Below are 143,831 nucleotides of genomic sequence, written 5' to 3'. Positions count from 1 at the left end.
CTCCCCTAGAATTTCGTCCAGCCCTTGATGTCACTTTTAAATCTCTCTCCTCAAGCATGCTAAATGGAAACAAAGGCATAAGAAAGGTAGAAATCAAGCTAAAGTCGAAAAATCTTACCGTTAGATGCGTAAACGGGCGAAAAACATGAATTCCCTTTTGAATTTTCTTGTTTCTCTTTGGTTTTTCTTTTTTTCTTCCTTTCCTCTCTATTTTCTCTCTTGTTCTCCCTTATGGCCGGCCAGCACTTTAAAATGGGGTTTAAATGGGCTGACTTTTCATTAAAATAATATTATATCATTAAAAAAATGCCACGTGTCACTTTTCCATTGGCCCATTTTTAAAATTTCATCCATTTGTTTCCAAATTTTCACCATACACTTGTCCCACATATCCATAGCTTAGATAAAATTCTCAGACTTATCCAAAGTCTCAGTGGAGTAATTTTTAAAATTTACACTTTTACCCCCGTAAAAGTCAAAAATTACATTTTTGCCCCAAAAACTGAAAAATTGCCCATAGACATATTTTTCATCCCTTATATTCATACCATTCTCCAATTTGTCAAATTTGATCCAAATTCTCTTAAAATCTCAAATTTTATCCGCGAATGGTAAAATTACGATTTTGCCCCTACACTCCAGAAATCACCAGAATTAAACTTTTTCACTTCCTATCATTAAATTATACTCCAAATAGTTAATCTTAGTCAAAAATTTTACTCCATTATCAAATTATTATCTTATGTGGTAAAATGACGATTTTACCCCTAAACATCAAAATTTTCAATTTTACCCCTAATGAACCCTCGAACTCCAAACAATCATTTTTAGTCATTCCTTGACTATAAAATATTAAATTTCATCCTACGATTCCTATTTGAACTAGTTCAAGGTTAAATCAACTCAAGTGTATCGTTAAGTACGATACCGGATTTCGTCTATTCTTAGGTGCTTTCCTAGCATAATAACATGCTACTTAGTGTATGTATGTCATGACATGTGTTTATAGGGTCGGGTTTTACATTTCTACCCCCTTTAAAATAAAATTTTGACCTCAAAATTTCACTTAGCAGATTCGACAAATAGATGTGGGTATTGGCTTCTCATCTGATGCTCTACTTCCCATGTCATTTCTTCCATTCGAGCATTCTTCCACAATACTTTTACCATTGGAATGCTCTTGTTCCTCAACACTCGATCCTTTCTATCTAGAATACGTATCGGCTGCACCTCGAACTTTAAATCTTCATCCAGTTCAATCGGTGGTGTCTCTAGAATGTGGGAAGGATCGGGAACATACTTTTTCAACATCGAGACGTGGAAGACATTATGGATCCGATCTAACTCCGGGGGTAATTCAAGTCTGTAAGCCATTGGCCTAATCCTCTCAATGATACGAAAGGGTCCAATATATCTCGGGTTGAGCTTTCCCCTCTTCACAAATCGAATCACACCTTTCATTATCCAATAAAACACCATAATTTATCATGATAGTATACCCAATAAGATTTAATACTTCAAAGTATTCAAATTATTACCTTTCTAAGGAGAAACCTTAAGAAAAACTTTATCATCGATCTCAAACTCCAAGTTTTTTCTCCGTTTATCTACATAGCTCTTCTACCTATCCTGGGCTACCTTTAGCCTCTCTCGTATAACCTTGATCTTGTCATTTGTTAGCTCAATCAATTCCACACTAACTAACTTCCTTTGACCCACTTCGTCCCAACAAAGTGGAGTACGACATTTCCTTCCATATAAAGCTTCATACGGTGCCACACCAATGCTAGATTGGAAGCTGTTGTTATAAGCAAATTCCACTAATGGCAAGTGTCTATCCCAACTCCCAAGGAAATCCATGACATAAGCCCTCAACATATCCTCCATAGTCTGGATAGTTCTCTCTGACTGACCATCCATTTATGGGTGAAAAGTAGTGCTAAATTTCAATTTGGTTTCGAGAGCTTCTTGAAATTTTGGCCAGAATCGAGGATCTCGATCTGACACTATAGAAACGGGAACTCCATGTAGCCTCACAATCTCATCTATATAGAGCTGAGCCAGCTTCTCAATAGAGTATGTACTATGGACAGCTAAAAAGTGAACGGACTTAGTCAACCGATCTACGATCACCCAGATCGCATCCTTTCCCTTCTGTGTCCGCGGCAGTCCCAAAACAAAATCCATAGTTACACGCTCCTATTTTCACTCAGGAATAGGTAAAGACTGAAGTGTACCTGCTGGCCTCTGATGCTCCGCTTTAACTTGCTGACATACGAGACACTTTGTTACGAATTCTACTACGTCTTGTTTCATACCCGACCACCAATAATTATCCCTGATAGTTCTATACATCTTGGTGCTTCCAGGATGTAATGTATAGGCAAATGAATTGGTTTCTTCCATGATCGCTTGTCTCAACTGGTTTCCCTTAGGAACACAAACTCGGTCTCTAAACATCAAGATGTTATCTTCTCCAAATCTGAACTCACTGACTCCCTCATCGGTCAGTTTTTTAATTTCTTTTCTTAACTCATCATCAGACCTCTGAATGTCTTGGATCTGATTAAGTAACGAAGGTCGCACAATGAAGCTTGCCAATAGGGATCCATCCTCACCATTTCTCAACTAGACCCCAAGAGATTTCATCTCTAATAATAATGGAAAATAACAACTCTGAAGTGTTGCTAAAGACGATGAAGACTTACGACTTAAGGCATCAGCTACAACGTTCGCCTTTCCCGGATGATAGTTTATCACCAAGTCATAATCTTTTATCAACTCCAACCATTGCCTTTGCCTCAAATTAAGCTCCTTCTGAATGAGCAAATATTTTAAACTCTTGTGATTCGTAAATATCTAACAATGCTCACCATACAAGTAATGCCTTCAGATTTTTAAAGCAAACATCACTACTGCTAACTCTAAATCATGGGTAGGGTAATTTGCTTCATGCTTCTTCAATTGTCAGGAAGCATAAGCTATTACTTTCTCATCCTGCATCAACACACACCCTAACCCCAACTTAGATATATCACTGTACACCACAAATCCCTTACCACTCACAGGAAGTGTTAAAACAGGAGCGGAGGTTAACCGGTTCTTTAGCTCCTGAAATCGATTCTCACAAACATCATCCCACTCAAACTTAACTCCCTTACGAGTTAGACGGGTCAAATGAGCTGCTATTAAGAAAAACCCTTGAACAAACCTCCGATAATAACCGACTAATCCGAGGAAACTACGAATCTCTGTCACTGTCTTAGGTTGCTCCCATTGTAAAATTACCTCTATCTTCTTGGGATCAACATATATTCCAGCTCTCGATACTACGTGTCCCAAGAATACCACTTCCTGTAACCAAAACTCACACTTCGAAAACTTTGCATACAACTGTCTTTCCCGCAAAGTCTATAATGCTATACGCAAGTGGGCAGCATGCTTATCATTATCTCTCGAGTAAACCAGTATGTCATCAATGAACACAATAACAAACTTGTCCAAGTAAGGGTGGAACACCCTATTCATGAGATCCATAAAAGCTGTCGGTGTGTTAGTTAACCCGAAAGGCATGACCAAGAACTCATAATGACCGTACCGAGTCTTGAACGCTGTCTTGGGTACATCCTGTTCTTTAATCCTCAGTGATGATACCCAAACCTCAGATCAACCTTAGAAAACACTATAGCTCCCTGTAATTGATCAAAAAGATCATCAATCCTCGGCAACGGATACTTGTTCTTAATGGTCATTCTGTTAAGCTGTCGATAATCTATACATAACCGAAGTGTACCATCTTTCTTTTTCACAAATAAAACTGGTGCTCCCCACGAAGATATACTAGGGCTTATAAAACCCTTGTCCACTAACTCTTGCAATTATACTTTCAACTCCTTTAACTCTGCTAGAGCCATTCTATATGGAGGAATAGAGATAGAGGCAGTACCTGAAAATAAATCAATGGTGAATTCTAACTCACGATCGGGAGGAAGTCCTGATAATTCATCAGGAAATACATCAGAGAACTCACTTACTACGAGGACATTCTCTAACTTAGGTTCCTCCCTCTATATATCAATCACGTGAGCCAAGTATGCCAGATATCCCTTTCGCACCAATTTCAAAGCTTTGAGGGTCGAGATTACACAAAACGGTAATACTCGACGCTCCCCCGTAAATACAACTTCTGCTCCCTCTAAACTCGGGAGAATCACTTCTTTCTTAAAACAATCCACCTTTGCTCGATGAGTGGACAACCAATCCATACCCAAGATCAAATCAAAGTCCCGAATCTCCAAAAGGATTAAATCACCCATGAATTCTTCTTTCTCAACTTTAATACCACAATCCTTATAATAAGTATTTCTTACTAACCGCTCGCCTAAAGGAGTATGCACTACAATCTCTTCCTCTAATGGTGACAAGTTCCTATTTGAGAATGATGCAAATGATATGCTCACGTATGATCTATCGAAACCCGAATCTATCAAAACATGTGCATCTCTATCAAACACAATCATAGTACCTGTCACTGTGCTAGGTCAAACTCGGGCTTCATCCTCAATCACTGCAAAGACCCTAGTCAAAATCTAGGGCTGCGGTTTGGAAGATGGCTGCTTTAGGGTATTATTCTCCATGCCTGACCGTATCACTAGACCCTGTCTAGACTGTGATCCTAAGTGTCTCTCCACGATATACTAGGACGAGTTGGAGGAGTAGAAGTAGCTACTGTACCCCGTCTCAACTGAGGACAATCTCTCCTAATATGCCCTTGTTGGCCTCATTGAAAATACTTTACAGGCTGTCTACATGACCTAACATGAAATCTTCCGTAATTACGGCATCTGTCCAATCCTCCTGAAGTCCTCCCCTGACTACTCATCATTGACCGATCAAATCTAGAAGATCTCGGCTGTGATTGTTGAAATTGAGGTCTAGTGGATGCCACAGACGCTGAGGTAGCACTTTCTGCAATAGATGTTGAATCTCTGCCTCTCTTTGAAGACTGACTTGGGAATGTAGGTGGATTCCTTCTCTTTGCAAACTCAGCTCGGATCCGTCTATTCTCAGTGGCGAACTTCTCAGCTCGTAAGGCCATCTGTACAACTTCCTTATACGACTCATTTCCAGTCACTATCATACGCTCTTGTATCTCATTACGGAGTCCTTCCTTAAAGTAGTTTACCTAGTCTTGCTCTAATCTCACCAACTCAGGTACATAAAGCATCAGCTCGTTAAAACAAGTTTCATACTCCTCAATGGTCATGTTTCCTTGTTTCAAGCTCAAAATTTTCCTCTTTTTCTCTTTCTGATGAAAATAGGTGTAGTACTGACCATCAAACTCTTGGAGAAAATTCGCCCAAGTCAACGGTATAGGAGAGCGAGACTTTACTGAATTCCACCAAGTACGGGCTCTCTTCTCAAATAACCGTGTAACCACCTTCAATTTCATCTCATCATCTAATCTCATATCTGCCAGTGTTTTCGATACTTGAATAACCCAATCCTTAGCTGCGGTCGCATCCAACTCACCAGTAAATGAGACGCAACCCAACTGTCTAGCTTCTTTCAACTTCTTAGAAATGGAGACGTCCGGTGTTTGGGGTGGAATAGGAGGTGGTGGTACTGGGGCTGTTACAGGGAAAACAGCTGGTGGAACTGGACCAGCTTGAGCCTGACTCGTAAGAACAGCGAGAAAAGTCGCTAATGCTTGAGCTGCCTCGGGTGTCATGGTAGGTACGCCAGGAGTAGCAACAAGTGGTGGAGGAGGTACAGGAAGGTCCGTAGACTCAGCAGTAGGAACTGCTCTAAAATAAGACGCAGTCCACTCCTCTTCTATGAAATCCGATCGACTCTGTCTGGGGCGACCTCTTCCCCTACCGATAGATCTAGTAATAGGTGGTAGCTCACGTTGAGGAGGCATAATGATCTACAAAAAGAACAAAATTGGTTTAGATAACTTAAGACTCTATATGCAACTAACTAATCTTAATTGGGCCACATTGACATTGTAAATTATTTTAAAAATAACTTTAAATCCAAGAACTTTAAAAATCAAAAACTTCTTTCAAAACCATAAGCTTTTAAACCAAAAGCTCTAATACCAACTGAATTCGACTCAACCCTTCAGGGCATAATGGCATCCAATGGTACCTATCAGAGCACTCGGCAAAAGGTGCACTTCACTCTTGAAAGCACCGCGAGCAGTCCCTTCCCTCATCTTCCAAGCTCCTGGGCGGAGAGTCATACTTCGCCATAGATCATATGCGAGAGTTCCCAGGAATAGGGTTATCTTTCTCTTTGCTCTGATACCAACTGAATTGTCATGATCCGGAACTTCCCTCGGGCCCATGACAACCGCCGCGACGTCTCGATTGACACTCATTACCCGGAATGCCAACCGGAATCCCATAAGGCTTACATATCAGTTTCTTTCCTTTCTTGTGAGCAATCGTTGTTAAACATTTCATTTTAAACAATTACTAGTCGTTTTCGGCTCAAATAAATCAAAAGATAATTTTTTTTAAAAGGATTTATAGACAAATATCACTATTCAAAATATTGATTAAAATATAGCATTTTATATAAAACAATATTTATAGAAACACGTGTAAGAAATCTTTTGTAACGTGTAAGTAAAATAAATTTATACATACAAAAATTTACAAAGTTATAATATACAATAATGGTTACAATGACAAGTGGCCCCAAATACACCCAGTGTTGATGCTAGAAACCTACTGTTTGTGTGGTAGAAATGTCAACTAGAATCCTCGACAAAATAGGGTATCTACAAATTACCACAGGCTTGAAATGTTTGGAAATGAGGTGGGTGAGATTTTGCAATCTCAATGAGTAAACAGACATTATCATAAATATCTAAAGGCGAGTAACATGGAGGCAAGTTTAAACAACAATTTATAAACCATTTCATAAGGTTTTTAATTTATTCCATAAACCATAAAATATTTATAATTTACCAAAATAGTTGTTAAGGCTTATGTCTTTTATTAAAAACAAGGCTCAAGCCAAAACTAATCCTCGGGGATACCTTGGCCGAGGCATCTAACCGAGTCCGCCAAAATTGTTAAGATATTCACACGTGAAACACATTTTTATTTTTAAAACAAGTTGTTCCTTGGCGTTGGCCGAGTTACACATTCACGTGGGGGTTCGACGTGAAGTGAGCTCTAATACTACCCCGGGAGTTACCCTCCTCGCCTCTACAACCGGAGTAACTATATAACCGGGTTTATCGTGCCCCTCTAATAGGCATTCCACCGAAACTCATCACTGTAGTGACCAACCCACCAATTTTAATAAAATTTCGATAGTATAACGTGACTTTTATTTATTTATCCAGCCTGCATAGTAAAAACAACTTACATAAATTTCCCAATGCACTTATAAAATATAGCCACATATACTTATATATCATAAGCCATTCATAGAAAAATATATAATTTTCAAGACAGTTAACAGCCTCCAATTACTCAATTTCATAATTAACACTATATATTTTTATTTGTCACATTTATTTCTAAAACATCAAAAATCCCGTTTTAATCTCATTTTCGTTTCATAAAATACATAAAGAGCATTTAAAAATAAACTCTAGATAATTTACAATAATAATAGGTTTACTCACCATTTGTACAAACTAAAAGCTTTCTAGGTGCCCCGATAACTACTCGTCGGGTACGATTTCCTTGCCTTTACCGAAAGGCTATCCTCCTAGACACATTGCAAAAATTTACTCAATTCATCACATTAATACTAAATCACTATATATTTGACTTAAATTCTATACTAATGCATGGTATGAAATGCAATAGCCAAAAACGATTTAAACGCGGTATTAATCTATTTTTGACACTTTACCCGATAAATTGCTAACGCGCTCCATTTTAGCTCTAAATTGTCCCATTCTCTCTCCAACATTTCTAATCATTAATTATCAGCCAATATTCCTCTAAAATCACCAAAATCAGTTCACTTTCCTCCTTGGAAAATTCAGCCAAAAATGGGACATTAACTCGGTAAATCTTTCACTTTCTTTTTCTATCACATTTAACCATTTTTCATCATTTTCTCTTCATTTCTCTTAGAATAAAAATCAAATTATCATCATTGTACCTCATTGCAGATTCGGCCAAGGGTGGGTATTGTGAAAATTTAATGCTTTCTTGCCCAATTTTAATTTCTAAACACATTTAACTAACTAAAACTACAAATTTAACTAAAAATCAAAACCTAAAAATTTCAAAATCTCTCCCCTAGAATTTTGTCCAGCCCTTGATGTCACTTTTAGATCTCTCTCCTCAAGCATGCTAAATGGAAACAAAGGCATAAGAAAGGTAGAAATCAAGCTAAAGTAGAAAAATCTTACCGTTAGACGCGTAAACGGGAGAAAAACGCGAATTCCCCTTTAAATTTTCTTGTTTCTCTTTGGTTTTCCTTTTTTTCTTCCTTTCCTCTCTATTTTCTCTCTTGTTCTCCCTTATGGCCGGCCAGCACTTAAAATGGGGTTTAAATGGACTGACTTTTCATTAAAATAATATTATATCATTAAAAAAAATACCATGTGTCACTTTCCCATTGGCTAATTTTTAAAATTTCATCCATTTGTTTTCAAATTTTTACCATACACTTGTCCGACATATCCATAGCTTAGATAAAATTCTCAGACTTATCTAAAGTCTCGATGGAGTAATTTTTGAAATTTACACTTTTACTCCCGTAAAAGTCAAAAATTACATTTTTGTCCCAAAAACTGAAAAATTACCCATAGACATATTTTTCATCCCTTATACTCATACCATTCTGCAATTTGTCAAATTTGATCTAAATTCTCTCAAAATTTCAAATTTTGTCTACGGATGGTAAAATTATGATTTTGCCCCTACACTCTAGAAATCACCAGAATTAAACTTTTTCACTTCCTATCATTAAATTATACTCCAAATAGTTAATCTTGGTCAAAAATTTCACTCCATTATCAAATTATTATCTTAGGTGGTAAAATGACGATTTTACCCCTGAACATCAAAATTTTCAATTTTACCCCTAATGAACCTTCGAATTCCGAACAATCATTTTTAGTCATTCCTTGACTATAAAATATTAAATTTCATCCTACGATTCCTATTTGAACTAGTTCAAGGTTAAATCAATTTAAGTGTACCGTTAGGTACGATACCGGGTTTCGTCTATTCTTAGGTGCTTTCTTAACATAATAACATGCTACTCAGTGCATGTATGTCATGACATGTGTTTATAGGGTCAGGTTTTACATATTATTTTTATTTATAAATTTTTTATAATTGATATAATACTTACTAAAATTTGTTAATTATTTCAAATATGATTATAAATTTTAATTAATTTTTTATTAATAAATTTTAATTTTTTAATTTAATTTTTTTATTAATATATATAATTAATTTAAATTTATGTTAATCGAGTATTTAATGGATATAAGAATTTAAGAAGTACTGTCTAAAATATTAAAGCAAACGTTCGTATAATAATTTAAAATTTTAATTAAATATTTATAAAATTTGAATTACAATATCTTAAATATGAACACCAAACCCATTAGCATCCTCACGTCACATACACTTCTATTGATTCCATGAAATTCACGACTATTGATCGTGGAGCACGTAATTAGAGACTATTGGATGTACTTTTTGCTATGCTAAACACGTGGCCATTTGAAGGAAAGGAGCATTAAGCTTACAAGAGCGTTTGAAAAAATGGTGGTTCATTGAAAATATTGACTTTGTTACTGTAAAAATAACTATTTTCATGATCAAAACAAGAATCTTAACAATACACTTTATTATAATTTATAAGTCTCAATTTAAAATATTTAATCTTTTTATAATTTACTTAAAATATTAATAAAAATTTTTAATTAAAAGTTTAATATGAATTTTTATTTTTTATTTTTAAAATATTAAAATATTAATAATTTATAATTTATTTAAAATATTAATAATTTGTAATTAAAAAAAGGGAGAGCATAACTACAAGGCAAAAAACTATAGATCCGAGGCAAATTTACTTGTTTGATTTATATGTCCTTGTGGGCAGTTGGGTAGTGTATAATTGTGGATAATTCATACCAAGGATTAAAACTAAACTTAATTATTCATCTAATATACACATAATAAATTTAATTATTGAAATGTCCTCACGGTTGATGAATAATGCACTCGAACATTTGACTTATTGATTGATACATGATTTTTTATTTAAAGAGTAAAATTAAATTTTTTTTTTTTAATTATAAAAAAAAGTTAGATGTAATTAAAATAGAATACAATATTGCAACTTCCAATGATCAAGATGATAATTTGATGTACGTACCTGATGTGTTGGCAACTTGTTAGCTGCCTCAAAGAGGAGTTAGTTGTGGAAAAAGCTTTCAAGACTAACAACTAGGGTTTTTCTTTTTCCTTTTTGGTTTTTTATTTTATTTTTATTCTTTTGTAGATAAAATATTATAACTTTTTATATGGTTTTTCGAAATTATGGTGAGCTGCTACCCAGATGGGCATTTTGTCCACACAAAAATTTTGCCTTGGATTTATAGTTTTTTGCCCTGAAGTTATGGTCCCCCTTAAAAAATTAATATGATTATTTTATTTTATTTCTTTTATTTTTTATTTTAAAATATTAACAATTATAATTAAAACTTTGATTTATTTTTTTAATTTGAAATATTATTTTTTTATAATTAATAATTAAAATTTTTAAAATTTATTATCTCTAATTTATTTTGATTTTTTTCTTCTTTTTAATGGTGGACTGTCGAAGATGTGTTTGACATAATGGGACCAACGATCTGGCACTCTCTACAGTCAAATTTGATCGTTAAAGTGCCAGATTGATGCTTCTTACAATTAGTCATGGAGAGTTAGATCCAACTACGGAGATTTGATTGTGGAGAGCTAGAATTTGGCTGTGGAGTGTTGCTTTTAGCAATCCAATCCATCAATAAAGGCACCAATGCCATTGTCGCCCTTCACGATCCTCCTTTGGTGGAGAAAATTTAAAGATGAAAGGGAAAAGGCATATGAGTAGAGATAAAGAAAAAAGGAAATGAATAAATTTTTTTATTTGTTTGTTAAGGGTATTTTTGTCCCAGTAATTTATTTTTTTTTACTTTCTCTCTAAACTCTCTTTCACATTTCTTTATATACTCGTAACGTATACCTAATTACATGTTATGTTGAAAATTTTGTCTATACTAAACTATTAAAGATTGTCGGAGAGAATGTGTTTATTTTACTTGTTTTTTATTGTATAAAATATTTTTTACTTGCTTTTTATACAATCCTCATTGCGAGAGTTGAGGTTGGTACCAGGAGATTTGGGCAATTGCTAGTGTAATATAACATATATAATTTATGTCTTCTACTCAAGTAAGCATGTGGCATTTCATATGGCCATAGGAATTAATTAAAATGAAAGTTTTGCATGTCGCGTGAGTTATTTCATTATAAATTCTATAAAAAAGTAATACCTCATTATGATTTTAGGAAAGCAAGTAATTGGACCGATAACAAGAACGAAACTACTCTCAATCTCAAATCTCACACTCTAAATTGAAAATTTCACATTCTCAATCTCAAATCTCAACCAACTGCCTGTAAAGTAAAATTGAACTTGAATGAATTTTTTATTGTTTAAAGAGAACAAAAGAAGGTTTAGAAAAAAAGTAACTCGTCTCCTTACTAAAAGAAGACAAACAACATTAAATCGGAAAGAAAAAAAGTAAACTCCTAAAGATTTTTAAGAGAAGCGTGGAAGATTTGCAAAAACTTTTGAGAGAAACCTTGGAGAAATAGTGAAAGAGAGCCTATAGAGAAAGTAAAAAAAATTGAGTAAAATACCTTTACTTTCACAAGTTTTGATCAAATTACACGGAGATCTATTAATTTTCGAAATAAACGCTTTACTTCAAAAAAATATTTTTCACTGAACATTTAGGTCTAGTCGTTAATCAACCGTTAGTATTCTATCAACTCGTTGATGTAATAAGAGTAAAAAGATAATTTTACATTTTTATAATTATTATTATATAATTTTTTATTTTTTTATTCATTAAAAAAAAGCACTCATCTGAGGAGCACCGGAGCCCCTGATCGGGCCCCCTTTCTTGGGAGCACTGATCTGGTGCTCCCTTAGTTGATGCTCCCCTTTCTTTCTTTTTTTTTTTTTTTAAATATAATAATTATTTTTAAAATTAATAAAAAAATAAAGGGCATTTTTATTTTTTTTTTATCTCTGTTAATGATGTTTGCATTTTTAGGTGGAGTTTTCATTTCGAAAACTAATGGATCTACTTGAAACTTCAATTAAAACTTAGAAAGTTGGGGGATTTTACCCAAAAAAAATTAATTTTTGACTTCATTAAACATTAATAACTTGTTATTATTTATGCTCAAGATTTTAAAAATTTTTATCTTTATTTATTAACGAAGTAACATTTTATAGTAAATCGACAAATTACAACTTTTATACACTACTCATACATTAAATATGAATCTTTAAGAAAATAACTATACTCGAATAAAATACACATCAATAAAGTGTGAAACTTTTATATTTCTATATTTGTAACACATTATTGAGTTTAGGAATCATTTTTTAAAAATTTTAAAATTTATTTTAAAATTTTGCATATATAATGGAGAAAGTGGAGAACAATGATCATTCCTAGAGATCTTTATAGTGCAAATCTAGCACAAATAAGTTGAAATCTCTATGTATATCTCATTCCCAAACATTGATGTTTAGTAACCCTAAGATGACTTGCTCATCTACCAAGAGACAAAATTTCCTTTCCTTTGAAAGCAAATCTACCCACCCAACTCACTTTTATATCAATCATTTTAATTTCAAGGTTTGAGTAGGTAATTTCGAAATCATAATTCCAATTCACTTGTGTAAGATCGAGCTTGAAAATTTTGAATTATAGATTGTTTTATAATCATTTAAGTTTTCAAATTCAAATATTGTAGTGTACATTATCATTAAGTTGTGACACAGAAAAGTAAATTAATAAAATAATTTTTATATAGTATCATACCTTTAAATAGTTATTTCGGGAGAAATTAAAATAGCTATTATCGAGAGAGAAGATCCCTAATAGTGATTCCGTGGATTAGGTTATAAAATATTTTAGACAAAAATACCCTTAATGATATAGAACAGTCCAAAAATAATGATGTAGTCCGTTTATGTAAAAAGAAAAAAATGGAAGGAAGGAGATGTGAGCTTTAGTTTTGATTTTTGAAAACATCCTAAAGCCGTTACCAACACGGACAGGGAAACGGCGATGGGACAAGACAACGCGGACAATCGCCTTAAACTACGCCGTTTCGGTGCTCTCTTTTGTTTACTTCCCGACGACGTTTCGTCCTTTATACTTCTTCTCTGATCTTCTTCTTTATTCTCATTGTACAAATAATTAGCATAAACTAATATATTAATCTTCTTCTTCTTCTTGTATAAATTCCAGGTGATTATACAGATGGCAGTATTTTTTTTACGCTTTGACTTTAATTTTTTTAATTAATTAATAATGTATGTTCTATGTTATTTTTTGAATAATTCTAAGGTTGGATCTGTACTTTGCAGTTGGAATTTCGGAAGAATTTTCCAGCTAAATCAACTTCTTTGTTGAATTATTATTCTTTCAGATTCAGGATCTCTTCTTTGTTGAAGGATTTATGCTGTTTGGTCGTCTCTGAGAAAATTGCTGGGAAGAGAATCAACGAGGATAGGGTAAGGTTTGTTTTGATTTATACTTATATATATGGAAGCCTTGAATCAAATCAAGTTGGTATTCCCTTATTTGTCTTTTTGGGATGAAAACAACTTAATGAGATTGCCTTATATAAGAATTCTTGATGATTTCGTTTCTATATCATACATATAGAGAGAGAAGAACTGGTTGCTTTCATTGATTTGAGGTGTTTTTTCACCATTGATTTTGGTGGAGATAAGTTGTTTTTTTTTTTTGTAACCTATGGAGTAAAAGAGGTTTTTGCTTTACTTCTAAGCTGAATTATTTTGCTACTGAAGAATACTCATTTGTGGCTATTCGATTGGTTGTAATAATGCTTGTTACTGTTTGTTTCTCTTGGCGTATTAATTTTTAACTTTGAAGTAATCTTTTTCTTTCCTTTGTGTTGATACCTGTTGGCGTGTGTTTTAGTGATGAGGCACATGTATGATGGAACTTACTTTGTTTTCTCTTCACTTGTGTATGATTGAAGCTTTTCTGAAAGTCTTTTGCTGTATCTGCAAGTTATGTTCTCTTTTTGTTTGATTCAATAATACCCATCAGAAACTGAGAAACAAAAGAGGAAAAAATCTACACTACTATTTCCCTGTGCTGTTTTGCTCTTTGGAAATTTATTTATTTATTTATTTTCTTTATATTATCTGATGTAGGCTGTTGGTTCTCATCTACACCTTGTGTTCCAGTCTGCGGCGGACTGGATTGATGTGCAATGCAGAGATCACGTAGAGCCCTTCTGGAAAGAAGAGCTTTGGATAGGGCTATTACCGGAAGGAGCTTCTTCTACAAGGTTTCTCTGTCTTTGGTTTTTGTTTTGTGGGGGCTTCTTTTCCTCTTGAGCTTGTGGGTTAGTCATGGCGATGGTTATAAGGGTAAGTGTTGAATTCAGAGCTCAGTAAATAATTGTCATTTTGTCCCAAATTGTTATTGTTCTCTCTCTGTGTGTATGTGTGGTCTGCATGGAGTAAATTCTTAAATGTTTTTGGTTCATCATGGCTAGTCCAATAAATTTGCAGTGATTACTCTTAATTTATTAGTCATTTGGATCCTATGCTGCTCTTATGTTTGTTTTCATGTGGCTTTGGTAATTCTGGCACAACTCTGCCTTGAGTAGTTGCCTGTGAGGCATCTAGTAGGATAATGATTCAATTGAGTTTATTAAACAAAGAATCAGTTTTGAGAGAATAACGGAGTGGGTTTGATAATGTTATCACTGTGAATGACTACATCTTTACCAAATTGCAATCAAACAGCTGAATTTGGAAAGTGCAAGAAAGTGATGATAATATTGTGAAATACAATTAATGTTAAGTAATGTTGCACCAAATATGTGAAACATTAATAAATATGACTAAAGAGGCTAAAGCTCAAACAAGTTTGAAGTGAGGACATAAAGTAACAAAATTCGTAAAAGGAGGAAGAACAAGTGAGAAGCAAATATTGGTATGGTACTTCCTATTCCATTTTTCAATTGTCCAACATTTGCCACTGCAAAGCATTTTAGCAGCAGTGCTGTTCTTCTTGTTTACGGTGAACGTTGTAGTCATTGATAGTTCTCTCCTCCTCTAGCCTTCACTTGTTTATAAATTTAGTGAAACTCACAACCATCAAGTTGATACTTCTATATTAGTTCTATTTTCATTTGAGTGTCTTTTTTGTCTATTTTTAATCTCTGTAGTAAGCTTTTTGACTCCTTTCAGAACAAGTTTGTGGACTAATCTTGAAGGTAGTTGGTATTTCATATGACTTCCTCTAGAAGAGGAAAGAAGTTTTGAGTCCATTGAATTTTTCTTGATCTGTATCCAGAATCAGTATTAACCTTTTAATTAGGAGCTGAAATGTTTATCATAACTGTCTTTGTTGTGGAACTTTATGATGTTGTCAAGATTTCATCTCTCTGATTTATTATTTGTGTCATTGTTTTGTTTGCATAGTTGAAATTTGGTAAAGAAAATTTTTAGTATTGATGATTTTAAATCTATCTCATAGAGGAGGGTTGAATTTCTACTATTTCTGTCCTCTCGGAATGTATTTGTCTTTAACGACATTTTCCTTGTGATTATACAGGTGTTTACTGTTCATGTTGTTCTTGGATTATTGTCTGAGACTCTTGAGTTATTCTTTCCATAAAAGTAGAAAATGTGGGTCTTTTTCTGTATGTATTATTTGTATAATCTTTAATCGCTGGAAAACTTTTTGCATGTCTTCTTACTAGCAATTCTGTTATTATTCTGAATATAGATGGATCCATGGCCCATGGCTTATCAACTTGGGATGAAGCTAAGATGAGACACAACAAACATTCTGATTCTCCTGGTCAATGTTTAGCTGACGAATCTGGCTCTTTTTTTTCTCATGATGGTTTTTGTACAAATGGTGCTAAGACCACAGCTCTTCCTGCTGAATCATCTACAAGTGAAGCAAGCAAAAATCACGTCTCTACTTTTGAGCAACTTGATGCTGATAACTCCATTGCAGGTGTAACATCTGAAAACAGCTCTCCAAAGTCTGATAGACTGTCGCATGCTGTGCCTCTTGGTCTTGACGAATTCAAGAGCAGAGCATTCATTTCTAGAAGTAAATCTGGTACTGGTCAGGCAGGAGTAAAACATAGAGTGGAGCCAGGGGGTAAAGAGTACAATTATGCTTCAGCTTCAAAAGGAGCGAAGGTCCTGTTATGTAACAAGGAAGCAAAGGGTGCCTCTAATATCTTAGGCAAAGACAAGGACAAGTACCTACGGAATCCCTGTTCAGCGGAAGAGAAATTTGTCATTATAGAACTTTCAGAAGAAACCTTAGTCGACACTATTGAAATAGCAAATTTTGAGCATTACTCTTCTAAGTTAAAAGATTTTGAGTTGCTTGGAAGTTTGTTTTTTCCAACAGATGTTTGGATTAAGCTTGGGAACTTTACTGCCGGCAATGTGAAGCATGCTCAGAGATTTGTTCTTAAGGAACCGAAATGGGTGAGGTATCTAAAGTTAAATCTTCTGAGCCATTATGGTTCTGAATTTTATTGTACGCTGAGTGTTATTGAAGTGTACGGAGTGGATGCTGTGGAGCGAATGCTGGAGGATTTGATCTCTGTCCAGGATAATTTGTTTGCATCTGACGATGGAACGCGTGATCAGAAACAAATGCCTTCAAAACTGGAGCCTACTCAAGGCAATAGTGTGTATCAAAATTCACACAAGGAAATGGGATCTGAGTCTTCAGTGGAAAACTCAAACTTGCAACATGATGTTTTTAATAATATTGTTCCTAGTCCAGTTGAAGACATTCATCATCAACAAGTTGGCCGAGTGCCTGGAGACAGCGTTCTAAAAATTTTGATGCAGAAAGTTCGAGCTCTAGACTTAAATTTATCTGTTTTGGAGCGGTATTTAGAAGAATTGAATTCCAAATATGGCAATATTTTTAAAGAATTCGACGAAGATATAGGAGAAAAAGATAAACTTCTAGAGAAGATTAAATCAGATATAAAAGATCTCCTTGACAGCCAGAAAATCATGGTATGTGAAACTCGTAGCTGGTTCAATAATGGCTATTTTGCTTGATTCAGGTGGATTTCATTGTAATCATTATGTTTTTCTTTTTATCAGGCTAAAGATATTGGTGATGTTGCTTCCTGGAAGTCTCTGGTTTCTATACAGCTGGATACCATACTCAGAGACAATGCTGATCTTAGGTTGGTTCTGTCCCTTAATGATTAATTTGCTCAAATTTCATTACATTTTAATTTGTGTAATGAGCCTGTGGTTTGAATTTATTATTTTAAAATTATTCCAAATGATAAGCACACTGGTGAATAAGGTGCACTTGGTTTGCTTCAGCAAGTTTTGGGATAATATGAAGTTAACATGCCTTTCCAAAAAAAAAAAAAAAAGTGAAGTTGACACAATTCTTCGTTCTGTGAAAAACAGACAATGTAGGGTGTATTAAGATGACAGAAAACATAGAACCCAAGAGAACTTTGAAAAGGTGATTTCAACAATTTGGTTATGTTTTATCTCATTATTTAATTTGGTGTTTTATAGAGTGTAGTATGTTCTATAGTTTATATTTTATATAAAGATATATTTGAAATAATAAAAGAATAGTCCATTATTAATATACAAACATTTTTGTTTTGTACTTCAGAATTTTAGGTGTACAAAACCAAAATTAAACCAAACTTGTAACATCATGAATCATAACTAAGTGTGATGCATTGGTTTGGTTGTTTCTTGGTTTTTCTGGATGATCACTTAACATTCACTGCACAATATAGCAATCGCTCCTCTTCTTGGAGGTGGGGATTCTTGAAAAGTTTGTGCTAAGCTACATGCACTGGTAGAAGAGCTATCAGCCTTTCCTAAGTGTAGAGATTTCTCCTGGCAGAAGACAATGATAAAAGCAGAAAAAGACTTTTAGTATGTGCTATTTGCCGTAGCTAGTTAGGGAGGGACTGATAAACAAAACCAATGTCTAAGGGCCTTGTTTGATATGGTGTACGTTCTAGGAGGGGATGTAAACTAATAATGCTTACATTTGGATTCAACATTTTATGAGATGAAGCACCAAATTGATAAACATGCACAGAAACAAGTAGTTAGAAGCCTGAAGGAGATAAAAATAGAACAATAAATGAGATCTTATATGTCCAGGAATTGGGTTTTTTGATTAATATGACATGCTTGAATTGGAAATATATAGAAGGAAACTTGGTTGCAGTGGAGATAAATATCTGACCTTGTACCTATGATTGCACATGCAAGCATGTGCGTTCAAATATATGTACATCTTGTACAAGGAAGCACCATGTATAGAGCGTAGAACCTCTAATCAAGTCCGCATCCACGTGAACCATTTGATTCTTCGCACAAGGGGCTATTTACTTCAAATCCATTATATGCTTACTTGTACATAATTTTAAGAATTTTTTGGTCCATAGAATCTCTTTCTTAGCTTTTTGTGGGTTTTATTTGTCTGAGTGCCGATAATTGCCATTAATTGCAGATCGAAGGTTGAAAAAGTTCGAGAGAAGCAGATATCTATGGAGAATAAGGGCATCGCGGTATTTGTTGTAAGCTTAATTTTTGGATTCTTAGCATTTGTGAGGCTACTGGTAGATATGTTGTTGAGCGTTTCCATGTCATTGAGTGATGAAAAAACAGAGAAGCCAAGGAAATTTTGTTCCTTTAGCTCTTCCTGGCTCCTCTTATTATGCAGCTGTAGTATAGTTTTTATATTATCCATTTAAATATGCTTTTATGGTATCCATTTTTGTTTCCTCCACTTCTATTGTGGCTCTTTTATGGGAGTTAAATCTCCTTGTAACCATGTAATATATTATTACTATATTTACTATGAAAAAATAGATTGTCTTGTCCAATTAAAACATTTTACTGTCACTTGGATTTGACCATGTCGCTGAAAAGAACGTTTAAAGATCTCGAGTTGATTAAAATATCTTGGTCTATGTTTAATTACGGAATTTTGATAGAATTTGGTGCATTAGTGCTAAGGATGTCAATGGGTTGGGTACCTTATAATTTCATAATACTTGAACCCTAACCCTATTAAAAAGTAATTATCCTAATTTTATTAATTACCCAAATAATTTAAAAATTACTATGTTAACCTTAACTATAATACATTCCTATTATCTTATAATTACCTTAACCCGTTTAAATACTCGATTAAATAAAAAAATTATTAAAATCTTTTTCATAGATACCCAATTGCTCAATTAACATTTCTAATCTTATAACTTCTCTTTAGATTTATATGTTATAAGTTTATATAAACAAATGTATATATATTGTAATTAATAATTTTATGAGTTATAATTTTTACAATGTTAATACAAAATAAAAAATAAATATATTTATATTTAATATATATATATATATATATATATACACACTCGCATACATAAAAAATATTTTAATATATAAAATAGTAATTATATTTTTTATAAATTAACACAATATATAAACTATATATATTAAAAGACATTACAAGTTAATTAATAATAATAGTTTCATAAATTAATTTAATTAATTATAAGAATTTGTTCTTAATTTCATGAAATTAAAAAAAAAATTTAAGTTCTAAAACTATTCTAATCTCAAAAACTTTCTTTAAGTATATATATTATAAAATTATATAAATAATGATATATATATATATTATAATTAATAATTTTATAAGTCATAATTTTTGTAATGTTAACACAAAATAAAAAGTAAATATATGTCTATTAAAAGTATATATATATATATATATAACAGTAATTATATTCCTTTATAATATGATATAATATTCAAATTATTTAAACATAATTAACAATTTAATAATTTTTTAATTTAAATATATTAATGTCATCATATTAATTTAGAGTAACCATACTTTTCATATATTTGTTAGTTTTTAACAAAAAAAATTGCTTGTAAAGTTGATAGAAATTGTAAATTTTTAATTTAATTATTAAAATAATAATAAAATATTTATAAATAGTAATCGGGTTCGGGTAATGGGTACCCAAGTGGTGGTACCCGAACCTTACTCGAACCTGATTCGGGTAGTGAAATCACTACCAAAACCCTACCCAAACCCTTTTATGGAGTACCCTAACTCGGTGTAACCGGGTAGGGTACCCGTTGACATCCCTAATTAGTGCTAATACAATCATACTGAAAAAGTGAATAATTCTATTTGATGTAATACGAAAAACTAAGAATGATTTTTTTTATAAAATTTTAAATGAGACATTAATTTAAATTTAGTTAAAGGTACATAAACAAGATAATGTTTTCGAAACAAAAGAGGTAATAAGCATAACCTAACTTAAGCAACTTTGGTTGCATTTGATGCTTTATAATGTAATTGTAAGAAATGTGATTACTGATAAGATAATATTACAGCGTTTGATATATTAAAAAATATATAATTAAAATGTTGAAAAAATAACATTGTAATATTTGTTTTACAAATAATTTCTTGAAAATGTACACTTAATTTTTAGAATTATTTTTATGTATTAAAATATAAATTTAATATACTTATATTTTTTTATTGTAAATTTTTATATAATATCATCTATTAAATAAATTTTACAATAAATAACCAAGTATCGAGCAAATCTATATTAATATTCACTAAAAAAATAACTTTTTGTTTATTAGCAATTTTGAAAATTTTACAATATATTGTTATTATTATTATTTTAAAATATTCCTAAAACATTAAAAATGGAATAAAAAAATATTAAAAACCAAAAGAGATTTTAAAAAAATTGAAAACAAAAAATATTTTTTATTTTTAAAAATTTATTGAAAGTACAAAGAGGAAATAATTTTTATAAATTTAAAAAATGATGAGCATAAAAAGAATATATTTTATTTTTCAAAAATTCTAAATATATTTTTTATTCTCTAAATTTTCTAATCTTTTATAATTTCTTAAAAATAAAAATTATTTCTATTTTTTATCATTTTAAATTTTTTTAATAATTAAAAATTATTCTAATTATTTTAAGTGTTTTAAAATTTTTAAGAATTAAAAAATTATTTTTATGTTCTTCAAAATTTATAATATTTTTTTAAAAAATTTAAAAATATTTCTAACTTTTAAATATTTTTAAAGTCATAAAAATTAAATTTTTAAAATTTTAATGATTGAAAAAAAGACAAATGTCTAACCTACTTTAATAACGTTGCAGAGTAAATAATAATATAAGATCCTTTTTTTTTCTTTTTCTGCATGTAAATTGTTATGAATTATAAGATTCACAACTAAATCTGAATGCAAAATTGACAAACCTTTCAGCAAAAGCACCATTTACAATTCAGTAAAACAAAAGAATACAACAAAGCTATAGTTTATCCACCAATCTCAACCTCTATGCAAAGATATGAAGAAAGGCGGTGTGGTGATGGAGCGCTCATGGAAAGGGAGTAGTAATGGTGGTAGGAGTGGTAGGTGGGATGTCAAACACTGGAGAAGGAAGTTATTCTCAGTCTTTGTAAGAAATTTAAGCCCCATATTGACATGGGCATATCTGAAGGAAATTTTTTCAAGATTTGGTGGGGTTGTGGTGGACATCTACATCCCAAGGTTCCAAAGAAAGCAAGAAGTCCGATTCACTTTTATTAGGTATAGATATGAAATGGAGCAGAAGATCTGTTATGCTGCTGCTAACGGTTGTTAAGTAGTGGTTCGAGTGGAGCGTACCAAAGGGATGGGAGATAAGAGGAGATCTAGTAGACGATGGTTGGACAGTCTTCAATCTTTGTTTGTCGATAATCTAAGTAAGAGACTTACTTGGTTAGCTATCAAGGGAGCTTTTGAGGAATATGGGAATGTGGTTGATGTCTTTATCCCAAGGAAGGTTCAACAAGATCCAAAAAGGGAGGTAAATTTTGCCTTTGTTAGGTATAGAGAAAGGTATGAACTTGATAGGGCATTAAAGTGGGGAGGGCATCAGTGGATTGACAAGAAGAGTCGAGCCGATGAGACAGGGGTTTGAAGATCGAAAAATCATATGTTCACAAGGAAAAATCCAAAAACTTGTGATTGAGAGACAGGAGTTTGAAAGGCGATCATACAAAGAGGTAATGGTGGGTAAAGGAGTTATGGAAAAAAAACAGTGGAAGGCTAAACTTAATGAGAAGGAAAATTTAGAGAAGAGCTTACAGGGGATGGTAGATCAAAAAATGGCCCCAAAGCTGCGTAAAATTACAGTGGAGCAAGAACAGAGGAATGGCTACCAAAATGGTAGAATAAATGTGGAAAAAATGAACGCCCATGAGAGAGCAAATTTAGTGAAATTGGGTACTGAACATAGACTCAAATCAAAGGACAATATACTGGTTTTCAAAGACAAGATACCAGTGGCCGATATGGAGTGGATGCAAAGAAGTATCATGGGGAAACTTCATAGACACGTGTTCCCCAAGATTGTACAAGAAGAATTACAGCATGAGGGCATTCGAGTTCAAGTCAGGCCGGTAGGTGGGCTTCGCGTAGTTCTGGTATTTACTGATGAAGAGGATAAAGAAAAGATTTTGAAGGATCACAAAGAAGGCCTTAATGAGTGGTTTGATTATCTTTATCCATGCTCTAAAAAGAACGAGTTATGCAGCTCCAAAGTATGGGTAAGGGTAGAGGGGATACCGTTACATTTATGGCACCAATCTTTTTTCTAATTTTTAGGTAATAGTTGGGGTAGTTTCTCCAAGGTTGATAGACAGACAGAGTTAAAGCTAAGGTTTGATCAAGCTCTTATTCAAGTAGAGACCACCAACAAAGCAAATATCCCTCCAGTTACAAAAATATGGTCTTGCGAAAAGCTATGGGAATTACCAGTGCACATAGTGGAAGCTCCGGACATTGAGAAAATGGTGTTGACAAAGGTGATGACGCCTAAAGCAGTTGACTCAGTTCACCACTTCACGTGTGAGGGTGAGAATCGTCAAGAATGTGGGTGCCACAATCTTGGCACGTGCAAGCTGTTTTTGGCACGTGGAAAATGCTTGAGCGGGAGCATAGACTTGGAAAGGAGGGAAATTTGTGAAGAGCTCTTTTTGAATTCAAATGAGATTGATGAGTTGATCAAATCAAGGTTGAAAAGACAAAAAAAGGAGAGGACTCGGGTGCAGTTTTGGTTGAAAGGGAGATGATGGGTATGGATTTAGACATGGCAGGGACTAAGGGCCCACGTGGGGAAGAGATTGAAAAGGTTAAAGGAAGTAGTTACTCTATTGGGAGCTTAGTTTGCAAAATGGGTCAAAAGGATTCAAATTGGCTGGAATATGAGTCTTGGGAAGGTAGATCAAACAGTGAAGGTGGACTATGGACTGATAGTGGACTAGACCCAAAAAGAAGAGTGGGTGAGAGCTCAACCAATTTGTCAAGTGGTGATATTACGCAAAAGATAAAAGTTGATATTGGGCCAAAAAGGGTTAACAAGGGGGATGAAAACTCATCAAGCTTAGAAGCAATTAGCAGACAAGGGACAAAAGGGATAGGAAGGAGAATTCGGGAGTGAAAAATTAAGGCAAGAAAAGAGAAAGACTTTCTGTGGGAAGAGTAGTCTGATACAGAGCAAAAGAAGGCTTATGATGGACAAAGAAATATAAAAAAAAAATAATACAGGCTTTGAAGGATTGGGAAAGTTGATAAAAAAGAGATGGTATGAAGAGGTTGATGAGAAAATAGTGACGAGCAAGGGGGCGAATCAAGTTAGATTCAAAAAGAAAAGGAGAAAAATTAACAAAGAGAAAAGTAGAAGAAAAGGCGAGAAAATTGGTAATAAATTTTTATCAAATAGGGATTTCAAGAATAGGAATGAAGTGCTAATGAGAGACGTGAAGGTTGCTTGCTCAATTGAGAATAAATTGGGTTTCACTTGTGAGAAAGATGAGGATATGTTGCTGGCAGACATGGTAAGGGAGGCAGCGGAAAGAGCTAAAGCCAAGAAAGGAACAGTAAAAGAGAGCTTCAAATGACAAGAGATGGTTTTTTAACATGAGATGTCTAGCTGATGTTGTTGGAAGCGTGAAAGTGTTTCTGATGGGTTGGTGTTTGGCTTCAAAAGTGTTATTTTTCGTGGAAAAGTTTCAAGGAATTGAGCCAGACTGCCTGTTTAAAGATGGATGCATGAATGTTATCAGAGCCTTTGAGATAAGAATAATTCCTAAATTGATATGTTCAAGTCAACCGATGTCAACCATAAGTCTGTTTTTGAGTGGAGCGTTTACGCCTGTTGGAGCTTTGCTTTTTCTGGATGTTGCAAGTCAAGGCAATAGGCTTGGATTATAGTTTCACTTTTGTGTGGAGTAGTGTAGTCTTCTTGTATGTGTACTACTCTTTTTCTTTCAATTGCTTGACTTCTTATGTCACTAAAAGTCTTTTATCTATAACATTCAAGACTTGTTATGACATATAAGCTTTTGAAATTAATAAAATTTCTACTTTTCAAAAAAAAAAAATGAAATAGAGCAGAGAATAGCAATTGGATTAAGGCATGGAATGCGGTTAGATGGTAGAATATTACAAGTGAGAGATGCAGACAAGCCGAAGGAAATTACAGCTTTGAGGAACAATGGGAAAGAAAGGGTAGGTAAGTAGTGGAGCAGACAATCCCAAAATCTTACTGCGAAGCTCTAACAATGAGTAAAGAAAAGAAAAATGTGGTCACTGGTGGAGATAAAGCGAAGGAGAGATATAAGGCCGTTGGTAAAGATAAAGCAAAGAAGGAAAAAGAATGTGAGGTTATCACTATTGCAGCAAAGGATTTGGATTTGCTTAATTGTACTGCATTGGGATATCTACATAGCGCAGTTAGCTACAATTCGATTTAAAGTGGGTTATTTCGAAAAGGTATTTTGGTTGATGTATGACTTGCGGCAGGTTTGTCAATCCTTATTACATTTGGGAATAAAGAGGAGATGGAGGTCTTTATACAAGATTACTTTGATCTTTTTGAGAGACGGTTCCTGTCGGTGGTTCCATACAAAGAACAGATGAACCAGAGAAAGTACAGGGTCTGGGTGAAACTAGAGGAATTCCAATTCATGCTTGGCATGATGAAGTCTTTAAATTCATTGGGGAAAGATGGGGAAAGTATATTGGAACCGATAAAGATACAAAAAAGAGAAGACGTTTTGATTACGCCTTAATCTTGGTGGAAGTGGATAGAGTCAGCAATATCACAAGTTCCATTAATATTCTTGTATATGGAAGCAAAGTCACTATTTAAGCTTCAATATTTAATGTTGAGAGTAGTGAATGGGCACAACCAATAAGAGCATCATGACTAGCGGTGGAAGGGTTGGAGGAGGAGATCACAACGGAGGATAGTGGTCGAGATGATGGAGGGGAAATTCCAGAGTTGCGGCCGACAAAAGTTGATGAGTTGGATTCGAAAAAATTCGGGACAGATGGGCATGGGAATACAAATCATGCATTGCAGGAAAAGCATGAGAATGGTCAAATCGCAGCTTCGTCGAGTCATGCATGGTAGGAAAAAGATACAGTCAGTAACTGCTGGGATTCGACCTTATGCTCAAACAGGAAAATAATCAATAATTAAAATAGTAACGCATCGAAAAAATAAAATAATAATTTAATCAGAGAAACAGTCGAATCCTACAGAATCAATGTTTGTGTTTTTTATGTAACTTTTAAATTAATAATGAACACTCATAAGTTTAAGAGTTACATACCTTGTTCTGTATATCGTAATCAAGAGTCAATTAAATCTAAATCTTTGCTTTTTCACATTTAGGATTTGTCAAATCTTTAGCTATCCAAGTGTTTGGCTTCTAATAGCAATCCACACAGTAACTGAATAAGACCTTCTCATTGTGGTAGCAAGTATTGTTTCTAAAACAAAATGACCAAAATTCTTGCTGAATCTTATTTTTGTCAGACAAAGAAAACTATTTTTCTTTTTCTTATTTTATGAAACAGTTGAGAAGTAGTTTTTTCTTGTTGAGGTTTCAAGTTCTAGTTTGCTAATATAATATATTTATATAGCCAAACTAGTTTGTAACCTAAATACAATAGTTGTATTTTAATTTAATTATCTGAAAACTTAATTAATTTCTCACTTTATTTTGGTATTTTTCAATTAAGTCCAACTTAATTAATTGTCTTTATTTAATATCAATCATGTCACTTAATGTGTGTGACTCATTAGGCTTCTAACATGTTGGCAATAAAATATAAATCATAATCAAATATTAATTTGATAATTAATTTATATTTATAGATCATGAACGACATCTAGCAATACATCATGACCATCCAAATGTTAGAGGGTCAATTAAAAAATTTGACAAAGCTCGTCATTGATAAGCCTCTCAATGCAATCAGTCATTTCATCAAATATCCCGGATATGTTATTAAGCATGGCTCAATGTCTACTTATAACATTCTATATTGGTTCCTATAATTCATGACTAACCTTATGAATTTAGAAAACTAACTTTTCTCAAATTCATTATGCTTTGGCCAAAGACTTTATACAAGTTAATCAAGAATTGAGAACAAGTGAGATACATCCCCTCATATCACTTGGGGTGATGAATCCTCTCTTGACCACTCATTCACCTTCGCATGCTTCATGGCATACCCAAAAGCACCCTGTTTAGGCATCTAGTTGCTTTCAACCCGTAGGGGTGAAATCAAAGTATGTCATTCCCCATACAAGATGACTTGGTGTCTTAAGTCAAGGATTAGTTGCACGACTATCACATGAGAACATTTTTCATAGACACTTGAGTGAAATACCAAATGGAGTTCTCATAACAAGTCACGTCCAGTGAACTTGTTCTTTAACAAGCACCTACGCGTTATCCTCAAGTATCCCATATACTTCAATCTATGAGATCAATTGCTTACTTCTTAAGTAAAAAGGCTTAACATGTACCAGTCTTTGAGCATTGTCAATACCTTGTTTTGACGATATAATGACTAGGAACAATTTTAGGAACATGGCTTTGATGCATAGTGATCTCATAATTGTAACAATTTTACAATTCTCTTGCAAGGCCTTTATGTTTCATGGGCTTCATCCAATTAGTACTTAATAACTCCTTATTATTGCACTAACATGAAGAAAAACTTCTATCACATATAATTATGCAATTAAATATGCATTAAATGATAATATATATATATATATATATATATATATATATATTTCTTGACCAATCCAATTGGCTCAAGGGCAAATACCAACAGTAACAAGAAATCAACTGAAAAGGGACAATAGAGTAAGAAGGGAAATTTGACATTTGAATTGGAGAAGATAAACGTGCAAAAGAACTTGAGAGGTTGGGGGCCTGAAAAATGTGAATGGGTCAGAGAATAGTTGAGGAACCAAGGGGACAATGAAAGGTTTTGTAATGATAAGGAAAATAAGAGCCCCAAAGAGGACAATGAAATAAGTAAAGCCTAATCAAGCAGAGGTGTGAATGACTTAGTGAAAGTAGCTAATACAAGCCCAAGTTCATGGGCTGGGAATGAAAGAGGAAGTATGATAATTGGACATAGCAAAAATAAAGAAATTTAGGTCAGATGACAAAGGAAAACGGTGATGATGGGTTGCATAAAAGAATAGAGAAAATGGGAGGCAGAACTTGAAAATGGGCGATAGAACAATAAATGATAAGGGTTGGGTGTGGGAAAGGAAACAACAAAGAAAAAAAGGGGTAGGCCAATTGCACCCGAGCATTTGGCTCATTGGTTGATACATTATCCCCCTGCCTAAATAGCAGGGTTCGAATCCCTCCTCCCCCAATTATAAAAAAAAAAAAGAAAAGAAGGGTAGGCCAATAAGCTGAGGAGGTCGTTGCTGCAAACAGTTCAGGGGAAAACAAGAATGAAGGCAATTGGGGAAAATAACAGGATGAGAGAAAAGAGAGGAGAAGTAATGGCTTGAAGCAAGAATCTAAGAAAAAGGTGATTGATGACACAAGCTCAAAGGAAAGTAAGAGAAAGGAAGCAAACACCTACGACATTACAATTGAATCCAAAGGGCAAAAAAAGAAATGAAGTAAATCAGGAGGGAAATTGAAAAGAGAAACCAGAGGAGTGTTTCTAAGGGTAGAGGGAGACGTGGGCGATCCAGAGGTAGAGGAAAGATAGAGACAGTGCAACAAAGAAAGTATATGAGCAGAGAGACAAGAGAAAGTAGTACGTCTGTTGGTAGAAGAGTAATGGGTGAGAGCCTTAATAGGCGGTCTAGAAAAAATGACAATGACCTGCTGAAAAGTAAGAGGCAATTGAGGCACGATGTAGAAGTTAACGTAGTTAGTAATGAGGACTCTCGACAAAGGAATCAAACGACTAGGCAAGAGGCAGAATCTACGTGGGAGACAAGTCGAGCATTGGATCTTGAATTCCAACCAAGAAAAGAAGCAGTTGTGGAAGTGTTCTCTAGGTTGGAAGAAGAAGACGAATTGGCAAGTTAAAGGATGCAGCAAAGTAAGGTCTTATTATTTGTGTGTGAATCCTTGTTTTTATGATTATCATGACATGGAATATTAGAGGGCTTGGGATAGGGGAAAAGAAATGAGCAGTAAGAAGTGTGATCAATAGAACAAGATCGGATGTGGTTTTTCTGCAAGAAACCAAGTTGGAAGAGGTTATGAGTAATTTCTTTTCAAAGCTTTAGGGCAGAAATAATATTAAAGGATATGTTGTGAGATCTGAAAGACACTCAAGAGGTATAATTAGCATGTGAAAAGAAGAGGCATTTGACCTTGAAAGGGTAATCGAGAATAAAAACTACATGCTGATCATTGGAATTGTTAAGAGAGTAATAGAAAACAAAGGCTTGGCAACATTTACGCCCCCAATGATGACGAAGCAAGGAAACTGTTTTGGGTTGAACTAACTGAGGTATTAAATGGGGTTGATGTCAAATGGTGTATTGGAGGAGACTTCAATTGTGTTAAGAATGAGGAAGAGAGAATAGGCATAGAGACATCAGTAGATTATTTGTTCATTTTGAAAAATTTATTAATGGTATTGGGTTGATTGATTTACCCATGGTAAGTGGAAAGTATACCAGGGTAAAAAATAGTGAAGAATTTGTGGTGAGCAAACTTGATAGGTTCTTGGTTGACCAAAAGCTCGTGACTAGTTTTTGAGCGAAAAGGAAAAAGAGAGAACAAGTGGGAGATGGTTTATGGAAGAGGTTGAGAGATCTTAAACCAAAAATTAAATAGTGGTAGAAAATAAAGATGGGGGAGGTTAGAGACAGAATAAAAACTTTAGAGGAAGACATCCAAATATTAAAAGTGGAAAGAGAAAGAAATTACAATGATGTTGCCATAAGGCAAGAGATTATTGAAAAACGAACAATATTGTGAGAGATGTACAGAAGAGAGGAACAAGAATGGAGACAAAAGTCAAAGGTGTAGTGGATAACGAAAGGGGATAAAACACAAGATACTTTCATGCGATGGCGCCAGCAAAGAGATGAACTAACAAGATTATGAAGATTAGAGTTAATGGGCAAGATATCGAGGATCCGGACGAAATTAAAGAACAAGTGGCTAAGCACTTTAAGAAACATTGTGCCAAGATTGAAGGGGTTTCAGTTTCCGACTTTAATCATAATTTCAAGCAATTGACAGTTGAAGTAGCGAAATGACTTGAGAGACCTTTTACGCAAGGGTCAATAGGCGATTGTCTGTAAAAGGTTTTATGGTTTTCAAAGGTAGGACAGTCTTCTTCTATTGTGTTATGCTGCCATGACTTAATGGGTTTAGTTTAGGTAGAAGTGTGCAGGTCTCTGTTTTATGGAAGTGTTTTGTAACTTGATTTTTATGTGGTGGGTTTTTGTGGGTAGTTGTGAGGAAGATTTGGAGATTATACTTGCTTTTTGTGTCCAGGTATAGCCCACAAATCATTGAGTCTTTAATGATGTTCTTTTGAAGAGGATTTTTCCATCCTCATTAACAAAGAAACTTCAGTCTTTCAAAAAAAAAATAATAATAATAAAGATTGCATTGATTTTTCAATATAATCGCATTACATCCATCAACTCAATGTAACGTGATTGCATTGCAATCTTATATTGTGTTGATTAACTACAATGTAATTTAATTTAGCACATTTTAAAAAATGTGAATGTACATCTCTCATTCCAAACGCCACCTTTGTATAAGAACATAACAAACGCCACCTTTGTATAAGAACATAACAAACGCCACCTTTGTATAAGAACATAACAAATTTCCAATGTATTGACAAACTACAGCATCATCACATTGACCTTTTCACTGAACATAAACCAAGAGTACTTCAAAATCCCTACACAAGCAACCATGGACAACTTTATAGGAAGACAAACTAACCATTTATCACTTCTTATTTCCTGGTTTTATCAAGAAATTCAATGTATCTCTTTGGGATTCCATATTGTTCAACCAGATGTCTTGCAACATCATCAATCACCCCACCTTGGATAAGAACCTCATGCCCTTTCTTACCTATAAGAGAAAAAATTAAAGTATATTTCAGTAAAACTAAAACAGTGCATTTCTTGCCATTCATGTGCTTCTTCAAATTGCAAGTGAATGCATGTGACAAGGAAACTAATCAAAATGCAACATGAAAAGCATGATGAAAGACTACTTGAACCTTCTTTCGATCTTGATTCTTGATTCTTGCAAGCAACTGTTCAGGTCGGCAGTTCCAGATCAGCAGTTTAACCATTTTTTGCTCAGCCAACAGTTTTAACTGTTTGATCCATAAGGTCCAAATATGTTCTTGTGATGAAATAGACTAGTAGGACTTTTTTATGTGAATGCTTGTGACAAGGAAACTATCTAAAAAGAAACATGAAAAGCATAAAGAAAGACTACTTGAACATTCTTTCCATCTTAATCCTCGAGTCTTGCGAGCAACTGTTCAGGTTGGCAAGTCCCGGTCAACCAGTTTAACTCTTTGATCCATAAGGTCTATATATGTTCTTGTGAAGAAATAGACTAGTGGGACTTTATAAGTTTCATGTGGAAAGAAGTTTTACAACAGCAGCTTTCTTTTTTTTTTCCTGGTTTCTACCTCTGTTCTTCTCATGCTCTCTCTCCCACAACTCTCACTCATTTAAGTTCTAACAGATTTTTTGGCTCTTTTTCTCTTTCACTTTAAGTTCTAACAGATTTTTTGGCTCTTTTTCTCTCACTTGCAACTTCCAAGCACAGATGGACTCAGATTAGTGTTATTCTTTCCTCATTTCTACTTTCCACGTCTCAACCAATCTAAAATCTTCCCTCCTTCAGCTCCACCTCACATCCAGTTTCTTCCTTTCTTTTTCCCAAAATTATGACCAAAGCCTCCTTTTTTTTAAAAAAAAAAAAAAATTAATGTATCCTTCTGCCAACAGTTAAGAAAATTACATGGTGTTACTAGTCTAACATAAGACCTGTTCATAGCATTTGATTTTATTAATGAAGTGAACATAATATTGAGTAGGAATTGAAGGTGATAAGGTGATGTCGTGGAGGCCAGCATTAATGATGATTTTGTTCTAAAAAGAAATGATCAAGAGTTAAGTCATGGCAACAACTTGAAATGTGTGAAATGGTAAGTGCTGGCCAAAGCCAGTGATGATTTTGTTCTTTCAAAAAAAAAACAAATTGACGATGAGAGAATTCATGTCAAAAACTTGACAATGTGTGAAACGATGAGAGATGGAGCAAGCAATCCAAAAGAAGATGCAGAGTACTTATCTCCCCCACCCCACATCAAAAAACATGCTAGAGAGGAAGAATGAATATTGATGCCGGGGAAGGAAGATTTTGGAAGATTTGTTATTTAATATAATTGTCATTGTACTGCACTAGGGAATGAAAATTGACGCCCGGGAAGGAAGATTTTGGAAGATTTGTTATTTAATATAATTGTCATTGCACTGCACTAGGGCAGTTATCCAAGTCCGTGGAGAGCTCTACTAATTCTATACTGACCACCAAGCAATATGATGAAATATGTCAAAAACGAAGAGAAAACCAACCTGGCAATTCTGCCACCGTTGTACTGCAAGCAAACTTCTTCTGTAGCTCTGATGCCAATGCTTCAGCATCCACGAGGAAAGTTTCCAAACCTGAAACTTTTGTCACCTTTTTGTTACCTTGCCTTCGTTCTGTCACTATCTGCACTGTTTTCAAAGCACCTTTCCGCACAGCTGACTCACTTCCTCTAGTCACGATGTGGTGGGCCTGCATGCGGCTTATAAATGTTGATCCTAAATCTTTCTTGTGGATCTCAGTTGGATAAGTTGAACCTTTCTTGATGGCTCCCTTAAACAATGCATCACACAAAGTTGCATCTAAAACCATGATTGCTTTGTTTGTTTGCTTCACCAGATTTTCTTTCTCAATGTACTTGAAGACAATATCAGAAGCCTCAGAAGCTGAGTACAGTTTCCCAGTGTCAGCTCCAACAGAAGCAAAAATGGGCTTAACATGCACACTGGATTTATAGACCTCTACCACTTCAAGCACCTTTTGTGAAAGACATTCACTAGCAGCACTATCACCAGCCTGATCAACTTTCTCTACTGGTCGTTTTTCTGGCTTGAATGATAAGTAGTCTGGGTGAGCACGGTTAACAGAAATTAACATAGCTTCCTTTTTGTACTTGTCTTCTTTTACCACAATCTGTTATAGCAGTAACAATGATCAAGAAATAAAAAATAAAATAATGAATAAGAAAATATAAAGCAACCCATTTTAGAGAGAAGGCTGTGGTTGATATAGGCTTTGACTGCTTGATCAGGATTTTAACCACCTAGAAAATTGTGGGTTTACCTTTTTTCTTTTTTTATCAATCTCAGGCCACCATAACCAACACTATTAGATGAATTAAATATGAAAGGAGACTTCACCAATTTGAAGTTAGACTAAAACTTTCATGCCTCATTATGGGAGTTGGCCATTTTTCAAGAATTATATGCAACTGCACCATGTGGTGTAATTTCTCTAGTGACAGCAAATTTTTCAAGCAGAACAAATTCTTCTTTCTAAAAATGTTTTGTTTCTCTGTAACAATCAGAAGTTGAGAACCATCTTTCTTGGAAAGTTCCTACCTCATAAAAGCTCCAACTTTTTTTATTCCTTTTAATGCCTAAATTCATAAAATGTCAAATCATAGAACCCTACTTCCCACTGCAATAATAGATCAGTAGCAAAAGGAATGATGAAGCCAACCTATAGATCAGAATAAAAACATCAGTTTTTACCAATGTATCGATTTTCTTCAATATAATGAAACTACATGCGAGCTTCATACATTGAACCAACACATAAAAGAGAAGACAAGCTCATAAAACTTCCTATTCATTTTAGCATAGTTGCTCAAGGGAGTATGAAGCTACTCTAAGACAATCCTTAGTGTAACTTCATATCCTGCATCTACCAAACGAACATTAGTTGCATCTTAGTGGATACCTTTTAGCAAGAAATTTCACCATTTAACTTTCTTTTCTGTCGTAACTTTACTTCCATACTTCATGCAAAATCCAAAGACAGCATATTTTAACCCACAGAAGCATCAAAGGACATATCCCATTTTAGAGCCAAAAGGTCATATTTCAAATCACGTCAGGGCTAATGATACTTGCTACATCAAAAGATAAAGGCTAGCTCATTTAACCCCCAAATAATGCCCTCTTTCATGTTTGTTAACCTTCACCGTTAAGAGGGTTTGATCTAAAAAAAAACTGAGTAAAATCTGAATGGAAAAATAAAACAAACTAAATAAAATAGGATAAGTAGACCTAGTTTCTAAACTATCAGAGCACTACTTTTACGAGAAAATGTAGGAAACAAACCAGTCCTGTGGATGATTTGGCTTGTAGCCACTTTGATAACTTCTTATGAGATGACTTCTTGATATCTAATGTGATTCCTGAAGGTCTACAAGCTAACACATGGTTTGACCTGCACCAATCACAAACAACGTCTGGAAAGTATGAAATTGGAGAAAACAATGATGCCTGGTCCAATAATGAGCATAAAGCAAGCATGTCTAGACATAAAATTGACATCTATGCAATCGCAAATCATCTAAAGCAATATAATAGCTAGGCAGCACAGATACAGACACAAGGCACAGGTCTGATATGGCTTGGACAAAACAATATTGAAATTATAAATATATATTTATTATATATAATTTCGTTAATTTTGACATAAATAATATATAATACAAAGTCTTACAAAATTTTATTAAATTTGTCTAGAAAATATTTTGTCAAAAGTGTATCAGACATAATGCAAATTAATATGGCCCAACAGCTTTAGGCTTAGAAGATGTAACCCAATAAACTTTAAAACCTTTCAACCAAAAGCCCACTTGACCCAGCCCAATTTTATAGTTAAGTTGCCAACTATAAAAAAAGTTTTCTACATCTTCATCAACACAGCAACTGCCCTGGTTCAGCAATGCAGTGCTGCAACTCCATCCATTCCCTTGATTACATCACCTTAAAATCGACTTTTATCTCTAATCTGAGCACAAAGCACAGGAAGGTCAATCTGTCCTTAACATTTCTCTCTCCTCTTCTGCCTATTCGTGCAAATGGACAGCTATAATTTTTTGTCATCTCACTGCCATATCCAGCCAGTGTCAGGCATGTCTTGGCCAAATCCTAATACTTTCATTTCTTTATGGCAAGACTCTCCGTATTAAATACATATCCCAGTGTGTCGAAAGCATATCCACATTGGACACAGACACAAGACTGGTACACTTGCGATTCCAAAGTATCTGTGCTTCTTGGTATAATAGCAAAAGAATCCCACATTTTAGGTATCATATTTCATCAAATCTAGAAAGGATAATCTTCACTCATTGTTCAGAAACCATGATCTCATGAAAAATAAAGAAAGTTTATAAGTAAGAAAAAACAAGGTCAAGGCAGCTCAAACAAATTTGTGAGGAAAAAAGGTTTAGAACCATAACTTTTCATGGTGCCTATTTGTACAAATCAGACTAACATTACATTATAATAAATGGATAAAGGTCTAGTTCCTTAGTCAAATAACTAAAAGAAGAAAACGCGTACAGGATCTTCAAATAATGTTTTAAATTGGGCAAAATACTCAAATAAGCCCTCAAACTTCACTCAAAAATGGAAATCAACCCTTTATATTTTATTGCATGAAATCAAGGTTATAAACTCTTATTCTCTTGAAATTATGACCATTTAATTTGAAAATGAGTGAAATTGAGTCCAATAGAGATGGCAGCGCACTAACTCATTTTATCTCTGCTTCAGTAGCAACCAAAAAAATTATTTAAACAACAAAAACAAGAGTTGGACCAAAAGTTAAGTTTTTTTAACCTAACAAAGAAACCCTATAACAACATCTTCCAAAAATAAAAATAAAAAAAAACCCTAAAACCATTAATAAATCCACGCCAGCATCGTGGACACCAAATCCAGGTCAAGCTAAGTCTAGCAACATATGCAAGATTAAATTAGCAGACCCCAATTTTAAAGTGAAAAGGCTTTATATCATACCAACAATCTTGTCAATTGGGAAGAGAACAAGAAAGGAAGAAAACGGAAGAGAAGAAAGAAGAGAAAAACAACAAAAAAGAATGAAAATTTTTTATTCAACATTTTTAGTTTTTTTTTTTTTTTTTGAGAAATGGTTTTAGGATTTTTTCTGCCAAGTTGAAAAATAAAAAGCAGTTATTCTCCCTCTACAAGAGGTCATCTCAGTGGTTAAGGCATCTATTTTTTTGAGGTAAAATCAGGGCTACAACATTTTTGGGAAGAAGATTTTAAATTAAAAGCAAAGAAATGGTTTTAGGACTTCTTTTCAATTTGATATTCCTGATCAATCTGGGAGTCTCATTCTCAAAGCTTAGAAATGATAGCACTACTAAGACTAAGGAATTTTCTTCACTTAATCTTAGTGGTAAGTGTTTTAATTGTCATGGTAGAGGTCACATAGCTTCACAAGAGATCATTTTCTTGCCTCTCTTAAACCAATCCCACATGCCTTTTGATTTTATTTCTTGACATGACACTTTGCTTTTTAATACTTTAAGATTCTTTGTCCAACATATTTTTGATCTCATGTTGGATTAGACAAAAAATTGGCAAATTATGAGGATTTTAGTTTTACTATGGACATGCATGGTAGGATTAAGAAATTTGATGCTGCTGACTGTGTCACGGTTTGCATCCCTCTTGAACATTTAAATTGAGTGCCCAATCCATTTACCCATATTTCTTCCTCCCACAACTTGGACTTAATGCATATTTATTTACTTTCCCTAACCACTTGAATATGTTTTTTTTTTTTTTAAGACAGGGCCTAACCACTTGAATGTTAGTCATGTTTTTCATGTGGAAAATGCATTACCTCAATGGGATGCTATTGAGCCTTTTTTTTTTTTTTTGTATGCTAGTCATCCTAGATGCATTTTACTTGTGGCAATAATTCTTTGCAATACACTTGTTGCTTCTTGTCTAGACAACTATCACTAACTCTTGTTCATTAGAAAGGCCCTTCATTTTTCTACCTATGGCTTTTCCTGAAGCAAAACAATATTTGCATTCCAACACTCCGGAGTTGAGTTCTTTCAAATGGGGGCAATAATAGAGAATTGTTGAGGCCTTCTATTTTATTAGGGTTATTTTAATCAGGTTATATTTGGTATTTGCATTTTATTAGGTTTTCATATTTAGTTATAAATACCTATGTTCTTTTAATTTTGATGAGGTTTTGGATGATGAATATTTGAGATTTTGAGGTATTGACTATTGAGATTCCTTCCTCTATTGATTCTTTTCTGGTTTTTCTTCTTCCCTAGTTCTATTTCTTCCTTAATTTCCTCTGTTCCTAATTGCTTCTCTGATTTTTCCTCCAAATTTCCACTTTCTTTCTCTTTCCCTACTTGTTCTTCATCAGTTTATAATTTTAAATTCATGCAATATAAAATAGAGGGTTGATTTCCATTTATGATTGAAGTTTGAGGGCTTATTTTGGTATTATGTGATGCAGGCGCATATGAAAATTTATTTAGTATTTTAGTTAGTTTAGGATTTTATTTTATTTTATTTAGTTTGAGATTCTTTTTCCTATCTTTATTAGAATTTTAGTACTTTAAGTCTTTATTTAGGATTAGAATTACTATTTGATTAGGATTTATCTTAACTATTATAAATAGGTACTTAGGTAGAAGATTATTATTATCATCTTTTGTTATTTTGAATATTTATTCAAGAGGTTTCTTTGAAAACCCAATTATCTTTTTATTGTTCCAACACAATCAACCCTATTCTAGCCCTAATTGTTGAGTTCTAATTGCCCTAAACCTTTTTCGGCTACATCATTATGCCTTCAAATAGACAAATAACCGAGAAGCAATGAAGAAATGTGAGACAAGTGAAGAAGAAAGAGATGCCTTTTCTACCTTCTTTTAAGCCCCTAAATGAAAGAGAGGCAAATATATTTATAAAGATAATAAAAAAAATCAACAGTAAAACTATTAAGAATTTACGTACTGACCCATGGACAAAATGTGAGATAAATCCATGAAAGAAGAATGAAGAAAATAGTAATTCGAGTTTGCACCCTGATTCATTTCACGTCCCAATGAATATTATCGTATCATCCCCATATTTGCAAACTTGCATCTGTTTCATGCCTCAATGAATTTATTCACACAATCCACCTATACCATGCTGAATCTTCATTTCCTGTACATGTCCATATAATGTCATGCCCTTTATTTGTTTTTTTCTCTTTTTATTGAAACCTCAATTCTTTTCATAAGAAACAAAAAATACAAACAAACCATGAAGCTAACCAAACCAAGAATTTATAAACTAGTAATGCTATCACTGCATGGAAGAAATTTAGGTACTCTTTCACGTAGTTCTTGTTTTTTGAATAGACAATCTAGATACAGCTACTCTTTAGTTTTTTCATAAATATTATTCATGATTGCATACGCTTTCATGTGCCCAACAAGTGTCACAGAGGGAGAGAGGAAGGAGCAACGAGAGGGGGAATATAGGTGCATGAATATAAATTTAAGTATCTTACCACAATGTGCTTCCAGGCATCGGAAGGTCTTTATCCTTTACCGTCGTATGCAAGGCCTGCAAAAGGCATCTGTCCAAATGGGAATCCACTCCCTCAGTAGAGAGAGAATTGTGCTCAGTATTTGACTCAGTAGCAGCAACATTTTCTGATAACTTCAAATCACTCACATCTGGGGTAATTTCTTCTGCAGCATTCTCAGAATAATTTTGTGCTGAGGCAGCTAATCTTTCAGAAACAACATCATTTACATTAACAGATTCCCCGATATCTTCATTGTTAATGCCACTTTGTTGAGCATCAGACCCATCAGCAGCACCTTCAGACGAAACAGAAGGTTGATTTGATGACAAAAAGGAAGGATCCTCAAAGACAGCATCCTCCAAGAAACCTGCATTAGGAACATAATGGCCCTCAACCGATTCCCTGCAAAGATCCCACAGGCATGTCAATGATGAAGCCACACTTTAACCAACTTCTCAGTTAGTTTCCAGCTATACTTGCCAAAGTAAGTCACGATAATAGTGCATTATCCTTAAAGCCTTCCCACGCAAACCAGCTTTTAATGCTTCGGTGCTGCTCATAGTGGTGGATCCAACCTGCATAATACAAATCAACTTTTACCATTCCTGACTACATAGATTAATATGCAATGTGAAGTATAGAGAGCTAGCAAAGAAAAAACAGATAAAATTTCTAAAAAAGCTTACTGCAATAGGTGCTGGATTGCCAGGAACTTTTACCGCCCATGGCTCCCCAGCTGAAAATGAAGGTAGACCTTCAGCAGCCACACTAATACCAGGGAACATCAGATCTGCCCCTCCTATGACAAATCGAGAAACCTCACCCCCCTTAAGCATAAAAGAAGGCATAAGTTCAGGGACCTTCCAGAGAGCAAAAACTGCAAGAGGGAAAGTTTTAGATAACAAAATACTAAAACCAGGAAAAATGCATATAAAACATGAACATAATGTAAGAACTTCACCATTTGAGTTTTCTGAATAAAACTTTTGCGAGGTTAATATCTTTAACATTCCAATGCTCTTCACTTAAGGGAAAAAAAATCATGCCCAGTGGCATGCTAAGGATAACTATGGGGGAATAACAAAAACCTTGTTTACTCACCACTCCATAAAATTAGACGATCACTACTTCAATTATAGCTTGCTTGTATACTATGATTATTGTTTTAAGACATTAATACACCCAGAAAACATTTATCTCAAGTTGGGTTTACATTTAATAAATTCGAATTCAGGTTGACAATTCCTCCGCCTTTCTTTGACATATTTATTTATTAGATTGAGTTCTATTGAAGCAAGTTATGTCATGTACAAAACTACCAACCAAGCCAAGTCAGACAAACCAGGGATTTTCATCAATTTCATGTTGTCTTGGCTTTATGTTAATTTAAGTCAAGTCCACAAAAACATTGAAAAAAATATCCTGACTAAATTAATTATATTTATTCCATTTTAAATCTTCAATATCCTTACCTTTTACATTTATTTTGACTACTATAAATAAGAGTCTACCACATGGGTTAGAATATGGATTTGAATGTATGCTTCACTCTTTTTCTAGATTCAGTTCACACACACACACACACGCACGCACACACACACACGCACACGCACGCACGCACGCACGCACGCACGCGCGCACACGCACACACACCATTTGTTTTTTTCATGAAGCATTCCATTTGGCTTTATTTGTACAACATGGTAAATTTTGATTAGCCTTATGTTTTTTATTTCCACACACACACTCCATTTGTTTTTTTCATGAAGCATTCCATTTGGCTTTATTTGTACTACATGGTAAATTTTGATTAGCCTTATGTTTTTTATTTCCATTTGAGTTATGTTTTTCTTTTTCCATTTAGTTTTTCTGTATATTTGTTATGCTTAAGCCCAAGAGATCCTAGTGCAGTCTCAAGATATATACCCAATCAAATATAAATTATGGTTTCTTTATACATTTTATAACTTGTATTCTGGAATCGCACGGGTTTAAAACTCAGTCATAGGTAACAAAGTCTGTAAAAGAGGAGTACTTGAAACTTGCTCTCTGAGTTAGCCTATATAGCTCTCTCAACAACATTTGGAAAGTCTCTTCCTCCTCAAGCACAAGAATAGAATAAGAAGAATTTAAAAGCAACAGTTTCCATCCCCACCAACACGGTACTTATATATCCCTAGCACCTTCGCCACAAAAACAAGAGAACCCCTTAGAAAGATCTCCATAGAGTAAATTTAATCTCAATTAAATATTGAAGAGGCCCAGCTATCTCTATAAATGGTAAAGAATTTTATAAGAATCATCCTATTGATGTGCTCACCTATTGTGGTGATCCCAATATCTAACTCACTAACTAATTAAAACTCCTGCTGTAGTTCAAGTTCATTGACAGTATACAACAAATAAAGGCCTATTGTACCAAAAGAACATGGAAGAAAAGAAAATGTTAAATTGCCTTCACTAGACTAAATTCAAGGATAATTCCTTCAGTCTATTCCGTTTTCCATCAATGCTCATTCAGAAATGTATGGAGAACACAACTCAAAACTTCATTCACTTGGTTCCTTCTGACTATGCAGTACAGACACTAGGTAGCACAATGCTGGCAAGAAAAGTTGTCTTATGAAACAAATTTCATAACATCAATGCAACTTCAGATACAAAACTTGTAGAAAGCTAGAATCAAGAGAATCTAAAACACAATTAAAGCTGGTAGTAAAATATTCACAGTATGATTACCACTTCAATCACAATCATTATTTTTACTTTTATTTATAAAATATCTTTCCTCCTACTCTAGATGTGGATCAGTCCCAATACAGTCCACATTAGAAATTCCAAGCACTCACAAATCACAATCATTTCTCTAACAATACTCTTTTATGTTTATTAATTTACTCGACATAAATGAATGCAACATAGAAAGTAAGAACATTAAGAGAACAAATATCTTTGCCATGTAAGGAGTAAGCGTCCAGTCATCTATAAGAATTCTTTGGTTTTTATTAGCCGCAACACTGGAAAGAAAGCTTTCTAGTTGATATCAATTCAATACCTACATTTAAAACAAAATTTCATATTTACTAACAATTTTAGCTTTCCCAACCCCATCAATGCAATAACAGAAACTTTTGATAAACCCCTTCTTATCCACGAGACGCCAAGTCTCCAACGTTGCAAATGAAATCAAAACTACCCAATACATCAAAGCTAGCAAAATAATAATAAGGGAAGCGTAAAAATAAGCAGGGATGGAGAAAAAACTAACATACCAGTGGGGTAAATTTCTGTGCCTCGCCCATCAACATCGAAGAACACTGGAAACCCACCTTCTACACCATACACATGGGCTCGATTTTGAAACTTTGCAACTGTTATCTCAGTCTAATATGCAAATACCCCCATCAAAAAAATTAAAAGAAAAACGGCAAAGAAAGAATCAGTGCATGAATGAAGATGTAGGGTATAAATGAAAAGGATTTTCAATCAGAAGACAACAAAAAAATGAAAGATGGGCACCTTGGGAGGAAGCAAGGCATCGATGTCGGCATCAGAAGCTGTGGGAAATCTGTCTCTTAGTGTCCGCTTCAGCTTCTTCCTGTCAGCCCCAGATAGCCTCTGGTGGGCCTTTGCTTCTACTGCCTTCTTGAACATTTCTTTGCACTCTTTCTTTTGTTGATCGAAATGAAAGACTTATAACAATCCGGCAGGAAGTGTAAGATGATGGCTCCCAAGGGTTTTTGAGTTTTCAAGTGTTTTAAGAGATTTTTCCTTTTCTGGATGTAGCTTTGTCCGGAAGTATCCGGTTTAAACCTATGCTATGATTTGTGCATTCATTTTCTTGGTAAATATATTTATATATATATATATATATATATATATATATATATTCAAAATTTTGAAATTATTTTACTTTTTAATTATTATTATTATAAGTATTGCCTTTGTAATTATAACATGTAATCTCACGCAGAGAGGGATTTTTATATCATAATATTTGAAAGAGTTATTCAATTATATTTTATAAGAAAATTTAAATAATTTTTTATATTTTTATTACCTTTTTGTATTTTTATTTTAAATTAAATAAATTTTTAATTAATTAAATTATTATATATCATTCAAATTCAAATAAATTTTTTTATGGTTTTCAATCAAATTTTTTATTTTTATTTTATATTAAATACATTCTTAATTAATTACCATTAATAAAAAATATCACTTGGACATACTTATGTAACTTAACACTACGTAAAAAGTGAAAATACCACAAAACAATGTCATTGTAAAACATCATCATTTATTATTAGGTACCACAACAGTGTCACAACAGCACTTGAGCAACATAAAATGATAAATAATAGTTTAATTAATAACAGTTAATTAGTCATTAAATATTTTAATATCTCTAAAAAGTTTAAAATTTTTTTTTTTGGTTTCATAAAAGTGGCATTTGGTAAAATCATTAGTGTCATTAATTAAAAATTGTGGGTTTAGCATAAAATAAAACACTTAGAAAGTAAAGAAATGGAACACAACCAAGTTACAGTGAAGCAGCCTGATGTTTGGTTCAGTGCTGTTCTCAGGATTGCTGGGTGGTTCCTGCCCAAGTACCAGCACAACAAAGCAAAAGTAGTTGAAAAAATTTAAAATAAATCAAATTGAGAAATAAAGTAATAATCCTTCCCCTTAATTATCGTCCAAGCCTGAATACAATTTCATAGTCAAAGACAATCAAATACATCAGTGGAGCACAAAAATGAGGGAAGGAATTTAATGGGGAAAAAACATAAGCCAAAACTATTGACTAGAAAAATACAAGGACGGATCTCCAAAGAATGTAGATCCACAGTTCTGACAAGGGCAAAAGCCGAAGAACCTGACATCGAGAAACTATAGTCCTATTTACACATACACCATCTCTCCCCTCTTCTAACGACTCTTTCCATGGTAGAATTTGATAAAGCTAAATGCTCAAAATATAAGAGTGGGCTTTGATAGAATGTTGCCCACCAAAAATGCAGCGGAAAATGAGAATTTTAAACTGAAACTACCGGCCACTAAAATTTGTAACCTGACGAAGTAGACGGTGGTGGTGCAGGTGGCAAACGATTTGGGGTACGACGGCTATTGGAGCCTGATCCAGAATTCACGTCACCGTTTTGTGCTGCGTCACTGTAATGCCGGCTGTGACCATTAGATCCAGACCTCCTATAGTCCACAGGGCCATTAGCAGCTGCATCAAATGCAGATCTCCAGTCATCACCGGCTGAACTCGTCCTTGGGCTGCTTTCTGCAAACAAGAAGACCCAGAGGTTTGTAATGTGAAGATAATATTGATCAACATCAGAATATGACAAACCCTTTGCAACAAACAATAATCACAAACACGTATATTTCCACCATCCTTTAGTATAGAATGAGATATATAGTGACTCCCATGTGATACCATACGGTTGGTGCAGAACGACCACCATAACAGGCCTTGCAGACCTTAACTTTTGTTTCCTTTTTGTTCTGGTTACATACTCTGCTCTTTCCCTACTCACAACTTCGCAACCTAAGCTATACCAGATGTTTCTGGATCATAACCAGTAATTCACCTCTATCCATCTTAAGTTCTTTTGTAGCAGTTCATTTACATATATATATTATCACATGTTCATGAAAGAAAACAGAGATGTGTGGTTTAAAAAAGAAAGCAAGATTGACATGATGTTGGGAAGCAATCAAGACCAGCGTGTAGCTTTAGCTAAAAGCAAGGAACAAGTATTTAAAATAGCCAGCATCTTTAGTTCACTCTTCTAACAAATGTCTCAACCTAATGGCAGATGCAGAAGATTTCTCACCCTGCATACCCCACCAAAGTTTTCAAATTCTGATCTACCACAACCAAAATAATGACCAAAACAAACAATAAATATTTGCAATAACCATTGCATTTCTCTATTAATTGAATACATCATGTGTGCTATCCATGTTGAAGAAAGCAAGTAGAAAAGTATATATTTGAAACATTTAAGAGAGAGGTTACTCCGGAAAAAGAAAGTTCAGCAATGGGGATTGACGAAAGACAAGATTGGTGAAGTGTTGTCATGCTGTTGTACAGCAACTATGAATAGCAGGTGGTCTATGTGGAAACCAACTATGAATAACAGTCAGAAAGGCACCCAATCAAATGAAACGTATTATAACAGAAAACTGAGGGAAAATTAGGATATTCAGATTGCCATAAAATTTGAAAGAGCACCGAGAATGATCCAAATATGTGAACCCTACCACTAGCAGTTATATGAGCCTTAAGACTTTAATTCCTCAACTGACATTCAAGAAAGGCATCTTGCCCATGACCATTTCTCACTATTTTAAAATTACACTATAAAGAAGCATGAAAAGAATTTGAACCCTACTTTTAAGTTGATAACAATCAACACGAAGGCAGTCTCTATCTAATCAGGTGACTTAAGGTGAAAACTGTAAGAGTTTAGGTTGGAAGGTGGGATTGACTGGTGAGGGTTCGATAGAAAGTAAGCACCTTGTGATTAATCCGTGGAGGAGGTAGCAATTTCAAGGATAAAATAACGAAAGAAAACCCAGTTTTACTTGTAGTATGAAACTTTAAGTGCTAAATCCACAAGCATCCATAAAGAAATGGACTTTTCCAGCATCCTAAAAATGCAGACCATTCCATAAGGCATAACCTTTCACCCTTTGCACTATACAAATAATAATAAAATTCAGCCTTTTTCAATGAGCATTTACACACCTGCCCCACCACCACCGTCAGACCAACCAGAAGCAGCAGCAGCTCGATTGTCATGAATGCTAAGTTGGCGCGTTAATTTTGAAAGAAGTGAGGACTGCTTTTGGTATCGCTCCCTTCTACGCTTTACATTCTGATCCTCTTGAAGTAGCTCCTCGATCCTTGCTGTGCTTTGAGCACTACACAGTCCAAAACATAATATATTCATCAAAGACTCCTTCATAAGAAACAATATACTTTAATTCATGGCAGATTATGCAAACCCAGAGTCCATAGAAGAACACAACCCTTTCCAAAGCTACTTGCAAGACCAGACTTGGAAGAGTTTTATGGACACAAAGAAATACATAGAGAAGGGTACTAAACCTCACAGAGCTATATAACTGATTTAGCATGTCTTCCTTAGCTTTCTCAACTTGGCAAAGAACGACAGCCTGCTCAACCATCACAGAAACAGATTTAAGCTTCCTTACAAGCACCCAAGTATAAGGATAGGTAGGGCATGGGATGAAGAACTAAGCTTACTTTGGGGACATTGGCAGCTAAACTATTCAATACGGCTTCAACATAACCACGAACTTCTTGAGACATCCATCGAAGTTCTTCTTCAGGATCAACAGGTCTTCGAGTCATTGTATCCTGCACAAAACCAAGGATGAGTTTAAGGTAAAATTTTCAAAAGAAAATGGAAAGATGGAGAGGGGTGTTGATAATGAAGGATGAAACGTCACGTAAGTTGAAAATTAACATTTTGTAGGGCATTTTTCATGAGCATGAGGAGGAAACACAAACACAGTCAAAATAGTTGAGAAATAAATAATCACAAAGTCAAGTAAATACATTGAAAAGTAAACATTTGTTATACTGATGAACTGCATTAAAAGAAGGTGATCATATTCTCAAAAAGATATTATTAAAGAAAACTTCCAAAGAAAAGAAAAGAAGTAATTACTTGCACTTCTAGAATGAAATACCCTTCCCAAGGAAAAAAAAGGAAAGGAACGGAAATAAAATCAATTAACTTACAAGAGAACCATCAGAAAGACTGTGCCGCATTCCAGGACCACCATCAGTAGATGCACCTTTCATTGGCCCTCTAGAAGGTTGAATAACTATGGATAATTTGTTTATCCATTCAACCTTATCAGCCATACTCTCAGCCTTCAAGACAACAGCACTATGAGCTGCAAGAGAAACAGGTTTTGCAAACAATCTTCAGATAAATGATTTTATTGATAATAAGAAAGCACAAAAGACAAAATGGGGAGGGGCAAACAAGCACAATAATTAAATACCAGGATGAAAGAGGGGGAAAAGATACCTTTCAGAACAGTTTTATAAGGAACCTTGCTACTTATCTTGAACACAAGACTGGGTCCCTTATCTGGGCCATTAGCCTTTTTATCCTTTGCACTTTTGGGGGCAGGCTCTTCCTCATCCGATACCTCTTCAATGCTGCATTCCTGCATAGCAGACAAATGAGATGGGGAATTACAAGCTATTCAATGCAGTATAATAAAAGTTGCAAATTCACATGTTGGCAGGCCTACAGACAGGTTAAATACTCATAAATGGAAAATGACAGTCATTTAAAGGGGAGAAAAGCACACTAACACACTCTCACTGAAAACATCAAGAACATTTAACATGAGGATTCCTTAGGCAGAAAAGATAAAAATTGGAAACCATTAATGGAAGAACAGAATAGCCCATCAAGATCCTTGAGAAAATTGATCCTAATACATCAGTATCTCCCTAGACATAAGTTAGAAACTATTCAGAATGCTTCAAAGCACAGCTGCATCTCAAAAAGAATATATTTGGAAATCTTCATAGAAGTATAACTGTTCCAACAAGCCATAACTCACAGTTAATTTTCAAGGAATAAAATCGTATCCACGTTTGATTCTAAAATATACAGAAGAAGCTAAATAGAATCTCAGCACTTCTCATTTACAATGGATGGTCCCCCACCCCCCCTCTTTCTCTCCTCCCTTGCCCCTTTTCTATTTCCCAGAGTGTAAAGAATTTCAGCAGTTGCAATGATCAAAATAAAAACTAGCAATTGCAATTTGCTTTTGATTTAGAAAAAATGAACAGCAGCACGGTCAACCCTAAACAAGTGGACCCAAATTAAGGATCAAGCTGGTAGTCTGACAATTCGTGCATAATAAGTTCACTATAATAATAATAATAATAATAAGCTCACTATAATAAATTAATAAGAAAATATATGACTCTAATTTGATCTCCAGCTGAGCAATAAAGCTTTTCATAACAAATTTAAAATATCTGTCATTGTAGTACTTTTTAAAATAAAAGCAATTCAGAAGATCACAGCAAAATGTAACCACTTAAAAACCCAAAGTTTTTTAGGAAAGCGAATAAAAAGAAAAAAAAGGTGTAGCATATGTTGAAATAAACACAATGATGAAGTAGACTGTGAGAAAAGGTAACCATTGAAAGCCCTAATTTGTTTAGGTAAAAACAAAAAAACTGGTAGACAGAATGCATACGCAAGCAAATGCATATGTGTATGTGTGTAGAGAATGGGACAATTCCGTTAAAGACCTGCAGGAAACTGTTGAGGGGTGGGATTCGGGTTCAGAAAATTACAAGCAGTAAAAAGCTCTAGCGATCAGCTAACTTAACAACTACCATTTCTCTATGGAAAGGATTTATTTATGCAGGCCCAAATGGGAATAATATTGTTTCCCTCGTGCATTGTTTTAGGAAAGAGAAAAGAGGAGATCACAGCAAACGGTAATTATCGAAAGCCTGAATTTGACTGAGGAAAGATTTAAAAAAAAAAAAAAAGGGTAGCCACAAGCACAAGCGTAGTGCAGCAGACAGTAAAAAGATTAGTGGGATCAAGCTTGCAGAGATAAACATTGAAAAATACTCATGATCAAGTTAAACAACCGCTCCTTTGTATGAAGATAATTTATTCATACACATATGCTAAAATAGTTTACCTACCCTTCCCCCACCCTTCACCTCCTTGAACATTTAATACATCCTATATGAATACAAGATGTTTAACATAATAAGATATCTATAATCCATATCCATAATATACAAAAGTATGAATATGTGTAAAACATTTTTTAGATGTATAAAGACATAGAGTTCTACTTTTCAAAAAAAAAAAAAACAAGACATCGAGTTCTATTATCCTTAATTATACTTCACAATTTTATTTATTGATACATAAATAGATTTAATATTTAATTAGTAATTGAGTTAGATATGAATACTAACAAGAGTAAAGTTCTATAACTTATGTTACTTCTAGTTTCACCTTATGTCCCTTATGCAATGAAATATTACTTTGACTTTTAAAAAAAACAAGTTTCACCTTATGTGGGTGTTTGGCCTAGCTTGCGGAGAAGTTTTTCTACTGCAACAACAAAGCAGGGTGTTTGGCACTCAAAATTTTAAATTTTTAACTTATGCGGGAAGCCCTTTTATAGGCTTTTAGATTAAGTTACAAATCAAAACTCCTTCCAAAAAGGTGCTAATGTGTAGTAATAAATATTTAACGAGATTTTTTTCATATTCTCATTTTACCCTTCAATAATTCATAAAATTATGAGAGTAATTTTTTTCACATTTATCTTTTTTATTTGGTTTAATTTTTTTCTTGATTTCACTTACTTTTTATTTTTAATTAATAAAAAACATTTCATTTTACTTATTTCTATTATTTTCAAACTTATGACTTGGTCTAATAAAGTTGAGTCTTTTATTTTTTACTCATTAAAAATAAAAAAATATTATCAAATAGTTCTTTACATCCTACAGCACTTCTACATTAACTGGGCCAAACACTATCTTAGCTTATCTTTACAGCACTTTCAAAACAGCGCTAGTCGAACAGCACTTCTTACAGAAGCTCCAGCCAAACCAAACAAACCTTGCATCAATTTCCACAATTTTGTTATTATTAAACCACTAATAAATTAAAAAGAAAAAAGAAAAAAATACCACATATTTATACTTCAAACTTCAAAGTTATAAACTAAAATATGTAATAATAACACACACCAAGAAAAAAACAACTACTTATATATGCTCATAATTTAAAATGGTCAAAAAACCTTAATAGATACTTCACAACAACAGTTACAAAAACATTAGTGACCTCACAACTAAAAGGTGAAGAAAAAATAACTCTCATACCTCTAATATGATGACACCTCGAAAATGTTTTTCCTCTTGCTTTTTGGTGTAACCAAGCTGTGAAATAAAGCACAAGTCAGAATCCACTCTACTACAAATAATTATAGAAGCAAATGATCGATTCTACTACAAATTATTATAGAAGCAAAGGTATCTTTGATATCATCATCACACAATTCCTAGAAGTACAGATGACAAGCACATCAGGCTTCAATAACATGAGCCATTTTCTAAAATCTAGGGCAAGGGTACAACTAAAAGCTAGGAAGCACACACATGGACATGGGAAATGGGTATGACATAATACAAACACAGTCATACGTATTACTTAAATTTCTGGTGTTGATCCCCATGTCCAGCCGTGTCCAAAAAATATATATTATTCTTTTAATTTGTTTGTTTTATCCAACCGTGCAAGATACGTATCCGACGTGTCGGTGATGTGTCCATGTCAGAAACAGACACAATACCAACACACTATGGGTGAGGTGTGCTCATGTGTCATAGGCTGTAAGCATCCAGCATGTTTTGATACCATCATCTAGTGCGTAGATATCACATGAAAGTCTAAAATTACAATAAAACTATTATTATGGCTTGTCGCACTAGGGATGGTACAGTGCCATCCAAATTTGCAATATAAACCTGGATCTGTTATCAAACTGGGGAAAATCGTCTAACCTTTCCAGTCTTCTCATTCAAAACAAACCATCGCCTACTCCATCCATTAGTTTTTGCACTTTTCTTTAGTAAAAACCCTGCAGATGACAAATGTCAAAGACATTATTACAAGAGAAATTATATAAAATTGAAGAGACCTCCACATATAAACAATTACAAAAAGGTCGGGAGGAGGGTGGGGAAATTAATAAGGCGATTATCCATAAATGACTAGGGAACACACTTTGAACCAAAAAAATGGAATGATTTAAGGAATTTTTGAAATCTTAATGATGATGAAATGCATAACATACAATAAATAAACTCTTCAATTGTAAATAATCAAGGTAACTGAAAGCCATAATCATTACAGAGGTTCTATTGCAAAATTACTGTATTCAGAAGCCTACACTTCAAACAGTAAAAAAGTTACATTAGCTTTTACATATAACCAAAAAGAAAGAAAAAGATGGAGGGAATGACATAGGTTGTTGGGGAGTGGGAGTATTCTGCATAAATAAAATTAAAACACTATTCCACATTGTGTATTTCAACCTCAAAAACAAAATCAAAATGTTACATCTAGCATGTAAATCCTCCAGAAGCTAAACATTGTTTACCTTTCTAGTGGCAACAGGACATTGCCTCCAAATTTTCTATAAATGACCACAATACAAGAGCACCGCATGGGAAAAATGCTTAAAAACAGTACAACCAAGAACTTGTGTGTTAAGTTATAATCAAGTAACATAATGTGCCTAACACAAACCTGCAGTTATTTCTCTATCAGCACCTGCAGTCTTCAAAGCAGATCCCTCCTGCACTTCTTTCTCAGCCTGACCAGATTTCTCCTTCATTGTCTTCAAGCTTCCACCAGTTTGCTGACCAGCCGGTTGAGGACTAGTTGCCTACAAAGTGAAAATATAGGAAATTAAGCAAAGAATAAAAGTCCAATATAACATGAACAATTGAATGCATGACAGTGAAGTAAACTAACAACTATATGGACAACTATTGGCTAGGACTCAGGAGTGAGTGTCATATAAGGTATGTTCAATTGTTTCTAAGTTTTCACTTATATTTTTGGAGGGTTGAAAACTCCATACGCATGTCCTTCATATATGTATTGGACATGGCTACTATAGAAAAAATAAGAAGTCAGAGCAACATAACTGGACAATGTCCATCTACTCTAATCTCCAAGAACAATTTGCATCCAAGAAAAGAACCTACCCTATTCAGTATCGCCTGCTCTGCTTCATGTCCTTTCTTTGAGGGTCGGTTCTTCAGTTCCTCCTCTCGGCGCTGTCTTTCCATCCTGAAGTATATAAAAAAAGAATTGACACCACATAAAAATGCTGGTGGTAAATGCTTGAAAGTGTTTAAGTACGAAAATCAGCTTCTAACTATGGTGCTTTAAAATATATTATTGCAAAGAAAACCATTTGTCTCTACCACTTCTTTGCTTTTCTCAATCAAAATTGGATGGGTGTAACTATATTTCTATTGTCAGATTAAAATGTCAGAATCAAGTTAGCAAATTCTGTTCTTAATAGAATTAATCTGTCAGATGCAAAACATAAGTGGAGTAGAAAAGAAGAAAAAATAAGGGGAAGATGAAATTACAAATATATAAAGCAAGTATTATTTGTCTTTCTAGCCTTCAGCATAAGAAAGGGAGGTGAAACACACTCAAACCATATAATAGAGATGACTGCACATGTGTTTCCGTGCGTGCGGGTGTGTATGGGTGTGTAAGAGAGAGATGGCTGTCCTACATCACAGATACTCTTTAATTTGATAAAGCTCAAAAAAATCTAACAAATGAGGCTGAAATATAGACATGTTAAACATGTTTGGTACCTCCTTTGCACCAAACGAATGAAGTGCTGAGGGGGCACAAAAGCTCGCTCCATATCAACAAGTGCAACCACCATTTTTTTTGCTTCATTCTTAAACCCATCCAGTGCAGCACTTGCAATGGCCACAACCTACAAAAAAGTAAAAAGATGGTTAAGCCTTACAAAGATGAAAGGGGGTGAAAAGATTCAAAACATAGGATAGTTGAAATTATAAAAAGATGGTATGATGAAAAAGATATAACAGAAAAGCACACAATTTTAAGATATAATACCTCTCTCTTAAATGGAGGGTACCTTCCCAAACCAGGTGTACCATTTGCAGCTGCAGAAACTATATCTATGAGGACACGGTGTACCTGTTCATACACAACAAAACCCGCACAGTTATCGACATAGAAAATCGCATGTCAGAAGGTAACGTATAAGTCTACTAATAAATGAGTTACAAGGGCAATTCTTGAAGGTATATTCATTCAATTAAAATAATTAATAATACTTCTTCTTCAGGTCGGCAATAGTCAAATAACATTAATAATTAAGAAAAGTCAATGTTCAAGAAACAGTAGAGCGATTCTAGAACAGAAGAGCACACTGTATTGCTCACTCATGCCTCCAACTTTAAACATTTTATTGTTTAGAAGAGTACAGAACGACTCTGTCACCATCAAAAGATTCTAAGCTTACTCCAAAAAGTAAAAATTAACATTCAACATCATTCATGAAAAGGGAAGAGAGGTAGAAGCCTTTTCATAATACATAAAGCATTCAAAACAGCCTAAAACTTTGATTCAAGGCAAAATAGATGGTAAAAGGAAAAACACTAATGCTAGACTTACCTCTTCAACACAAAGTCGTGCTGGTTCTTTGGCCAGCTCTAAGACCACTTTTATTAGAGATCTCAAACCCTTTTCAGGGGATATCAAATATGGCTGGTAACCATCAGCTTCTAACACAATCTGGCAAAATAAGCATAGAAAGTTAGAGAACATGCAAAATCCTGAAAGCGACAGACGATACTGAATAACTAAAGAATTGCCAGAAACATCACGACGAAACACACCCGTTTAACATTATTGATATCAAAATGTCTGTCTATTGGAAGCTGCTTGATCCTATTGGGAAAACTCCCTTCGAAACTTGCAACAATTTTCCAGCCAGTACCCTGCAAAAAAAAGATCCTTACTGCAGTTGGCTTTTTGAAACAAGAAACTTTATGGGATTTGTTAGATGCACAGACAAAAGAATTGGAGAAAAGCAAGCAAGGGGTTGACTAGCTTCAAAAATGCTGCTTTCAACGGACATGTCAATTAATTACATATTAGCAACCAGAAGAAAAATTTACTTGCCCCACAATCAATGATGATAAAGGAGCATGGCAGGACAAATGATAAAGGAAGTAAGAGTTTCTAAATCACTAATACATAAAATTTGTCCTGGATATTAGCGAAGCTGCTACAACACATCCTTGTTCTGGGACGCTCATCATCCACCAGCTGCTTTGGAAATATTTCTCAGAATTTTTAAGGCTATAAATTATAAATGGATTAACACCCAGTCAACCATCCTCCATTCCCTAGACTCACGACTCCGTTAAGGAAAAAGTAGAATAGGTATGGAAGCTATCTCAACCAATGCTTGCCAGACTTCAAATAATCTTTCATCACTGGTGTTCAAACTTCTCAATTAACTTAGGCAGCTTCTTGGCTCATCTAATAACAAAGGGGGCTAAATCTTCCGCTATTAGAGTTGGGCTCCACTATAGTGACCAGGCATTAGAAGTACTCATTCAATATTGGGATCCTTAATATTTCTTTAGAAAGAGTTTTAAAGAAGCTCTCCACACTTCCAGCAGAGGAAATACTACTCCACAGTGCCAGAGCCCATACCATGCCTTCGTTTCTATTACAGTTATTTATTCTTTAACACATAGGGTCAGTAAGTATTGTATCTTGGAATATGAGAACAAATAAGAGTAATCATAACAACAGAAACAGAAACAGGTGAGAAGAGAGAGCAAGAGAGAGAGATTGAAAAGAAAAGAAATCTAGTACTTGAGAAATTTACACCCACAAGAGCAAATGTCATAAAAAATACTCACCTCGCCAGTTGTAATGTGTTGGAGAAACTTATCTTCAAACTCACGACAAAGTTCCAATGCGATAGCCCTTGTACCTTCAGCGGTCTGGACCATCTGCTCACCAAGCCTTACCAACTCATCCTGAACAATTTGGGACTTCCCCTGTAACCTGTATCGACACAAAGCAACGAGGGTAAGAAAGTAGACTAACTAGGGATGAAAAACACCTCCTTGGAAGAGTAAATACTGATATGCATCTGCTCTAAGTCGACCTCTTCAAGGAATCGTCAATTTTATTTATGGCATTCTTAGCATCATGGTACATAGATTCATTATGTTACTTGAAAGGAGTATGGGTCATGCCATATAAAATCCATCTTTTATATCTATTTTGCAATTTATGAAAGATATTCCAAAATATTGAATATTTTTACAGACATATTAAGTAAACTTAAAGATCAATTATATGTCAGCAATGTTGGCAATTTAGTGTGATATTCATCACTTAATGATATATTGTAAAAATATCAACAAAAACTAAAATATGTAATAATATATTTTAATACATGACTAGAAAATGATGCTCAACTTTGTAAAATATTCAAATACAAGTCTAGTGAGGGGATATAAAATATAACAGTAACTTTGTAATACAGAGTATTTGTGTGTGTGTAATATCAAATGGTATAACTTATGTACCTAACAGCTCAAGTATTCTTACCTTAGTATGTTCGTCTAATAATATTTTGATGAAGATTATGCTGAAATATTTCAAATTTTAGTATATTCCATCATCATTTAAGTTGAATTTTGTTTTTCTTCATCCATTCATATACCCTACAACAAATCTACAACCTTAGGGTCTAAATATGTTTGTTGGGACTAATATTTATAACTTTGGTTATGAGTAACCCTCAAAATATACCATACATGTCAAATGTAGAGGTAATTTGCAGGAACAAATCAACTTGAGAAAGGATGATTTGACCAATAAATTTGCATAAAGAATTATTGACCAAGTTCTTGATACATGCTTGTTTGAGAGAAGTGAAAACCAAACAAGACAGAAAAACATGCATTTACAGCATTTCTATGGCATAAAAATTCATACAGATGCAAGAAATCAAAAACATGATAAAGCAAGCAGAGAATGTTTACCCAGAGAGGAGGTTTGGTAGCCGGACTTTCATGTGCTTGCGAATCTGCTGTGCAAGAGCATTGACCAAAGCTATTCTGCCTAGCTTGCTCTGAGGAGCTCCAGTAAGTATGGATTTGAGGCTTTCACTCTCTGCCTTCCATGCTGTTTCCAAAGAGTTTTCAGATCCAGACTGTGCAGAAGCTATTGAAACTGATTGACCAATTAAAGCAACCCATGGGATATCAGCTGTTTTCGGCGGTCCCTGATTTAACAGGAGAGCTTGAACAGCAGCAAGTGCTTTTTGCTCTGAGGAAGCTTGATCTATTTTACTAATAACGCCAATCGTTCTGGTACCTATTTGACATGATAAGATTGCTATTTGATCAATAAGCAGAAAGAAGGGGAAAAGTGGCAGAGGAAACACAAATAAAGGTGAAGAGAGGGAAAATTGTTCACTCTATGAACTAATTCAGCTTTTATCCTCAATAAAAGAAATAAATAAAAACTACAAGGACAATGCTCCTTTACCTTCTGCATCATATTCTTTGGCAAGGCGGAGTGCCCGCGATGAAGCAATTTCAGGTGCTTGGGCCGCAGGAACAATAACTAATAAGATGGCATCATTGCGCTCAGCATAGTCACTAACCTATGCAAAGGCCATCACAGAAATAATTACTATATACTGTTTCATTTACCATACTGCAGTAACTCACACCAAATACCTATAATAAACTGAGAATAAAAGAACACCCAACTCAAGAACAAAGACCAGTATCCACGAAAACTAAAATGAACTTAAACACCAAGCTATATGAACCTTTAAATGAAATAGAGGTCTTAAACCATTAACCAGCACTTACCATCGATTCGTCCATAATCCGCTGGTCCAGTCCAGGCAAGTCAATTAACTTCAGGGGAGGCGCTGAGTTAAAAAAATCATGTCATATTAAAAGTAAGGCATTGAAGCAAATAATAAAAGTAATCTGGCATGTGCACAGGTAGCATGGAATCAAATGAACCAACTAAATGGAAATCACAGAAACAGCACGAACTTCAGTCAAGTTGCCATTCAACAGCCTTCTATTGGCAGAGAACGCAAGGTTCACAGAGTTAACATCCATTACAGCTCACAATTCTGCATCTCTATCATAAACTTACTTCTTAGCCAAAGCTTCTACCACTTAAGACATCTAAACTCAAACAGTCTTGTCTTTAAGACTTTCAGGCATTTTGCAAGGCTTCCAAAACTCGTAATAATTCACAGGAAAGTTTTTAACTTATAAATAAAATCTACCTCAATTCATGAAGAATTTTCACATTTCAAAAGAATCTCTCATGCATGAAGAGCATTGTTATATATAGACATTATAAATAATTCCATCTGAGCAATTCATCATGAATAATTGTACACACATGCTCCTGAAATACCTATAATATTTCCCATGTATTAAAACACAATTTCACAATACCAGCATAAAACTTGCGAGCAATCTTTAAAATCTAAATGTTCAAACTATAAACAAGACAAACTTTTGAAATTCATCTTACTGCATAAGAATAGTTAAAATTTAAAAACCGTTTTTAACCAACCTGTACTTGTTCGCAGCTTAAGATAAATCTCATCTCGATTCTTTCCTGAGGAACCCTTACTTAACCTATCTTGTAAAGAATGCCGCAATGCACCTAGAGAACAACAACAAAAGTCAGGCAATACCACATGTAAAGGTTTGAAACAAATGGATTATGCACCATCCATCCTGCTGAGACATGAAACAGTTAAGTAGTGTGATTGTACATCGGCTAGGCTTGACGTTTACTGTGGCTATAGATTCATGTTCTAGCCTCTTTACCTATTTCCAATTGGTTTTATATTGGGGTGCTTATCAGAAAAATCTCCTAATGCATCTCACTCATCAACAAACCCTTCCAAGATGACTTTTATTCGGAATTTAACCCCTTCAGCAGCAATTCCAAAGCCCCAGGGCAGGTTAGTGATATCATGAGAGACCTCAGAGGATGTTTCTGATATTGAATCATGATCATATTACAAGAAGCAACGGAAAAATACTTATGAGTTTGTGAATGTATGTAATTGTAAGACTATGAGACTCTAAAGCATAGACACTAACTGGCAGAAACTTGTTGAGATTTGTTGTCAATTTGCAGAATAATTGATTTGCTGCTTAAAGCACCATCCTGCTGTAAATCAATGCTAATAGGAGACCTGGTAGCACCGTTTTCACCAGTTGGCTGGATAAGAGAGAAATGAAAAGATTAGGAACAAAATAAGAGCTTTTGCTCAGTTCAACCAGCAACAAAAGGGATATGCAAGGAAAAGAAAAACAAAATCTTGTGCAAGCCAACTTACCAGAATAGGATGTCCGATTAAACTGTTTAAAACAGCAGATTTCCCAGCCCCCTGAACGATTTTTCCATAGAAAAAACAGATGAGTAGGAAAAGAACAACATATGAATATGAAAACAAATCAACAGGGCAGTGATACCACCGCAATGTCACATTAAAAGGCCTAACACGCTGTTGAATTAGTAGCAAACATGTTTAGAATGAGAATATGATAATTCAAATTCCAAGAGTACTCTATGGCTCTGTTAGCAGAATCATTACTCTCCAAATGAATTCCAAATAAGAACAAGTATGACATCCAAGTTTCTTTAATAAAGCAATGATGGTTCTTTCTTCCTCAAAACCTTTTTGAATTATGAGAAAAGGATAAATCAGTGAAGGGTTTATTCTCTAATCTGTAGATTCCCCAACAAGCTTAGTAATTATAATCAGTAAAAAATCCAAACACATACAAATAAAAACGCACAAAAGCCCCAGATTCAAGGATCTGCTCTTTCGGCATCAACAAATAAGCTCAAACTCAATTCAGTCCAACAAAATAAACACACATACAAATAAAAACTCAATCCAATCTACACAGTACATAGAGAAATACGGACAACCAATTTACCGTAAGCAGTGATTGAAGTTGAAATAGTTGAATCGAAAAGATATCCAAACTGAAGTGGCGGCAGCATAGAAAAAAAATAATTAAAATTGAACTTACAACATTGCCGAGAGCAACAACGTTGAGGAAGGTAGAAGACCTCCTAGAACTGGAGCTTGAACTTGAGTTTTCGTCAACATCTTCGTCGGCAAGCAACGCTGCTGCTTGCCTCATCGAGTCTGACAGCTGTGACAACTCCTCGATCGCCTCCATTACTTCAACCTAAGATCCAAAAATTTTACCCGTCGAAATCAATCGATGTAGAGAGGAGGCGGATCGATGGATCCAATCGAAATCAAGATCTCTTAATCTGTAGATCTCTGCAAACTGCAGCAATCGGAGATTTGAAAAAGAGAGGAAAGGAAAGGTACAACGTCGAAGGGACTGTTTCTCTCTCTCTCTCTCTCTCTCTCTCTCTCTCTCTCTCTTCTTTCGCGTTTTGAAATGATTTCCCTTTTCAACTCCTTTTCTCTCTCCCGTTTTTGAATCTTGTTTTAACGATTTACTGTTTTCAATTAATTTTCCTTACTTTAGATCTTTTGTATTTAAACAAAATTTTTGAATGGCTTTCTATTTACTTTTGATGTACTACTAAAAAAAATCAAAATACCTCTACGGTCTTTATATTCATTTATTTTCTTCATTTTAATCCATTTACTCAAAATTATAATAATTTAATCTCTTAATTTTAAAAATTTTTCAACTTTATCTCTTTAACATTTTCCTTCCAAAATTATCGTTCACAGAATTGATATCATTATTGACGTGATATGGACATAACATTGCTTATTAACGTGGCATATGAAGTGGGTTAAAAATGTTGACGTAGTAATACCATATCACTTTAACACGTTGTTGTGATAATGTCACGTGATATTGACATAACAATGTAAATATGTCACGTGGTACGTTAAAAAAGGCACCACTTATCACACCCTCTTTCAAAACCCATCTAGAGGGTGACACATGGCATGACAAGAGAGGCATGTGAGGTAGATTGGAAATGCTGATGTGCCAATGTCATATCACTTTGACATGCTGATGTAGCAATGCCATATGACACTAACATGCTAATGTAGATATGCCTATGTTAGGAAGAGCACCACATGTCACACTTTTCTTCAACACTCATTCAGAGGGTGACACATGGCATGGCAAGAGAATGACAAGTGTCTCCTTTTTTTTATAAAAATATTATGTGCTTGCTACTTTAAACCATTATCTTTATTTATATATTGCTTTTATTTTTTTCCTCTTTTTCTATTTTTATTTTTATTTTTTTTTCTCCTCTCACATTCTCCTTTAAAGATCAATCAGCAATCATCGAACGTCGTCACTAGCCATTGATCAACGGTCATCGGACGTTAGTCGTCGATCAACAATCACTGAACATGCCATGCCATGCCGTGATTGTGATCAGTTACAATCGACCGACAATCGATAGTGATGACCAATGACTAACGACTAATCTTTAAAAGAGAAGGTGAGAAGAGAGAAAAAAATAGAAAGAAAAGGGGAAAAAATAAAAGTAATATACAATCAAAGGTAAAAATTTAAAGTAGGTGGTAAGAAATTTTTTGTGCTCTTTTCATGCCACGTATCACCCTCTGAACATGCCATGTGGTATGACATGGATGGGTACTGAAAGAAAGTATGTGTTGTTAATTTCTCATATAAGTGCATGTATCGTTAACAAGTAATATAGTAGAAAGTAGAATTTGTTCCCACGAAGAATTGAATTAATTCCTAATTGCTAACTACTTAAATTATAACACCCTAATCTTATGCAAACAATTAAAAATTCAATTAAAAAGAAAAATCAATTTTAACAAACTAAAGACTAAAACTAATCTACAATTAACCAGCAAAATTATTTTATTAAATCCAATTGACTTTCAGACTTAAGATTATGATATCCCTCAATACTTCATATAATTATTGTCTCTCTCTTAACTTAGTTTAATAGATTAAGTTGCTAACTTAGAATTTTAATTTATTTACAAGTCTTTGTCGAGTTTCTTATAAAATTATCATTCCCAATTAACTTATTATTGTCTATACAAATTAAGTTGAAGAAAGATTTATTAAGTTCATACTCAGATCTTGACTACATATGGCTCATAGGTGTAGGTATACCCTATATGCAAATTAAACCACCTTATCAACTAAATGCATTCGATCATACGCTATTCTATTCAAGATCTACCTAAATCTCCTTCTTCTAGGCTTAACCTTGGTTTTCAATTTAATCTAATTGGTGATCAGGCAATTAGAAGCATTAAGAATTGAATAAAATAAACAACTTAAAACCATCAAACATAAGCAAAAGAGAAATAAATAAATTAGACTACGTATTGAGTTTAACCATAATCTTAGATAATTAATTTAGTTCCCCATCAAGTCACATATCATCATCAAATTAAGTTTAAACATTAAAATAAAGCTAAGGAAAGAAAAAAATAACAAAAAGATAGTAGAACCCAAGAACTATAATCTTGATCTTCCAAATTTTCTTTAATTCCTCAAATTCTTCTTAGCTTCAATGACTTTTATGACTTGATTCTCAGCTCTTAATCTAATTCTTTTCATTCTCTTTTAAAAGTCCTCCGAAATATTGTTTTTATAAGGCTTTGAAGCTAGGCCAAGTTGTGTGAAGATAGAAGTCAATTTCAACTAGGGTTTCCTCATCAGACTATGCGGGCCGCGACCTTGACCAATTAATTAGCAAAAATCATAATTGCTCTAGGACTCCTGTAATGCTTTAAGTTCGATATGATTTTTGACTATCTTCCAAGCCGAACTAGGTAAAGTGGTAAACATAAAAGTTTTAGCTTTTTATCTTATCTTTCCAATGGTCAAGAATTATCTTATTTGGAGTTCTGTAACAAGAGTTATGATCACAATAGTGAGACATATGCAGCGAAAATCTGCACCTCAAAATTGCTCTCCTTCTTCCATTAAAATTCTTCATTCATTAAACACCTACAAAAGCATGAATAAATCAACAACTTATCTTAATCACATTAACATCAAATTAAGTATGAAATTAACTAAGATTATATTGACTCACATAAATTAACTAATTAAAAATAATTTAAATAAAACTTACTAATTTCAATATATTACCACAAGAACTAAGCTAAATTACTATCAAAATAAAGTTTAAATAACTCTATATCATAAAGTTAGTAATGTGGCACGTGGTGCCCTCTCTGACATGCCACGTGGCATATCTACATCAATATGTTAGTGCCACGTGGCACTACCACATCAACATGTCAAAATGATATGGCACTGCCTTGCTAGCATTTCTAGCCCACCTTACATGCCACATCAACAAGTGGTGCCATGTCAGCATCACGTCAACAATGACATTAGCTCTGTAAAAGTTAATTTCAGAAGGAAAATGTTAAAAGAACTAAATTAAAGCAATTCTCAAAATTAAGAGACTAAATTATTGTGATTTGGAGTAAAAGGACTAAAATGTAAAAAATGCATGAGAACAAAAATTGCTGAGATATTTTGACATGTTAAAAAAATATTTACAATGAGCTCGTGTTTTGATAAGATTGAAAAGTTTTTTTGTGAAGATTTTTTTATTTTTTCTGTTTTGTAGAGAGAGGAAAACTTTTATAATTGTAAAATGTTTTGAGGGTCAACATACTAAATGCCTTAATTCATGTAAAATCTATTTTAAGTTTAAGAAGAATGTAATACATTTTTCATTCTTCCTTTCTTCAATGAAAACAACCTTCCTTTTTCTACATATTTCTTTCAATACAACCTCATTTCTCTTTCAATAACCTCATTTGATCCTTTTTCAACAGAAATACTAAACTCATTTCAAAACATTTCTTTTTCTCATCATTGAACAGTTTAGGCCAAAACGACCATGTCTAAAGACTGAATTTAATAGCTGTTGTGACCTCGACTTTTGATACGGGTGTAAATTAGAATGAGAATTTTCAATGCAAATGGTAGATAAACTAGTACTATCTTGATGAGTCATCTCGATTAAGAATAAGTTTGACTCGTAAGCTATTTTTCCTACTAATCCAACTCATAAATCTTTAACCATTGGGAGAAACATAGCCCACCCTCTTATTTCAAATGATGATTCCATGGCCTGATTTCCTCCTAGGCAATGATCACTCCATTTATTTCTAGATTGATTTCTAGTTAAAGAACCAACCTCTTTCTCATAGGTTCCTTAAGATCTTTGCTACTTTCAATAAAACAGGAATTGTTGTTGACTTTAGTTATTGAGAAGGTAACTTGTGGAGATGGTCCATCCAACTTAGGCACAAACTCTTCAATTAGGAGCTTGGGCAATGGAAATCCTCTATTGACCTCATTAGAACTGTCAAATCACACCCTTTAAATTTCGATAGAGCCATTTGAAAATAATCTACTAATGGAGCCTACATGCCATCCTCTTTTATTAAATTTCATCAAATGGAAAAGTGGTGATCCCAAGCTATCTAGAAGCAACTTTCAAAAAGTCTTGTTAAGAAAAAAAATGGTTGTTTTCACTTGGCAAAGTATCCATGGCAGAGTTGCTAGCAAGCATGACCTTCACAAAAGAGGACTCATAAATGCTAATGCCACTTTTTGTACTATGTTTAGCATTGAGATTGAAACCCCTACCCATATTTTTTTCACTTGTTCTGTCACTTGGCAAATTTGAGTGAACAATTGCAACCTTTACTGCACGTTTGGTACAGGGAATAACTAAGCTATTCCCTATCTATTCCCATGGTTTTGCTCTACTTTCGTTTGGTACAGCAATGCCTCAAGTAATAGCTATTATCTACACCCGAGCTTATTCTTTAAAATGGGGTAAAACTCAAGCATAACTACACCCGAGCTTCCCCATGGGTTTTGCTATTCCATGACTAAGGGAATAGCTACAAAATATGATAAGACTAAAATACCCTTTATAACTTAAAAATATTACAACTCTAGATCTATAAATATTTTTTTTCTTCTCATTTTCCCTTCTTCTTTTTCTCTCTTCTCACGTTTTTTCCTCTCTCATTCTTTCTCTAACTGGCACTCAACACTGGAGATGACATTGGTGGCGGTTGCGACGGTGACGACAACGACCATTTCACCACCGAATATGGTTGAAAAATGGCAATCTAGTCCTTTTCAACAAGATTCAATCGAGATTCAGCCAGATTTGCCCACCGGAAGCACAAGATCTGGTGTTTCCCGACCAGATCCCAAGGTTGGATCTAGCACTTCACGGTCAGATCCAGCCACATGGTGTGCCAAATCGACGTTTTAATACACCGGTTGCCTTTCCGACGATTGGCCCATGAAGAATAAAAAAGGAAAAAGGGAAAAAATAGAATAAAAAAGAAAAACTTATTTGTAAAATATAAACTATTAATATTTTATATATAATTTAAACATTATTAATATTAATATGATTAAAATATTAAAATATTAATATTTTAAACTATTAATGTTTTATTTATTAAATTATTAATATATTAAAATTTTAAAGAGTATAGATAAAAAATAAAAATTTATTAATATTTTAATAATAATAATAATAATATTTTAATAATATTATTATTAAATTATAAATAAAATATTATTAATTAAAATATTAATAATTAAATTATACTAAAATATTAATATTTAAATTATTAATTATTAATATTTTAATTAATTATAAATTATTAATATTTAAAAAATAAAATAAAAATAAATAATTATATATATATAATAAAGGGTATTTTTGTCTTGTTATTTTCTATTCCTTTCTTATTCCAAAGTTATTGTTACCAACCAAAAACTATAATAAGTCATAATAATTATTCATACTATATTCCATACATCATACCAAACTACGTAGTACTTATTTTATTATATTATCACCTAATTCTATTCCAACGTAATAATTATTCTATTCTATTTTTGTATATTTCGAGAACCAAACGTGCCCTTAGAGTTTAAAATGGGCCCACTTTAATGATGTCACCAACTTCCTTGTGGTGTGGCAACATAGGAACGCCCTCAAGTTCCATTGAAATTAGGAATATGCTATTTTTCTCCACTATTTGAACTCTATGGCTTTATAGGAATGAAATCTTGTTTCTCAAAGATATTATTTTAGTAAGGTTGGCGTAAATGGCATCGTAACCACATCCTATCAACCCATTTCTTTTTTGAACTCAACAAAATGACCTTCGATAGAAGGAAAAGCAAAATTGTTATCAATAGTAGATGGGCAAAACCCCTTGGTTCCTTGAAACTCAACGTGGATAGCTCTACCTTGGTAAACCTGGCCTTGCAAGCATAGAGGATTCAATCAGAGATCACAAAGGTTTCATAAAAGGGATTTTCTCTTCTCTTGCGGGCATTGAAGATTATGGTGCATGAAAAATATTTCCAACTGCATTCAAGTTCTTAAAACTAAAATGATTGAGTTAACCATCACCCATATTCATATTAATGCTTGCTAAAGTTGGGACTATCAGGTGCAAACATTTCTTAACCCTTTTCTGATCCTTGTGCTGCTTGAAATTTAATGAACTACCCAATGGTGAGTTAAAGTTGCATTTTAGGAAGCTTTGTTGAAATGGAGCTAACACTTGTCCTTAGTTCTTATGCTTATTTTGTGTTTGTCTTGCCATATAATCTATGTTGCTTATTTCTAGGTTCAGGAATGGCACGATGTGTTGGTCCCTTCTGATTTTTTTTTTGTTTTTTTAAGGGGATGTTCTTGTTGGTGAACGTTTGTTTTGCTCTTTAAGGTTGAGTTGTTCTTCTTAAGTGCCACATCTGACAACTTCCTCCTTGTTGTGGTTGTACTTGACTTTTACTAATGAAATTCACTTGCCATTCAAAAAAAAAACCTAATACTAGTTTTTACCAACTATAAGTACTTCATGATCTTGTTACCTTGGTTGGCTAATAATTTCAAATGTTGAAATTTTTTCTTGATCTAAGAGAGACAAAACTATATGATTTTTGTAAAATGATTTAATAAGAATAAAAAGTCTTATCAATGGTTATTTTGGTATTAAAATAACTTATAATGATTTTTTATAATTTTTAAAAGGAGCCTACTTTGGAATCAAATAGGAAATGGAGTTAAATTTTTGAATGAATCTTTTTTATTTTGTTTTTGGAATCAAAACTTATATTTTTATTTTTTTGGAATTTAATTTTTTTAGGTACTTATATTGAATCCAAAGGGGTTGGTTTGTTAAATCTTATTAAATATCTTAAATAAATAGAAAACAAAAACGGGGAGAGGACATTTACTTTTCTCAAGCCTAAGCCCATTTCCAAACCTTCCTTTGTATTCTTCTTTTTCTCGAGTCTAAATACAATGTCAGCATGAGAAATGTCATATCAATACATAATCAATAGCACAATAATGAGAAAATGCGATATTATCTTAATCAATGTCAAGTTAGCATAGTCAAAACGCCACATAACAGTGTTAAAATTTGGACTAAAATTGACAAATTGAATAATTACAAGAACTAAATTTACACAAATTATTAATATGAAGTAAATTTGTACATGGACTATTTTTTATGGACTAATTACATAATTTGACATTTCGAAGCCAAAATGACGCGACAAAAATTTTTCGATGGATTTTCTCTCTCCTAGCATTTGAATACTTATCGAAATGCAAAAAATAAATAAGTAAAAAAATGTCATGTGAATAGTGATTAGTTTTGATGGATTTGGAATTGCTGTTCTTGGGTAAAATACAAAAAACTCCCTCGATACAATTCTAAATTACACTCTGACCCCTTTAGTTTCAAAATGCATTGTTAGACCCTTTGCTTTTTATTATCATTAGTCAACAATTATTTATAAACATGAAAAAGTCATAATTACTTTCAAAAAATTGAAAAATAAAAAACAAAACTTATCAAGATCTAATTAAATTAAATAATAATGAAAATACTTTTTAGTAAATGTTTATTGACTTAAAAATTAAAGAAAAAACTCATAATGATGAAAAAAGAAAAAAATAAAAAAATTATTCGAGATTATTTATTAACCATTCAAAATAAATTCACAATTTTGAAAAATAAAATAAAATAATAAGTAATAATATTCTCATTAAATTAGGTATAAATTTTTAGTTGTTTTTTTATATTTAAAAACATAGTGATTCTTTCTTTTTCTTTCCCTTCTTTCTCAATCTCTCACTCTTCCAATCCCGCACCACCATGTTTACAACTTACATCCCAAAATCATTATCACTAAAACATCAACATCATATAGTGAATTTTTCAACCACAACTAGAAAAATTTAATAAATTTACAATATTTTTAATAAATTCACAAGAGCTTGATTGGTTAAATTTAAAATTGATCTCACAAGAGCTTGGTTTAAAAATACAAAACCCTCCCTAAATACATAAAAAAATTATACCATATTTAATTACAATATTATTATTTAAATTTTTTAAAAAAATTTCACTTCAGAATTATTAACTTTTTTGAATTGTTAATAAAATAATCTTAAATAATTTATTTATTTTTTCAATTTTTTTATCATTATGTGTTTCTTTTTAATTTTTTAAAATTAATAAACATCGAATAAAAATATTTTTATTATTATTTAATTAAATTAAATTACGATATTTTTTATTAATAATACGAAGATAATCATGATTTTTCATATTTGTTGATAATAAAAAGTTAAAAACTTAACAATGCATTTTGAAACAAGAAAAATCAAAATGTATTTTAAAAGTATATTGAAGTTTTTTTTTTTTTTTGTATTTTACCCAACTATCTATTGCATGGACGTTGGAATAAAGATATCTAGCCAAACTAAAATGTCTGCATAATGGGTATTGTCGATTCCAATATAATATAGGAATTGTAATTTCTAATATAATGCAGCATTGTTTTCCATTTTCACTTAACGTGGCTTTGGTATTTCTCAATTTATACTTCTCAAAAAGAAAGAAAGAATATCTCATCCCAAGCCGTTGTTTTTTCGATAAAGGTTTTCCAACAACAATGGTGGGGAATTTTGGTCGCAGCATCTACATAGGTTAGTTCCTTGGCTTTTTAAGATCAATTTTTATATGCTATTATTTATCAAAAGAATTGGATCTTTTCAAAGTTCAAATTAAAACTTAATTAAAATGTGAAAATTTCTTATTATTGTTTTATTTTTAACAAAGGTAATTTAGATGAGAGGCTAAACCACAGAGTTCTGTACATATTCTTATCCAAAAATTATGAAAAAGTTCATTTTTGGTTATCTCAATATAAAGAGAAATAGATTGTTTTATAAAAATAACATATTTTGACCATTTTAAATCTCCAAAAATTTTGCTTTAACAGTGATAGCCAACCAAGGTGACGGCCACAAAAGATAAAAAAAAAATATGTGGAAAGAACTATAACCAATAAAAGAAATCAATTATAACAAATGTCCAAGCTCATAATAAAAACAAAAACTTTTTTTGTCAAGTTTTCATAAGCACCTTCAATATATAACAATAATTATAGCACAAAAACCTTAAAAAAATTGGATTCTGTACATAAGTACCATTCTTAAACAATGTTATAAAATAGAAAAAATAAAAACGACAAAACAGTAAAATGATCAATAATAAAAATAGGACAACATCAACATAGAAGAAATTTATCAACCGAAGAAAATCCATGCATGCATAAATTTTTAGCATCAATAATCCACATAAAGGGTGTAATAAGTCAATAAATAATCATAATAGCACTATAAATTTCTTAAAAAAAAATAAGATATGTCAGTAAAATTAGAGCATAAAAACAAGAGAAAATTGTGGGAAATGACCTTTATAGTAAGGTGACTTCAAAAATGACTGTTTCTATAATTTTAACTGTTTTTGACCAGTTTTTAGCATGACTTGACAAGAATACCCTTTAAATTAATTAATCCAAATGAAGGCGCATATCAGTTTCTTTCTTTCTACTCTCCCGGCACTCAGCTTAAAATTCCAAAATTAAAAAAAAATAACCCTCTTCATAAGCTCACTAAAAAAATAACCCTAATAATATTTTTAACTATTTTTAGACAACCTTGAAACAGAATAATTAATCCAAGTGTGGAGCATGGATTATTAAGTAAATAAACATATACACATTAAAGCATTACAATTGACCCAAAATAATACAGAATGAACCCATGTAGATAAATTTCATGTAATTATGACACTTGTGCAATTTCCTACAATAATAGTCATGCAATGCCTAATCAATTAGTTACGCAATTACTAACATTAAATCACAGAATGATTTATAAACAAGTCACGCAATTCTAAGAACAACTAATCGAATCACGCACACACTAATTGACGCCGTGATTGAACAATATTCACGTAATAACCTAGAAACCAATCACGTAATGACCTAGAAACCAATCACGCAATGACCAATCAATCAATCACGCAATGACCGATCAATCAGTCATGCAAAGTTAAACCCTTTTTCAATCACGCAAACCCTACGTGACCCTATGCCAAAATCCACTCACGCAAAAGGTGCCAACCACCTAAGCACGCCCTCACTCACGCAATATCTAACAAAGGGTCATAACACATACATATCAACCAGTCACGCATGGCCGGTCACCTTTCCACCCCAATAACACCAACAATACCACCTTCATGTTTATATTCAAAAATTTCAAACAACAACAATATCAATATGAACAAGCAATATGTATAGGTTTATACTCAAAAACCTTAACCCTAAACATGAACAATAACCATTCTGTCAAAAACTTCCACATAGTTCAAATTAAAATAAAAAAATTCATAAAAAAATTATACCTTTCTCAACGTAATGTTAATTTCTTCACACTACTCAATATGTGAACTACCTTTATGAGAATAATAACCACTCCAAAAGGCTCCTACCACTGCCAAAATGCTCAGAAGTTGAACTGTCGAGGAATACTTTTAACAGACTTGCTTCTACGGATATGTACGGTCTCTCGATGAAAATCGAAGAGTTATGGTCCATATAAAGGACATACTTGACCCGTTAATAGGTTTTGGGTTTAGGCATGGAGCCTAGCGAATGGGTCGGTTTCATTAAGGACAATTTTGTGCAATTTTTTTTTCTCTTGGCTAAAAACAGATAAAATTATATGGAGGACCATTCTAAAAAATGCCTTATGCCTGAGGCCTATTTATGAAAAGTACTCTAAAAACAAAGCAAGGCATAATAAACGAAAAACATGCAACCAGCGTAAGAAGGAAACCAATGAGGAAAGGAAGAGTCAACCTCAATACCAACGTAAATCCAACAAAAAAAAAAGTCGATTAAGCCAAAACAGAAACAAAATCAAACAAAACCTAAGCATAAGATGCAACAACCAAATCGAATGACACCCGACAGCAAAATGACCAAAGATACCACAAACAAACTCAAGTGACAAACACGCAAATGGCTAACACTAAAATATCAGGCGAAAACCCTAGTAAAAATTACCCTTAAATCATCAAAGCAAACACAAATGGCAACCATTAGAGTAAGGCATCAGACATCCGAAAAAATCACAGTCAACCAACTAAACAACAAAGGCAGAAAGAGGAATAGCAAAGCCAAGCTAACAACAGAACCCAAAAGCACTCACAATAAAACCCCTTCAATCCTTAGGCAACGATAAAGGCAAAGGGGAAAAAGCAAATACGAACCTAATGTCTTAGAAAGAGAAAACACCATCCTCACATGTAAGTCCCCAAAATACCCTCCATTGAGCAAGAAAATTACAATGTAACGTGTAGTAGTTTGAAGGCCCTATGTGGGTTAAAATCATAGTACTTTAGATAATGGAAATACTCTTTATTAAATGTTTAACAACTCAAAAAGTAAAAAAAAGACACATAATGATGAAAAAAGGAAAAATTAAAAAAATAAATTATTTGATATTATTTTATTAACAATTCAAAAAAAAACTTACAAAGTTGAAGAGAAAAATAATATAAAAAAGATTAAGTAATAATATTCAAATTAAATTTGGTATAATTTTTTAATTGTTTTCCTTTTTCTTTTTATTTTTTCTTTCTTTCATTTCTTCTTGTTCTCTTTTTCCTTATATCGAAAAATGTAATATTTCTTTCCCTTTCTTTCTCAATCTCTCTCTCCCTCCATCCACGCAGCACCATGATTACAATCCAAAATCATTATCACCAAATAATCAACACCATATAGTGAATTTTTTAACAACAATTACTAAAATTTAATAAATTTACAAATATTTTTAATAAATTCACAAGAACTTGTTTGGTTAAATTTAAAATGGATCTGACAAGAGCTTGGTTTAAAAATACAAAAACCTCAGTAAATACAAAAAATAATTATACTTATTTTAATTAGAATATTATTATTTAAATTTTTTTTAAAAAATTTCACTTCAAAATTATTAGCTTTTTTTAAATTATTAATAAAATAATCCTAAATAATTTATTTATTTTTATAATTTTTTATCATTATGTGTTTTTTTTATAATTTTTTAAAGTTAATAAATATCAAATAAAAATTGTTTTTATTATTATTTAATGAAACTAAATTATAATATTTTTTATTTTTTATTTTATTAATAATAAAAAGGTAATTATGATTTTTCATATTTATTGGTAATAAAAAGTCAACAAACTTAATAATGCATTTTGAAATTTTTTTTTAAGGGTAAAACATCCTAGCATTTCAAAGTTTTGATCAAAATTATACGAAAGTCTATTGGTTTAAGAAATAGACACTCTGTCTCAAAAATCTTAACATTGTTAACAAAAAAATAAAAAGACTAAAATACCCTTTAATTTTCAATTTTAATTTTTTTTCTAAAAAAAAAACCTTACTTCCAAGCCAGATCCAACTGGATATGATCAGAGAACATCAGATTTGACCGAATTTGGCTTGCAAGGTTAAATTTTTTTAAGAAAAAAATTTAAAAATGAAAAATAAAAATTTATATAGTATTGTAATTTTTGACATGTTCGAAGATAAAATTGTCTAAAAAATATTGTCATGTCATCAAATTAACGAAAACTCTAAAAATTGATTAACGGTTGAACTTATGAGTCAAATGACAAACATTTTTTTAGACGGAATGCCTATTTCTCAAACGATCAAAATACCTCAGCAATTCCTATACTCATGTATTTTCTTCACTTTAATCCATCTGCTCAAAATCACAACAATTTAGTTCTTTAATTTTAGAAATTGCTTCAATTTAATCATTCTAACATTTTCCTTCTAAAATTACCCTTCACATAGCTGATGTCATTATTGACATGATGCTGATGTGGCATGTGAGGTGGATTGGAACCTAAGATCAACGGTTAACAGGGTGTTTAGGAGGATATTTGCAACCTTTATATAAAGAAAAAGAATTTCAATAGAAAAAAAAATTGGGCAACTTACTGAAACCTTAGAAATCCTTAAAGCAAAAAAAAGCTTAAAATCCTAACTTTCTATCAGTAGTAAAAAAACCACAATACAATACCACAACCCAAAAAGCAAAAAAAAACTCTCAAGACCGAAAGCCAATATACACAAAAATAAAGATCTGGGAAATGGGTTTGGTTGGGGAGTGATTGTGAAGGTTAAGTGAAGGTGTGAGTAGTGAGAAAAAAAGAAAAAGTGGATGATTTTGGGGGTGAGTGTTAGGTTGCAAATCAAGGTTGAAAGTCGAGAAAGGAAAGAGGCGATAGACGGCAATACAAAAGGTGGCACGGTGTAGGAGGTTCAGCTAAGGGACCGTTTAAAAGAGGGAGAGAAAGTTAGGAGCTTTTCTCAACTATTTGGGTAGAAAGAGAAAGCGGGGAAGGGAAATGAGGAGAGGAGAGAAAAAATTCAGCTTAAATACTTAGGGTTTGAGGAGAAAAAAATGGTCAAAATGGCATCGTTTGGCCAAGGTTTGTTGGTTTGAGGTTAAGGCATAAACGACGTCGTTTATGAGAAGTTCTTGACCATTAAACGGCACATTTTGGCGAGAACATTCCAATCGGCTGCACAGATAGATTTGGGTGCCTTCACGGGCTGGCTATCTTGGGCCATCTTCAGCCTAGACTAGGTAAAGCCCTTCCTTGACATTGTGTGGATTTGATTTGGGTTGTTTGTTGTAGTTAGCCTAGTTTGTTATGCTAAAAATCATATTGTTTAAAGTATATGATTAATTTAAATAAGCTAAAAAATATTATGAAAAAATTTATATGACGTTTGGGGTAGGAAAATAGACATAAGAAAAAACAAATAAATAGAAAAAAGATAAATATTTAGCTATAAAAGAATAGGTATAGTTAGGTAAAATATATCTATGGGAAGAAAACAAACGCCTAAAATATATTAATAATAAAAATAGGTTTAGGTAGATAAAAATGTGGAAAAACAGATAAATATTAAAACAAAGAAGAAAGTAGATTCGAGTAAGTAAAAAATAGAAAATATTTAGTTATAAACGAATAAATTTAGGCAAATGAAAGAAAACATAGAAAATATAAAAAATATATTTAGTTATAAGAAAAATAGATTAGGTAAATCAAAAACAAAAAATAAACTTGGTCATAAAAGTAGTTTTGGTAAATAAGTAAAAGAAAAAATAATATTTAAAAATAGAAAAAATATTTAGTCACAAAAGAGTAGATTAGGTAAAAAGAAACATATACTAGCTAATAATGGTAATAACCAAGTAAAATATTTATTCACAAAGAGGTAGATTAGGTAATATATATATACATATATATATATATATATATATATATATATATATATATAGATAAATAATAATGACAATAGTAGAATAGAATATTTGGTTATAAAAAATATAGATGTAGGTAAAAAGTAAACATTTATAAAAAAATAGATAAATACTTGAATTCAAAAGAGTAATTAGGTAGAGAAAATAATAATAAAAATAATAATAAAATATTTATTTAGGGTATATATACATATAAAAAATGAAATATCAAAAAATAGAGAGATTTCAAAGAATTAATAAAAGAATTATAGGAAGATTGAAAAAGATATAATTGAAATTTATAAGTATATCAAACATTATCATTACATCATTTAAACATCATGGCACGTACAAGTATTGTACATGTGAGTCTAAGCCACAATGATGGGACTTTTTGAGAGAGCTTGTTAAGGCGAGTTCTTTCAAAAAATTTCATAGGTAAAAAGATACATTCTAGTCCCACCAGTATGATGGGAGGGCTCGGATGATGTCCTTAATAAAAAGCTTTGGCTTGTATTAGGATATGCATTCATGAAAATATTGTTTTTACTTGCAAATGACTATTCTAGTGATGGGATTTACTTGGTAAACTTGCGAAGACAAGCTTTCTTGAGTAATTCCCTAAGTGAGTTGTTATCCTTGAGCCCCACAAGTATAATAAGCATATATAGGGAATAATATCAATACAAGGGTTCCATTCGACATGTTATCAATGTTTACACCATACATTTCACGATTGCATCATATGCACGACACAAGAGTTAGTTGTAACCTAATTTAATAAAATAAATAAATAATGATTAAGGAAACACAATGAAATAAATTTAAAAATTAAGGCTTCTATAGGATAACATATGATTAGATGGTACCGTATGTGGAATAGGCGTCACAAGGGTGCTAATATTTTCCCGTGCGTAGTTGTACTCTCAAACCCTAACTCTGAAATACGTAGATTGAGTCTTGTTCTTTAGACGAATCTAAAATCAATATTAGGACTTCGTCGAGAAGAACAATTAGGTGGCCAATCGCACCTAGACAAAAAAGATTAGTGGTGACTCCTAGTTTTTTTCACGTCTAGCGGTCGAGTTCGCAGACTTTCATGTTACGACAAATGAGGGCACCACATGTCACACTCTTTTTCAACACCCATCCATGTCATGCCACATGGCATATCTAGAGGGTGTCACATGGTATGACAAAAGAGTGACATGTACTAGAGGGTGACACATGGTATGACAAAAGAGTGACACATGTCTCTTTCTTGTTTTCTCTAAAAATATTATGTACTTGCACAACAAGCTCTTGACCACTTGCTTTAAACCCTTACCTTTGTTTATATATTGCTTATATATCTTTTCTTCTTTTCTTTCCTCTTTTTCCTTTTTCTTTATTTTCCTTTCTCTCTCTTTTCACTTTTTCTTTTAAGGATCGATTGTTAGTCACAAGATGTCGTCGTCGATTGTCTATCGTCAATCGAAAATCGAAGATCACCGAACATGCCATGCCATGATCGTGATCAGTGATTATCGACCAACAATTGGGGATGAAGTTTGATGATTAAGGATCGATCCTTAAAGGAGAAGGTGAGAGGAGAGAGAGAGTAAGAAAAAAAGGAAGAAAAAAATAGAAAAGAGGAAAGAAAAGAAAAAAAGAAACAAAAACAATATATAATTAAAGGCAAAGGCTTAGAGTAAGTGGTAAGGAGTTTGTCATGCTTGCATGAGATTTTGGCTTTGAAACTCAACAAGCATACAATATTTTTTAAGAAAACAAAGAAGATACACATATCGTTTTCTTGTCATGCCATGTATCACCCTTTGAACATGACATGTGGCATGACGTGGATGGGTGTTGAAAGAGAGCATGACACGTGATGCTTTCCCTAACATGTCACATGGAATATCTAGATCAGTATGTTAGTGCCATGTGGCACTGTCACATTAGCATGTCAAAGTAATATGGAATTGCCACATTAGTATTTCAAAGTGATATGACACTACCTTATCATCATTTCCAGTCCACTTCACATGTCACGTCAGCATTTCTAGTCCACTTCATATGCTAGGTCAAACACGTGTTGCTTTCTTGTCATGTCATGTGTCACCCTCTAAACATGCCATATGGCATGACATGGATGGGTGTTAAAGAAGAATGTGACATGTGATGCCCTCCCTGACATGCCACATGGCACTACCAAATCAGCGTGTCAAAGTGATATGACACTGCCACATCAGCATCTCAAAATGATATGACACTACCACATCAACATTATCCACCTCACATGCCATGTCAGTAAGCGGTGCTATGTCAGCATCATGTCAACAATGATATCAGCTCTGTGAAGGGTGATTTCAAAAAAAAAATGTTAAAGAAATTAAATTGAAGCAATTCTCAAAATCAAAGGACTAAATTATTGCGATTTTGAATAGAAAGAGTAAAATGAAGAAAATGCATAAGTATAGGGACTGTCGAGGAATTTTGACCTTCTCAAACCAATGAACTCTGTGTAGTTTTGATCAAAATTTAAAACTGTCTAGATATTTTACTTTTTTTTTTTAATATTTTACGCAACTATGTATTGTACGGACGTTGAAATAAAGCAATCTAGCCAAACCAACATGACTGCATAATGAGTATAGTCAACTCCACAATAATATAGGAATTGTAAGTTCTAATACATTTCACCATTGGTTTCCTTTTTCCACTGAAAGTGCTTCAATATTTCTTTATTTATATGTTTAAGAAAGAAAGAAAGAATATCTCATCGCAGGTCGTTGCTTTTCCACTTAGATGGTGGGGAATTCTGGTTACAACGTCTACATAAGTTAGTTCTTTGGCTTTTTAAGAACAATTTTTATATGCTATTTATTTATCAAAAGAATTGGATCTGTTTAGAGTTCAAATTGGGATTTATTTAAAATATGAAAAAAAAATTATTATTGTTATTTTTTTTTTGAGCCAAGGTAATTTGGATGAGAAGGTAAGCGATAGAGTTCTGTACGATATTCTTATTCAAGCAGGGAGAATGGTGGATTTGTACATTCGTCAAGACAAGAAAACTGATAAGCCTAAAGGTTTTGCCTTTGTTGAATACGATATCGAGGAGATTGCTGAGTATGCTGTGAGGGTTTTTTCTGGCCTTGTTACTCTCTACAATTGAACCTTGAAATCTACGATGAGTCTATAAGAATGGTTGTTTATCATCTATTATGTTAAGATTTTGTTAATTGGGTTTTTCAAATTTTTGAATAGAATTTTGGCTTTGTTAGTCTTATTTTGTATAATTACATGTCAAATTTGGTTACACAAATTGACAGTTGGATAAATGGAATGATAAACCTTTACCATAGACTCATAATCTTTTAGTTTTGGGCTTGTATAGGCATGTAATTTTGACTGAATTCCTTCATAGATTTCTGGGCAAGACAAGGCTTCGCAGAATCATCCAAATGCAGCCATGCCTACATCAAATTCATCCCATAAGTTGAGGCATTACCCTGGAACACTTAACCACATGGAAATCTCTCAGCAACCAATGAGGTTATCAACCCCTTGTAGGATTCCAGATAATCCTTTGCATTACTCCCAAGGTAAGATGTCTTCTTTCTTTGTTTCCACTATTATCTTCTTGCTTTTTGTTAGATAGTGTCACTTGATTGGCTTATTAAGTTTTATGATTGCTAAAATGCTTGATTTTCATCTAGTGTTGCCTCCCCCTGGTGTATCTCACCACTCTAATGAGTATGGATCACATTTCAATGGTACCAATTATGAGTACAGTCGAAGGTTTTTTGGGGCAACATTGGATAGCATTGGTCACCTTAGGTCACGCCGCTATGACACAAGTGACCTAGTCTCATTTCCATATTACTGATATTTATTATGACAAGTAAGCAAGTGTAAAATTTTTACTTGTTGCATTGAAAATTGGTTGACCATTGTATTCATTCAGAAAAGATAGGTGGTACAATTGTTTGTAAGAAGAACGGTTAAAGTGATTGTAAGTTTTAAGTTATTTCATAAGTGCCTAGCATTGTTTGTCATGTCGTACATACTTGAGCTTCATTCTGATGTGGTGCTAATTCATCTTTCTCTTGATTTTGGATGTTGTATTTGGTACCTTTTGGATAGTTATGGTGCTTCTCTATTTATAGGCTGAGAACAAAAATTGAATAGCAAATTACTTTATTCTTGGTTACATTGCATTCACTGAAAGGTTTGTACAAAAAGGTATGTGGTTTGGATATATATCTTTCTTTTTGAATCAAAAAAATTAGAGTGCGATATTGCATTTTGTGGTTACTTTGTTTTTTTTTTCTTTTTGGTTTGTTATGATCTGTAGTGAGTGAGGAGCTATTATACTGATGTGTTGTAGATACTCGTTTTCTAGCCATTTTTTATTGTGGTTTTCTTGTTATTGTATTATTGGCTCCAGTCTCCTTTTCCATAACGTGGGGTAGTAATCATGATTCCTGGTTTCAACAATTGTTTGCCACCATTACCCACCACAATTGCAGCGTAAGTGGCATTCATGTGCTTAACAGCGTGTTGTGGCAACAAAATAGCATGGATGCGGACAATAACAAGCTTAATAGGGCATCACAGTCGCAATTGTTTCCGTTATAGCTATTTTCTTTTTCTGTTTAAACTTGCATTAAATCACAGAACAAAGCTTTCCTAGAACAGAGGGAAACCTATATCTACAACAATTGAAATAATTTAAGCCTCAGTCGGCCAAAGAAGGAATTCATTCAAGGTAAGTAACTAGTATTGACTTTACCACATTTCTAATTTTTTCTTCAAAATTTCCAAAATTTGAGTTTAGGGTTGGTGTGAAAAGGGTTGTCATGCCACTAGTCAACTTTGGTTGTTGCACCATGGTTATTCTTTTCCTAAGTCTTGAGAGAGATGAGATGAGATTTGAGTTATAAGATCCTTGACGGTTAAGCTATACGGGTGAGGCATGAGTGAGGTGATTGGTTGGGTTGAAGTCATGGGTGGGGTTTGTTGTAGGATGGGCAAGGAAAAAGAACAGAGATGAAAAACAAGAGAAAGGTTGGGATGATCAGGTGGTTGAGGGATAATTGTTGTGTTACTTTTGCTTGTGTGATATGGAATGTACTTAAAATTAAATGCAAAACATAAGCAAAGATTACGTGCAAGTGCACATGATCACAACAAATAATATAGTGATGAGTTGAGTTTGTCAATCCGTCAAGGAGTTAGTTTGCTATTTGTTACTAATTACTAAAATTGTAACAAGCTAAGTTCTATCCAAGTAACAAAAGGGACAAGTTGACGAAATGAAATGAAATTTACTCTAAAAGTTTAAAGTAACCTAAAAATTGCAAATTAAAGGTGTAGTGAGGAAACAATGTAATTAAAGCCTAGGACTATGGTTTCAATTATTGCCTTGTAGGGATACAAGATCAATTAACTACCTACTTTTTATGAGAATCAATGTTAGTCTAGGTTTTTTGAGCATGCATAATACTCCGTCGAGTCATCACACAATTGCCTAGCTTCATTAACTATCTATATGTCTAAAGAAAATTAACTAAAGCTAAGTTCACTAAGTTTAGGACCAATATTGACTATGTATGATTAATAGGTATACGTCTATGCTATTAATTAATCACCCACTTAATTTCTTAACATGGAATGAATATACACTACTAAAATTTAGGTCTTTTTAGATTATCTTTGTCACGCATCATCTAAAACCCCATACTCAACTTGTTGGTGACAAGCAACAAATGAGACGTAAGCATAAATTTGAATAAACATTGATATTCTCATAAAATCAAGTAAAAATCAATCCAAAGTATTCCAACTACACAATAGCATCCACCATAATCATAGATTAAAAGTTCTAATTCAACATGTTCAAGAGGAAAATACACATTTCAGCAAAGAAAAACCTTGTTCTACACAAAGAGTTAGAAAGCGAAAATGATTTGTTGCAGCTTTTTAATCCTCCAGCTCTTGATTTCTTTTCTTTTTTCCTTTTTGGTTCTTGCCTTCTTTTGCCCAAAATGGTCTCCCCAAATCCTCTTTTTGTCAACTCAAAAAACATGTATTTTTACCCTCCACTTTTAACTCTAGCCATAAAACCCTATGCAAAATTTTTTTTTATTAAATGACGTGTTCTTGCTGCAGCCAAAATGGATTCTCGCTGCAGCGAGAAAGTCTCTAACATAGAGCTATTTTCATTATATTTCTCGCTGCAGCCAAAATGGATTCTCACTACAGCGAGAAAGCCTGACTTAGAGTTGTTTTCTTCATGTTTCTTGCTGTAGCCAAAATGGATTCTTGCTGCAATGAGAAACTCCCTGACTTGAGTTGCTGGAAATCTCGCTACAGCCAAATGAATCTCACTGCAGCGAGAAACTTGTTGTCTTTCACTATGCAGTCTGCTACTGTTAGTCAATTTCCTCTGCATTTTTTACCATGATACCTTCTGAATTGGGTAAAGTGCTAGACATCAAAGTTTTAACCCTTCCTCTTAGCTTTCTGTAGGTCCAAGAATCGTGTTGATTGGAGTTCTGTAGCTGAAGTTATAGTCAAAAGATTGTAACATGTTCAGAGGCCAACTTAAGCGAAAGTGCATAATCCTTTGCAAATTTGACATCTAAGCTCTTTTGCACCTTCACCAACATATAACACAATCAATAGAAGGTACAAACAAGACTTAATAACATGAAAATAGACTCAAATTACTTAATTAAACTACTAAAATATGCATCAAGTAAATACTAAGAAAAATGTAAAAACAAAGCCTACATTAATTAAAAACAAGAAGACATTAGTCATTTTTAGGCTTAAAAGAATGCAAGATAACTCTATAAATTAGAATTATAAATAATGCCATATCATGACATCAAATTCAATATCACCATAACAAGAATATGTCAAAGTTAGTGCAGTCAAATATCATATCAAAATGAATAATGCTCATATATCAATATAAATAATGAAAAAAATTGAACATCGATATATATTGTAAAATGTAGAGATTCAATTTTTATAAATTATTATACAAAAATAAGATTCACCACAGTTTGTAATTTTTTATGGAGTAATGCAATTTTATTGGATTAGAATTTTATAAACACATTTTTACATATTTGGACAGTGAAAATCTCAAATTGTGATTGTTTTAAGAATATAACAACTACAAATAAATTTTTAAAATTTTCTGTTGCTAACTTGTTTCTGTGCTTGAGTTGAGGCTACAATATATTTACATTAGTTAAGCTTTAGATTTCATTAACATAAAAAAAAATATATTTTATATTGAATTAAATGATTTTTTAGATTCACGTAATATTTATATTTGTCTACAAAGAGACAACTTGGTGGTTAAAACTTAAAATTCAATTTTAAAAGATCAATGTCGAATTTTGAAAAATGAGAAGTCAAATTTACAAGATGAGAGTATATTACCTAAAATAAAGATTTTCATTGAGTACGACTGGGTATTTAAGTATTTTTAATTAAGTACAATTAGGTAGTTAAGTATTTTTTATTAAGTATAATTAGATATTTAAGTATTCACACCATCTTCAATATGTGAGACATTTTTTATGGGATAAAATTATTAGACTCAGTGGGTTAGAAGAGATAAACACTTTGCAAGTTATGGTGTGGAAAGTTGGTTATGTAAATTGTACCATTATTAAGAAGTTTTTCCATAAAATAAGATTAAAAAAAAGTTCTCTTGTTACATATTATAGTATATTGTTAGTATATTTGTTAAAGTGATATTTAAGAGTTTAAGAGGATAATTTTGTGGATCTATCCAAGAAAAAACAAGAAAGTAAAAAGCTAAATTTATAAAAAAAATTTCCCAAAGATTCCACCTTTTGGTGGATTGGAACCTCCAATTTAAGGAGAGTGATGACAAATATTTACATAAATCATCCTAGAAAGGCATCATTGTCAACTAGTGAGCCTTGAGCCCAGCAAAATATGCTAGTGGTCCAACCATTGCAGCATTGATGTATGTAGCAGGCTCAGAGTGGCTATAATCAGATCGATCATCTGGGTACCCATCGTTCTGATTTGGACCTCCAACAATGGCTCCAACCAAAATGTTAGGGTTCGGGTTTGATGAGTAGAAGAATGGCTGGAAACCACCATCACAGCCTATGCTCTGAGGGTGGCTCGCCAAGGATGGCAATGAAGAGCCTCTGTGATGAATTCTCTTGGGAAAATTAGGTCCAAACCCAACCATGTAGGACATTTTTATTGGGTTCTCTCCCAATATGTAATCCACCTGAAAAATATATAAAAAAAATTAATATAAAACCCAAAAATCCATTACTTAAAATAGAAAGTTTGGGCAAATTGGCAATGAGTAACTACTAACCTGTCTTTTTGCAAGGCCTATTAATGAGTTCGGAGAGACCATGAGATTGCCACAGTTAAAGGTCTGCCTTCGGGCTTTCATGTACTTGCCATATGTGGTAAGTAAAAATGTTATGGATGTAACGTATTGAAGGTTGCTTTGAGGTAGCTTGTACATTAGCCCTCCTGTATTGGATTGAAGAACCTAGTATTAATTCAAGATTTGCACTCCTTTTCCAGCATTTTGGGTAGATGCACACTATGTTTACGTCCTTAAGACATATTTCATATATTTTCTTTTCTCTTTGAAATCGATTCCATTAAATCTTAACATTGATCCGATTTAAAAATTACAGTTCTTCTCTTTTTGTGCGATCGATCCCACAAAACAATAAAGCAATAAACAGTAAAACTTTTCTAAATGGATCAAACCATATTAATCCAAGAATGGGAAAAGCAATGCATTCCCCTGAAATTGAAGCAGCTATGTATTACCTTGGGTGTATTGGGTAGTTGAATAAGGAGAATTAGGCAAGATCCGGCACATAAAACTTTCAGCTTCTTGTTTGTATTGCTCAAAGTTTTTATCATTCTCCACCAATGCACGCTGCAAATCAACAACAACTCAGTGTCAACAACATAATAATTCGACCACAAAAGACACATCAACAGAGCCATCAAAAGAGCCTGAGCTTGCTTGGCATTGGTTTTAGAATGAAGTTGTTACCCTTGCTAAAAGAACATGAGCACCAGCATATTTGTTGTCCCAACTGAAGAGGTCCGGTTGGTCATCAGCTCCCAATGTTTTCAAGAAATTATAGTAATAAGCATCATTTGTCGCCCTCAGCAACCATGAAGCTCCCCACAGCAACTCATCCTGCAATTTATAGACATATAAAGAGTGATACCAAAATTTACCCAACTCAAGACTAGTATTAAAAATTTTTCACAAACTCGTCCCATAACCAAATGCAGGGTACCCGAACCCTATATTTTTGGGTCGACACCTGTGGATACCCGTATAAAATCTAACTGGTGAAGTTGTTCCATCATACCTTATATCCAGAATATGAGCAGTAAAATGGGCATACTGCTGATCCAAGTGAATCACTGTAAGCACCACGATACTGGATTGCGAAAGCCATGACTTTCCTAGCTGTTTCACGTAACAAGCTTGAGTATTTTGGGTCTATTTTTCGGAAGACCATGGAGGCAGCTGCCAGTGCGGCAGCCGTCTCAGCAGCAACGTCGGAGCCAGGGTTGCTTGGGGAGACGGAGTACGATGTTCGAACGGTGTCCATGTCCTCAGGCCGCTCCCAGCACTTATGGTCCGCATTGGGGTCACCAACGCCAACATAGAGCTTACCTGGCTTGGCATTGGCACATTTGAGGAGATAGTCTGTAGCCCAACGGATTGCAGCCCTCGCCTCCTGCAACTGGGGCCCCATTCTCTTGCCATATTCGAGCGTGCTCCATGATAGCATCGTGGTGGTGAACGCCATTGGAAAGTTGAACTTGACATTGTCTCCAGCGTCGTAGTACCCTCCTGTTAAGTCCACCTGCATTTGAATTTGAAGTCAATTAGTCCATTTACAAGAAATCTGTAGTACCCTCCTATAGTTATAACACAATGGACAAGTGGGGAATATAACATACATGCTCAAGGAGACCATCAGAAAGTCCAGAATTGGACCTCCAAGTGATCTGCTGGTTGGCAGGAAGCCTCCCGGACCTCTGACCTTGGAAAAACAGAATGGACTTAAGCAGGGCCTCTTTGTAATTTGGATTTCCATGGACGGTATTCAGCAGCAGTGGAGACAAGAAAAGCAAGAGACAGAGAAATGATACACTGCTGCTGGTTGCCATTGGTGACTTGCTTAAGTGAAAGCAATTACCAACTTTTGATTGATTAGTTTTGGTGCCTTGTTTCAACATATGCATGCCCTTCTTATAGGAGAAATGAATGTGCCCCAATCTCAATAGCGCAAAATCAGGCTTTTATACCCCAGAATCACTATTCTTTATTCTTGTTCAGAATCTTCATTTTAAAGTATTCTCTTCTCTTTTTCTTTCCAAAGACAAAGAAGAACAGGTTTTCTGGTAAGTTCAGACCTCCTGTGCATTGTACATGTCAACAGCTTAAGGTATACAGGATAAGGAAAGTAGTCTACGCAAATCAGCTGCTGATTGATTGCTTTAACATTAATTAATTGGGTTGACTAATTGGTACTGGCAGTCAGGACTGATTTCATCCCCCAACTCGCTAGCTTCAACTCTTTTTCCAATTTTCCTGATTATCGGCTCACTTGTCTATCTTCAGTTTTCACCCCTAGTAATCATGAAATTAATGAATTTTACAATTTATATTTTCCTGATTATCGGCTCACTTGTCTGTCTTCAGTTTTCACCCCTAGTAATCATGAAATTAATGAATTTTACAATTTTAAAGGAAAATTAAAATGGAAAGAGTATTAATCAGCATATATGACATAATGGTTTCGTTTATAAAAATCAGACAACAAATCAACATAAAATTGAACAAAATCCACACACGTTACAATATTTTAATAAATATTTTCTTATATATTTATCAAAAGTTGTAATATTATTTTTGCAATAAAAACATTTCCTATAATAATATTCTCTATAATCATATTACATTGTGAAACCAGAACGTCAATTTAGACTAAATTCTTAAGTCATTATATTCTTTTACATTGCTTGTCAATAAAAAAAGAGTCTTCCCTCCTAGAGTCGGATTCAAATGACAACATGGGAAATCAACGGAAAACAAATGCTTGTCCATTGAAAAATTTGGAGAAACAGGGCAAGGCTTTTATCACCTATCAAGTACAATTAGATTCCCCAATCATGATGGCACATCAACAACGTCAGACAATATTGGAAACCGTAGGACCATTGGGATAATTAATGTAATGGGAAAAGTCATGCACGAATTCCCCGTTACTGTTTGCTGGATGGCTTAGTTTGTGCCCCTGCAAGAATGCCTCAGTCAAAGGGAAAGAAGAAAACTGGGACAAAGGAAGAGGGCAGTGCTAATTTGCGGGAACTTGGGTTTATTGTTTTTGATTGGAAAAAGGAAATTTGCAGTGAATGGCGCGGGGACCCTGGGATCGCGCAAGGAAATCGGCGCGCCAAACTCCAAAAGAAAGTTTCCATGTTACACCTTTCTATGCTTTGGGGGATGTTCTTTATCCACTTTTCTTCCCATGCTTTACGACCAAGTTCTGTACTTCCTTTAATTTTTTATTTAGTATTTTTTACAAAGAACAAAGGAAGAAGAGGAAAATCATTGGTGCTATTCTCCACTTTGATTTTGTTTATTTAGGAAAAATGGGTTATATGAGTTGGTACAAGGGCAATTGGATTAGGTCAAACTTGAGTTGTTAGTTCATTTGTTTTCACTATTTTAGTATTTATTTCCCTTATATTTGTACTGATATCATTTTTATAGAATTCATAAGTAAAATCTTGGGAGACTTGTGAGAGAAAAATTGGAAAGAGCTCTAAATCTTGAGAGTCATCATAGTTATCGTTTTCCATGATTATCACTCACAATCATTCGGCCTTTGCTTTCTTTCCAATTTCGAGTGCAACTCGTACTAACTCATCAATTAATCGAGATTTAAACAATATAGTATTTTATTACTTTAATAGTTATTTATTATTTTTATTTTTTGAAAAAAAATCATCCATAAAATCCCAAAAGACTTGTGAGGGAAAACTTAGAAAGAGTTCCAAACCCTAAGAACCAACCTAGCTACCCTATAGCCTTGTGAGCCACTAGTCATCAACCTCATTCTTAATTTGAGTTATTCACAATTGCCATTTGTTTGGGTTAGGTTGGACTGGTTTGCTACATCTCGGCTTGGTGCAAGAGGAGTAATTGTGTTGGAACTTTTGTGATTTCAACTCCTAGTCATTGAAGTATAAATATCTTTATCCTCTAATTAGAACTAATCTATAATAAATATTCAAAACTTGATTCTACTTGAAAAAAAAAAGTTTTAAACATTTGCTGCATAGTGTAATATGATTGTATGCCATTTTCTTAATAGCTCTTGTGCATGCTACTTCAAAGTTACTTTGGCTTCGTTGATTACTAATGGATATGGGCATTGCGCATTCTTCTCCCACTATACTTCATTGTTATAATAGAAGTCTTATCTAGATTGCTCATAATAATATGTTTCATGAACACGTTAAATATATTGAGATTGATTGTCATTTTGTGCGTTATCATTTGACTAAAGAACTCTTCATTTTACCTGATGTTTTCTTTAAATCAAATTGTTGATATCTTTCTAGGTCGTCAAATCAAACGTTTGAAAGCAATGATAAAATAAACGTATAAATTCAATGATACAATTAGAATACGATTCTATTAGTTGGCTAGTTAGATTTCATATGGTTAGCTAGTTAGAGTTATAATATGAATTGGATCCGTCTTGAATATATGTAATACAATATTTCTCTTCTTGTAACAAGGAAAAAAATAAAAAGATTGAGAAAGTGAGAGGTGAAAGAAAGGAGGAGACAAGGAGAGAGGAAGGGATGGGGTGAAAAGCTACAATTGGATCTTATATTGGGCACCTAGATCAATGGTACTGTGAGGGGATGAGAAGTGACAAGGGAAAGGAGAGAAGATGAGAGAGGGAAACAAATAGAAAAGAGAGGAAAATAGGAAATGAAATAAAATTGGTCCAAAAAAAAAAAGGAAATAAAGAGAGAAAAGTAGACCAAGAAATTAGGCAATTTTGGTAGGCCCAATATGAAGGGAATCTCCATGTCCACGGAAAGATATAAGGAGGGAAACTTTCACATGATTTTGATTTATATTAATTAATTTTAAATTTTTTTTGGTTTCAATTTAAATTGAGATTTTGGGGACCTTTACTTGTATAATACCTATTATCTATAATTTTTATGTTCTTAAATTATAAGTTTTATTATCATTAAAATTAGTTTTAACATCATCTATTAGAAAAAAAGGAAATAAATAAAAAAAAATTAGGTAATATATAAGATTGGTGAAAAATGTTTTGTCTATTTTGAGGGAATAAGAAAAAATAAAATATGCCATATAATTAATTTAATAAACTAATAATTGCATAATTAACAAAACAGGGGGAAAATAAAAAAAATAATTTTATCACGTTTATAACCTAAAATAATTTTAGTAAACAAGTAATTAAAAAAATATAAATCTCAACTCGAAAGTTAATAAAATATTAACATAATTTTTCAATAATAATATTAGAAAATAATTCATTTATATTCTTATAATATATGTCATAAATTAAATAAAAAGACTCGTTAAAAGAATTTAACATACATAAAATAATAATTAACATAATAATTTATTTATATAATAAATAAATAATAAACTTAAATTTTATATATATATGCAAACGGTCAGCACATGCGTTGCAGTTTGCAGACATCATTATGTTTGTTTGGTAAAATACAATAAGCACAATGATATCACCATATAACTATTTCAGCCAATTTTGAAGTCGATCAATCTCAACGCCAAAGTCGTTTTCTTATCCAATATATTACATAGCTACGTCTAATTTAGGAATGACAATGGATTTTTTAAATCGATACTGATGAGTATTTGATCTAATTATATAAAATATGAATATTTTATGTTTAGGTTTGGAACGGATTGTGATAGTAAATTTAGTACTTGTTATAGATAAGATACGGATATTATCCCATTGATACTCGATTTGGATGTTTATTTATTTGTTTTGAGTTATTTAAGTTATTATTTAAAATATTTTTAAATTAATTTCTTGTTTAAATTTTAATTTTAATGTTTGTTTTATTTTATAAATTTAATTATTATTAAATTGGACGGATGTGAATTGTGATGTTATTTATAAGATCGTGTTTGGGGGTACGGATTTGAGTTCGGATAATTGAATATCCATGAAGATGTTAAGAAAAGTATTTAAATGGATTTGGATAGTGGATAAGGTATTAAGATTTATGCTCGGGTAAGAAATTTCCAAAATAATTGAATAATTGTAAAATTTCAATACCCTACTTATTAATAGGTTCAAGATAGAGTATTTTACCCATACATGACAACTCTATAATATAGAGTTATTTGAGCTTACTTTTGATATTAATTTAGTTTAATTCTTATAGTAATGCATAAAAATTAATAGGTTTTATTTAAATTATTTTAAATTAATTAATTTAGATAAATCAATGTAATCTTAGTGCATGTTTAGCCTAGCTTTTTTTCAGCTTATTTACATCTTAAAAGTAAAAGTCAGGTCAAACATGATCTTTTGAGAAGCTCTTAAAAAAAATAACTTTTTTTTAAGAACAAAATTTTTAAAAAAAGAGCTTAAAAAAAAGCTCCAAAGAGGAGCTTTTTCTTCTTTTTTTTAAAAATACAAGAGATTTTTTTTATTTCAAAAATATGCTCATTTGTTAAAAATAATTATAATATTACCCTATCAAAAAAAAGAAATACCTTCCATGATAATTTTAACAAAAATTATAACTTATTAAAGAGAATTATAAAAGAAAATTTACCAAACAACTTTAGCTTAACTTTAAAAACTATTATTTTTCGTAAAAGCTTCATAATAGCTTTTAAGTTAAAAAAAATCATGCCAAACAGGTTAATTTTATATTTAATTTGGTGTTAATGTGATTAAAATAAGTTGTTATTGATTTATTCATACTTTTGTAGGTTTAATAAAAGAAAACTTTTAATGGAAGAAGAAGAGCAATTTCAAGGTGCAGATTTTCACTGCATATATTTTTGTATTTCGATCATAACTCTTTCTATAGGGCTCCAAATGAGATGATTCTTAAATCATTCGAAAGATAAAAAAAAAAAAAAGCTACAACTTTTATGTTTACCACTTTGCTCAGTTCAACTTGGAAGGTAGTCAAAAATCTTGTCGAAGTTGAAGCACTGTAACAGTCCTAGAGTAATCACAATTTTTGCTAATTAATTGGTCAAGGCCGTGGCTCACATAGTTTGATGTAGAAATCTTACTTGGAATTGACTCCTTTTTTTCACCAAACTTGACCTAACTTCAAATCCCTATAAAAAATGAGAAGAATTTAAAAGATTCAAGAAGAAGATTTGGAAGATTAAGATTATAATTCTTGAGTTTTATCCTTTTGTTATTCTTTTACTTTTCTTAGTTTGATTTTATTGATTAAACTTTATTTGATGATGATGTATGACTTGATGGAGAACTAATTTATTTATCTAAGATTATGATTAAACTCAATACGTAGTCTGATTTATTTATCTCTCTTTTTGCTTATACTTGATAGATTTCAGTTGTTTATTTTATTCTGTTCTTAATACTGTTAATTGTCTGATCATCAATTAGATTGAATTGGCAATCTAGGTTAAACCTTGACAAAAAAATTTTAGGTAGATTTTGAATAGAATAACATGTGATCGAATGCATATAAGGTAAACATACATCTATAAATCATACGTAGCTAAGATTAGAGTTTGAACTTAATGAATCTATTTTTAATTTAATTTGTATAGACATATAGTAAATTAATTAGGCGAGATATTTTTATTAGAAACTCGATAGAGACTTATAAATAATTTTAGACTTTTGGTTAACAATTTTATCCATTAAACTCGATTAAGAGAGAGAGACAATAATCAGATGAAGTATTAAGGGACATCATGATCTTAGATCTAAAGTCAATTAGATTTAATAAAATAATTTTGCTAGTTAATTTAGATTAATTTTAGTCATTAGTTTGTTAAAAATTACTTTTTCCTTTTCAATTTAATTTTTAGTTTTTTGGATAAAATTAGAGTATTATAATATTAATAGTTAGCAAATATGAATGAAAACAATCTTTTATGGGAACGATACTCTACTTTATCATTATATTATTTGTTAACGATATATGTACTTGTGTGAGAAATCAACAACAAGTTTTTGACGTTGTTGTAGTATAGTGGTGAGTATTCTCACCTATCACGCGAGCGACCCGAGTTTGATTCCAGGCAATGGCGTCAAAAACTTCTTATTGAGTTCTCATACAAGTGCGTGTATCGTTAACAAGTAATATAATGATAAAGTAGAGTATCGTTCTCATAGAGAATTGTTTTAATTCCTATTTGCTAACTACTAGAATTATAACACTCTAATTTTATTCAAACAACTAAAAATTGAATTGAAAAGGAAAAAATAATTTTTAACAAACTAATGACTAAAACTAATCTAAATTAACTAACAAAATTATTTTATTAAATCTGATTGACTTTAGACCTAAGATTATGATATCTCTCAATACTTCATTTGATTATTGTTTCTTTCTCTTAACTAAATTTAATGGATTGAGTTGTTAACTTAGAGTTTTAAATTATTTACAAGTTTCTGTCGAGTTTCTCATACAAATATCTCTCCTAGTTAATTTATTATATGCATATGCAAATTAAATTAGAGACAGATTCATTAAGTTTAAATTTTAATCCTAGCTACATATGACTTATAAGTGTTTGTCTATTCTATATGCAAATTAAACTATCTAATCAACTAAGTGTATTCGATTATACGTTATTCTATTCAAAATCTGCTCAAATGAGGACTCATTTTATTCTATGTCCAAATGGGGTTTCTGCAGAGATGGATAAAAAGCCACTGGACGGACTCAAGGATGATACTTAAGAAGCCATTGATTTTCACCGAATTCGGAAAATCAAAGAAAGACGAAGGATACAGCATAAACGATAGGGACTCATTCTTCAACACAGTATACATGAACATATATGAGCTTGCTGGAAATGGAGGGAGAATCGGTGGGGGATTGGTTTGGCAAATCGCGGCAGAAGGCATGGAGTCATACTATGATGGGTACGAGATTGTTTTATCGCAAGACAGATCGACAGGCAGTGTTCTTAGTCAACAGGCTAGGAAGATGGCCATGCTTGAACGTATCCTGAGAAGCTTCCAATGATCAATACTCACATTGAGCTAGCGCTCATGCATGAAATCGAATAGAACTTAGACGGCTTAATTAGGAAACTAGGAATTAGGGAAGTAAACATTTTGGAGCCATGATTTTGGCTGCAACGAACCATATTGATTTATATTATAAATGGATAATAAGAGATAGAGGATTGATATAAACCCGTGATCCTTAAAGCTGAGATAAGTTTTTTTTAAGTTTCTGTTTCGATATTGAGATTTAAATATTAAATTATATAAAAAGAATAATTAGTATAAAATTATATAAAAATAAGAGATACAATTTATTCTTGAATCATTTGTATTTTAAAAGTTAAATTATCTTTTTTTGCGTAAAATAATTATATGTTGAGCTAATTATTACTAAGGAACAGAAAATTTTAAAAAATAAATAGTAATTCGTAGAATAGAAAGATTGTTATACTAATTCCATAATATTTCCATTTCTTAGCAGCAGAAGGCTGATGCCAGCCTTGCCTTGCTTACCATGGTATCATCGGGCTTCCTCATTCACGTCAACCATACGGAGAGAGTCTTCGTGGACAATTTCCATGACACGTGGGCGCTTCTAATTCATCTACGTGGCATTCCAAACTCTGTTTAGGTAAATTAAATATAAAAATAAAAATAGAAAACCACTCTTGGAGTCAGTCGGAACTCAAGGTGAAGGCAGGAAGATATGTATCGAACGGCGGCGAATCGCCTCTATCACGGCGCCTCTCTTATTAACAACAGCCGCGGAGGCCGCCTTCTTCGACTCCCTAAGCTCAGAACCGTCATTAGCTCTTCACGGTTTTCCACTACAGTAGACCCACAACCGTTCCCTAATCAAACCCTTAATCCATCCGATTCTTCCACGGTATCATCGTCAACATCATCAACATCTGGGGATGGTCCACATGACGAGAGAAAGAATCCGAGAGCTGCATATGAGGAGGAGCAAGCTCGGGTGCTGCAAGCCTCACTACGACACGTTGTACGTACATTCAATTAATATATTTTTTAAAAACTTTATATTCTTATTTATGATTTGTTTTTTCAAAAATGCAGATGAGATTGGGATGGAGTGAAGAAGCCATGGTAGCAGGTGCAAAAGAAGTTGGGGTTTCTCCTTCAATTGTTGGATCTTTCCCCCGAAAAGAAGCAGCCCTTGTCGAGGTAATTTTTGGGGTGAACAGAGTTTCAACTCTTTTTTCCTGTAAAAAGAAAGTTTCAATCTTTTCATAATCTCTGTTTTACTCTGTTTTTTTAATCTTTCATTTTTACTTATATGTCAAATTATTCTATAATTGCGGTTGTTATCAGTTGCAATATGGAAATTTTAGGTAGGGAATTGCAGATAATCCGTAGCATGAATTAATTGGTCAAACAATCTCATAGTAGTGTTTATTGTCTTGTTATTGCACGCTGTCATGTTTCTCTTGTCCATGGCAATGGGTTAATCAAAATCAATCTGAAAGTATTTTTGGAGGCTGTTCTTCTAGGAAGGGACTAAATTTTGGTTTCTCTTTCCTGGATCTTTAATTTGGTTCTACTCTATACTTTGTTTAGACCACTCTGCTCAAAATTTGTCTTTAAGATTTTAAACTCTATTTCTTTTGGTCTTGTATTCTCAACTTGGCATATCTTGTTGTATCCACCAAATGCTGGTTTCCTGATGCTAAGCTATTGATTAGGTGTATGTATAACAATCTCACTGTTTGATGCATACTTAGCTTTGCTAATTTCAGCTAGTATGATCTGTTCTCCTTCAGTTTTCGACAATGACATCATTTCTTTTCTGTCTGCAGTTCTTCATGGATGACTGCTTACAAAGGCTTATTGATAGAATTGACTCCGGAGAGGAATTGCAAAACTTGATTCCTAGCCAGCGCATCTCTAAGCTTGTAAGGATTCGCCTAGAACTGCAAGCGCCCTACATATCAAAATGGCCTCAAGCTCTCAGCATTCAAGTACCAGTTCCTATACCTTTTTTCTTGTTAAAGTACTAGTTTACTTTGTCAAAGCCTTCACTCTTCAAGACAATTGTTTTCTAACATTCTTTTGTAGGCACATCCATTGAATGTTTCAACAAGTTTTAAGCAGCGGGCAATGCTGGTTGATGAAATCTGGCATGCTGCTGATTATGAGGCATCTGATGTAGATTGGTATGTGAAGCGCACTGTCCTTGGTGGGATATACTCAACAACAGAGATTTACATGCTAACTGACAGCTCGCCAGGTTTATTTCCTTTTACCTTTATGTGATTACTTTGATGTGTATACATCTTTGTCTCATCTGTGACTTTCTTGTGGAGGTGCAACTTTTTAGATAGTATTTTATTTACTTAACATTTTCTGGCAGAGTTTCGTGATACATGGCTGTTCTTGGATGATCGGGTGAAAGATGCTTTTGATCTGAAGAAGACAATCCAGGAGGTGGTTTTCTTCTCCATTCCTTTTCCTTTTTCTTTTTAAAAACTTTTTGAAAAAATGGGAATCTGTTTTAGAATTCTAAATGAAGTGACATTGTTACAGGCAAAGTATTTGGCAGAAGCTGTTGGTGCAGGAATGGGGAGTTCTTTGCAAGGATTTGTGAGCAGAGTGCTTCGGAGATGAGAGCTAAAGTTGGGATGGTTCATGATATTTTTATAACTAGCATCAGTCTCAAATTTCTCTCCATGAGCTATTAAAACTAGGAGCTGTCACAAGTTGGTAGTATTTTGATGGACCCTCAATGGCTCTCAGTGTTACCATGGCCTATATACCTAGGTGCTAGCCATTGTTTGCCAGAGATTAGGTTTAAAAATATGTTCCTGGCAGGGGTTTTAGTGCTTAAACCGAATGCCTGACTATTTTGTTATCATATTCATCTTGTTGGCAATGTGATTACATTAATTTCTTTTGATAGATGCAGGCACGCACAATAATCATTTGTTAACAGGATCTTGTTCTTCACATGGTATATTATAAGTTGTTGATAGCTTAAGCCTGTCATTATGGTGTACTCGAATTGTGAACTTTTTAAGATGTTCTGTCCTTTGTTCAGGATCCCAAGGGCAAGTCCAATCTCAAACTCGACAAACTTGGTTTGATCCGTTGGAAAGTTTACATAGGAGAGTCCATGTGAAATGATGTTTGCTTCTAATACGACCAAACCTTCAGGCATTAAGAGTAAAAAGAGTGAAATTTTGTTGAAATATTTGCATCAGTTGTTATTTTCTTCTTTCGTTTTTAACCTGTTGGGGTTCTTTTCCAGCGGTGTAGTATTGTTGCCCCCCTGTTTAAGCAAAGCCCTTTCTTCTCCCAGCTGATAAACAGAGGCCCTTTTAGATGGACTTTTCAATATGCGAGGACATTCTCCAAAAGCAACCAAAAGTTAGGAATTTTAAAATAGTCAAAATACTTGGAAAATTCCTGTATTAGGGTATTTTGTTCAATTTAGTCTCTTCACTCAAAATCGTAATAATTTAGTTTTTTAATTTTAAAAATTATTTTAATTTAGTCTCTCTACTTAACGACATCTAATTTTGCCGTTAAAGAGAGATGTCAATGCTGATGAGGTGCCAATATGATGATGTGACATGTCATGTGACACTAATATGATGATGTGACAATGTTAATATGACATTGACATTGACATGCTAACGTGTAAGTTCTTCATGGTAGATAAAAAAATTTTCAAAAAAAAAATTTATGCCATGTCATAGATATTAAATTAAACAAAAATATATAGTATAGAAATTAAATTGTACAAAATTAAGATGTTGAGAGACTAAATTGAAAAAAATATTTTAAAAATATAAATATTTAAGTAGATGATAGATATATTTATTAATAAGCTAAATATTTAAGTGTAAAAGATTTATGGTGTTAAAATATATATAAATATTTTCTTACTTAATTATATGATTTTAGAATATGTACAATAATTTATCTTTTTTGCAAAATTTAAGTGTGAATTCTCCTTTTATAAAAAAAATTTGAAAAAAAATTTATACTTAAAACCAAATTTAGATGAATAGCTTGCATTATGTTGGAATAAAATAATATAAAAAGATTAAATAAATTCTTTTTTCTTCTATTTTTAATGGTATAAAAATTTGAAATTTATTTGACTTAATTTTTAGTTTGAGCTGAACTCAAATTAGCCAAATAGGTTGATTTAGTTACAACTTTCACAATTTATAAATACTCATTCCTTTGGAATTATTCAACCCTTACTCAATTTATCTTTTATTTAAATTTACTCAAAGTTTCTTATAAAACGATTTTATTTAAGTTTAAAGACCATAATCAAATTTTGCCAAATTTAAATTTAAATTATTAATTTGGATTTATGAAAAAATTATAAATACAAAATAAAATGGTACAAATAGTTACAATTATATTTAACTCTATCAGCTATAAATGTAGTTTTTAATAAAAAAAATTTCAACTTAAAAAATATAATCTAAAATATTAAACAAAATAAAAACATAAAAAATTGAATAGGTGGAGTAGCTCATATCCTCCATTTTACCCTACAAGTACCCATTCCACAAAAACCTTCCCTCAATTTTTTTGAGTTCATTTTTAATTTTTTTAGGAATCGAAAACAAGGACATAAAGAAGATATGAAGAGTTGCCAACATTGATCGAAGAAGAGACATCCTCCACCTGATTGTTAATTCTTTTGCTTTCTACCCTACAAGTCGGGACTCAAATTTCTCAATGACTAGTTTTCAGACCTTTGTTAAGTAAGGTCTTGCACCAAGTGGCAGCCTCAAGTATTCCAAAGGTAGCTCCCCTACCCTACAAGCAATCAAATTCACACATCTTTGAACTGACTGGTCTTCAACTTCTATCCCTATAAGACTACTCTGTTAGAAATTAATATTAAAACTTGACACAAACTGAAGGCATCTCAAGATTCTCTTCACATTAAGGAAGTTGTCAACCTTGGGTCTACAAAAAACCATCGTGTCATCGACGAAATGCAAATGAGAAATCATAAGTCCATTTCTACCAATGGGGATCCTTTGGCATAAATCACAAGCTTCGGCCTTGTTCATCAGTTGGTTGAAGGCCTTGACAACAATGTTGAAAGGAAAGGTAAGAGTGGACAGTCTTGTTTCAACTTTTTCCATCATGAATGGATTAGTTAGGACTCTATTAACAAGAACCGAAATGTTGGTATTAGATAGACACTTTATAATCCAAGTCCTCCAAATCTCCAAAAATCCCATCTTAGCCATCACGAACTAAAGGAATCCACAATCCACACAATCGTAAGCTTTTTCAAAATCAACTTTAAACATAAAACTTAATTCTCTCTGTTTCTTTATATAATCGATAACCTTATTCGTGATTTAAGGCACAATATATTAACTATCTTCCTTTAACAAAGGCAAACTATTTTCTACCTATAACCTCCCCAATAACCATCCGAAGCCTATTATCGAAAAGTTTTGCCATAATTTTGTATAAACTCCCCACCAAACTGATTGGCCTATACTCTGTTATCTTACACGGGTTTTGGACTTTGGGGATCAAGGTAATGGAAGAACTATTAGCACTTTGTTCCAACCTACCCATCATAAAGAAGTCTTCCTAACACCTCATCACCTTCTCCTTGATTATCGAATATTTATTCTTAAAGAAAATAAAATTGAAACCGTCGAGCCTCGGAGCCTTGTTCCCATCGTAGTTATAAAGGGTGTTCTAAAGTTCCAGCTCAGAAAATCTTTTCACTAAAAATTCAACTACACTTGAACTTAACACCCTAAACTGACCATGAAAATCCTTAAGTGGGAAGACCTTTTTACTTTTATAAAAACTCTGCAAAGTATTATGCTATTGCATTTTTTATTTCATTTAGTCTGTTATACTTGACATCTCCAATCTTCAATAGTTGAATAAAGTTATTTCTCATTCGAGTAGATGCCATAATGTGAAAAAAATGAATATTTCGAGCACCCTCGACTATCCATCTCACCTAGACTTTTGCTGCCACTCTCTTTCTTCGATTTTGTAGAGGTCCCAAAGTTTTGCTCTCTTATCTAACATTACTTATTTAATATCCGACCCCACATTTCCCTCATGCCAAGACTCACTAAGATTTTGTAGCTCACTCTCCAACCTCATAATTCTATCCTGTATATTTCCAAAAACTTGTTTTTTCCACTTCTTTAACACTGGCTTAAGTTTTTTAAGTTTTTTCCCAAAAGATTTCATTCGTCCATTGCTCTCACTTGAGTTCACCCAATACTCCTTAACCACTGTTTTAAAGTTCTTTTCTTCAAGCCAATAATTGAACAATTTAAACAATTTTGGCCCCTAATCCACCATTCCTGCCCTAAGACAAATTGGATTATAGTTTGAAATAGAAATACGTAAGCACTTTTGGATCAGATTTTCCTTTGCAGCTAGCAAATTAGTGGTTACAAGAAAGCAATCAAGCTTTCTAAATGTCAGTTCCTCTCTATTATTGCTCCAAGTGAATTTGCTATCAATGAGAGGGAGATCAACCAACTTCATTTCATTAATGAACTCAGCAAATTTTGTTGCCGCACGCCCCATATCACCTTTACCAATCCATTCCTCTACTTGTCTAACCACATTGAAGTCTCCTCTAAGCTCCCATTTGACCCAATGTTTTTCCCTAGCAAGCTTAAGCTCTCCTCACACCCTACTTATTGTCAGATGGTTTCATTATCCCAATAACTAACAAAAAAAATTTATGTTCAATTGATTTTTCCAATTAGAAGAAACTCTTCTGCCACATGTTAACAATGCCTTTGGCTCTATCGTTAACTTTCACTACTTCTCTTACCACTCTGTCTTGAGGCCATAGCTTTTCAAAAATCCCATCATAAGGTCTCTAGATCTTAGTTTCCTACATGAAAACCACATTTGGCTTACTTCGAGCAATCGCCCTTTGCAATGTCTTTCATTTTTCTCCCCTACCAAAACCCCTTAAGTTACGTGATAAAATAGTCATAAGAATCCATGACATCCATTACTTACCTGGCAGCGATCAATGGCTTGATTTATAACCCAGTTGCCTCCCATTTAGCAACCTCTCTAAGTAGTTCCTCCTTTTCAGCCTGAAATTCTAAGCCCATAGTACCACTCACTTCCATTGATGTGATTGTCTCTTTCCAACTCACCAAGTTCCTTCGAGCATTATCTGAATTAGTTTCTGGTTCGATCCTTTTTGCTCTATTTTGCCCTTTCACCTGCCCTTTATGTCCTTTCTTTTTTGATTTCATCTTGAGATCCCATTTATGCTTCTTACCTACTGATCTAAGCAAATCAATTAAGGCAACATCGTCGGATATGAATAACCTTGGATCTCTATACTTCTTAGCAAATCTTCTTTTGTGTTTCACTAGCTACAAGCACTTCTTCCATGAAAGTTAACTTTCCATCGATTCTAATATTTTGTCTTCTTCATCATCTATGACTTTTTCCACTCTCTCTACTACTTTCATAATGTTCTCATCAAGAAAACTTGATCGTCTATCATTCCTTTTACTATAACTCTAACTTTCAAACAAATTTTGCTCACTACATTGTCTATACCCACAACAACCATGTTTCTTGTATCCACTAGGCCCATCCTCATCTCCTTGGTCAAAAGCCCTTCTCAAATTTAATTCTCCAAAGCTATAATGCCAAGCTTGGCCCCATTCAGAACTATCGAACTCCATGCCCTTTAGTGGTTGGTTTTCATTATTAGACCCCGACAAGCATTTTCCTTTTCCTTTATCCTTTAAAGTGATCAACCCTTTTTCAACTTTACTCTAGCATTTTCATGATTGACTCTATCCACCATATAACAACCCATTATACTAACATTATCAGTCCGTTTAGAGTCCATTCCATTTGAATTTCCTTCCTTTCTCTAGTCAACTGTACCCATGCATTTCCCTTTCTCTAATTCACTTCTCAAAGAACGTGGTTCCTTGCCAACTTGCTGTGTCTGCTTTATTGATTGGCTATTCCTAGGCACAATCTCCCTTGTTCCTTTACCTTTCATTTCCAACTTAGCAACACCAACAACTGACAATTTGTCCACTCCAAACTCCTTTGAATCACCCTTTCACTCAGTGGGTAAGGATTTAATTCGACCTGGTCTCCTTCTCAGATCACAGCTAACATCGATCGATCCAATCTGCAGGGCTTCACTTTGATCACCGTGGCCCTCATCGTGAAGCATTTCCCATTGACTATAATCTGGGGGTAAGTAGATGTCAAGCCCTACTCTATTATATACTTATCATGTCATTCATGTACTTGATAGCTTATCTACATACTGGGATGCCTCGGAGAATCGTTAAAAGTCGGTATCGTACCTAGTGGTACAATTAAGTCGATTAAAACTTCAAACTAGTTTGAATAGAGATTTTAGGATATATTTGAGAGTTATTGAACCTTATAATGTCTTAATATGGTGATTCAACGTTCGAGGATTAATTTGGAGTCAAATTGGGAATTTTCATAATGTAAGGGTAAAATGGTCATTTTGCCACCCGAGGGTAAAATGGGAATGTTGGATGAAATTTTTGACCAAGTTTGACTAATTGGAGCATGATTTGAATTTGAGAAATGAAAATTTTTAATTTCGACATTTTTTCAAACATAAGGGCAAAACAGTCATTTTACATATCCACGAGGACGTAATTGGAATTTTTAGAATTTTACACCACCATAACACTTGTCAAGCCCATGAATTTTACCTATTATTATTTTATACTTTGGATAATTAAGAGATTACATGTGGTGGTGAGAAAATGCTTAATTGTTAAGTTTTAACCATGGACCAATCACATGGTGACACATGTCAAGTTTTAATATTTTTATAATTTCCTTTATAAACTCAACATAAACTCTCCCATTTCACTCTTCATGGTCGGCCAAAGCAAAGAACAAAGAGAAAAGAATAGAAACAAACCCTAGAGAGGAAAATTCAAGAGAAATTTGTTGAATTTCAAAGAACAAAACAATCAAATGTAAGATTTTTCAATTTTAGCTTAAGATCTACCTTTCCCATGCTTTCTTTTTCATTTTCTATGGATGAAACACAAGTTTTCATGAGGGAATACTTGCTGGCAGAACATAGGGAGAGAGGTTTTGATGATGGATTTTGCTAGATTTCATGATATCTTAGTGTTTTTAGTTGTTTGATGATGTTTGGCATGAAAAACAAGCAAGAAAATCACATGCCCTTCAACAACCCTCTTTGGTCAAATTTTATAGATGACATGTTGATGATGGATTTTGTTGTATTTCATGTTATTTAGCTTGTAATTGATGATTTATACTATCGGATATCGAAAACGGCTATCGAAAATTATAGTTCCTTTAGTAAACGACTTGAACAATAATGAGAAAATCATAGTAAATGGACTTGGATTTGATTCCTAATGATGTAGATGGATTTATTGGACTATGTTAACACTGATTAGCACGTTAGTTCGGAATCGAAATGAATTTCGGTTATGATGAATTAAGTCACAATCAAGCTCATTGAGGTACTTTGGTGTATTTGGAATATTGGAAGTGTAATGAATATATTTGAAGTTGAATCGGATGTTTTGGTTAATTCAACAGTGTATAGTTCGAGTTAGGTCGAATACAAATTCAATCAGATCATAATTAAACCCACATAGAACACCGTCTTTAAGTGATTATTCGAACAATTCTCATTCAATTTCATGCATTCATATAGAGCCTGAAATAGTTTTATAACAGTTTGGCACAAATATATTGAATTACGTGTCGTATATTATGTATAGGTGGTGAGCCCTCTGATTAGGGTAAAGATATCGTACTCGAGGACCAAGAATAAGAGTACTTCAAACTCCCGCTATTGTGAGTAATCAGACGATCATCTAAACTATCTAAAGTAGTTTATGTTCGTTTTTATAATCTGAAGAATAATGAACTTAAACCGTAGATTTTTATGTTTTATAAGTAAAGTGTTGGTTAAATGAATGAGATTTATAAATTGTTTTGCAATTCAATGACGATTTTGGAAATTGAGTAAGTGGAGACTATATACTTGTGTTATCTATATATATATACGGTTTGAATTGATGGCTTATGACAATGTGATGGCATGAATGGCTGGATTTGTGGTTTGTGGATTATATAAACTGTTTTGTTTTACCTTTACAGGCTAGGTAATATCATATTAGCCATGTCATATTGTCGAAATTTTTATTAATTTGGTGAGATAATTGATTAGCTTACTGCAGTGGGCGGGTTTTCGTGGACTAGCCTATTAGAGGGGCACGGTAAACCCTGTTATATTTTACCTTAGTAGGAGAGGCGCGGAGGGTATCTCCTAAGGTAAGTTTAGAGTTCACTTCACGTCGAACCGCCACATGAGGATGAAACTCAGCCAACGCCAAAGAATGACTATATTTTAAAAGTAAAAACATGTTTTATGGGTATATGTCGTTTTAACATCCTTAGCGGACTCGGTTGGATGCTTGGGGCAAAGTGTCACCGAGTATGAGTTTTGGCACAAGCCAAGTTTTTAAGAGAATCATAAGCCTTGTTGATTATTTCGATGAAATGTAATTGTTTTATATGAATTGAAATGAGTTTTAAATGTCATGAATCATATTGTGATGGGATGATTTAACTGTCTCAATTTACTCGGATTTAGATGTTGTAGATGAACTTTGCTTACTCACTAGGTTTATAAAAACTCACCCCCTTCTTTTCACCCATTTCAGGTTCAGAGCAGTCTGTAGACAGTCGATTTTGTCCAGGGTTTACTTTTGGTTTTGCACCGTTAGAAATCGTAGGTCTACAGTTCTGTTTATTTTTGTTATTTTGGGAGCCCACATGTCATTATAGAATATTTTTGTATACCTGGTTTAGTGTGCTATTATATATATGAATTTATTTTGCTCTTATGTTACAAAAATTGTTTATGCAAGATTCTATAAATATTGTTTTATAAGAAAATGAAATATTTTATTTAATATTTTATTTAGTTTCATTAGCCATAATTTCATTTTAAATGGATGATCTAGATTACTAAAATTATTTTTAGATAAAAAGAATATATTTTTCGATCGTATATTGTATTTTCACCGGGTTTCAAAATTTTCAAAAAAAAAATGATCAAAATACCCCTGTGTGGCAGAAATTACTTTTTATTTGTTTTTGATTTAAAAATAGTTTATATTTCCTTAAAGCATGATATTTAGTAACTGTTGCTTACAAAGGAGACGTAAAATTGATGCAAGAGTCTTGCGAGGTTTCAGTTGACATTCCGAGTAATAAATGTCTATCGAGATATCGCGGCGGTTGTCACGAGCTCGAAGAAAGTACCGGGTCGTGACAGAGGAATCTTCCTCCTACTTGAGACTTCAACTTGAAGCGTAGCCATGTCAAGCCTAGTCATGTGCTTAGTGGCTAAGTCCATTTGGATGAATCAACCTCAACAATTCCCTATAGCTTCAAATATTCTCAGGTTCCATAAATGTACCAGTAATTCTTCAATTTTAACATAGGCCATGTACTTCTTGTCATCAACATGCAAATCATAAGGTTTGATTTCTTCAAACCACACATTGAAGATTTCAATGTGTTGCTCGATCACGAGTTTCATGTCCTCTGCATTATCAAAATCACGAGCACATTCAAGCCCCCTACTAGCAGGACCTTAGTCAAGACGCTCTCACTATGCAGTGCATTCTGTACTAACTTGTAACTAATAGCCGATCTAAGCTTCCCCAAAGTGCTTCGCCTGAACCACTCCACCTCCTCTTCAATAATATTGACCTTCATGCCTTCAATTTTCGCTCCTTGGGTAGTTTTTCGACCCTTTACGACTTTTCCTACCTTCAATCCCCATCCCTTCTTTCGAGACCATATCCCTAAAAGACAACCTTGGCTCTCTGCTATTAGCTTCGTTCTTGTGCGGGCATACATCGAAGCCTTCACCATTGCTGCCCCCCTATGTTTATTTGCCACCTTGACCACAAGGAATCTCCCGTCCAATCGAACAAACTGCCCCATCGAAATGGCTCTATTAAGCTCCTCCACTGATCAATAACGGATAAAAGCGAATTTTGTGGCTTTTCTTGTTGATTGTCTAGGGATGAAACAGTCAATGACAATCCTAAACTTATTAAAAAAGACCTTCAGTTGTTTCCATCCAATCCTGCCATTGATATTATCGACGAAGGCTGTGAAGACTCCTCTTCTCCACCGGGAGATATCAAAAGTTACGAATCTACCATCTCTTTCAACCCCATTTCTCCTAAAAACCCCATCCTTTCCTCTACTCGTCACCCTATAGGAATCCCACCTGTCGCTTGCTCTCGCTCTCTTAAAATCTAGCTCATGAGTACGCTCAAAGGGTTCTTCACAATTGCTCTCTCGATTTTGCTCAAAGTCTTGAAAGCCTTTTTCACGGATATGGGAGAAGTTCCAAGTTAGACCTCCATTTTTAATGGCTATGATTTCTTATATGCTTAAATCCACCATGAGAAAGCCTTACGTCAGAGGTTCTCATGAGCCATGACCTTGAATTCTCTTTAGTGTTTCACTAAATCCAAATTCCGTTGAAAGACTTGACTTTAGCTAACAACACTTGAATTAAATATTAAAGTAGATTATCTATATGCCTTTGACACAATTTATTAAGAATAAACTGATTAAAAGTTACTACTAGCTGTTCTCCCTATGTCTCTAGATGCGAAATTTCCTTGAAAATAAAAGATTCACCTACTCTTTAAACATCACATCAAACATTCTCTTATGTCAGCTGCTATTGCAAATACGCCTTGACCTCTGGTAATCGTATTCCTTACAATTACATTACATTGTAAGACACCGACATCTCCTTAATTCCAAAGCTGCTGCAAAAAGCGAGGGAATCATGATGCCTTAAACGCACAGTACTATTAAGCAAAGATAAAACAAAATTAAGGACTCAAAAATTTCAATTTCCTTTATTAATTAGTTCCACATCAAATCACTGACATGTTTCAAGAATTACAGTATGCAGCTGCAGATATCACAAAAATAGTCAAGAAAACAACACTACTTTAAGAGAGGTAAATACAAAATTTTAACATAAAAAATCATGTATCCTGTTGATGGATCAATTACAGTAAAGCTACAAACAAGCCCACAACAAAGCTATACTATCACAAACAAAACCATCTCCACAAGGGCCACATGACTATCATCCCAAGATGAATAAATTTACTTTCAGGCTCAACAGCTTTTAGCAGAATCTGGCAAAGCTCTATACAGCGTGGAGATGGCCGTTCTATTCAAGGCACCTTCAAGATCTCATCTTTTGCGTTGCTCTAATAAAAGCAATACTCACCTATCACAGTAAATCCAAAAGAGGTGGTTGTTCCGGTGTTGGTTTGGCATGGCTAGCCCTTGAGGTTGAACTTCCTCCCCTCCCTCGGCCTCTTCCTCTACCCACAGCAGTTGACGGGGGTGGTGCAAGTTTTGGAGCAGCCTGTTCATTCTTGCTAGAACCAAATATAGACCCAAGATCTGTTGATTTATGATTATTGTATGAAGTAGTCACTGAGGCTGAAATCCCCTGGTTCTGTTTCTTGAATCCAAGAGAGTTCTGGAGACCCCCACTGTTCAAAATACTTGTATTCAAAGTTGAACTCCCTTGATTAGGTCTTAGTGGCTCCCCAGAGTATTGGTTGCTGAAGGCCCAACTGTCGCTGTTGTCCGTTTGGTAGCTCAAGTTGTTTGGGGTACTTGTGATAGAACTGGATCCATAATTGTTCGTGGCTGGCCCCCTAGTGCCATTGTTGAAGGCCCCAGGACCACTTGAGGCGGCACTAGGCCGTGGAGGCCAGTTTGCAAAAGGATCTAATTCATCAAAATTTATAGGCGATGATATTCCAGCATTTAATTGCTTCTCACCATTGCCTGACTGTACAGGAACACCTGAAGATGCACGTGGAGGCCACTCGATGTCAACTGCAGGGCAAGAAACAGACGTTTGCTGCCTAGATACGGTAGATATCATGGAAGACTGTGATTGTCTGGGCGCTGATTGAATTGATTTATCACCCAAAACAGACTGAGTAGATAAGTTGTTGTTTGAAGGCTGGTAAGCACTGGCAGGGGCAGTGGCAGTCGCAGCTCCTCTGGTAGTAGAACCCCAGTCCTCATCCCATGCTGGGCTGCTTTTTGCTGAAGCCACAGTTCCACTTGCTTTGCTCAAGGCTTGAGACTCAAGCCCATTAGCAGTAGCAGCATGTTTTACCTCTCGGATTCCAGAATCAGTTAAAGTAACCCCCCGATTTTCTTCTATCTTTCTGAGTTAAAACAACACTAGAAATCACATCTTCAAAAAAAGTGGTAAAATAATAATAGTACTACTGACTATTATTGTTCAGTAAATGAGAGAAGAAGAAAAAACAATATTCATTTTTTGCCATGAAATCATGCAAATGTAAAGAGAAATAGTTTCTGAGGGAATTCAAGGGGCACAGCAGTAACTACTATACCTGAGAATATCCTTGACAAAGAGCATATATTTGGCAAACTGCTGAACATTCAACTGTTGGGCAGTGAGAAGAGGTGTGAGTAGAGGGAGGACATGCTCTGCAACGAATTCAACTCCATACTGAGCAAGATGAATGGGGAAGACAGATAAGAGCTGTCAGTCACCGAGAGTTCCCAACATACCAATCAAAAGCAACTTAAGCAACTAAAAGACAAGTCCATCATTACCTGCTTGAGGATTGAGTTTGAAACCCCTAGGGTACACATAAGAGTGGGAGCAGAACGATCAACAGCCGTACAACGTTGAATGGTTTGCAAGACATCCAGCACAGCATGTTTATCAAGTGTGTGAACGAATTCCCCTAAGCATAGCAAAGCACTGACTCTGACCTGCTCAAAGAAACCAACTAATAGGTTCAGAAGAAACTATGATATTTAGAGAACTATGGAAATATAAATAGAGTAGCTATGTTCTTTTAAAAGGCACTTTAAACTGCTTTAATTTTTCTTTTTCAAAAAGCCATGAATTCCACACCAACTTTGAGAAACAGATGCATCTGCTGCTTCACCCAATTCCAATGAGCATTTTGAATTATAGTAAATCACAAGAAAGAAGAAGTTAGAATTTAGATGTCTTCCTAGAAACAACAATGAAGACACATTTCACATGCTGATTCTCCCTTATACACTGAAATTTTACGAATGGCCTGAGTTCATATTCTTCTTAGAGACACAAGCGTCTTTTGAGGAACTAGCTGGGAATATACACAAGGAAACCTTAAGTTTACCTCAAGCAGCACTAACTAATGTATATGAAGCAGACTAATTTATCACAGACGGCATTTTTGTAATGGATGATATGACAAAGCAGTGTTTAGTCTTATCATTATAACTAACAAAGATGCATCATTTATGACTATATAATTCAATATCAAACTAACTAAAAATAATGCATACATACCGCAGCAACTGTTGTTTTAAGAGCTAAGCCATGAACACGAGGCAGAATGGCTTGCTTCACAAGCTGAAGAGCATAAAAAATAATTTGAGACATAAAGTTAATACCTTTAACATAAAAAATATCATCAAGAATATAATAGCGACCAAAAATAAAAAGGGAAAAGAACTCAAAACATATGGATGAAACATACAAGGTAAATGATATCGTACTGTCAAATCCATATTTCACATTATACAATTCCTATTTTAAAGCATGAAATTAAATAAATAAAAAAGCTGCAATGAACTTTGAAGAGCTTAAAGATACTCAAACAAAATCCACTATGAGGCAGAATAACTTGTTTCACAAGCTGTAACGCATAAAAGATAATTTTAAATAACCTATTTTTACTTGTTAGTACTCTTCATCATATAAAAATATCAGCAAGAATATAATAGCTAAAAGGGAGAACTCAAAACTATAAATTTAGACCATGCTTCTCTTTTCAAAGATTATTTTGAAAACAAAAAAAAAAAAAAAAAAAAAAGGAAGCTAAAGTCCACTATGAAGAAGTTCAAGGTACTGAATATAACTTATGATAGGTTAAGCATACATTATTATTCCAGTAAGACGACAAAATGGAGAAGAAACTCATGCTATGGAGTAAATTTATTTTCCCCTGAGATGAACCATCAAAAGTAAATTTATGAGTTGAAGAACAGAAGTTAAACCACTAAAATGTTCTTAGATATACTTGGAATTTTTATTACACTCTATGGGCTATGGCTTAAGAAGGATTTTGTGACACAAACCAACAATATTTACAGCATTAAGTCAGTCATGAAGATAAAGAAAACATGGAAGAATAGAAAGCTTCTAAGAAAAACACACACCCATAACAATGAGAAGAAAGAGAACAAGTTGGTCAAATGTTGAGCAATTAACAAAAACACGGGCACAATTACTCAAGAAAAATGCCAAACTCGGGTCAAAATTGTAGGTTTTGGTCTCTTGACCAATCATTCCTTAAGACAACTTCACATTTGATTCAATTCAAATCCATAGACAATGCAGCTAAAGGTGTGATTAATAATTTTATACTTTCCATCTAATGGCAGAAGAATTCACCTTATCTTCTTTTAAAAGCCAAAAAACAAAAACAAAAAGGTGAGATTAAGTGTGAGATTCATATATTCCTCTTAGTATCTACTCTAGGGATAACTTACATCATTCAACAATCAAAATGTACAAATGAATTTTTCCCCTTTTACTAATACCCAATAACCAATAATAGTCAAAAAGAATTAAGCAACATTTCTGATTCTCTTCCAACACTTACGCAGCCCATTTATGATAAGTGTTATTGCATGCAACAAAATATAGAGAAGGTAAATTCTGAAAATGACAACCCATTTAAATGAAAAAATAATAGTAATGCATGGCAATCACCTGCGCATCAAGTTGCTTGGCAAGGAATACAGATTTTTTCAAAACTTCCTCTTGTATACGAGGATCATTGTCATCATAAGCTCGAACAAGCATGGGCAAGACATGGGATACTAGGTGCTCCGGACTTGTCTACAATAAAAATGGAATAACTATAATTAAATAATGGAGCATGATTCATAATGAAAACCAGTCACTGAAGAAAATGGGAGACACAACATTGCCATTTCATACTATGTAAAGGAGCCTCTTCAGCAATTACTACATAGTGGAAGTGTAATGCATGAGCCCAATAAAATTGGATGGCATGTCTGAAAGCAATTATAATATCAAGCTTCTTCATTTACGTGAATTTCTCTATGTTTCCTGAGATTTTAATGACCAGCCAGTTGGTAGCGGTAAAAAGATGACTACCCACAGAAATCTAAGTACACATATTACGCACCAATAGGTCCTTTTATCTGAAGAACATAGATAGGACAGATATGGAATCATATTATTCTATAGAGTACCAGAAGATTTTAAACAATGATATTATTAAGGAAGAATGCCTCATGATGATATCAAATATTTATTAGTACTTGAAACATTAGTGACAACAAGAACTTGTAACCTAAATAAAGCTCAAACAAACAGCCAATAAAATAAAAGAGGATGGGGGCAATGAGCTGAATGCAAAGATAATTTACTTATTAAACTGCTTAAGATTTTATTTTGTTACTTACTAGTTCTATGTTATAATTTTGAAGTATTAGGGCTTTGGGCTTATATTTGGTATTTTGCATTTATATTAGGGCATAGGATCTTAGTTTGGGTTTTTTCTTATCCTATTAGTTTCCGTTTTAAGTTAAGTTTGTTAGTTTTCTATTTGGAGTATAGTTAAGTCCTAGTTTTCTATTTGGAGTATAGTTGAAGTCCTAATTGGAAGAGAAGTTCTATCTATTTTAGGATTAAGGGTGCTAGGAATCTATATAAATCAATGTATTCTTTCAATTGAGATATAAAATTATTATAAGAGAATTTCCAGAATTATTGCTATCATGATTTGTGAGGCAATCAACCATAGGTGTGACTCCTAAGGAACACTTTGTTGAAGCTTATGATCTTTTCTTTCTTCTGTATTTTCTTCTGCAGTCAACCTTCCATTTGACTCCTAAACCCTAGATGTGATGCTTAGCAATCTTTTCTCTTTTCTTTATTCAATTTTCTATCTTTTCTTAACAATTTCATATCAGAAAATAAACCCTAACCACCATGCTCTGCTAGATCACTGAGTTTGAGGGGATGGGGAGCAGGGGATATCCAAGAAAAAACAAGTGGAGAAAACTAAAGTCAGCAACCCATATCTTTGTAATGGCTTTCATGAAATTCAAAAAGAATGGCATACCCAAAATAGTCATTAAAGTACAATATGAATACTGTCCCAAACCAGATAAAGCTACTTCCTCATCACTTGCATCCATATCATATAAATTGCAACTTGTCCATATTCACAAACAAAATTAGACCACTCCATCCTCTAATTATGTTAAAAGAAAAAAAAGGAAATTTTGACCATTTAGAGCATTCTTTCATTGAGCATAGTACTTTAGTCACCTTGTTGATAATAAGTTCTGCATGCTTGACCAGCAACAGCAAGGTCTCTCCTGCAGCAGTGCTCAGGACAGGCACAAGAGCTGGCAATGTAACTAACTCAAAATCAGTTTTATCCTACAATACATTTCAAGCAGTCAGTTCATTGCTCGAACAAGATAGAAAAGTATGATTTTACTAGCTAGAACCATAAAAGATAATCGATATTACATGTGGACTTACCACTTTATTCACATTTTGTTAACAGAGAACAAAAAATAATTAAGAGAATAACTTCCACCACATTACCCAATGATAAAGCTCAAAGAAAGTTCAAATAGGTGAAGGACAGGTGCATGACAGCAAGTCAACAAAATGTAGAACAAATTTTGGGGAGAAAATTTAAACATGGTTTAACATTACGGTTGAATTATATTTGGCATTCGATATATAAATGTTAAATTCATTGAAATTACAAGCAGCACAATAGATCATCCAAATGGCTCTAGCTGTCATAGTATGATGATTTTTGGCAACATTGAAAGAAATTACCATTATCTCATCTCATTTAAAATATAGTTAAAGAACTTAGCAAGTCCTAGCCATTTTATTAAATGGAATTCTGTGTGTCTGCATAAGTTGGTCTGTAAAAGAGAGAGATGTGGGGTCCACAGAGCACTTGTTAAATCTTTGCTATATGTTAATTTTAAAATCACACACAGAAACACTATTAAAAGAGACCTTGCTTTTACTCAGAACCAGGGACATGGACCTAAATAGAGCACAAAGGAGCTTTTTCGTATTCCTCTATAGCTCAAGCTTCAAACCTTAATAAACCTTATTCAAATGTAAACTACAACACTTATTATATATACTACTCCCTCATTCCAAATCGAGTGTCCACTTTTCAACTATTAACCTTAAAAGTTGTAAAAGTTAGAGGGGTCCATCTAAAGTTAGTATTTCAGTGAAGGGTAATATTGTAAAAGTGTTTTCCATTTTGGGAAAGTAGACATTATTTTGAAACATCCTAAAATAGTAAAGTAGACATTCAATTTGAATTAGAGAAAGTAAAACTTTACACCGATAACATATATTTAAGCATTTATACATTTACATCATACATGTCATATTTCATAGTTTTAATTCATTGTTAGTTGATTAGACAATTTAAAAATACCTTATTTAGTAATGAATTTTGTTCTGTATGAAAGTATTCAGTAGGTAGCACAACCAATTAAAGGAAAATAAAAAGTTGTTGACCAAGGAACAGCAGCAAAGATAAAAACTAAGACTACACATTATATCTCATTAAAATAATTGTGGTCAGTCGCAGAAATAGAGCTTTGATTAAAAAGGAAATGGTTAATCACTATTTAGAGTGAAAATATCTAGCATGTTGAAAGTACCAAAAGACATTCCTTGATTAACAACTAATCTAGAAAGGTTAGCATGAAGACACTTTTCAAAGGCCAACACCATTTCCAAACAAATATTTTGGAATTTCAATTGCAAATAATGAAAGAGGCACTGTGTTGATACTCCAAAACCTGATTAAGAGAGAAACAACCACCTGTGACTCTGCAATTGTGAGAACCATAGGCAGAATCATTGGCTGCATTACCAAATTCCTTAGCTCTGCACAAAGTGGCGGAAGTACCTGCATGTATAAGATCTTATTCACTTGTTTTGTCTGCCAAAAGCAATTGATAATATAACTGAACCACTAAGATCTCCTCATTGAGCTCGATATACCAGAAATAGCAACAAAAAAAGAATGGGATAGAGACGATACTTCATGATCTAGAAGAATATCAACTACATCATTCCATGAAAGAGAAAGAAACTGGGAAGAGGAAAGGAGAATACACATATGAAAAAACACTTTTAAAATCAAGAAAAAGTACGTTTTCCAATATTTCTTCAATAAGTATCTCAAAATCCTTAAAGACATACCTGTGTTTAGTAACTATAATGGTACTTCCAAATTAAATTTCTATTACACACTAAGCAAAATTTAGGAACACAGCAAGTAGATAGGCAAGTAAAAGCTCAAACCTTATACCGCAACACACGGGAGTCAAAATCTTTCCACATATCAGATAAAGCTTTTAAAAACTCAGACTTCTGCATGTTATCTCTTTCCTGCAAGGAAACAAAATTGTCACCCAAAATTTAGCATTTTCACAGAACTTATTTCAAGCACATTACGAATAGATGACTGCATTTAGTGACATGCTAAACAGGCAAAAATTGAAATGCATACAAGCATGTGGTCGAGGAAGCGAAGAGCACGCAACCTAGTATCATCCCGGAAAAATGGAGAACCTGCAAATACAATACGTAAAATTCAAAATCAATAAAATAATTTGAAAAGTAGAATTTAAATGCCAGTTCAGTAATAAATGTGAACTGACAGGGTTTTCATGCCATTTGGTCTGATTTAGCCACACACAATCCAAGTTAATCATCTCTGCTATTAGTGTCAAAAATAGATACCAGCGAGAGAAAGAGAGAGAGAGAGAGAGAGAGAGAGAGAGAGCATAAGACCATCTAAGACAAGAAGAGCTCATAAATCACGAAGCAATTGAATATTTGATAATAATGGACCAAGCCTTTCATTAACAGCAAAAACATCACAAATCCAACCGAAAATTATGTTGTAACATCTAAAATGCCCCACAACTTAAATAGGATAGCAAAAACAGAGCCACTGCCTTTTGAGAGGCAGTTCATATTTTAAAATAAACTGCAATTTAAATGCATGTTTAATTGCTCCTCACAACAACTCCATGTTCACTCAACATGCAGTACAACTTTAGTAGAGGGGTGATTGCACCCACAACATCTTTTTAAAATTTTTTAATGCTAAATAAACTCGCATACAGGAAACAAACTCCGTTATTGGAAAATCTTCTCCTTTTTTCCTTATTTTTTTCTGAGGACATACCAAAAAAATGACAAGGTCTACAAGGTTCCCGTTTTTACCAGTAAAATCCAGTGCTGATGGCCTGAAAGATTCATTTGCAGAGAGCATCCTCTGTAACTCATGGACTAATTCTGGTGGGATGGAGGAGAAGGCTTCATTGGATAAGTACGTCAATGTATTCATATACTGCAGGAAACAACCAAAAGAATCAACCACCAGTACTTTAAAACAGAATTAAAAAGAGTATAAAGCAGCGAAGCTCAGATATGTTGATACACTAACTCTTATTTATTTTACACCCAAAACAAAAAAAACAACATATTATGACATACAGTAGGTAAGTCTAGTATGCTGCAAAGGGACATAACTACAGCATGTTTATTTGACCTTGTTCAGTTTCTAACAATCTTTGACACACACCTGACTAATATGCATGAGGGGACAATGGACAGCATGTTTATTTGACCTTGTTCAGTTCCTAAGTCCCTAAAACAATCTTTGACACACACTTGACTAAATTGCATGCGGGGACAATGGACTGCAGCAGAACATTCTCAGTGGAAAAAGCTTTTACATTTTGACACATGCCTGTTTGAAACATTGCCAACATCACCGCAAAGCAATACCTGTGGCCAAGTGTCCTGGTATAGGAACTGAAACAATAAGCTGGGTAATGACAGGACACTTATGTCAATGCTCTTAATTCCCAAAATTCAACAGCAATAACAATATTTGAGGCATCACCAATACTATCTCAGACAGAATTTTGCTAGAGACAAAGCATCACTACAACAGACTATAAAAGGAAAGCATTTTTTCATGTTTAAAGATAAGAAAAACTGGATCAATTTATGAGCAATGGTAAAAGGATAAAATTTTAAATTAGTAAGTACCATCTTGACATTGTTGTGGCAGTCGAACAAAGGCTTTCGAGCAATTAAATGGTAGGCAAGGCAACCAAAACTGAAAATATCAGAAGAACATCCAGTTGAAGATGCTTTACTACGAACCAATTCAGGTGCAGTGTAATTCAGTGAGGGCTGAAGGGGCATGACAGAATCTTCAATATCATATTCCTGCACAGACCATTCCAAACCAGAATATATAGCTAAATATTGATCATCCATACCGAACGCTTGATAAAACATCATAAGTAGCATACTCATATTCGAAGAGAAATCACCATATAGCAAACAACTCAAAAACAAATAAAACACAGAAGAAAGCAAAAAGCCTGGAGACGTGAAAGAATATTACTTAAAATGTACAGAAGAAGCATTGATGCCGAGGCTAATAAAATGGTTAAAGAATAGAGTTAAAATGCCATTCCAAAATGCACAAACAACAAGATATAAGTAAGATAATCGTGTACAACCATATACTGCATCTATAGCAAATCACATTAGAACATAAAAATACACATAACATGCATATCCATATTACGAAGGCTAACTAATCAAAGACAGCATAACAGTACGCAAATTATCATATAGTGAACTAGTAGAGGAAATGGATTTTTCTTTGTTTTTATTTCACTTGTTTTATATTTCCATTTCAGTCATTATCGCTTTCTTTTTCTTTTTTTTCTTTTTTTTTGGGGGGGGGGGGGGGGGGGGGGGGGGGGGGGGGGGGCGAGAGGGGGGGTGGTGGTGGGGTTTACAAGGAGTATTGTAGCTTGAACCTAGGATATTCAGAGACTCCATCCAGGCTTACCACTTGCTGCTAAGCCCTTAAAATTTCAAAAGTTTAACTTACAGCATAGTGAAAGGCCTGCACATTAGCTAAATCATTAGAGGCCTGATCTGTTGAGATTGCAAAACCAAATCCACCGAGCTTCCAAGCTCCACTTGAAGTAATCAAAATATTCTGCAAGGTACAACTCAGTCGTTAGACACACATATATGGCAGTTCCCTACCCACAACGTTCTATCCTGTAGTCTTAAAAGGCACATCATAATCTCTTTTCAACAATCGAGTAAAATGAAAAAAGGTAAACAACAAAGCCAGGCCTAAAACCTACAAAGAATCAAAAGGGAAAAAATTTTGAAAAATCATAAGGAAGAAGAGGATAAAACACTACAAAGGACAGCCACTAAACTGTCACTAGTTCTTTATAACAGCACATCAAAATAATTATGCAGAAAAGGGAAACAAAGATTTCAAAGCATTATCAGTGGTCCTGTTAGTAGAAATCAGGAAAAAAATTAAACAGAAAAAGGTAAAGAAGTAACCTCAGGTGATATAGCCCGATGAATAAGACGTGCATTGTTATGAAGAAAATCCAAGGATTCTGCAATCTGAAGTAAACCATGCTTCACCTCCAACAAACCCATTTCCTGCAAAGCAAAAAAGCATTAAGTTTGCTATAATTATAAAGGGTATGATAATGAGGACATAACATGGTGGCATATAATAAAAGCAGTCATCATACGCTATGAAATCTTCAAGAACAGCTTTTTCATCTTATATAAAGACATGTCAAATATAAGACACATGCATATCTAATGTTGAAAAGAAAAAAAAATGGGTCAATTTTCCAACCTGGCAATAACGCAATGTGTATGAGGGCATGTTCAAATTATAATGAAAGTATATCTAAAATCTAATGCAGGAATACAATTAAAAAGAGTTTGCAAGTGAATATCTAAACTCTAATACAGGGAAATTAAGAAAAACTAAAAGCAAACATGCCTTCATACATATACTCTCATGTCCTCACCAAGGAAAAGAGTGGCTCGAATGGGGACAGAGGCTAGACAGAAAGCTCTGGCCAAGGAATGCAGTGAGCTTAGGTTAGGCTTTTCCTTGGAGATCTGGCTGGCTCGTCTGAGAATTTGCATCACGATTGATTGCGCTAGGTTGCTGGCTTCCAGATTGTGTTAAATAAAAAGTAAATTTAAATTTATTTTAAAGCTGTTATTCCAAAATATGGCCAATCAAGATAGATTCTTTTACATTAGTTTATTTTATATTTGCCGAATGAAATAGTGGCACATGTAATTCCACCATGGGATTTTCCATTAATGTTATATTTGACCAATGAAACAAAAGTTTCCAACCTAGCATTAACTCAATGTTATTGCAATGTTTTCATATATAGGCAAAATAAAGGATAAAAGTGAAAGGGAGTAAAATTTAAACCCTTATCCTATTTGGAAATTTTCCTTAAAAGGGAGGGAATATGGTTTGACAGTAAAATTAAACCCCTCAAAATGTCACTTTTTAGAGTCCCCCAAAATCAAAAGGATTTGAAAGTATTCCACTTTAATATTTTCTTCTTGTCATTCCCTTTAAATCATTAAACTGTATTTTAATAATAATGTCAAGATGGATTATAGTAGTTGTAGCCCATAAACTTACAACTTACCCTTCTATTCTCTCCACTTTGAGAAAAAGGTGAACTAATATTTTTTTACTGCTCAACCTCACTCTAGTCATCTTTCCACCCATTCACGCTAATTTCTTCACCCCCAAACTTTCCAACACGTGGATTAAGGTAGAGACCAAATGGAAGTCAAATTTTTGGACATATAAAATACATCCCAAACTCCATTTTTTTTTAGGATGGTGAAAACCCAAGCTGAACTTCAAAGTAATGGCTCTGTTTGTTTCACTGGAAGTTGACTTTCAGAAGTTCGTTTCTGCATTTTCTGACGTTCAGGAATCAGAAAATAAGTTGGTGAACAGAAATGGACTTCAAGTCAGTAGAAAAAACCCTCAAAAAGAAAAAGGAAATTTTCTTCCTTCTCTAAAAGCAAAAGACAAGCTTTGTGTATGGGCTGTATTGATGCAGGCGCATCAAGAATTTTATTTTATTTAGTATTTTCGTTAGCTTAGGATTTTATTTTTTTTATTTTGTTTAGTTTGAGATTCTTTTTCCTATCTTTATTAGAATTTTAGTACTTTAAGTCTTTATTTAGGATTAAAATTACTATTTGATTAGGATTTATCTTAACTATTATAAATAAGTATCTTACGTAAAAAATTATTATCTTTTATTATTTTGAATATTTATTTAAGAGGTTTCTTTGAAAACCCAATTATCTTTCTATTATTCCAACACAATCAGTCCTATTCTAGCCTTAATTGTTGAGTTCTAATCGCCCTAAACCTTTTCCGGCTACATCAAGTGGTATCAAAGCAAACGATCTTACTATCCTGTTAGGATTTGCGCTAGGAGACTATGGTTGGTCGAGGCAGAGGTCGAGAGAGAGGCAATCAGCCCCAACAAGCTGAGTTGGCAGAGATGCGGAGAATGATTGATGACTTGACCCGGGCTGTGCAAGCCTTGCAGCGTTAGGAACCAGTGGAAGCCCGAATGGAGAATCCGGAAGGTGACCACAACCCCCTTGAGATTCACAATCTCGAGGATGATGATGAATTTGAGAACCAGAACCCCTTCCATGAAGATGGACCCGCAAATCAAGCGGCAAGAGTTGGATTGGAGGGCCAGTTATTACATGCTCTTGATTTAAACGGTGGAGGAATCAGGATTGACGTAATTGATTTTCATGAAAAATTTCATGCGGAGGAATATTTGAATTGGGAAGCTAGTTTGGAAAATTACTTTGAATGGAAACCTATGGCAAAAAATCGAAAAGTATTATTTGTGAAGTTGAAATTGAAGGGTACTGCACTTCAATGGTGGAAGAGAGTTGAAGAGCAACGTGCACGACAAGGTAAGCTTAAAATCAACACTTGGGAGCACATGAAAAGCAAATTACGAAAGCAATTTTTACCTGCTAATTATACTATGGAATTATATTAAAAGTTTCATTGTTAGAGGCAAAATAACATGACCGTTGAGGAGTATACATCGGAGTTCAATAACCTATCAATTCGGGTTGGGTTAGCTGAGAGTAACGAACAAATTACTTCTCTTTATCTTGCTGGTTTAAATCATTCTATTAGAAACGAGATGGGAGTAGTTCGTTTGTACAACATTGAAGATGCTCGTCAATATGCTTTATCAGCAGAAAGAAAGGTTTCACGCTACAGTGCTAGAAAGGCTTTATATGGCACCGATTGGCAAAACGATTTTGAAGCAAGACAAGGTTACCAAACATCCCAACAAAATTATCAAGGGGCTACCACAACCAATAAAACTAATGGGGGTGCAACCAATGTTGAAAAGAACGATAAAGGCAAGAGTATAATGCCTTATGGTAGACAAAACAGTTCTAGTTCTTCTACAAATAAAGGAGGCAGTAATTCTCATATTCGATGTTTTACTTGTGGGGAGAAAGAACACATTTCTTTTGCTTGCCCACAAAGAAGGGTAAACTTAGTAAAATTTAAGGAGAAATTAGAACCCATTTATGATAAATATGATGAGAAAATAAAGGAAATTGATGTGTACCCTGTACAAGGTGAGTCCTTGGTGGTACAAAGAGTGATGACTACAACAATCAATGAGGAAGAAGAAGATTGGAGGAGGCGAAATATTTTTCGCACACATGTTTGTGAAGGTAAAGTGTGTGATCTCGTTATTGATGGAGGAAGCGTGCAAAATACTATTTCAAAAGAAGCAATAGCAAATTGAAGCTTCCTACAAGCAAACATCCTCATCCTTACAAGATTAGATGGATAAAAAAGGGACACAAAGTACCGGTAAATACTCAATGTTTGGTGAAATTCACTATGGGAGACAACTTGGATGATGAGGCCCTATGTGATGTTGTGCCAATGGATGTTGGTCATATTCTTGTTGGTAGACTGTGGTTGTATGATCACGATATGGACCACAAGACGAAGCCAAATACCTATTCCTTCTACAAGGATAACAAGTGGTATACTTTATATCCACTTAAAGAAGAGATTAAGAAATCTGCAACTTCAAGCCCTACAAACAGCAAGATCAGCAAAATCACTGGGTATTTATCTGTTGAAAATTTTGGAGCTGAAGGTGGTAATGAAAAGGAATAGAAACAAGTAAATCCCGCCACCTATGAGGAGTGTATTAAGGCCAACTCGTCGGAGCCGAGTTTTTCTAACCCGAGGGGACTGATGCAGGCGCATCAAGAATTTTATTTTATTTAGTATTTTCGTTAGCTTATGATTTTATTTTCTTTATTTTGTTTAGTTTGAGATTCTTTTTCCTATCTTTATTAGAATTTTAATACTTTAAGTCTTTATTTAGGATTAGAATTACTATTTGATTAGGATTTATCTTAACTATTATAAATAGGTATCTTAAGTAAAAGATTATTATCATCTTTTGTTATTTTGAATATTTATTCAAAAGGTTTTTTTGAAAACCCAATTATCTTTTTATTGTTCCAACACAATCAACCATATTCTAGCCCTAATTGTTAAGTTCTAATTGCCCTAAACCTTTCGGCTATATCATGTATCCTTGGTAAGGAGCTTTATTTTTTGGGTAAAATATTTTGATCTTTGAAAGTTTTGATCGAAATGATATAGAGATTCATTAGTTTTTGAAATGAACATTTTTCCTAAAAAAAATATTTTTTAGCAATTTCCTCAAAGCCCCCAACCCATCAACACCTACCCAAACCCTTCCTCTTTGCAGCCCAACAGCCAAACCATCCAAATGTAGCAACCAATCAACGGTGACCACCAGCAAAACCTCTGGTAATCCCCACAGGCCACAATTCCAACTAAACCTCCACAATCTCCTTCTCTCCTTCATGGTGTCCCTTTCCATCTTTAAACCTCCTCTACCAGCAAATCTCCGTCTTCCCATTCCATCACCAACAATAGCCTTCCATCAAAGACCAACAAGTTGCAGCAGTTGAAGCTCTGCTGTCGATAGACCTATCGGTGGAGACCCATCGACCCAAAAGATAAACAAGGAATGAACAATAGGCAAAAACCATTTACCACAGCACTTGATGAACTAATGATAAAAATTTTGAAGTAAATCTTACCTATGCAACTTTGCTCATTATTTTCAGACAATGATTAAGAAATAATCCTACTCAAGGCACACATCATTTTTGGCTTATATAGTTTCAGATTGTTTTGTGTTTATTTATTTATTAATCTTTTCTTCATTCTAATTTTATGCGGCCATCAAAAGAATAAAGAAACAACCTCTATTCACATTCATTATTTCATTTCCAACTTCCCTATATTCAAGTTGATTGATATTGTTTGTATTTCATAATATTGGAGATGTGAAGAATAAAGCTTGAAGTTGGGATAAAGACAAGTCCACTAGCTTTTTTTTTTCGTTTTCTTTTATGGGTTTTGAGTTGTGGCTAGTTTTCAGATTTTGGATGGGTTTTTTCAAATACTATATTAACTTGTACATGATTTTGGAATTATTATTGTCAAAAAAATCACTAAAATAATACTAATTTCTAAATCAGAAAATATTTTCAATAATGTCATCCAAACAACAAAAAATATGTTCTACAATGTTATCCAAACAATAGAAAAAAATAATTTTTCAAGAATAACTTGGCATTTAAAGGCTAAGAGTAAGACTAAGTTTTAAACCAATCTACACCTTTACTCAAGATTAAAATCATCAAAAACTCAAATAATTTCACAAGTAAACATTTCCATCTTAATTACAAAAGGCATTGTCCCTCTAGATATATCTGTGAACAAAATCACTAAAGTTAATTTTTCCATAAATTCTATCAAGAAGCAAGCATTAATGCAGGTAGCTTGAGGAAACGAGCTTTATCTAAATTATTACAACTGCTAATAACTTTCGCTTGAGCTTTTTGTTCTTGATTTCCACAAAAGTACATTTCAGTTTTTTGAGTTTTTCCTATAACAAATTGATTATTCATTTTCTTTCCTTTCGCTTTCATAAAAAATTCTTTTTAATATTCCTCTTTGAAAGCCAAGGGCTACAATTAGGTTTTTTTTTTTTTCTTGAATGATCGTGGGGCAACAATTATGGGTCTGCAACAAAGAAGTCATGGTCCACAGACAAAATCTTATTAATAGTTTTTTAGATCATTGATTCAATTCTTCACCAGTTTAACCAGTTTATAGCAGCTATAAGTATTGGTGAATTTCTGTTTTGCTGAACAGACACTCATTATATCCCAATCCAATGATTTAACCTTTTCCCTAAAGTTAGGTTATGATTGCTAAAACTTAAAGATTTTATCCCCTAATTCAATCTATAATTAGTAAGCCTTCCCTATCTCTATCTTGTAATTGCAGATTTAATAGAGTTCTATGATGACATAAATTATTGATATGTTTTTGACGAACTTAAATACATATTTTTGGATATTTCCTCTTAGTAAGGACTATAAACACATCTCTCAGTGTATTTTCTTCTTCTCTTCTGAAATTCTATCGAATCTACTTTTCTTATCCCCTTAAGACCCTCTAAACATTGCACATATTTTCTAATTGATTCCCCCCTGAGAACTCCCAAATTTTCAATTAAACCCTACTATTCTACAAACAGGCAGGGAATTTTTCAGCAGCCTGTTTCGTCACTACCAGACACATTTTGCTTCTAAATACAGTAATAAACTCAAATTGGACCGTGTTTGACCACCAACCACAACCCACTTCAAAACTTGCAACTGAAGATATTCACTCCTAGTCCAAACTGAAAATTCTTCCATTTTAGCAATTGTGCTTCTTAAAACTCAGATACTTCCAAAACTCTGTTGATATAAAACAAAAGAAATCATACATTCCAAATTCTTTTTTGCTAAGCAAAACACCCAACATTGCTAAATTATCTATGTACCCAAATTTGTATTCAGCATATCGACCACTTCCAAATATATATGTAGTAAATTATGTAGAAATCACCATTCACCACTTAAAGTAAATCTACTGAATTGGATAAAGCCACTCTAATTCCACCATCATGTACCAAACTGATCCTAAAGAACTACATCACTGAAATAACCATTCACAGTATTACCTAGTAGTACACAAATTGGTTTGCATATATAGATTCACACATTTGGATCACCTAGAAGCATTTAAGGTTCAATCATTGATACCAAGCATTGGCGTAATTCAAAAGCAAATTCACTAAAAAAATTACCAAAAAAAAAACCATGGAAACTGAAGCAATTCAAATTCCATCAAGAAAAAGATAGTGGAGCACGTACCATCCCTTTGAGGTCCTTAGGGACATTGGCAACATTCTCGACATTCCCAAGCGCATTAGCCACCGACGCAAACAACGGCTCGGTAACCATCGCCATCGCATTCTTATTCTCATCCAAAGCCTGGACCACGTGAACCACTCCCGGATGCCTCAGCCTAACCAGCCTCCCTGCATCCGCCCGTATCAAATCAAAGAACGAATCTTCTGCCACCTTGGAGAGCCCCGCACGCGCGCGTGCCTCGGACAGCACCTTCTTGTCCAGCACCCACACGCACACCGTGGGATACTGTTGGGGACGCGTTCCGTCACGCGCCTTGGCCGAGTACAACTTCCAGGCAAGGCCTGGCCCGGCTGAGCCGATCTGATCAAGGAGCTCGTAGTCCTGGAGAGCTTTGGGTCCGGTAACCTCCTGCACGGTTGTTTGTACGGTTTTCTCGATGACCGCTGCGGTTTTGGCCAAGGCTTGGGTTAGGGTTTTCATGTTGATCGACATTTTTGGTATCTGCTTGCGATATGCAGAAAGAAGGAACAAAACGAATGAAAATATTTAATATAAAATTGGTCAATGAATAGAAGAAAGAATTGAAATTAGGGAGAAGGAGGAGGGGAGGTGGAAGAATTGGACTCTTTCTTCCGTGGGATCACAACCTATTCCTCGCTTTCCACCTCTCTCTCTCTCTCAATTTTCATTGATTTTTGTGTTCATTTAATTCGCCCTTTCTCGTTGGTTAGTTTTTTTTTTTTTTTTTTAATTTTGTAGATGTTTTGATTTGATATAATATAAAAAAACTTTTAAATTATTTAAAAATTTTAAATAAATTTTTATATTTTTAATATATTCAATCAAATATTTATACTTTTATTTTGAATTAAGTAATTTTTTATATTTTTTTATTTTAAATCAAATAAATTTTTATTTTTTATGATTAACTTAGTCAAATATTATTTATTACTTTATACCACATGACGTTAATGTGATATATTAAAATAATATAATTGATTATAATATGACATACTAATATATTATAATTAATAATAATATAATCATGTGATATTTTTTACCTTTCACATCAATGTCATTTGAATATAAAATGATAACTGATATTGTTATTAATAACAATTAGTCAATTATTAATAATAAGAGTTTATTTGATTCAAAATAAAAATATTAAGCTTAATTGAATATAATAAAAAATAATAATTTATTTAAATATTTTTAAATAGTTTAGAGACTTATTAAAGCATTATGCTATATAAATTTTATATAATTAATTTATATTAACATAGAATCAATCATAATAGTAATTTAGAGTGTAAAAGTACATTACTTTATTATTAATATATGATCAAAATAAAAACAAAAACAAAACTATATTAATTGTTCATATTTAATGTGTTAAAATATTTTTCCTTAGGTGAGATCTTAATGTTGTTTGATACACCAGAGAGGGATATAATATTGTAGTCTAACTCATCTATTAATCAAGATTAAATTCACTTAGATTGATTTTGATAAAATGCAAAAATAAATAACATAAGTCCACACTTTAATTTTGTAAGAAAATCTAATAATCTCTCATTTGGACTACATTATTTAAAAATAAATAAAATAAATAATTTTTTTGAATAATTTTTTTTAGACAATTGACCTTGAACTATTCCAAACACCGATAGGTCTAACAAAATTTTGTGTAATAAAAAAAATAACTAATTACATTTATAAAAATATAACACCAACTATAATCACGTTAGTAATATAAGCAAACTCCAAATCACCACTGATGTTATTATACTTAAGAGTTTGTGTGATTCATCATTAGAGGTTAGACAATTGGACAGTTTGAAGCTGTTGGTCTTTTGATTTTGATTTCAAAGGCTTAAAGGTGTAAATTTGTTTTACTAAGTAGTTAGGTTTACCTCTACTAAACCATCATTAATAATCTTACTCTGAGAATTTACGTGTACTGTTTTGCAGGGCTTCTCTCAACAAAAGGGCGTTCAAGCATGATGTATAAGGATTCACGACACTTCCTACCGGTTTGACAAATGGTCAAATGGATCATCCCCTAGTTGAAGTGTGTTCCTCTTCATTATTTTTCTGCAGAGTTGTTGATTATTATCTGAAGTATAATGAATCCTACCTGCATATGTCTTCTGCACCTAACATCTGATTTTGGTATTTTAATATGTTTAGAGGTTATTTTTGACTTTTCCTTTTTTTTTTTTTTTTGCTCTTTTCTGCCTCACCTTGTCTCTTACTCAAACTAGAAAAAGCCATTACCAAAAAAGCCAAGCACAGCTTGGTTTCAACTCTCTCTATTCGAGAGCAAAGAGATATCAAATAAAAGCAGCGATGTTTCCAGGAATGTTCATGCGCAAACTAGACAAGCGGTGGCCTTGAAGCAGCTGAAGGCATATGTGGCTATGTTGGCGTCTGGGTAGGTCTGGTTCGTGTCACTCCTTGCATTTTTCATTACCACTCTCAAAAGACTTGTCCGCTACTCCAATTTGAGGTTGAAAAGCATTTGGAGGCTGGAAAATGAATCTTAAGGTAAATTTAAAGCTTTTTACTTTTTTATTTTCAAATTGAACCGTTTATTCATGAGAAATTTAATGTTGTAGCTTGGTGGCTGTTGGTGCTTGAATGTGGCTGGGGATTTGAGATTTGAAAGCGCCAAACTAACATCTAAGGTAAAGATTTCGCTTAATGTTGAAGAATTTAAAGGATTTGAGCATTATATGTTGATTTGCCATAGATTGAGCTATTTTGATAAGGCTGGAAATAAGTTGAAAGCTAGAATTAGTTATGAAATAGAGAATTGAGGTATGAATATTGATGAGTATATGGTTGTTGAATGTTAGACTACATTGGGAGTACGAATGCTACCCCGAACATCCATTCTGTTCCAAAATAGAAAATCTAATAGTTGACTTTCATTAAAAAGGACATTCCAACTGCATCAACTACCATGGATTATTTACAGGACAAGGCAATATATTTTGATATATTGGAACACATCGTATTCTTAGGTTTATATTTGTGATTCAAGGCTCTATCACTTCCACCAATGCATAAAGTTAAGTTGAAATTGTTTTTAAAAGTACATGCAAGATGGTGACAAAAGCATATGATCTACCATTTTGATTATGAAGGTATATGACACCATAGGAAGCAACAAGGTTGGGGATGAGTCATTTTCCAAGTTAATTTTCATTGTAGTTTCTTTCAAGTCTTAGTTTTGTTTGTCCATCAATAGAAAAATTAGTCCTAGTTTTTTTTACTCTAAAACCTACATGTCTTACAACTGGTGTCTACAGTTTCTTGTGTGTTTAGCAGTTCTTTGATATATTAATCAATAAGTTCATCTTTCAACTTTAACATGAAACAGCATCATTACAATTGTGTAGCTTGGATTCAATATCAGTGGTTAAGTATGGTGATGGGATACTCATGGCTTACGTATAATATTGACATTTAAGATTTCAAGTAAAAGAATTTAGTAATTAAATTATTTGATAAATGATCCTATCTGATACAATAAATACATTCAAAACGAATTTAACTTTATTATGGTAATTGAGGTGCTGAGATTGTTCTCTATATTTTGATTTTGACTTGTTTCCTTTTTTATCTAGGCAGAGATGATGATTGGTCCATTGAAGAGAAGAGCCGCACTCTTTCTTTCCCATCATACAAAGAGAGGGATATAACATTGACCGATCAGACTAGACGATCCAGCTGTGAATAATTTGGCTACTTCATATGACTCAAAAGCTGTATCTAGGGCATTATTTCTTCATTTTAAGAAGCACCTCCAGACCAAAATACATTATGTCATTTTACAAGAAATGGTAAAGCTGAGACTCTGGGTGTCTTTTTCATCATGTCATGTAAAAAGTTTCATGTTACTTCCTAATCAAATGGTTTTATCTGCAAAGATCACTTTGTGTTTTTCATAATAAAATATATTATTATTAACTATTCAAAATAATCTACAAATAAAATAATCTTCTCAAATTATATATCGATTAATAACTCTCACAGGTCGATAACTAGTTGGAATGAAAATGGGGACCAGCGATGCCCATGGACATGGTTGGGTATGCTACCAAGATCATGATTTTTTTTTTTAAAAAAATTCTTTTTATTTATTTTGAATTAAAAAAAAATCAAACTCTAATATTTAAACAGAGAAATTATACACTAATCAATTATTCAAATGCTACCAAAATCATGGTTGGTAATGATTGTATTCTCAAAGCTGAGCTATTTGTAGTTTTGATGGGTCTTGTAGCTTGCTTCTGATCATGGTTGCAGGCTCATTTTGGTCCAATCTGCATCTTCGCTAGTAGTGAAGAAGATACATGATCCATTCCAGGAAAATGACCTTATGGACACGTTAGTTATCGGTTTAAGTGATAAATTCACAGAGAATGGCATCATGATCTAAAGCCAAGTCTCTAATTCAGCCAGCAAAGATAAAGCCAGAGCAATTACTTCTGTTTTTCAATTTTTTTCCCTTTTCTTTAATAAAAAACAAAACTTTTCATCTCGGTCATATAAGAATGATTTTCTACATCACCACCATATGAAAAAAAACATTAAAAAAAAAAGGAAAAAAAAGGTCTTCTTCCAGCCAGTATTCTACAAAGACTTACAAGTGAACTAGCCTGCAACTTGTTCCACTTTCTCTGATATGTGGGGTTATACAGGCACCCGCTTACCCCGATATCGGTCAAACAACTGCAGCAAAAAGAAGGGAGGGCCAGAGTTATATCAATAATTTCCCTAAAAGACAGTCTTGAAGAGTGGATTAACAGTCATATGAACCTTAGCATCATACCATTGGCATAACCAAAACACTGAAGATGATGGTAATGCTCGCATGATAAAGGGAAGAAACAAATGGCATCTCCACCTAAGTTGACTTAATTAGATGTAACTCCATACATCAACCCATGGTTTGGACCGAAGAATTTTTGCACACCCGCACCCCCCCCCCCCCCCCGGGCGTTTTTGGGTACATCAGAAATTGAGAGCACACCTGGCTGTTAATGGGGCCTGATCTTCGCCCCAAAACAAATACTTTAACATGTTAATCTATATCCATTTGGCCAGGCTACACTGGGGCCTGTAAACCCATTTTAAATGCTTAAGATCTACCTTTCAAAAATATAACCAGATCCTGCCCTGGAAGGTTCCTCTTAAGTATGTTCACTATATGCAGGCTTCAGCATATTAAAACCTGAAATAATTCCAAACATCAAGTGTCCTTTTTCCTTTTACTGCTTATTATTTTTCCATTCAATGCTTCTTATTTAAGCATACTCTATGTCAGAACCTACGGCAAAAGTTAGAAAAAGAAATGGATAAATTCGGGTTGCAGGCCCAATCTAAACCATTGTTATGCCATCTATATAGGCTTTGTGACCATCTCCAAGGATACAATGTAATAAGAAATTTGGAACTGATAATGATAGCATCTCCAAGGAATGCTCATTCAGTTTCTCATATATTGATATTGATAATGCACAAAAAATGGCTTCAGATTTCACTTGTTTGAGCTGGTCAGAAATATCAATGTGAACTAAGGTTTAAATATTTTGTTGGCTTTCTTTCATATACTCTCAGATTAGTAAAGATCTCAATCTCTGGCCTTCCAAATTTTAGAACTGTTTTAGGATGCTTTCAAAATTTGGCACGGATCTAAATCATGTAAACAACCAACCAAGAACTAACAAAATAATAGATTACAAGCATGCATGTCCAGTAGACAGTTTATACGTTAAAAGGAATATTTACTTGACTTTCAAACTAAACATACCGATCTGATGTATGGTTGTTGGAACAACCAACCAAGGATTGGTATCCTCTGCATAAACACTGCCAGTGTCGGCCAAAAACCACTGCAAAAGAAAAAAGGGTGAACATAAATGAGAAAATAAAAAATTAACAGGAACCGAGCATTCGTATGAAATCGACATAATGAAAAATTCATCAAGACCTGAAGAGTACAACAAATCCATATGCCTCCAATATCATGCCAAAGATAGGCCATCCAATGACAACAAAAAAGAAGCCAACACCAAAAGAAATTGTCCCCTGCACTCAATAGGAACTGGTTGTAAATATAACAAGACACGTGTGCATAATGTGTGTGTGTGTGTGTGTGTGTGTGTGAGAGAGAGAGAGAGAGAGAGAGAGAATAAATCAAGCCTTGAAATTTTGACGCTTCATGAAAAATTGCATGGTGGACTTCAGACCAATGGTTAGGGTCACTCCTGATATGAAAAGGATCTGATTAAACAGCACCAAAAAAAAAGAAAAAGAAAAAAGAAGGCAGTGTTAATCAAGTGTGATATGAAGGGGGATGAAAATAGTTGTGAAAAGGGGACAAAAAGATAATAAAAGTTAGCTTACATTTCCCATGGCAAGCAGTCCCTTGTCAAAAAAGAAGATAATTCCCAGAAATGAGAAAAATATGCCAAATCCCGTCAATCCTAGCCCAATTTCTGTATTTTTATAATTTCAGATATTAATACGTATGAAAGTTAACACAATAAAAATGAAATAAAATTTTCCAGTTCAACCTTTTTGCTCAAAATATTAATGACAAACTAAGTCACATGTCTCCAATTGCAAAGTCCAAATCAAATGCTAGAGTACCAAAGCACTCCTACTAGCCTCCAAGTACATTTCAATCTCAACAACGCATGCAACTAAATTAATAATTTGTTGATCAAACAGGTTTAGTTTTAAATAACTAAAAAGATTATATTTTAGGCAAAGTCAGAGTTAACTATATAGTCAATACCCCATATAGCTGTTTTGTTGGTAAAAGCCTTAATTATCAAAAAATTATCTCATATATTATTTACATATTATATGATCATTTTGCAATACTCCTATGAAAATTCCATATCATTAAACAATTTTTAGTTAGCATTTTCCACACAAAATCCAAATGCAAGAAGTTTTGTGACTTTGTGTGTCTTAAACAATATCATCCTAAGCACCTCCAAGCAAGGATATTGTGCGTCTATCACCTAGAATAAATAATTACATAAAAAGTGTGAACAATTAGAACTATCCTATTGAGCTGCCTCATATATTTGAAGAAAAGATGAAAAATTAAATGAGAAAGATGGATGCATATCAGTTAAAAATCTTATACAAGTATATCGAATGTAATTGGCTGTGTTCTACTATTTACAATGTTTTGGAGTTTGACTAGCATCTGTTTCTTAAAATTACCAGTTGATATTTGCTGCTCAATAAAACCACATACAATGACTTTAACATACTGCAATATCTGTTTGACTTAACCCCGATATCTACTCTTAATGCTAATTTGGAAACAAAATAAATATAACAAAAAATCTGCAATGAATGTGATGGCTTCTTACAACCTACACAAGAACCTCCCACTTGACTTTAACAAACATTTCCGAAAGTCTGGAATAAATTACCACCTCAAATCATTCCCAAATTGCCTCCATATAAAATACAATATTAAACACTTAAAAGACTTTCCTAATTTAGAAGCAGTTATAAACTTATACTAATATGCATAACCACTAAAAATCGATAGAACGAAGCAAAGAACCAAATCCAGATATTTGTGTTTTCCACTGCCTGGACTTATTTCTCTAAAATTTCTAGGGATTGCGTAATGAATCATACTTTAATTACCAGAAGTCTCATTTTTCTAAATCACAGATGCGTAGATGCGTTAATTGAATGAAAAGAAGCAAAGAAAGCACCAGGAATCAACATAAGAACTCACTCTTTCGATCGTTCATTTCAAAGGAAACCATGGTCTCGATTATTCAGATACCTGTTACCTTCAAAGAGCAAAACAAACAAACAAATGAAAAAAAAAAACTGAATCAAGCTTAAATAGAAATGATGAAATCCTATGAGAATCTGCAAAATAGAAAACAGAATCTACAATTTAAATACAGATCTAAAAGAGCTAAGCGTAAATTGAAATCGAAAGTTCCGTTTTGTTTACCGAGAGAGCAAAAACGGAGCCCTAAGTTTTATTATTATAGCTTTCCTACGTTTTCTCGGCAACCAAACAGATAAAAAAAAGGAGAGAGGACCTGTGTGACAGTGATGGAGAAACGAAAACTGAGAGAGAGAGAAAGAGAGAGAGAGAGAGGTAAGTTCTTCCTATTTTCCAAGAATAAATTTGGATAAATCTATTACATCTATTACATTATTTAAAACATATATTGGTTTGGAGTCAATTTATATAATTTTTATTTTTTATGCATGAATTAAATTTATAAATTTATTTTAAAAAATAAAATAAAATAATTAATTAAATAAATTTAATATAATATTTAAATAAATTATTAAATTATTAAAAATTTAAATAATTTTTTATTATATTCAATCAATATGTTATATTTATATTTTAAATTAAATAAATCTTTATAATTAATAATTAATTAATTATTATTAATAAAAAATAAAAAATAATATATATTAATATTATCATATTATATTAACAAATCACTTTATCATTAATTATGATATATCAATATATCATATTATTATCAATTATTATATATTAGAATATCATATTAATACTAAATAATATAAAATGATAAATAATATTTTGATTAAATTAATTATTAATTATAAAAATTATTTAACTTAAAAAAATATAAAAAATTATTTTACTTAAAATAAAAGTATATAAGAATTTATTTGAATTTTTTTAAATATTACTTAACAAAATTGTTAGACATCTTGATATTATTTTCACAAGATTGGTTATTTATAAATAAATATAAAAGTATAGGAAAAAAAAGTAGTAATAAAAAATTGAATATAATTTATAAAATTTCGTCATTAAAATTAAAAAAAAATTAATAAGTGTAATTAATTATTCATTTCATTTTAATAACTTTTAATATATTACCTTTTCTCAATTTTAATTTTATTTTTTATTAAAATCATCATAATTAACAAACTATGGTTACATTAATATTAACATACATTAAGATAGAAAAAAAATCAAATGTTTTCATAATTTTAAAATTAACAGAAAATAAAGGGTAAGGGTAAAATTGAAAAATCACATGCCACTTAAATGAGAATATATACTGTCACCACACCTGTGATGTGGATAGTTTTTTGTATTACACTTGTCCATAATTTTGTCGAGAAGATAAACAGAGAATTTGTTCGAGCTGTCCATTCCAACCTCTGAAGAGTAAAAAGTGTCATAACATCTCCTACCTCCAGGTAATCTCTCTTTCTCCTGCTTTCTCAAACGTTTAGAACCTCATAATCTCTTATGCTTATCTTATAGCTGATGCTGAATTTGATGTTCTTCAAGTTCAATTTAGGATCTCTGTGTTTAGTTTTGCTCTGGTTGACTTCACTTTTGAATCACTGAAATTTTCTCAATTTTAAGGAGATAATCCATTCGTAAAGAACGCAAGAGAACTTTTGATAGTTGGATGAAGTTCCATTTTCCTTTTGATGTGTGTTTCTGTAAGGTTCGGTTTGGTTCATGGAAAAACACGAGAGAAAAAAAGAAAGTGGAATTCTTGGATTTCCATTTCTTGTGATTGGCAGGGATAGGAAAACTTAAGGGAAAATTAGTGAAAAAATCACTTTCCTCACAAAAGAAACGAGAAAAATAGGAGAAATTGGGGGAAATTTGTGAGGCTTGCTCTTCTTCTCTCAATCTGTGCATGTGCTCTTTCTCTGTCCGTCCATCAAGTTGGAGCTTGAGGCACTGAAAATCAAAGCAGATATCCAGGGAAGCTGACTCGAGGTCTTCTTTTTCTTTGATATTGATGACGGTGGTTAGTGATAATATAAGAAGATGCAACTTCCATCCTCTAGTTTTCCTGTAGGGATTTTTTTTGTCCTTTTTTGCTTACTTTCTTTTTAGCTGATCCTGGGTCATTGAAAGTAATATTCTTACAAAAACAAGCAAAAATTGTCAGTATGCGACGCAGATCCCTCCCCCCCAAAGTATCCTGGCCTAAGTTTTTGCCATAAGTGTCAGCATGGATCAAGTTTTGCTTTTGTAGTGCTTTGGTGATCATTCTGTTTGCATTTTCAAGATGTTAAATGGATAGGATTTCATAGGTGTTTTGCACATTCCCTGTCTTTTATCTGTGGTATACATTTTGCATATAATTAGTTTGTTACCTCCTTGATAGTTTTAACTTATTTGAATTTAAAAATTTGTATCTTTGCTTGGACATACCTTCTTTTTATATTTCAGAAGTTCTGTAAGTTTGGAAGGAACTCTTTTCAATCTTTGTAGTTTCTGTTTTGGGTATTTTTGTGTATGTTCAATTGGCTTATTTTTTAGACTTTCCTAGGCTATTTCTTGTATATGGGCTGAAAAATAAACAAAAGATGAGAATGATAGTTTGAGACAAATAAACCGAAAATATTGTTGGAACAGAAACACTTGTATCAACTTTTTCTTTATTTCATAAATTATCCAAAGTATATTTGTATCTTTTGCTAATGTATAGCTTGAATTTTAAATATTTTTATTACCAATAGTTAACCTGATTAACCGAATGTTTGAACCACTGATTCTGTGACCCAATTCTGAAATATTCAGTGTCTAGTCTCGATTTTATGACTGGTTTAATATTTTGAAACTTGTTGCAAAGAAATGAAATTACACCGAAATGTTTCTGTTCTGTTTTGTTGCATATGCTGCTAATCCTAGAGATTTTCACATAATGTCATTGAAGCGAAAATGTTTAAGGTTTCAATGTTCTTTACTTTGTTGGCTGTTTGTGATTCTTCATAGGTGTTTGTTGAATTATCTCTGCACCATTTGACCCTAATGCATGTAGATGATAGTGGACTCTGACAATATTGCTAGGCTTCCTGACTTTTATCCATTTAAACATCAATTCAGGTGGATGCAGTTAGACTGGCTTTTTATTTCCATGACATTTCTGACTAATTTTTTGAATTTAGATAACATACTTCTGCTGGGTTTTACCATCTGCTTTGATGATGGAAATCAGTGAAAAAGATGTAGAATCTCATTGAATTCTTGTTATTATATAAATGCATGGAACAAACCTATTTGGGAAGCTGGGTTAAGGGCTTAGGTACTTAAAACCCTAATCTGCTTTCAGTTAGATGGAAGAGTTCTTTCACCTACCTGGACAATGGGTTCATATTCTAGAATCTGGAAAATGACAAGCTAGGGATCAGGCTGACATTTTTAAAGTCATGTTGGGGGACTTATGGTTTGATTGTTGTATAAATCATCTGCAGTGCTACTGTGTTAAGACAAGTTGCTTTATGCTTTTTACTTATGTGATTCTGTTTTAGTATTGCATGAATCCTGGCTTGTAACAAATATTAATGCTGGTTTAAAATTGAAATTCTTAAGGTTTTGTAGCCGTGACATGTTCAACTTGTAATAATCAAGTTGCTGCCTTCTATCATTGGCATGATGGAATTGGAAACTAAGAAGGATAGTTTGGGTGGCACACCTGTTGTTGATGAGGGCTCATCTGTTCAGATAAAGGTGCTGTTCTTTGCCAAAGCTCGAGATATAACCGGGTTGACTGATTTGCCATTGGAGGTTTCATCAGGTAGTACTACACAGGATTGTCTAAACAAGCTTGTCGCTAAGTTTCCTAACTTGGAAGATATCCGCGGGTGCATCGTTCTTGCTCTGAACGAGGAATACACAACAGAGTCTGCTGTTGTTAAGGACAAAGATGAGTTGGCCATTATACCTCCCATAAGTGGTGGGTGAATATTTGTTTCATATTCTTTTACAAGCGCAACAAGAATAAAACAACTTCCATCTATGTGATGTTTAGTGGAGCATGCAATGGAGGCACTGCAATCTGTAATATGTTAAGACGAGTCATTTATGCTCATGGTTCAATTTTAATGCAGTTTGTTCATTTAGAGGATGTTGTCTACGATCCACCCATTGGTTTACGACAAATTTACACTTTCAGATACTTAGCCTTAGCCTTACTTTTATGTATTGAATCCTTACTCTAGTTTTAAGATTTTCTGCAAAGACTTACACTAACAAACTTACGTATAACATTAAAGTCTAATTTACTTTATTAGATCATTAAATGAATTATAATATTAATTTTTTATCAAAATCAAATTAATTTAATATATATATGTATAGATGTATGCACGTATATCTTCTTTTCTAAAAAAAAAAAAAATTATGATGATAATATATCAAATGCCATAAGGCTAAAATGAAGAAGATAAATGATGATTTGATGAAGTCTTTAACCATGCTTTTCGTTTGGAATGAGAAGACTCAGGTGAAGGCATTCCTCAAGGCTCGAGCGAGCTTCCAGGGCAAACCCTATTTATAGCCATTGCAATAGGAGAGATGATTTGGTCAAATTATATGATTATATCTTTATTGCATGATAATCCCACTAGTATATATATATAGAGAAGAGCTAGCTATTATTCTTCTTATATTATAAGCAAAGATGAAGAGCCTGATACTATTTGTCTTCCTTCTCATCTTACCAGCTGAAGCTTTCCGTCCAACCCTTCTGCTCGGCAATTTGATAGAGAGAACTTGCAGGCAAACACCATTCTATGATCTTTGCGTTTGGTCTCTGAAAACGAATCCTGAAAGCCGCAATGCAGACGTTAAGAAGCTAGCTCGAATCATGGTGGATTCAGTACTCAAGAACAAAGCAAGCGACACTCTTGATCTCATCGACGAGCTCCTCCAGGATGGGTTTACACTAGACCCTGCACTGCACAAGGCCTTGTCTTCTTGTGCTGAACGGTACAGTGTTATCATAGGAGGAGATGTGCCAGAGATCATTGAAGCTCTCGAGACAGGTGATTATAAGTTCGCTGAGAGAGGCACCAATGACGCAGCTATGGAGGCGAATTCTTGTGAAGTGGAATTTCCAGGGAAATCTCCATTAACCCATATGAATAAGGTGGTGCATGATGTATCTGTCGTGGCTGCATCTATTGTCAAAATAATACTCCATAGCCAATGGTGAGAGATGAGAACAATTTTTCTTTCTTTTTTTTCCTTTTGATTGCAATGATGATACATGCAATCAATACTCATCAAAATCTTCTTCTCTTTCGAGTTATCAATAAAATTTTATGTTTCAAAGCTTCACCCTCGGAAACACACAGCTTTTTACATTGATTAGTATTCTTCCCTTATTCACTTTATAATCAAATCAGCTTAGTGACTCATTAGTCTTTCATTAGATGTATATATACCAATGCACATAAAATTTGGTACTTACACCATGGCCAGTAGCTCGTCTCATGGGCAGATCTAGTAAGAGGGCAAGAGAAAAGAAACAGATGTGCTTCAATGAAATGGGATACTCGTCCCAAAATCAACACAAAATAAAAATCAACATTTCTTTTTGAGCATAAAAATTTTAAATTTATCGAATCAATCTTAATTGCTTCAAATGATACGTGTGTGTGTGTGTGTGTGTGTGTGTGTGTTGTGTTGATAACTGAGCTAGCTGGGGCAAGTGTCTTGGAAGGGCAGACTATGTACCTTGTGCAGAAATGCTGTTCTTAGTGATTGCAACTGTGCAGTGTGCAAATAGTGTTAATTTTTGCTTTTGTTTTGTGCAGAGAAATTGTGTAAAATCAGGTTGTTTATGGGATGATCGTGGGGTAGACAGCAGCAAGTTCTATCCCAGGTGCAACCTTTTGCAGAAGAGCTGACTGTTTGTATACGCAGTGGCACTAAGGAGGAAGTCTGTTTCCTTTGCCGTGTCCTACTGCAGCACTACCTTTTGAAGGGTAGTGTTTTGTATTATCATTTTCAGAAATGAACCGACAGACAAGCATTACTGCATTCTTTACATTTTTGTCACTTGGACGATGACTAGTGATTAAAATTTAGGTGAGGGACAATGTTGTCCCCTTGAATGAATCTTTGTAACCTTTAATGTTCATACAAACATGGAGAGAGACAACTGCACGTGCTTAACCGATGAAGTCCATCAGTCCATGTACTACGTTGTTAAAGCTTTTTCTGTAATGAAGTATCAAATCATTCATCTGTAATATTTAATGAATGAACGAAGAGATAGCACCGGCAATTGAGAAAAGAAAACAAGTTGGTCTGTCATAATTCTTCATTTTGTGCTTGGGGGTGTCTCTGTAAGCTATGCTTATGTTGCCCATGACAATGTGCAAGACACTCGAGACACAAGAAAAGAAGACAGAAGAGAGAAGCCCAAGAAGGAAAACCTTGCAAGTCGACTTCTTCTTTCCAAACCTTGTTCATCCTTCCTCTCTTCTCCCTCGAGTTCTCTACTTCTTTGAAGAGAAAGAGTGAAAACTGAAACCCTTACACACACCTACCTAGCATTAAGCCCTTTATGTGGACGAAATGATGTCAATCGACACACGTCTTAGCTTGAAAATTTTTTCACTTTGTCAATTTTATTGTAATAGAAAAAAATCATGTCAGTGTCCCATGTGCATGGTAAATATCAGTTAACTATGAGTACGGACGGATCGAAGGTGATGGTTGGGAGTGACAACCATCACGGACCAAAGGTTGTGGTGATTAAGAGTGACGATCATCACCCTTAGTTTTATTTTTTGCTTTAAATTAAATTATTGAACTGATTCATAAATTTATATGATTACTCCTTAATCATTACATATGTAAACTCCTAGATTTATCACTACTTGACAAATTTTTAGATAATTTGTTACACATAAAATATTTTTATCTATAAAAAAATAATAATTAAAATATAAATTTTATCAGTATAATTTATTTAACAAAAAAAAGTTAAAGATTTATTTAAGTATTTTAATATATAAACAAAATCCTTTTTAGCTTTATACGTGGCCATCTTAGTAACAGTCGTACATCATTAATTATTCTCACTTGCACACTAGAGAAGGGTTAAGTAAAATATAAATCACCTTTGCTTTCATATAAAAGTTGGACTCAGGTTCATTAAATTATATTATATTGTCCATATTTACTTTTATTTTTCTTATTTTGTTTATTTTTTTCATTTAATTTTATTTTTACTTATGATATTAGGGACCTACTTCACAAAGATTGAGATTGTTTTTTAACTCACGTTCATCGTGAAGCCAACCAATGTGCTGATCGGATGGCTGCGCACCACGAAAGCTTACAGCTTGGTTTACATATTTTTAATTGTCCATCATCTTATGTTAATTCTTATCTTTTAGCAGACATGCTAGGTGTTTCATGGTCTAGAATGATGTAATTGGTTATTTAATATTTCCCCCCTTTATATAAAAAAAAATAATTTCTTTACTGTTTTAATTATTTATTTCATTTTAAAAATGATCATATGGCATAATAAAGTTAATGTTTTATATTATTTATTAAAAATATGCAAAAATATGATCAAATACTTTCTATGTGTTTTTGCATTATATTTTCCACATATTATTTTATATATAAATATTTCTTTATACTCTCTAAATCTCTTTTCTTATATATACATATATATATATATATATATATTTATATATATATGTATATTTTATTTTTGGATGTAAGGAAACTATATCCTCTTTTTTCAATACTTAATACTTTTGCTTTTTCTATATTTTATTTTTTTATTTTTTTATACTTTTCGATTTTAAACGTCATAAAACATCACATTTATTAAAAAAATTTAAAATTGTAATATTAAATACATTAAAATCAATTTTTTAAAAAATTTTTTTTGAAAGCCAAATAAGAACAAATAAAATGAGATTCATGTATTAAAGTGGTGATACTAAATTCCACATCATTTAAGTTTAGGCATTTTAACCATGTAAATATACTATGAGCTACTCTACCTATAACAAATTGGTTTTAGTTTGAATGTTCATGTATCTTCAAAAAAAAAAAATTAACGAAATATCGAAATAGGCACTACAGCCTATTCGTTAAAATTATAATAAAGTATAAATTATAACTAATGTCCCACATTAGTTAAATAGAACATTCTAACCACAAAAAATATAGTGAGAAACACTTGACCCTACAACCAATTGAATTTAATGTATTATTTAGACTTTTGTCATTTGCATGGCTAGTAGTGATTAGAATTTAGTTGAGGGACAATAATTAATTATCCCATTAAGTAAATCTTGCTAACCTGTCATGTTCGTACGAACATGGAGAGTGATGGCTGCACTGGTTTCCATAAGTACATGTACAACGTTATCAAATTGGATTTTTCCTTCTCAATAAAGTATCAAATCATTCATCTGTCATATGACACCACTTGTATCAACCTGGATTCACCTTTAAAATTAAAAAAAGAAGAGAAAAGAGAGAAGAGAGCAATCGACCTAAGAAGGAAAACCTTGCAAGTCGACTTCTTCTTCAAAACCTTATGGTGTCGCCGGTTGATCTTCCCTTCCTCTGCCCTTGAGTGTAACACTTCGTACCATCGTTTAGTCGTCAATAAGACCTTATCGATAAGACGAAGGGTCACTTGATATAAATTTAAGTGTCAAAGAACGGTTACGGGGTGAGAAGAATAGTTTGAAATAAAATAATATTTTATTTAATAAAATAATATTTAATCGATGTTGAAATTAATTATGAAGAAAGATCATATTGGCGATCCAAGTGAGGGAGAAGAAGTACAAATGAATTTTGGAGAAAATTGAGGTAAGTGAGACCTGCGTGTTTTGTTAAGTCCAGCTAGCATGGGTAAGTAAATATTTAAATATTATGGTGATACCGTGTTGAAGTGCAATTTCGATATTTTGATTGTACACGTGTAAAGAAAGGTAATAGAAAGAAATTGGAATTTAAAACGTGTTGGTAGGACCAAATTATAAAAGATGAAAGTTTGGAGAGTTACAAGGTAAATAAAGAAAAGTTTGAGAACTTATAGACAAATTTTAATGTTTGAAGTTAAATGGGAATTTATTTGTCAAAGAAGATTAGATTATGTGAAAATGTGAAGTATACATGTGGTTTGAATGGGTCAAAAAATGAGTAAATATGGAGTAAAAAGGTATTGCATGGCATAAAGGATCAAGGAAAAAGTGTGGAAATGCATGTGGCGGGTGGAAAAGAATTCAAAACTTTAACTTTGTAATTTTAGCACATAAAGTTCAATGAAGAAAAGTCAAAGAGCTAATAAGTTGTGGGCAATCCACCCATGAAAGGAAATGGAAGAGAAAAGATGAGAAAATAGTGGAATGGTGAAGAAAAGTCAAAGCCATTTTAAAGGATGTGTTTGAAGGATGTAGGGGTCAGCCAAAGTGAATAAGAAAAAGAAAAAAGGATGAGGGGGGGGGGGGGCAATGAAATAATGAAGGAAGAAATGAAATAAAAAAAAAAAGAGAAAGAGATGGGGATATGACAATGCTTATCGGCTTTCTCCCCCAAAAAATGCAACCCATAAAATAAAAAAATTCATTCATTTTTATTTTGCTTGCATCAACCGATCTAAAGACAAGAAAAAGGAACAAGGAGTCAAAACATTTTTTTAGCATGTGTATTAAAGGTAGGGGCCAACCATTTGAGGAAAGAAAAAGGAAGAGAGTGGTTTAGAGAGTTAGGAACTCGAGAGAGAGAAGGAAAGTCTACCAAGCCGAGGAAAAAAGAAAGAAAGGAAGGAAAAGAGAGAAAGCTGGACTTGTGGTGATCGATTTTTGGAAAGAGGAAAGAGTTGAGTTGCTACCAGATTAAGAAAGAAAAAGGGGGCTGAGTTACTGCCAGTTTAAGGAGAAAAAATGAGGCTGAGTTGCTGTCGGTTGAAGGAGGAAGGATGAAGGCTGTAGCAAAGGGTGAGAAAGAGATCTGGTGAAGGAAGAAAAAGAGAAAGAAAAGAAAGGTGGAGATTTGGGCTAACTTAGCCCAATTTGGTAAAATTGCTTTGCTCTTTTCCATAGGTTTGTTGTGAAATTGGACTGTTTGAAGGCTAGCCCATCTTGTTTAACTAAACTTTGGTTACTGGTTATATGAAGTAAATTTAAGTTGCTTTAATACAACATTTAAAAATTCTTTTATGGTATCTCATAGGATTAAAGCAAAGAAGAAAATATGAAATGAATGAATAATATTTTAAGTATAGTTAAGAAATTTGAAAATGGTTCATTGTAAGGAATTATTGTTGTCAGAGGAATCTATTTGCATAAGTTAGTTGGAAGTGTTAAGTTGCATGGTATATTATTTGGAAGGAATAAAGAGGAATAATGTGGGTGAAAATTAGAAATAATTGAGTAGATTTGAAATGATTGTGGTTGCCGTAAATGTGGTTAATATTATGAAAATATAAGATGGATTTAGACAGAAGTTGCTTAGAAAGGTTGAAATAGGCATTTAATATCATAAATAAGTTGTCGATGTTTATAATCTAAAGAATTACGTGAGCAAAGGATATAAGTAATTTTAGTGAAAATGTTTTAAGATGTTAGTTAGTTGAATATGGATTCATGATAGAATGAGAAATAGAAGTGGAACTGATGCACTAAATATATTAAGTTTGGATTGTTGCTAGGAAGTGCCAAAGTAAAGATAGTGCACTATAATGGCATGCTGAAAGAAGTAACGAATGACCGACAAGTAGAAATAGTGACGTAGTATCCCGTTATTATGAGGTGAGTAAGGGTGTCTATTTTAAAATTTTTGTAATTATGTCTATATATATATATATACACACATATAGTTTATTTTACATGCAAAAATTGTGGAAAGCATGAGTTGGTAGAATTCTAGAAAATTTGTGATTGCTATGATTTTTCAAACGTGTTTTGAATATATATGTATAAATTATACGTAAAGTGTTTTAAATCGGAGACAAGCTTTTTAAGATGATTTATATAAAAAATATGCCTTATATATTTGTGCAGTGTGCATTCATGATTATAATGCTTATTCACCATGCGAGTTATTTCGAAATTCATGTACAAATTTTATTTGATGAAAATGATAACGGATTGTATCATACCCTGTGTTGAATGCTTTGGAAAAAAATTTGAGACGAGCTTTTAAGGACATAACACAATTTCAAAAATGGTTTTACAAATTAAGAGATTCGAGAGTAGGCCGGCTGTCACTTCGGTTAAGTGTGACCCTCATGCACGAGCGAGCTCTATCTAGAGAACCCTTGGGTCGTCTACAAGCAGTTAGGCGTGACGGGGGCCACAGCCTATGATCTATGTATGCGTGGCTAGGCCACCAGATGATTACGCGGTTGCGACCGCTTGATTCTCTGATGTCGGCTAACATCGTTGAGATTGTCATGGCATGTGGGATCTGATGGAGCAAGGCTCCCAGATATTATTACGTGGTAGCGGGACCACAGATTTTATTTGATTTCCTACTCGAGATTAAAATCTCTTTGGGTTTCCAAACTCGTAATTCTTTACATGGTGAAAAAGAAATTATACAATTTTCTGCAACTCCCCTGGTTTTACTGTTATATGAATTTTACCTCTAGCGTACGAGGCAAATTGTGAATTGTCTATAATCCTGATTAATATTTGATTTCGTGGGAGCTTGCCCAATTTTATTGATTTGTTTCTGGGTGGAAACTTTTATCTGCCTTGGTTGATTTACCACTTGAAATGATTACAATGCATAAGAAATTCTCAGTTTTTCATATAAGGCACAAACTTCTGTTTGAAATAAATGGCTTTTATAATCCTGCATTTTAATATTAAAAATTATCTGCGTGATGCTTGTTTTCCATCTACACCCTACTCACTGAGTTTGTGAGACTCACTCATTTATTTCCTTTTTGCAGATAAGCAAACCTCCAGTGCGTGGTTCAACACTCCGACACTTACTACAGTGTAGGTAACTGCACCTCTTAGCCTTCCATTGTGTGTCACTCCGCTGTTAGAGGTCGAGTCGTAACACTTTGTTTATCATGTTGTAGTCGGATAATGGTTTTGATATAAGAATTAAATTGGAGATTGTGGATTTCAATGTATATATTTATGAAAAATAATTTAAAGGTTGAATTGATTATAATGTTTATGGTTCAAATCATGACCCAGAAGTATATTGTTTAAAGTATCAATATAGAATGGTGATTGTATATAGTGAACTAACGGGTATTTCTAGTAAGGCTTGTCCGAGACTTGGCAGGTCTTTCCCGGAGGTCTCGGACACCGGTAGCGATCGAGGAGCGGTCATTACATTGAGTTCTCGACTTCCTTGAAGACAAGAGAGAAAATTGAGACCCTTACCTAGCTAGCATTATGTCTTTTTGTAGATGAAATGATGTAACTTAAGACACGTGATCTCAACGGTAATTAAGCTTATGGACAGTCGGTATTTTTTTTTACAATCGTAATAATTGACAAGATTTTTTTAATGTGATTGACAAAAATGGCATCTTGGTCTAAAAAGTTTTCCACTTAACCAATTTAATCATAATAGAAAAGTCATGTAAGTGATTCCATGTGCATGAAAAATACCAATTGACTATGAATCTAACAAGTTTTAACTTGGATATTGATTTATTCAACATCTAATTTAAGGTGATATGAAAGAATTTGTGCTAAACCAGGGCAACATTAATATGTGAGTGTCTTGGAATTAGACAAATTATCGCAACTGGATGGCTAGCCTTATGAGGAATTTAGAGTTCGATAGCTATTCCTATCATCATGGATGGTGCGAAATGTGGCTGGGAATGTACTCCTTGGATACGTCACGTGAATTTGGGCATATGGATTTAGGAAAGTCTGATGGTTTAATATAAATGACTAAGTTAGTTTCATATTTTCCTTATGGAAATCTGGATATCTCTAAGTTCGGATTTATGCTCTAGGGGGGTTTCTTTTTCTGCCTTTTATCTTTATTTTTATTTCCATTGTAATCAAAAAGTCCAAAGTAATTTGCTTTGGCAATTAGCAAATAAATTGCATACATTTCAAAAAAATAAAAAATAAAAGCATAAAATGTCACTTTTATAAAAAAATTAAAATTGTAATACTAAATATATTAAAACTAAATTTTTTAAATTTTCGTGAAAGCTAAATAAGGACAAAAAATATGAGATTGATGTATTAAAATGATGATAAAATAAATTCTACATCAATTAAGTTTAGGCATCTTGAGCACATAAATATACTAAGAGCCACTCTACCTATAACAAATTGATTTTAAGGTGGATGTTCACCTTCAACAAATTTAAAGTAAAATACCCTCACCTTCTTAACTCTAAGTCATAATTTCATTCAGGTCCATTAATTTTCAAAATACATAGCAGCCCAAAAGAATATTATCCACTGGACACATAAGTCTAGCCGTTAATCCACCGTTAATATTTTAATTAGATTGATGACGTGGTAACACTGAAAAGATAATTTTACTCTTCATTAATTTTAAAAATTATCACACTATATAAACTATAGTTTTTTATTTTAAACTATAAATTATAAGGGAGCTCCAGATCCAACTCCCTTGGGGAGCGCGAGATCTACACTCCCACAAGGAGGATCGAGGGTGGGGGGGCACATCTCCCCTAAGGAACACGGGGCTGGGGGTTGCAAAATCCGCACTTTGACTCCTTTAGGGAGCACAGGGTGGTCGACGAGGAGGACCGCCAGTTGGCTTGAAAAAAAAATAGTGAAAAAGAGGTATAAAGAAAAAAAGGGTAATTTTGACATTTGACACTTGTCCGTTAATGTCGTTTATGCGTTTGTGGTGGACTACTTATTGTAAAAATTAATGGACCCACGTTAATTATGACTAAAAGTTAGGGAGGTGAAGGTATTTTACTAAAAAGTTTAACATAATATCAAAACAAGCATTGGCTTTATTTGTTAATGTAATTATAAGGTAAGTCCCATATTAATTAAATGAGACATTATAAACACAAAAATATAATGAGGAACTCCATCCTATAACCTACTAAATTTAATATGGATGCTCACACAAAAAAAAAATCAACATTTATTTTTGAACATAAAAATTTTAAATTTTTCAATCAATCTTAATTGGTTCAAATGATACATACATACATACATATATTGATATATAGTGTTGTTGTCCTGCTGATATCTCAAGATGTCTTCTTATCGCAAAAGTGTTGCTTGCTGCTATCAATGGTTACATTATTGTTGTCAAGTGTTGCATTGAGGTCTTGCTTAGTACTAGGATGTGCTACGTTATTCGATGATTGATTTGTCTATGTATTAATGCCGTCTTAAATTTTTGAAAAGATATCTAACCTAACAAATATTAAAAGAGGGCAAATATATATATATATATTCATTCTACAATTGAAGAAGAGGGAAAATATAAGAATTGCACACTCTTTATTTTCATGGTATTAAACAAAGCATTACCCCTCAAGTTCTTAATACTTAGAACTAAAACAAACTGAACTGGCTACAGTTCATGTACATAACATCACATCCTAACTTATGGCCAGTACTAGCTAAAAGTGGCCCTTCATTATTCTTAATTACTGGGAAATAACAGATTTCTTGATGAGTTTGAGGGATTCTTCAAGGTCATCACACAACTGGTAGGGGTCAGGAATAATGTTGTCATCAACTGATAACACCATACTCATCTTCTTGGCATAGCTAACCACGTGAATTGTGAGTGCCTGCAAAGTTCAATTGTCAACCCAAGCTCATCAACACATTAGAAACATAGGCCTTTCAAGAAAGGGGAAATTATACCACTGGTTGGCCATACAAAGAAGGAGCAATGTAGGTGACTTGATTGCCAAAAATGGTGATCTCGTCCTGAGGTCCCGCCACGTTCGAGAACCACATAGTTGTTGAGGGAAATTTAGCCAACTGTCCATGTATTTATAATTAGCAATCAGAGGCAAACATATATATGTAAATGGGAAAAAGCATTGGCGAGTCATGATTCGTACTCTAGTACGATAAAACCTCACAAAAACTGTGGCCATTAAATGTCTGAACTTGGCTTCCAAAGAAGCTTTTTTTCTATCCATGGCCTCCTTGACATCACGAATGTACTCTAAAGGATTATCTTTCAATGCGATCGTGAAAGGGAAGAGAACATAGCCAATCTTGTTGCCCCACTCGGCCTTGCTATTCTTCTTCAGCATCTCACCCAATGCCTGTAAATTCATTTTACATAGAGGGAATGAGATAATTAAATTATATGCAAAAGCCATGATTTCCCTTTGATCCTGCAAGGAAACTACTCACATAAATCCCAGGAGATGATCTCAAGTTGATAAAGAGAGTGGCTCTTAGACGAAT

The 143,831-nt window shown here is 33.4% G+C and overlaps 10 protein-coding genes and 3 pseudogenes across 28 annotated transcripts in view; 7 read left to right on the top strand and 6 right to left on the bottom strand.

Annotated features, from left to right (window-relative positions):
• The first annotated feature begins 13,292 nt into the window (after window positions 1-13,292).
• LOC18592929 (Galactose-binding protein) lies at window positions 13,293-19,077 on the top strand. Of its 8 annotated transcripts, XM_088809239.1 has the most exons (7): window positions 13,293-13,534; window positions 13,716-13,800; window positions 14,473-14,691; window positions 16,061-17,331; window positions 17,422-17,507; window positions 17,743-17,800; window positions 18,818-18,955. In XM_088809239.1, the coding sequence occupies exons 3-6, from the start codon at window positions 14,532-14,534 to the stop codon at window positions 17,759-17,761; spliced, it is 1,536 nt and encodes a 511-aa protein (XP_088665365.1). In that variant the 5' UTR covers window positions 13,293-13,534; window positions 13,716-13,800; window positions 14,473-14,531; the 3' UTR covers window positions 17,762-17,800; window positions 18,818-18,955. The 8 variants fall into 8 exon arrangements, with proteins under 8 accessions (XP_088665365.1, XP_088665364.1, XP_007019950.3 ...); XM_088809238.1 differs by lacking the exon at window positions 17,743-17,800 and having other exon boundaries at window positions 13,296-13,534; window positions 14,506-14,691; window positions 18,818-19,077; XM_007019888.3 differs by lacking the exon at window positions 17,743-17,800 and having other exon boundaries at window positions 13,296-13,534; window positions 18,818-19,077.
• An 11,316-nt stretch (window positions 19,078-30,393) lies between these two features.
• On the bottom strand, window positions 30,394-42,252 carry LOC18592925 (eukaryotic translation initiation factor SUI1 family protein). Of its 5 annotated transcripts, XR_016027948.1 has the most exons (10): window positions 41,935-42,250; window positions 41,688-41,799; window positions 39,102-39,292; window positions 38,896-38,990; window positions 38,395-38,817; window positions 34,158-34,266; window positions 32,340-32,985; window positions 30,679-30,813; window positions 30,535-30,603; window positions 30,394-30,478 (listed from the first exon to the last, which is right to left on the bottom strand). XR_016027948.1 is itself a non-coding variant. In XM_018126116.2 (9 exons), the coding sequence occupies exons 1-8, from the start codon at window positions 42,067-42,069 to the stop codon at window positions 30,692-30,694; spliced, it is 1,833 nt and encodes a 610-aa protein (XP_017981605.2). In that variant the 5' UTR covers window positions 42,070-42,250; the 3' UTR covers window positions 30,394-30,603; window positions 30,679-30,691. The 5 variants fall into 5 exon arrangements, 2 of the variants coding, with proteins under 2 accessions (XP_017981605.2, XP_017981604.2); XR_016027949.1 differs by adding an exon at window positions 30,965-31,063 and having other exon boundaries at window positions 30,394-30,813; window positions 41,935-42,252; XR_016027947.1 differs by having other exon boundaries at window positions 30,535-30,813; window positions 41,935-42,249.
• Window positions 42,253-43,084: 832 nt separating this feature from the next.
• On the bottom strand, window positions 43,085-58,574 carry LOC18592924 (dynamin-2A-like). Its single transcript, XM_007019871.3, has 22 exons — window positions 58,169-58,574; window positions 57,466-57,516; window positions 57,227-57,347; window positions 56,688-56,780; window positions 55,958-56,019; window positions 55,626-55,743; window positions 55,118-55,451; window positions 53,981-54,128; window positions 52,943-53,044; window positions 52,719-52,838; window positions 52,155-52,238; window positions 51,884-52,011; window positions 51,254-51,338; window positions 50,790-50,928; window positions 50,042-50,118; window positions 49,361-49,417; window positions 46,500-46,641; window positions 46,205-46,362; window positions 45,704-45,817; window positions 45,545-45,612; window positions 45,182-45,357; window positions 43,085-43,708 (listed from the first exon to the last, which is right to left on the bottom strand). Exons 1-22 carry the CDS (start codon window positions 58,319-58,321, stop codon window positions 43,476-43,478), a joined length of 2,763 nt encoding a protein of 920 aa, XP_007019933.3. The 5' UTR covers window positions 58,322-58,574; the 3' UTR covers window positions 43,085-43,475.
• Window positions 58,575-75,626: 17,052 nt separating this feature from the next.
• Window positions 75,627-76,710, top strand: LOC18592922 (uncharacterized). The gene is given in 4 exon segments (XM_018125671.2): window positions 75,627-75,660; window positions 75,800-76,047; window positions 76,249-76,426; window positions 76,541-76,710. Coding segments are annotated over 4 exon segments (630 nt in total).
• A 3,940-nt stretch (window positions 76,711-80,650) lies between these two features.
• Window positions 80,651-83,311, bottom strand: CEL3 (cellulase 3). Its single transcript, XM_018125314.2, has 6 exons — window positions 82,842-83,311; window positions 82,241-82,744; window positions 81,913-82,062; window positions 81,681-81,792; window positions 81,208-81,371; window positions 80,651-81,114 (listed from the first exon to the last, which is right to left on the bottom strand). The coding sequence occupies exons 1-6, from the start codon at window positions 83,124-83,126 to the stop codon at window positions 80,782-80,784; spliced, it is 1,548 nt and encodes a 515-aa protein (XP_017980803.2). The 5' UTR covers window positions 83,127-83,311; the 3' UTR covers window positions 80,651-80,781.
• A 6,517-nt stretch (window positions 83,312-89,828) lies between these two features.
• On the top strand, window positions 89,829-90,176 carry LOC148761292 (mannan endo-1,4-beta-mannosidase 5 pseudogene; annotated as a pseudogene).
• A 637-nt stretch (window positions 90,177-90,813) lies between these two features.
• On the top strand, window positions 90,814-93,163 carry LOC18592918 (uncharacterized). Its single transcript, XM_007019865.3, has 6 exons — window positions 90,814-91,163; window positions 91,238-91,345; window positions 91,978-92,139; window positions 92,237-92,408; window positions 92,532-92,605; window positions 92,705-93,163. Exons 1-6 carry the CDS (start codon window positions 90,867-90,869, stop codon window positions 92,783-92,785), a joined length of 894 nt encoding a protein of 297 aa, XP_007019927.1. The 5' UTR covers window positions 90,814-90,866; the 3' UTR covers window positions 92,786-93,163.
• Window positions 93,164-103,101: 9,938 nt separating this feature from the next.
• LOC18592914 (ARM repeat superfamily protein) lies at window positions 103,102-121,341 on the bottom strand. Of its 2 annotated transcripts, none has more exons than XM_007019859.3 (14): window positions 120,618-121,341; window positions 113,784-113,888; window positions 113,308-113,418; window positions 112,446-112,628; window positions 111,612-111,738; window positions 110,890-110,951; window positions 110,682-110,768; window positions 110,197-110,283; window positions 108,648-108,761; window positions 107,055-107,183; window positions 105,627-105,689; window positions 104,894-105,055; window positions 104,668-104,786; window positions 103,102-104,475 (listed from the first exon to the last, which is right to left on the bottom strand). In XM_007019859.3, the coding sequence occupies exons 1-14, from the start codon at window positions 121,107-121,109 to the stop codon at window positions 103,515-103,517; spliced, it is 2,802 nt and encodes a 933-aa protein (XP_007019921.3). In that variant the 5' UTR covers window positions 121,110-121,341; the 3' UTR covers window positions 103,102-103,514. The 2 variants fall into 2 exon arrangements, with proteins under 2 accessions (XP_007019921.3, XP_088665146.1); XM_088809020.1 differs by lacking the exon at window positions 120,618-121,341 and adding an exon at window positions 114,272-114,425.
• Window positions 121,342-122,860: 1,519 nt separating this feature from the next.
• Window positions 122,861-124,501, top strand: LOC18592913 (mitochondrial import receptor subunit TOM6 homolog pseudogene; annotated as a pseudogene). Its single transcript, XR_016027973.1, has 3 exons — window positions 122,861-123,167; window positions 123,239-123,307; window positions 124,253-124,501. The product of XR_016027973.1 is annotated as a mitochondrial import receptor subunit TOM6 homolog pseudogene (transcript).
• A 613-nt stretch (window positions 124,502-125,114) lies between these two features.
• On the bottom strand, window positions 125,115-128,827 carry LOC18592912 (vesicle transport protein GOT1). 4 transcript variants are annotated; one of them, XM_007019851.3, is made up of 7 exons: window positions 128,632-128,827; window positions 128,404-128,454; window positions 127,038-127,129; window positions 126,834-126,914; window positions 126,622-126,719; window positions 126,442-126,523; window positions 125,115-125,360 (listed from the first exon to the last, which is right to left on the bottom strand). In XM_007019851.3, the coding sequence occupies exons 2-7, from the start codon at window positions 128,432-128,434 to the stop codon at window positions 125,322-125,324; spliced, it is 423 nt and encodes a 140-aa protein (XP_007019913.1). In that variant the 5' UTR covers window positions 128,435-128,454; window positions 128,632-128,827; the 3' UTR covers window positions 125,115-125,321. The 4 variants fall into 4 exon arrangements, with proteins under 4 accessions (XP_007019913.1, XP_007019914.1, XP_007019917.1 ...); XM_007019852.3 differs by having other exon boundaries at window positions 128,404-128,461; window positions 128,632-128,826; XM_007019855.3 differs by having other exon boundaries at window positions 128,723-128,817.
• A 923-nt stretch (window positions 128,828-129,750) lies between these two features.
• CNX7 (co-factor for nitrate, reductase and xanthine dehydrogenase 7) lies at window positions 129,751-132,545 on the top strand. Of its 2 annotated transcripts, none has more exons than XM_018125306.2 (2): window positions 129,751-129,875; window positions 132,016-132,545. In XM_018125306.2, the coding sequence occupies exon 2, from the start codon at window positions 132,076-132,078 to the stop codon at window positions 132,385-132,387; it is 312 nt and encodes a 103-aa protein (XP_017980795.1). In that variant the 5' UTR covers window positions 129,751-129,875; window positions 132,016-132,075; the 3' UTR covers window positions 132,388-132,545. The 2 variants fall into 2 exon arrangements, with proteins under 2 accessions (XP_017980795.1, XP_088665167.1); XM_088809041.1 differs by having other exon boundaries at window positions 129,771-129,875; window positions 132,025-132,545.
• A 235-nt stretch (window positions 132,546-132,780) lies between these two features.
• Window positions 132,781-134,487, top strand: LOC108660435 (cell wall / vacuolar inhibitor of fructosidase 1-like). Its single transcript, XM_018125612.2, has 2 exons — window positions 132,781-133,635; window positions 134,244-134,487. Coding segments are annotated over exons 1-2 (531 nt in total). The 5' UTR covers window positions 132,781-133,105; the 3' UTR covers window positions 134,245-134,487.
• Window positions 134,488-142,939: 8,452 nt separating this feature from the next.
• Window positions 142,940-143,831, bottom strand: part of LOC18592909 (medium-chain-alcohol O-fatty-acyltransferase-like) — a 2,970-nt pseudogene continuing 2,078 nt past the window's right edge. The window contains exons 4-7 of the transcript XR_016028003.1: window positions 143,778-143,831; window positions 143,477-143,686; window positions 143,274-143,393; window positions 142,940-143,197 (exon numbers count right to left, since the gene is read on the bottom strand). The exon at window positions 143,778-143,831 is cut by the window's right edge and continues 50 nt beyond it. The product of XR_016028003.1 is annotated as a medium-chain-alcohol O-fatty-acyltransferase-like (transcript). The remainder of the gene's footprint in view (window positions 143,198-143,273; window positions 143,394-143,476; window positions 143,687-143,777) is intronic.

This window comes from Theobroma cacao, chromosome 8 (assembly GCF_053813885.1).
Source record: "Theobroma cacao isolate CCN51 chromosome 8, ASM5381388v1, whole genome shotgun sequence".
Taxonomy (NCBI): Eukaryota; Viridiplantae; Streptophyta; class Magnoliopsida; order Malvales; family Malvaceae; genus Theobroma; species Theobroma cacao.
Note: the sequence above shows the minus strand (reverse complement) of the source record. Positions and strands in the feature narration are given on the sequence as shown.

Excerpts from the sequence above, each read along its gene's own strand:
- LOC18592929 (XM_088809238.1), top strand. The coding sequence starts at position 14,532 with ATGCAGAGATCACGTAGAGCCCTTCTGGAAAGAAGAGCTTTGGATAGG. Across the intron at positions 17,332-17,421 it reads TTGACAGCCAGAAAATCATG|GCTAAAGATATTGGTGATGT; the intron begins GTATGTGAAACT and ends TCTTTTTATCAG. Across the intron at positions 17,508-18,817 it reads AGAGACAATGCTGATCTTAG|ATCGAAGGTTGAAAAAGTTC; the intron begins GTTGGTTCTGTC and ends CATTAATTGCAG.
- LOC18592925 (XM_018126116.2), bottom strand. The coding sequence starts at position 42,069 with ATGTTCAAGAAGGCAGTAGAAGCAAAGGCCCACCAGAGGCTATCTGGG. Across the intron at positions 39,293-41,687 it reads CACAGAAATTTACCCCACTG|TTTTTGCTCTCTGGAAGGTC; the intron begins GTATGTTAGTTT and ends TCCCTCTTGCAG. Across the intron at positions 30,814-32,339 it reads AACGGTGGCAGAATTGCCAG|GTAAGAAAGGGCATGAGGTT; the intron begins GTTGGTTTTCTC and ends TTTCTCTTATAG.
- LOC18592924 (XM_007019871.3), bottom strand. The coding sequence starts at position 58,321 with ATGGAGGCGATCGAGGAGTTGTCACAGCTGTCAGACTCGATGAGGCAA. Across the intron at positions 53,045-53,980 it reads AACACATTACAACTGGCGAG|GGTACTGGCTGGAAAATTGT; the intron begins GTGAGTATTTTT and ends TTTTTTTTGCAG. Across the intron at positions 45,818-46,204 it reads GTCTTTCTGATGGTTCTCTT|GATACAATGACTCGAAGACC; the intron begins GTAAGTTAATTG and ends GGTTTTGTGCAG.
- CEL3 (XM_018125314.2), bottom strand. The coding sequence starts at position 83,126 with ATGCATATGTTGAAACAAGGCACCAAAACTAATCAATCAAAAGTTGGT. Across the intron at positions 82,745-82,841 it reads CTGATGGTCTCCTTGAGCAT|GTGGACTTAACAGGAGGGTA; the intron begins GTATGTTATATT and ends ATTCAAATGCAG. Across the intron at positions 82,063-82,240 it reads GCTCATATTCTGGATATAAG|GATGAGTTGCTGTGGGGAGC; the intron begins GTATGATGGAAC and ends TATAAATTGCAG.
- LOC18592918 (XM_007019865.3), top strand. The coding sequence starts at position 90,867 with ATGTATCGAACGGCGGCGAATCGCCTCTATCACGGCGCCTCTCTTATT. Across the intron at positions 91,164-91,237 it reads AAGCCTCACTACGACACGTT|ATGAGATTGGGATGGAGTGA; the intron begins GTACGTACATTC and ends TCAAAAATGCAG. Across the intron at positions 92,606-92,704 it reads TGAAGAAGACAATCCAGGAG|GCAAAGTATTTGGCAGAAGC; the intron begins GTGGTTTTCTTC and ends ACATTGTTACAG.
- LOC18592914 (XM_007019859.3), bottom strand. The coding sequence starts at position 121,109 with ATGTCGATCAACATGAAAACCCTAACCCAAGCCTTGGCCAAAACCGCA. Across the intron at positions 108,762-110,196 it reads TCACAATTGCAGAGTCACAG|GATAAAACTGATTTTGAGTT; the intron begins GTGGTTGTTTCT and ends AATGTATTGTAG. Across the intron at positions 104,476-104,667 it reads TTTGTCAAGGATATTCTCAG|AAAGATAGAAGAAAATCGGG; the intron begins GTATAGTAGTTA and ends GTTTTAACTCAG.
- LOC18592912 (XM_007019851.3), bottom strand. The coding sequence starts at position 128,434 with ATGGTTTCCTTTGAAATGAACGATCGAAAGA. Across the intron at positions 127,130-128,403 it reads TGAAATGAACGATCGAAAGA|AAATTGGGCTAGGATTGACG; the intron begins GTGAGTTCTTAT and ends ATAAAAATACAG. Across the intron at positions 126,524-126,621 it reads GGATTTGTTGTACTCTTCAG|TGGTTTTTGGCCGACACTGG; the intron begins GTCTTGATGAAT and ends TTTCTTTTGCAG.
- CNX7 (XM_018125306.2), top strand. The coding sequence starts at position 132,076 with ATGATGGAATTGGAAACTAAGAAGGATAGTTTGGGTGGCACACCTGTT.
- LOC108660435 (XM_018125612.2), top strand. The coding sequence starts at position 133,106 with ATGAAGAGCCTGATACTATTTGTCTTCCTTCTCATCTTACCAGCTGAA.